The sequence below is a fragment of the Dendrobates tinctorius genome, unplaced genomic scaffold, assembly GCF_039654945.1.
Source record: "Dendrobates tinctorius isolate UK_male_01 unplaced genomic scaffold, ASM3965494v1 ptg000032l, whole genome shotgun sequence".
Lineage (NCBI taxonomy): Eukaryota > Metazoa > Chordata > Amphibia > Anura > Dendrobatidae > Dendrobates > Dendrobates tinctorius.
The window spans coordinates 38,798,111-38,942,289 of record NW_027361700.1 but is presented as its reverse complement, the minus strand read 5'-3'; the positions used below and the strand labels follow the sequence as shown (position 1 = coordinate 38,942,289).

Sequence of the window (144,179 nt, the reverse complement as noted above, 5' to 3'; positions counted from 1 at the left end):
GGGGCCAGGGTGCCCGAGCATCCACATGGGCTATAGGCCCGGACAGCTTGGCAGTCCCATAATGTTTAAGCGCTGCAACCCACGTTATCCATGGCAATTGTGTGTCACAGCAGTGGGCCAGTGTAGGAAAGGAAGAATGTGGCGACGTATCGCCTGTGCCGATGCTTTTAGGGGTTAAAGAGGTTAAAAACAGGCACGGAAATGTTTTATTCACAAAAAGAATCAGCTGTGCCCATGCTGTAATGTCAGTACACTGTTTTCCTTCCTCCCCTACCCAAGAGATTGGTATGATCATATTATGTTCCTGCACTGTCAGACACAACCATTACACATTACACAGCAGGGGCACATTTATAAGATTATCTCAGCACAGGAACATTTTATTTCAACACATCCAATTGTGGAACTTATTATTATTCCAAAATATGTTGATTTGGACATACAGGGATTGTACTATTAATAAAAGTAAGTCTTAAGTCATCTTATCTACATTGTTGTTTTTTTAATTTTTAGCAGATATAGGGATAGTTTATATTGGGCAATAAGAGGAGATATAGGGAGGTTATATGGAGTAATAGAAGATATAGGGAGGTTATATGGAGTAATAGGAGGAGATATAGGGAGGTTATATGGAGTAATAAGAGGAGATATAGGGAGGTTATATGGAGTAATAGGAGGAGATATAGGGAGGTTGTATGGAGTAATAGGAGGAGATATAGGGGAGGTTATATGGAGAAATAGGAGGAGATATAGGGGAGGTTATATGGAGAAATAGGAGGAGATATAGGGGAGGTTATATGGAGTAAGGAGTAATATGAGGAGATATAGGGAGGTTATATGGAGTAATACAAGGAGATATACGGGAGGTTATATGGAGTAATAGCGGAGATATAGGGAGGTTATGTGGAGTAATAGGAGGAGATATAGGGGAGGTTATATCAGGGGCGTATCTAGGGGGGGCAGCCAGCAGGGGGCGCAGTCGGGCCGCCTAATGCAGAGGTCCGCAGTGTCCTCCCTGGCGGCTGCGTTCTACCGCCCCCCAGCCTGAGAGTCGGCGGTTCTCTGTGTCAGCTGTCAAGCTGACAGCTGGCGCAGAGAAGGTGCACGTGCCGGCTCCCAGAGAACAATTGTACTGGCGTCTATTCAGACGCCAGTACAATTGAAGCTCAGACCGCTGGGCCAGAGCGACGTCAGCAGCGTGATCAGGTCATGTGATCATGCTGCTGATGTCACTCCCCGGCGCGCAGAGTGAACGCTGGTGGTAAGTGCTCCACTGTGGCGCTGAAGACACCGAAAATGGGGGGGTAATGTGGGGAAGGGGGTTAATGAGTGGGGATGGGGGTTAATGTGTGTGGGGGGTTAATGTGTGGGGGGGGTTAATGAGTGGGGATGGGGGTTAATGTCTGGGGGGGTTAATGAGTGGGAATGGGGGTTAATGTGTGGGGGGGTTAATGAATGGGTATGGGGGGTTAATGAGTGAGGATGGGGGTTAATGTGTGGTGGGGTTAATGAGTGGGGATGGGGGTTAATGTGTGTGGGGGGTTAATGTGTGTGGGGGGTTAATGAGTGGGGATGGGGGTTAATGTGTGGGGGGTTAATGAGTGGGGATGGGGGTTAATGTGTGGGGGGGTTAATGAATGGGTATGGGGGGTTAATGAGTGAGGATGGGGGTTAATGTGTGGTGGGGTTAATGAGGGGATGGGGGTTAATTTGTGGGGGTTAATGTGTGTTAGGGGGTTAATGTGTGTGGGGGGTTAATGAGTGGGGATGGGGGTTAATGTGTGTGAGGGTTAATGAGTGGGGATGGGGGTTAATGTGTGGGAGGGTTAATGAGTGAGGATGGGGGTTAATGTGTGGGGGTTAATGAGTGGGGATGGGGGTTAATGTGTGTGGGGGGTTAATGTGTGTGGGGGGTTAATGAGTGGGGATAGGGGTTAATGTGTGGGGGATTAATGAGTGGGGATGGGGGTTAATGTGTGGGGGGTTAATGAGTGGGGATGGGGGTTAATGTGTGGGGGGGTTAATGAGTGGGGATGGGGGTTAATGTGTGGGGGGTTAATGTGTGGGGGGTTAATGAGTGGGGATGGAGGTTAATGTGTGGGGGGTTAATGAGTGGGGATGGGGGTTAATGTGGGGGGGTTAATGAGTGGGGATGGGGGTTAATGTGTGGGGGGTTAATGAGTGGGGATGGGGGATACTTAATGTGTGGGGGGATTTGGAGTGGGGATGGGGTTAATGTGTGGGGGGATTTGGAGTGGGGGGTACATATTGTGTGGGGGTATTTGGAAGTAGGGATGGGGGTTATTGAGTGGGGATGGGGAGTTATTTAATGTGTGGGGGGATTTGGAGTGGGGATGGGGGGTTATTTAATGTGTGGGGGATTTGGAGTGTGGATGGGGGGTTATTTAATGTGTGGGGGGATTTGGAGTGAGGAGGGGGGGTTATTTAATGTGTGTGAGGGATTTGGAGTGGGGATGGGGGATTTAATGTGTGTGGGGGGATTTGGAGTGGGGATGGGGGGTTATTTAATGTGTGTGAGGCATGGGGGATTTAATGTGTGAGGGGAGATTTGAGGACACAAAATGAAGAGTATGTATGAGGAAACAGTATGGGGGATGGGTGCAGACAGTATGGGGAGCGAACGGGTTAATGTATGTGGACACAGTATGGGGAGGGTGATGGGATGTGTGCAGACACAGTATGGGGATTCGGGGTTATGTGTGAGCAGATAGTATAGTGAGTGAGGGAGTAAATATATGAGGAGACAGTGTTGTGAACAGAGGGGATGTTAGAGGAGACAGTATAATGAGGGAGGGGAATAGTGTGAGGCGACAGTATATTGCAGACATTTTTATTTAGGAGCATTATAATGATACATCTATCTTTAAGGGGATCGTGTGGAGATTTGCTGCAGAAGACCGGAGAAGATGGACGTCTACAGAGACAGCTGTGGATGAAAAAACTCATCATGGGGTCTGGACAAGAAGAAGAAAAGAAGACCGACTGCAGAGACGACGTCATCTATAAGGTACCTGGATGTAAATATTATTTGTGATACTGACTAATTCTCATGTTTTTATTTGTTAGGAACATTAAAGGGGTTGTCCAGGCTTGTGCTGAGTCTGCAGTCATTCTATGTGACTGCAGACTTCTGAATTCTCACAGTGCTCACTGAACGCTGTCAGGATTCTCTCATGCCGGTAATTTACATACATGCGGTCACATGCTGACTAGACATGTGTGGCCTCACTCAATGAAAATGAACAGAGCGAGGCCGGGCACGTCTAGTCAGAATGTGGCCAGAAGTATACAAATCACATACTTGTGCTGACATGACTGTATATCGGCAAAGGAGAATCCTAAAAGTGTGCAGTGCATTAGTTGTGAGAATTCAGAAGCCTGCAGTGTCAGGATTCAGCTCTGCAGGTTCCAGTGCCATCACACGGACACTTCACTCATATGCGATTTTCATAATAATAATAATAATCTTTATTTATATAGCGCCAACATATTCCGCAGCGCTTTACAGTTTAACAGTTTCAAAACACAAGTCATAAGTAACAACGCTAACAATACAATAATTAAAGCAAAATAAGACGAAATAAGACGACCCTGCTCGTGAGAGCGTACAATCTACAATGAGGTGAGGGAGATACAGAGTACAGGTGTGTATTTACAATGGTGTATTTACAATGAAGGTCCAGCCATCTTGCAGGAGTGAAGGATGGATGGAGATAGTGAATGGGCTACGCACGCACACTTACACAGAGAATGACTTTGATTAGTGAATGTGATAGGCCGCTCTGAACAGGTGTGTTTTGAGGGAGCGCCTAAAACTATGCAAATTGTGGATAGTCCTGATTTCTTGGGGTAGAGCATTCCAGAGGATAGGAGCAGCACGGGAGAAGTCTTGGAGTCGGGAGTGGGAGGTACGGATTAGTGCAGAGGTTAGTCGAAAGTCGTTTGCAGAGCGCAGCGATCGGCTAGGCCGATAGACAGAAATGAGAGAAGAGATGTAAGGGGGTGCCGCACTGTGGAGAGCTTTGTGGGTGAGAACAAGTCATACATTTCAGTCATACAAGTCAACATTTTCATAGTTATGGTCCTGTGACAACGAGCTTCTCTTCCTGCTTTCAGTTTTTTACTGAACATTGAGAGGATTAGAAAGAGCAGCTCGTGAGTACATGACTAACTGTGCAAGCCGCATATGTACGGGGGGGGGGGGGGGGGGCGCCAAACCAAATTCTTGCCCCGGGTGCAAGAAAGCCTAGATACGCCTCTGGGTTATATGGAGAAATAGGAGGATATATAGGGGAGGTAATATGGAGTAGTAGGGGGATATAGGGAGGTAATATGGAGTAATAGGAGGAGATATAGGGAGGTTATATGGAGTAATAGGAGGAGATATAGGAGAGGTTATATGGAGTAATAGGAGGAGATATAGGGAGGTTATATGGAGTAATAGGAGGAGATATAGGGAGGATATATGTAGTAATAGGAGGAGATAGAGGGAGGTTATATGGAGTAATAGGAGGAGATATAGGGAGGTTATATTGAGTAATAGGAGGAGATATGGGGGAGTTATATGGAGTAATAGGAGGGGATATAGGGAGGTTATATGGAGTAATAGGAGGAGATATAGGGAGGTTATATGGAGTAATAGGAGGAGATATAGGGGAGGTTATATGGAGTAATAGGAGGAGATATAGGGGAGGTTATATGGAGTAATAGGAGGAGATATAGGGGAGGTTATATGGAGAAATAGGAGGATATACAGGAGAGGTAATATGGAGTAGTAGGGGGATATAGGGAGGTTATATGAAATAGGAGGAGATATAGGGAGGTTATATGGAGTAATAGGAGGAGATATAGGGAGGTTATATGGAGTAATAGGAGGAGATATAGGGAGGATATATGGAATAGGAGGAGATATAGGGAGGTTATATGGAGTAATAGGAGGAGATATAGGGAGGATATATGAAATAGGAGGAGATATAGGGAGGTTATATGGAGTAATAGGAGGAGATATAGGGAGGTTATATGGAGTAATAGGAAATATAGGAAGGTTCAGTAGTGTAGCTACTGGGGGGCAGAGCGGGCCGTTGCCCCAGGCCCAGTCATATGCAGGGGCCCACTGGGAGACACGGCCAGTATCTGAGGAGTCAGAGAGAGAGCAGCACAATGCCAGCCCCCTTGTCTAACAGACTCTGCACAGTGGCAGGTTGCAGAGCCTGTCTGTGCAGTGTATGGTGCTGCAGTCTCACCCCAGGAGCTGCATCCTGGCCAGCAGCAGCTGCAGTCTCTGCTCTGCAGGCTCTGATTGCCTCAGGCACGCTGGGTCCTAGTACCATCTGTGTAAATTAAACTGGACACTTCCTGGTCCTGACTCAGTCACTGCATGCAAACTTCATGGTAAATGGTGATGGAATTCATTAAATTCATTTGGTTTATGCATGTCATGGTCACTGTGGGGTGAATGTGAGATGATGAGTGTATTGTGGGGGAGGGGGTACAGGGCACTGGGGGGAATGTGAGAGGATGGGGATACTGTGGGGGCTAGGGAGCAGGGTTTATGTGAGAGGATGGGGGTATTGTGGGAGCTGAAGCGGGGAGGGGCAACAGGGTACTGGGGGTGAATGTGAGAGGATGGGGGTATTGTAGGTGTTGAGGTGTGGGAGGGGGACAGAGCACTTAGGGTGAAAGTGAGAGGATGGGGTATTGTGAAGACTGAAGTGGGGGAGGGGGACAGAGCACTTGGGGTTGAATGTGAGAGGATGGGGGTATTGTGTGGCAGTGGGTACAGGGCACAGGGGGGTGAATGTGAGAGGATGGGGTATTGTAAGGCAGGGGGGACAGAGCACTGGGGGTATTGTGGGGAGGGGGGTAGAGCACTGAGAGTGAATGTGAGAGGATGGGGGTATTGTGGGGAGGGAGGACAGGTCACTCGGGGTGAATGTGAGAGGATGGGGGCATTGTGGGGGAGGGGGACAGAGCACTGGAGGTAAATGTGAGACAATGGGGTATTGTGGCATCAGGGGGACAGAGCACTGAGGGGTACATGTGAGAGGATGGGCTGTTGGGGTGTGGGAGGGGTACAAGGGGGAGGTGGGGGCTTTTTTTTTACTTGTGAGCTCGTTAATACTTTAATAAAAGATTAATACAGGGTGGGCCATGGATACACCTAAATGAAATGGGAATGGATGGTGCTATCAACTTCCTGCTTGTGGCACATTAGTATATGGGACAGGGAAAACTTTTCAAGATGGTTGGTGACCATGGCAGCCATTTTGAAGTCAGCCATTTTGGATCCAACTTTATTTTTTCCAATGGGAAGAGAATTTCACAAGAAAAACAATGGTGTGCTTGGTTTTAACACAACTTTATTCTTTCATGAGTTTTTTCCAAGTTTTTCTTTGTTTACAGCCATTGACATGTCGCAGAGGTTAACACGTGAGGAGCGGATAGAAATTGTGTTGATATCTGGTGAGCGCAGTACCTGGGTCCTTGCAGCAGATTTCATTGCAAGACACCTTACGCAAGAAAAGTGTCACCATTCCCATTTTATTTAGGTGTATCCATATAAATGGCCCACCCCAAAAAGTTTGCCTCATCACTGAACATCATGTTCTGTGTAAACTGAGGGTCCTGATCCAATTTTTGTTTTGCTCATTTTGCAAATTCAGCGCGCCGATCTGGGTCATCCTCGTTGGGATGCTGCAGCAGCTGGATTTTGTAAGGGTGCCATTTGTGAGTAGCTAATATCCGTCGAAGGAATGTTCGACTGATGCCAGATCGGCGAGCTGAATTTACAATTTCTATCTGCTCCTCACGTGCTAACCTCTGTGACATGTCAATGGCTGTAAACAAAGAGAAACTTGTAAATAACTCAAGAAAGAGTTACATTAAAACAAAGCACACCATTGTTTTTCTTGTGAAATTCTCAATAAGTTTGATGTGTCACATGACTGTGACGAGCGTCAGCTTACGCTGAGTCGTTTTTCTTTTTAGAGTGGACCCTCTGGGCCATGGCACCCACCCACCTAGGGCGAGCTGACCTAGTGAGAATCCACCCCCTATACAGGGAGTGTCAGGGGCAAGACCAAGGGGGTGAGCCACCACAGCAGCTGGACCAGACAGCCGGCTCAGGAAGACACTATTAAGTGTCTGGCTATGGGACGGACAGGATACGAAACACAAAGCGAAGTCACAGGGTTTCTTCTGCAAAACGTGGTTACAAACTTTATTCAGGTGCAAGGCATAAACAGGGAATCAGGTGCAGGGCACAACGGTGAAACATGGCAAGGTGCGTGCAAGGGCACGCCAAATGTTCCAGACATAACTCGTGCAGAAATCATACCAGGGTCCAAGGCAGGGTACGTGTTAGGGATCACACCAGCGTTCCTAGGAGGGATGCGTGCTAGGACACGCCAGAGTCCAAGACAGGGTGCATGCTTAGGAGACAAGCCAGGGTCCAAGGCAGGGTGCGTGTGTAGGAGACACGCCAGGGTCCAAGACATGGTACGTGCAAGATGGTAGGCAAAGGCACGCTGGCATCGGACTCCGGACATCTGGCAACGATCGACATGATTAGGGCATCAGGCTGCGGACAATAGCTCCGGACATCAGGCCGCAGACATCAGGCTTACGATCTCTGGCAGCGATCGGCAGGTTCCAGGCATCCGGCAGGCAAACCAGGGTTCCATGCAAGGAGACAAGACAGGTTAGCAACACGATGCGTGTTAAGGAACACGCCAGGGTCAGACTCAAGGATGGAGGCCTGCGCGTGCAGAGGGACACGCCAGGGTCAGGCAAGACAGATCCCTGCATATTCAGAGAGGCAAGCCAGGGTCAAGCGAGGCAGAGTCCTGCGCGTGCAGAGAGGCACCCCAGGGTCAGGCGAGGCAGAGTCCTGCACGTGCAGAGAGGCATGCCAGGGTCAGACGAGGCAGAGTCCTGAGCGTGCAGAGAGGCACGCCAGGGTCAAGCGAGGCAGAGTCCTGCATGTGCAGAGAGGCACGCCAGGGTCAGACGAGGCAGACTCCTGCGCGTGCAGAGAGGCACGCAAGGGTCAGGCAAGGCAGAGTCCTGTGCGTGCAGAGAGGCACGCCAGGGTCAGGGTTCAAGGACAGGATTAGGGCCTGTGCGTGCCAGAGGGCATGACAGGGGACATGGCAAAGCCTGCGCGTACTTTTACAGAAACACGGGGAGGTATGCCATGGGCAGGCGAGGGCCTGCGCATGCTTTAGAGAGCACGGAGAGCACAGTGCGGAAACAGCGTGAAGTGCAAGGGAGCACAGAGAGCACGGCTGGGGCACTGGCTAGCTGATCGGGCTGCGGCACTGACAGACGGGCAAGACTCCAGCGAACCCAGCTGAGGCATGGCAGGCGACACAGCTGTCACTGACCGACGAGCACGGCTGAGGCACAAGCAGGCGAGCACGGCTAGGGTGGGCACGACTGAGGCACAAACAGGAGGCTAGGAAGGCCAGGCGCATGCAAAGGGCACACAAAGCAACAGAGCAAGGCAAGACGAGAAACAGGGCAGAGCAAGACCAAAGTACGGGACACGGAACGGAAGCATAGCCAGAAACACAGAGTCAGGTCAGAGTAGGAACAGGGCTAGCAGCGGAGCGTAGGACGAAGCCCAGAGCTGGGCCAAGGTAAAGCCTTGGGACTAGCCAGGGAACGTGCTAGAGAGCACCATAGAACAGAGAGCAGGAATAACAGGCAGAGACAGAGAACAGAGAGGAAACACAAGGAAGAGCATAGCGAAGACAAGACATGGCAGAAACAGGCAAGGCAGAGAATAACAGAAGGACTACAAGTCCAAGCAGGACAAGGACGAACATGGCACAACGGACAAACATAAGACAAGGCACGGGACAAGAGACGGAGTACGAGCACGGAGCGTGTGCAGAGACGCACGACAGAGCAAAGTGCAAGGGCACAGAATAGAGGGAGCGACCCAGCAGACCAAGCAGCCATGCAGGGAAGCAACACAATACTCAGTCCCTGAACATAGGAAGGGGCGGTCTGATATAGGGCATAGCACCTCCACTTCGGGGTCAGGACCAGAGGAGAACTTCCAGTTCAGAAACTCCAGGATCACAGGGAGCAGTCACATGATCAGGATTCCAGACTTGCAGGGATGATTGCAGAACCAGTGCTGAAACCTAGGCAGGTCACATGATCAGAGTTCCAGACATACAGAGATGATTGCAGAACCAGTGCTGAAACCTAGGCAGGTCACATGATCAGAGTTCCAGACATGCAGGGATGAATGCAGAACCAGCCTCTGCTGGAACATAGGAAAGACACATGATCAGGGGTTCTAGACAAGACGAGACGATCACAGAAGGCAGAGCAGAAACACAGGCATCCCGCAGCTCAACAGTCATGAGCTGAGTGTGCACACTGCTCTAGGGAACATGCAGGATAGCAGACATGAGATGCGCATGCACACCGCTCCCAGGGTCATGAAGCAAAACAGACATGGCGTACATGACAGACATGGCAGACATGACAATGACCCTCTTCCCATTGGAAAAAATAAAGTTGGATACAAAATGGCGGACTTCAAAATGGCCGCCATGGTCACCACCCATCTTGAAAAGTTTTCCCCCTCCCATATACTAATGTGCCACAAGCAGGAAGTTGATATCACCAACAATTCCCATGTTATGTTGGTGTATCCATATACATGGCCCACTCTATTTTTCAGTATTAGTATAACAAGGTATAACAAGGGCACAGACAGACGACCGTATAACTCATGCGAGGATCGCACCATAATCCTCGGACTGGCCAGTACCGCTCCTGACATGAGCATGATGGATTACAATGCAGCTGTCACACTCAGGTGTGGAGAGCTGACGGTCAGTCCGAGAATTGCGATGCGATCCTCGCACGAAAAATATGTCCGTCTGTCTGCCCTCTAACAAGTATAACAATACAGTAACCACGAGCTGCATTCTATTTAATAATAAGCAATTTATTATTATTATAAAGTTATTGACCCCTTTACCCCCAAGGGTGGTTTGCATGTTAAAGACCAGGGCAATTTTTACAATTCTGACCACTGTCTCTTTATGAGGTAATAAGTCTGGAACGCTTCCATGGATTCCGGTGATTCTCACATTGTTTTCTCGTGACATATTGTACTTCATGTTACTGGTAACATTTCTTTGATATAACTTGCGTTTATTTGTGAAAAAAATGTAAATTTGGTGAAAATTTTGAAAATTTCGCAATTTTCCAACTTTGAATTTTTATGCCCTTAAATCACAGAGATATGACACACAAAAAACTTAATAAAAATCATTTCCCACATGTTTACTTTACATCAGCATAATTTTGGAACCAACATTTTTTTTTTGTTAGGAAGTTATAAGGGTTAAAAGTTTTAAACAGCGATTTCTGATTTTTACAACATCATTTTTTTTAGGGACCACATCACATTTGAAGTCACTTTGAAGGGTCTGTATGATAGTAAATACCCCAAAGTTGCACCATTCTAAAAACTGCACCCCTCAAGGTGCTCAAAACCACATTCAAGAAGTTTATTTACCCTTCAGGTGCTTCACAGATTTTTTTTAAATGTTTCAAAAAAATGAACATTTAACTTTCTTTTCACAAAAAAAATACTTCAGATCCAATTTTTTTATTTTACCAAGGGTAGCAAGAGAAAGTGGAACACAAAAGTTGTTGTGCAATTTGTCCTGAGTATGCTGATACCCCATATGTGCAGACAAGCCTCTGTTTAGGTGCATGGCAAAGCTCAGAAGGGAAGGAGCACCGTATGACTTTTCAATGCAAAATTGGTTGGAATTGAAATCGGACGCCATGTCGCATTTGGAGATCCCCTGATGTGCCTAAACAGTGGAAACCCCCAACAAGTGACACCATTTGTGAAAGTAGACCTCCTAAGAAACTTATCTAGATGTGTGGTGAGCACCTTGAACCCCCAAGTGCTTCACAGAAGCTTATAACGTAGAGCCAGAAAAATAAAAAAAAAATTTTTTCCCCCAAAATGATCTTTTCATCCCCAAATTTTTATTTTCCCAAGGGTAACAGGAGAAATTGGACCCCAAAAGTTGTTGTGCAATTCGTCCTGAGTATGCTAATACCCTATATGTGGGGGTAAACAACTGTTTGGGCGCATGGCAGACGCTCTTTATTGCTAAAAATAGTTTTTGCATCACCATACTTTGAGAGCTATATTTTTTCCATATTTTGGCCACAGAGTCATGTGAGGTCTTGTTTTTTGTGGGATGAGTTAACGTTTTTATTGGTACCATTTTCGGGTACATGACACTTTTTGATCGCTTTTTATTCCGATTTTTGAGAGGCAGAATGAACAAAAGCCAGCAATTCATGAATTTCTTTTTTTTTTGGGGGGGGGGCGTTTATACCGTTCCGCGTGTGGTAAAACTGATAAGGCAGTTTTATTCTTCGGGTCCGTACGATTACAGCGATACCGCATTTATATCTTTTTTTTATGTTTTGGCGCTTTTATACAATAAAACCTATTTTAGATAAAAAATAATTATTTTTGCATCGCTTTATTTTGAGCTATAACTTTTTTTTTTTGCTGGTGATGCTGTATAGGGGCTTGTTTTTGCGGAACAAGATGATGTTTTCAACGGTACCAAATTTATTTATATCCGTCTTTTTGATCCCGTGTTATTCCACTTTTTGTTCGGCAGTATGATAAGGCATTTTTTTTTGCCTTAGGGAGGTTATATGGAGTAATAGGAGGAGATATAGGGAGGTTATATGGTGTAATAGGAGGAGATATAGGGAGGTTATATGGAGTAATAGGAGGCGATATAGGGAGGTTATATGGAGTAATAGGAGGAGATATAGGGAAGGTTATATGGAGTAATAGGAGGAGATATAGGGAAGGTTATATGGAGTAATAGGAGGCGATATAGGGAGGTTATGTGGAGTAATAGGAGGAGATAAAGGGAGGTTATATGGAGTAATAGGAGGCGATATAGGGAGGTTATGTGGAGTAATAGGAGGAGATATAGGGAGGTTATATGGAGTAATAGGAGGAGATATAGGGAGGTTATATGGAGTAATAGGAGGCGATATAGGGAGGTTATGTGGAGTAATAGGAGGAGATATAGGGAGGTTATATGGAGTAATAGGAGGAGATATAGGGGAGGTTATGTGGAGTAATAGGAGGAGCTATAGGGAGGTTATATGGAGTAATAGGAGGCGATATAGGGAAGTTATATGGAGTAAAAGGAGGAGATATAGGGGGTTATATGGTGTAATAGGAGGAGACATAGAGAGGTTATGAGGAGTAATAGGAGGAGATATAGGGAGGTTATGTGGAGTAATAGGAGGAGATATAGGGAGGTTATATGGAGTAATAGGAGGAGATATAGGGAGGTTATATGGAGTAATAGGAGGCGATATAGGGAGGTTATGTGGAGTAATAGGAGGAGATATAGGGAGGTTATATGGAGTAATAGGAGGAGATATAGGGGAGGTTATGTGGAGTAATAGGAGGAGCTATAGGGAGGTTATATGGAGTAATAGGAGGCGATATAGGGAAGTTATATGGAGTAAAAGGAGGAGATATAGGGGGTTATATGGTGTAATAGGAGGAGACATAGAGAGGTTATGAGGAGTAATAGGAGGAGATATAGGAAGGATATGTGAATTAATAGGAGATATAGGGGAGGATATATGGAGTAATAGGAGGAGATATAGGGGGGTTATATGGAGCAATAGGAGGAGATATAGGGAATGAAAGAAGCCAGAAAATCCAGCGTATAAGTTTCAAGGAAATACCTTTATTTGGATCACGGTGAGTAGAGCAGGATAAAAAACATCTAGATAGTCGCAGCTATCTGAGAAAAATCGTTAAAAACATCTTCATACACGTTTCAGCTAACAAATAGCCTTAAGCCCCCTTTACATTTAGCGATGCACCAGCGATCCCGACCACGATATGACCCGGTCAGGGTCGCTGGTGCATCGCTAAATGGTCGCTAGTGTGCTACCAAGCAGGCAGATCTCACAGCGATGCAGCGATGCAGCATCGGTCGTTACTTACCTTTCAGACGCAGTGATGATGACGTCCTCCCGCCCGCGTCCACGCGTCGCTTGTCGGCGCCAGCAGGAAGCCCAGCAGGAAGCGCCCGACGAGAAGTGGACCTGGACAATCTCGCCCGATCAGCGATAACCAGCAGGGGAGCCAGTCGGAGGTAAGTATCACACATAGCGATATCACTAGCAATATCGCACCTGCGTCACAAAATCGGTGACGCTTTAGCAATATTGCTAGCGATATCGCTATGTGTAAAGGGCCCTTTAGTCATTGATCGCACACATTTAAAATCTGAGCATCTCATAGTCCAGTTCAAGTAGTAGAAACAACAAGGCACTCAAATTATCAATAAGTCAGTAGCAGGTGCACAAGTAGGGTATCCAGCCTGAATCACAAATATATAAAGAACTTGGCACTCAAAATGGTGAAGAAAGATGATTCCATTTTATTGGCATCCAGATAATATTAACTAAACATTTTCGGTCCAACACTGGACCTTCATCACAGATTCTCTAAGGATTTGCTGTAAGAACACATACTGTACAAAAGAGAAATGGTTCAATATCACAGAGAATTCAATATTTCATGATGCACAAGAAATAGACAAAATAGACAAAACAAACACAGTCCGTCGAATCGGCGTGTTCTAAGGCTTGGACTCGTGAGACTGATCCAAAGGAATACGTATTCTATAGCTTATGGGTCACCCTCGCACACCCAGGGCAGCGGGTACTCGGTACCAGGCCGGTGTCAAGGCGGGAATGTGTCACAGCAGCGGTGACCCGGTCCGTGGCCCTGGGCGCCCAATATCAATGGCGGTGATGTTAATGTTGTTAAAGTTTATATGAATAGTTCGTGATGCCACCCGTGGTGTTTGGCAAGTAAGATGGTAAGCCAACGCTGCATACAGATCCGCTGGGACTGATGGTGTGGTGCAGCAGAGATGGTATAGCTCTCCACAGGTGGAGCTGTAGTCCCAGGACAGTGTAGGTGCAATGGATGAGGAGAGGTGCAGAATGGTATGGATGATGGTACCCAGATGTAGCGGTGCTGGAATAACTGGAGGACACCAGAGTATGCGGTTCCAAAGCTTTACTCACTGTTTGCAGTTCACACAACTGCCTGCCTCCGTACTGTGTTCTCCAGGTCAGGGCTCCAGCCAACCTCCAGGCAGGATAGGATTCTCCCTTCCACACTCCGCCAACATGTACCTTACTGAACAACTCCTCCAATGCGCCTTTAGGTGCGAAGCACTCCAGTACTTAGCTACCCTGGAATGCCTCTCTCTAGGTGTTCCTAGTCTTTACTTGTATGACAGACAGCTGTAGCCTGCTTCGGGTATTCCTCACTGCGTCCCGGCTCTCTATTCAGTTGCTGTTGTGTCCCAAGTCTATGATGGGAGCAAGGCGTTAGCGGCTCACTACTCCTCCGGTGTCTGTTGCCGGACATAAAGATCCAATCAACCTCGGGGACCGGGCCCCGGCCTTTGCGCTCTCTGGACTGGAAGGGTTCTCTCTCTTTCTCAACCTGCTTCCCACCGTCCTTCTATTCTCCTTCGTTCCGATCTGTTCTCTCTCTCTCTTATGGAAGGTTAGGTTATCAATCTTATCAGTCTCTTTCTCTGGTCTTTCTCGTGCCAGCAGCCCAAATCACTGGGACCTGCTGCAGCATGTCCCTCAGACACCCATCTTTTCTCTTCTCTCTCCTCTAACCAACTAACTACTATCTTTCACTCCTCCCACTCTTTTGTATCATTTTACTCCACCCGCCTCCCAGCACATCTCATGTTACGAAGCAGGGTTCCACGAGGGGTGCTCTGCTAACCCCCAGCATAAAGCTGTTAGGTGGCCCCACTGAACTATCCTGTGAGTGGAATGCAGGTGTGGAGCGTGGTCAGGAGTTCCCACCTTACCTGGATGGTGGGGCACTACACCTTAGGAGAAGGTGCGGTACCTCTGTGGCGACTGAAGCCTCAGGGGCGCCACACTTATCTGTGACGAATATACAAATATGTATAAGATGGTATTAAGGAAATCAACCACTAATATATTTTAGTGAGAAAATAAAGAGAGAGCTTCAATGTAGCAAAGAAAGGATTTGGGTGCTCCATAGTACTAGGTGCGAAAAAATTTTTTGTGCCAGATAGGTATATGGTCGCGTTTATTCTTTACATAGACTGAGTGCGCTGGTCCTCCTAAGAGGAAAAAAAGGGAGAGTAACATTATGCCAATATTATAAATAACACTGTACAAGTGCGGTAATTATCCTTGTGGAGAAAATGCCCCAGAAGTCAATGAGAGGGAAGTAAAAGGTTCCTGCTTTTTACTCGGGTTTCCCATAATGCTTGCAGGCACCTGTTCTCAGCCAATGAGCAAGGACGTACACTGTGCGCAACGCGATGACATGGGCAGCGGCCACCACCATCTTAGAGAATGGCATTCAAGTGATTGGCTTGCTTTGTGTGGAGTCACAGTGGCTATAAAAGCCCTGACCGCCATTTTATTTCTGCCGATCTTAGCATAGGGAGAGGTTGCTGCCGCTGTTTCTCTGTAGGGAGAGTGTTAGGCAGGAAGGAAAAAAGATTCTGTGCTTGTGCTGATAGCAATTGTGCTGTACAGTTAGTGTACAGTGACAGGGGAGGATTTTCTTGTGTGCAGCAGCGCTGGTTATTAGGCTGCCTGATAGTTGCATTGCTATGTGTACACTGCTGTGCAGGCTGCTTTTTTCAAAGCACTCCTACTTTTCTTCTTTTTTTCTGCACAGTTACCGAGCATTCATTTTTTCCCACACCGTATAGAGCTGTATGCTCCTCACACACTAAAGTGTACCGGCTGGTATCACGGACAAATACATGCTGACTATCTGTGTGTGACTAAGGAAATATAAAAGTAGATTTAAATTTTCCCCTACACCTTATACAGCTGTACGCTCCTCATACAGTACCATATACAGTATCTGCTGGTATTTTTTGTACATTTTCCCAAACATGAGGAAGTATGGTGGAAGAGGCCGTGGACATGGGCAGGGGGGGCCAGCTGGTACTGATGGTGGTGCATCTGCTTGTAGTGCCAAAAGCACAATATCACCTAAGGCAGGAGGTGTTGAGCCTGCATCATCGTCTGGCTCAAGAAGGCCTGGAAGGCTCCCTTTTCTGGGAGTAGGTAAACCGCTTTTAAAGCCGGAGCATCAGGAACAGGTTTTGGCTTACATTGCCGAAACAGCCTCCAGCTCTATCGCCTACTCTTCTAAAGTTTCAAAAACTGCAAGCACTGAGTCGTCAGTGCAGGCTTCTGGTCAGGAACAACACCTTTCCTTGTGTCCTTCACCCCCACCAAAAGTGAAGGATGCGGCAGGCCACACTTCAGATTACTCTATGGAGCTCTTTTCACATACCATGCCTGGGTTACCAAGTCAAATCCTGAATTCCCCAGTCCAAGATTAATCTGACATGGAGTGCACTGATGCACAGCCACTGCTAGATGATTCTGCTGGTAAATTGACCCAGAGCACTACATTGCCCTTGCAGTCTAATGAGCCAGAATCTTACCCTGATGAAACTCAGGTGCCCCTTCCCGCATACTTTACCACCTTACACTGTGACACAGAGGAAAGTGCAGATGAAATTGAAGAGGAGGTGATGGATGACCCAGTTGTTGACCCGGATTGGCATCCATTGGGGGAAGAGGGTGCCGCTGGCAATAGCTCAGAAGAGGAGGAGGATCCGCGGCAGGCATCGACATCACAGCTGCGGTTATCTGACAGGCCCGTAGAAGTCCAAAAACGTGTTAAAAAAACAAAATGAGCTGCAGGACAGCTTGGCCAGACGGTCATATTATCACTGCATGCAAGCCCTGAAAATTTATCCCATAGTAGGAAGAGTGCAGTGTGGCATTTTTTTGAGCAAAATCCTAATGATGAGGCATAGGTTATCTGTAAGAAGTGAGGAAGGAACTTTAGCCGAGGGAAAAATCTCCGAAATTTGAATACCAGTTGCATGCTTAGACATTTAAACACCATGCACTTGCAAGCGTGGACGCACTACAAAACCTCATGTAGCACATGTGAACCTGCTCAGATTGAAGGTAGCCAGCAACGCTACATTGCTTCCCCCACTGTAAGCCCATGGGTTAGCACACCACCAGCAGCAAATGTCGAGGTGTCGTCGCAAGGCCAAAGCAGTCAGGGAATCACAATGTTTTTGCAACGAAAGATTGAATCAAGGCCATCAGCACCATCACCATCACCAATCCCCTCTCAGTCCGCCATGTCCACCGCTAGTTCCCCCATATGCAGCTCTCAAGTCCAGCTCACCCTAACAGACACTATGAGTAGGACAAGAAAGTACTCATCCTCTCATCCTCATACACTGGCTTTGAACGCCTATATTGCCAAACTGATCTCATTAGAGATGATGCCCTTCCGCTTGATTGAAAGCACAGTGTTACGAGAGCTCATGGCCTACGCTGTCCCACGCTATGACCTACTCAGTCAGCACTTCTTTTCTAGAAAAGCCATCCCTGCCCTCCACCTGCATGTGAAATACCGCATTGTCCATGCACTCAAAAAATCAGTGTGTGGAAAGGTGCACCTCACAACAGATGCATGGGCCAGTAGGCATGGCCAGGGCCGTTATGTGTCCATCACTGTGCACTGGGTTAATGTGGTGGATGCAGGGTCCGCAGGGGACAGCGACGGTGTGACAGTGCTGCCTAGCCCATGGTATAGGAAACAGTTGGCTGTAGGCATTCGACCCTCCTCCTCCTCCAGAAGCGAAAGCTCGTCGACAGAGCGCAGTCACACGAGCACTCCATCCGGAGCTGGCAGTGTTGCACACGAGGTGTCCCACTATCGAACAGCTAGTGGTAAGTGTCAGCAGACAGTTTTTTTTTTTCTTCTGTTTTTCATAATCTAAATTTATTTGTGGAACAAGCACATTAACGGTTTCTTCTAACAAGATAATATTTATTCTTAGAGTGTAGCGTAGTGCATTTATATCATTTATGTCTCTTATCTATATAGAAGTTCAATCACAGACACTTGCTGTGTAGAAAGAAAGGTCCCGGTGGCTGTCGATTGCTCCTACTGCGCAGGTGGCACCATCTTGGAGGAGGACATTTTTTTTTCCTTCTGTGTTTAAATATTTTTATTGAAATTTTTAAACCAAAAATAGGGAAGGAAAGGGAATATATACATAGGCTAGGGGAAGGGTAATAAAACTACAGAACACTTTTAACCATCTCCAATTGAAGGGTCATATAGATAATATATATACCAATATAGCTTCCTGAAGAGAGGTACAAAACGCCAATACCAACCAGCCATTAAAAATAGTCAACAAGATGAAGATTGGAATTATCTGAATCAGCAGGCTGTTTTAAAGATTATGTCTTTGGGCGACAACAGACACACCGCAGAGGTACTGGCCGAGTACTTGCAGCAAGAAACTGAGTCATGGCTGGACAGTCTACATTTTGAGCCAGGCAAGGTAGTCAGTGATAACAGCCGTAATTTTGTGGCAGCCATAGCCCTTGCAAAACTCAGACACATACCTTGCCTGGCTCACACCTCGAACCTGGTGGTGCAGTGCTTCCTAAATAATTATCCGGAGTTAACAGCCCTGCTCCATAAGGCACGTAGACTGTGCTCGCACATCCGTCGCTCGCATGTAGACTCAATTCGTATGCAGAGGCTGCAGTGATCGCTCCACCTCCCCAAGCACCGCCTAATCATAGACAACAAGGTGAAACTCCACCATGCACATGGTTGAGAGGCTGTGTGAACAGAGGCAGGCTGTAATGCATTTGTGGAAGAATACACGGGCAGGCAGTTTGAGGGCAGACATGAAGTTGTCGGGTGTGCAGTGGTCAAAGCTGAAAGAACTCTCTAAAGTCCTTCAGTGTTTTGAGGAATGCACACGGCTGGTAAGCGCAGATGACGCCATCATACGCATGAGCATCCCACTTATGTGTCTGCTCATGCAAACTTTGAAGCATATTAAGGATCAGGCGTCTGCAGTGGAGGAGGAAGAGGAGGAGGAGCGAAGCCTTGATGACAGTTAGCCATTGTCTGCTCAGGGAACTGTACTGGATGAGGTGGAGGAAGAAGAGGAAGAGGAGGAGGAGGAGGAGGATGAGGGGGATGATTATTTGGGGGAGGAGGATGCTTCTCGGGGGGCAAGAGAAAATGTTGGCTTGCCAGGGTCAGATACAGGGTTTGTGTGTGACTGGAGGGATGTGGATTTGGCAGAAAGTGCTCCTCCACCCACCACTGTCAGTGCATCATTGACACCTGGAACATTGGCCCACATATGTGATTATGTATTGCAGATCCTAAAAAGGGACCCCCACATTGCCAAAATTATGAAGGATGACGACTACTGGTTGGCCAGCATCCTCGATCCACGCTATAAAGGCAAATTACAGAACATCATGCCACAGGAGAACCTAGAGCTAATATTGGTGAGCAAAGAAGCAACTCTGGTAAACCATTTGTTAGAGGCATTCCCAGCACACAGCAGCGGTGCAGGTTCTACCACGAGCCATACTGGGCCAAATGGAAGAGGTGTTCGTGGTGCACACAGCTGAACTGGCGTTGGGGACAGGGATTTCATGACCATGTTTGGACTGATTCCTCGAAGACCGGTCACACGACTGTTAATAATGAATCGATTGCAACAGACAGGAGACAGCAGTTGTCAACTATGGTTCAAAATTACCTCTCCTCCCCTATCGATGTTCTCCCTCACAGTTCATTCTCCTTTGACTACTGAGCCTGTAAACTGGACACCTGGCCTGAATTGGCACAATATGCCTTACAGGAGCTCACTTGCCCTGCTGGTAGTGTACTATCAGAAAGAGTCTTCAGTGCTGCTGGATCAATCCTGACAGAAAGAAGGACCCGGCTGTCGACCCAAAATGTTGGTGATCTCACCTTCATTAAAATGAACCATGCATGGGTTTCAAAGGATTTTGTCCCACCTTCCCCTGATGACACATAGGTTGCCAGCAAAATGGCTCGCTTTGTCCTCCTCTACCTCAGACTTCTCCAATTCCTCCATTTGCAGCTGCTGAACGTCCAGCCTACACCTCAACATATGCCAGTTTTTCCATCTCCCTAACTGGGCTGTACCCCCCCAGGGCCACTGTCAGCACCTGGCGCACCCGGGCAAGTGGCGGTGCCATGAGCAGGTGGAGGGGCCCACTCGTGGGTGTCGACACTGGCACAGGGCCCCTCACAGTATGTCGGTGCCTGACGGTGGGGGGCCCACTCGCCGTCACAGACACCGTCATACTATGAGGGGCCCTGTGCCAGTGCCGTCGCCCATGAGTGGGCCCCCCCTGCTTTCTCAGGGCACTAGCACTTGCAATACCTACCTCTCCCTGCTCCACCGCTGTGACCTCTTTCACGTTTCCTGACAGTGACATTCAGGTCAGAGAGCGCGAATACGTCACGTCTGTACACTCTCTGCATCAACAGTCCAAGTGCAGAGAGCTAGAAGATGGCAGCGCTGAGGGGTCTAGAGTAGAGCAGTTCCCAGCGAGGAGAGGTATTTCATTTTTTTAAATGTTTGGAGCAATATATGGGGAGTATTATACACTGGAGAATTATATATGGGGCCCATCATACACTTGAGCATCATAGATAGGGCCAATTATACACTGGAGCATCATATGGGGCCCATTACATGTGGAGCATTATATGAGCCCATCATATACTGGAGCATTATAAATGGGGATCATCAAACACTGGAGCATCATCCATGGGGCCCATCATACACCTGCACATTATAAGTGGGGCCCATCATACACTGGAGCACTATAAATGTGGCCCATCATACACTGGAGCATCATATACGGGGCCCATTATATCTGCTGCATTATACACTGTTTGCATACGGTAATTATTATTAGGCAAGTTGTATTTGAGAGGATTCTTTTTATTATTGAACAACAACTATGTTCTCAATCAACCGAAAAGACTCATAAATATCAAAGCTTAATATTTCTGGAAGTTGGAGTGGGTTTTTTTTAGATTTGGCTATCTTGGGATGATATCTGTTTGTGCAGGTAACTATTACTGTGCAGAATTATTAGGCAACTTAATAAAAAACCAAATATATACCCACCTCACTTGTTTATTTTCACCAGGTAAGCCAATATAACAACACAAAATTTAGAAATAAACATTTCTGACATTCAAGACAAAAAAAGGGACCAACATAGCCAACTTTCTTTACGATGACAGTCAAAAGCCTTCCACCCATAGATTCTGTCAGTTGCTTGATCTGTTTACGATCAACATTGCGTGCAGCAGCCACCACAGCCTCCCTGACACTGTTCCGAGAGGTGTAGTGTTTTCACTCCCTGTAGATCTCACATTTTATGAGGGACCACAGGTTCTCTATGGGGTTCAGATGAGGTGAACAAGGGGGCCATGTCATTATTTTTTCTTCTTTTAGAGCTTTACTGGGCAGCCATGCTGTGCAGTATTTGGATGCATGTGATGGAGCATTGTCCTGCATGAAAATCTTGTTTTTCATGAACGATACCGACTTCTTCCTGTACCACTGCTTGAAGAAGGTGTCTTCCAGAAACTGGTAGTAGGTCTGGGAGTTGAGCTTCACTCCATCCTCAACCTAAAAAGGTCCCACAAGTTCATCTTTGATGATACCAGCCCATACTAGTACCCCACCTCCACCTTGCTGGCGTCTGAGTCGGAGTGGAGCTCTCTGGCCTGTACTTATCCAGCCTCGGGCCCATCCATCTGGCCCATCAACAGTCACTCTCATTTCACCAGTCCATAAAACCTTACAAAAATCTGTCTTAACATATTTCTTTGCCCAGTCTTGACATTTTATCTTATGTTTCTTGTTCAAAGGTGGTCATTTTCCAGCCTTCCTTACCTTAGCCATGTCCCTGAGTATGACACACCTTGTGCTTTTTGATACTCCAGTAACGTTGAAGCTTTGAAATATGGCAAAACTGGTGTCAAATGGCATCTTGGCAGCTTCACGCTTGATTTTCCTCAATTCATGGGCAGTTATTTTGAGCCTTTTTTTATCAACACTCTTCTTGTGACCCTGTTGGCTATTTGCCATGAAACACTTTATTGTTCAGTGATGATCACGCTTCAAAAGTTTGGCAATTTCAGCAATTTTTGACTTTTCAGAGTCCGTCAAATCTCTCTTCTGACCCATTTTGCCAAAGGAAAGGAAGTTACCTAATAATTAAGCACACCTTATATACGGTGTTGATGTCATTAGACCACACTCCTCCTCATTACAGAGATGCAAATCACCTGATTTACATAATTGGCAGTTGGCTTTCAAGCCTATACTGCTTGGAGTAGGACAACATGTATAAAAAGGATGATGTGATCAAAATACTCATTTGCCTTATAATTCTGCACACAGTGTATAGGCCCATCATACACTGGAGCATCATCCATGGGGCCCATCATATACTGCAGCATCATATGGGGCCCATCATATGCTAGAGCATCATATGGGGCCCATCATATACTAGAGCATCATATGGGGCCCATTATATGTGGAGCATTGTATAGGTCCATCATACAATGGAGCATCATCCATGGGGCCCATCATATACTGGAGCAGCATATGGGACCCATCATATACTAGAGCATCATATGGGGCCCATTATATATCGAGCATTATATAGGCCCATCATACAATGGAGCATCATCCATGGGGCAGCTTTCTCCGTTCAGAAGGATTAGGCCTTTCTGCGCGAAAATCAGAGTCATATAATGTCCTGTATGCATTCCATGGAGTCAAGGTTATCTTCCCTACACGTCTCCAATCCGGTAAACGCCACGCAGTTCGCTAGCCTCCAGCAGGAGCTTTCACAGCAGCGTGATACCAAATCCCGCACGCTGAGCTACATGTCGTCAGTGGATGACCGTTTGTACAGCATCCAGTCCACTGCCACGGCCCCTGCTCAGGCTCTATCTCGTGACCCTGATCCAGTCTCTGTGCTATATCCTCCGCCGCATTTAGGGAAACCGCCTAGATATAATTGTGATCCCAAACTTTGCAGAGGTTTCTTGAACCAATGCTGCCTGCATTTCGAGCTACTACCCCTGCAATACCCCACCGATCAGGCCAAAGTGACATTTTTAGTGTCTCATCTCGAGGGAGAGGCCCTGGCTTGGGTAAACCCTCTGTGGAAACGTGACGACCCTATAGTTTCCAGTCTGTCGATCTTTTTGGAGACGTTCCGCAAAGTTTTTGATGAACCGGATCGGTTGGCCTGGGGATATATATCATGGTGGTGTTATAAAAAATACCCAATCATATGATATGTCAGGATGACGTCCGCTATATAAAAGAAATAAAGGAAACACAAAAACACACATATTAAAATCAAATTAAAATGAATACCGGAACACCAAAAAATGAGTCCACTGAAAAAGACAAAGGGCAGCAAAACACCTCATAAAAATGATGAAAAAAGTAAGTTTCTCATTAAGACCATGTGGGGTCATGGTGTTAAGCCTAATAATCCATTTACATTCAAGTTGAGCCAGTCGGCGCTTCAGATCTCCACCTCTAATACCAGAATGTAACCGGTCAATACCCCTAACTTTGAGGAGATCCGAATCACAGGCATGGCACAACCTAAAGTGGCGGGGAAGAGTCTTCAGGGACGCCACGTCATCAACCGATAGGGCCGCCTTAATGTCCCTAACGTGCTCCCTAACATGAATCCGAAGTTCCCTAGAGGTTAAACCCACATAGATTAACCCACATGGACATGTCGCATAATATACTACATAATCACTGTGGCATGAGATGTATTCTCTTATTTCAAATTGCTTTTTACCATCAGACGTGCTGAAGCTCTTTTCTCGAATTATATTACGGCATGCTAGACAGGAGCCACATGGAAAACAACCACGGTAAGGTCTCCCAGTGTGAAACGGAAGAGAAGACTTAACCACACAGTGGCTCCTCACCAGCATATCTCTCAAACTGCTACTCCTTCTCGCTGTCATAAGTGGTCTCTCGGGGAGTAGCCCCTCAAAGTATGGCTCTGTTTTTAAAACAGACCAATGTTTATTTAATATACCGCGAATCACATTTCACTTGTTGTTATACATAGAGATAAATCTAATTTGATGTGATTCATCCTTAAGTCTGCTGGAACCCGGCAGAAGCTGGCCACGGCAAGACGCCTTATCTGTTATGATTGAGTTACCGTAGGAGGCAAAAACAGAAATGCTAGCTAAGTCCAGAAAACCAGAGAGGTTGGCAGCTATGGGATTGCAGACCCCTGATCCTATCCACAACAACTAACAGTAGCCGTGGGAGGTTCCTACGATGCCCTAGACCCCTCGATCACAGCCGGAGAATTAAATAGGCCTAAAGAAAGAAAGGGGAAATCTAAACTGCCCCAGAGCAGACGCCAAAGCAATAGGCAGCCCCCAACATATAATGACGGTGAAGCAAGATGAAAACACTAACACAAACAGAAAGATAGACTGAGCAAAGACGGGGCCCAAGCTAACTAGATAGGAAAGGACAGGAAGGCTGCTGTCTGTAATCCGTGAAAAACCCTATGAAAATAAGAGCCAACAGACTGACAGTGAAAAAGGCCCTGAAGACGCTAGGCTTCAAAAAGGCTATGTCAGTACTCAGGAATATTCTGAAGACAGAGCAACCGGCAACGGGAGATTCAGCTCACCCCAGCAGGGAATGGCAGAATTCAGAAAAGCAAGGAAAACAAAAACACAAATGCTAACAGGCAAAGCAGAAAACTTAGCTTTAGAGGAGCAGGAATCAGACTGGTGTCCTAGAAGTCCATAGAGAAAACACCCGCAGGGCAGAAGGGCGTCGGCAGCCTTATATCCAGTCCGTGACTCCACTCAGCCAGTCATCCTCATTAGGCTCAGGTGCCTGATAATCAGGCTCACTACCTTCCGTCACCAGAATAGGAAGTTCACCAGACCTCAGTGACGAAGGGGAAAATGAACTCACAACACTTATCCCTTTGATATCCACGTTTGACACAGCGCTGGCTATAGCCACGCGCACAAAATCTATCACGAAGGTCCAGAGCCTATTTCTCAAAACGCTCATCCGTAGAGCATAAGCGCCTGATCTGCAGGAACTGGCCTATCGGGATAGCCTGCACTGTGGAAGGTGTATGGGCGGATGAGGCATGCAGGAGGGCATTTACCGATGTCTCCTTGCGAAAGACGTCAGTTTGAACCCTACCCCCACCCCAACAAGAATCTGGATGTCCAAAAAATCAATATATTGTTTATGGAATTTATATGTAAGTCTGACATTACAATTATTGGCATTAAGATGCCCCATAAACCTACAAAGATCATCACTTGAACCCTGCCATATGATCAGAAGATCATCAATATAATACTACTGAGTCACTCTTTAATCTTCACCAGGGTGCTCTCACTGTGGGGCAGTACGCCATTTGCTTTCGTACATTGTCCTCCAAGTTGGGGTGGAATAATGAGGCAATGGTTGGGGCTTTCTGGTGGGGACTTTCTAGTAAAATTAAGGACGAGCTCGCGGGTCAGGATACTACAACTTCCCTGGAGGATCTCATTGCTTTGGCCACACCTATAGACCTTGTATAGACCTGCGTTTTCAGGAACGCTCTCATGAGTCGGCCAGAGAGAGGAGACCTTTCAGACCATCTCCTTCTATTCACAGGCCACCTAGACCATGACCAACCGAGGCTTCCATTGGTTCCATACCAGAACCAATGCAGGTGGATCGGCTCAAGATGTCGGAGCCATGTCAAAAGGAGAGACTTGCCCAGGGCTTGTGCTTCTATTGCGGTGCGGCTTCACACTTACTCCGATCCTGTCCAGCGAGACCGGGAAACTCTTCCACCTAGGCCAGGTAAGAGAGGCCTTCCTAGGTGTGTGTGATTCCTCTCCACCCCTTACTATATCTCTCTTACTTTCCCTGGGTCAGAGATGTGGTTCCGAGGTGGCTTATGTGGATTCAGGCACGGCAGGGAACTTTATTAGGCTCAAGGAGGTAAATAAGTATCGGATTCCTGTTATTCCTTTGAAGAATCAGTGTGTGATTGCTTCGGTGGATGGCAAGCCCCTGCAAGAGACCATCACTATAGTTACTGAGGAGGTGGTCCTGCAAGTAGGAGCCGTGCATCGGGAAAAGATTGTTTTCTACATGCTGCCAAACCTGTGTCACTCGCTGCTTCTTGGTCTTCCCTGGCTTAGGGTGCATGAGCCCATCCTCGATTGGCGCTCCAGTGAGGTTCTTCATTGGGACATCCGTGTCACGAATGGTGTCTGCTGTCTGTTTGTTCTGCTAGTTCTCTACAGCCTTTTTTTGTACCCACGGGGTTGCCTGCCGCTTACTGGTCATTTGCTGATGTTTTTGACAAGAAGGAGGCAGTGAGTCTTCCTCCACATCGGCCATATGATTGCCCAATTGAGCTGATTCCCGGTACCACCCCGCCTAGGGGGAGAATCTATATGTTTTCTCCTACTGAAACCTCGGCCATGTCCGAATATATCCAGGAGAATCTAGCCAAGGGGTTTATACGAAAGTCCTCCTCTCCTGCGGGAGCTGGATTTTTCTTAGTCAAGAAGAAGGACGGCTCTCTTCAGCCTTGCATAGACTACAGAGGTCTGAGTAATATCACTATCACAAACAAGTACCCGCTGCTGCTCATTACAGAGCTCTTTGAGCACTTAAGAGGGGCTTGGATGTTCTCCAAATTGGACCTTTGCGGTGCCAGCAATCTCATCTGTATTCGCTCTGGAGATGAGTGGAAGACTGCCTTTAATACGCGAGATGGCAATTACAAATATTTGGTCATGTCCTTTGGTCTCTGCAATGCCCCTGCGGTGCTCCAGGAATTTGTTAACAAAGTATTCCGGGATCTGCTTTATTCCTGTATCGTGGTGTACTTAGATGACATCCTTGTCTTTTCTTCAGACCTTTCTTCCCATAGGAAAAGTGTTCGACTGGTGTTGTAGAGACTGCGGGAGAATCGCCTCTATGCCAAGATCAAGAAATGTGTTTTTGAGCAAACTTCCCTACCATTCATGGGGTATACTATCTCAGACTCTGGATTGAGGATGGATCCCGAGAGACTGTCTGCTGTTCTCATGTGGCCACGTCCTGTTGGAATTAAGTCCATTCATCGCTTCCTTGGTTTTGCAAACTATTAAAGGCAGTTTATTCCTCATTTCTCCTCGCTCACCAAGCTCATCACTTCTCTCACTAGAAAGGGAGCCAATCCTAATGTCTGGACCCCGGAGGCCGAGGAGGCCTTTCAGATCTTGAAACAATCCTTTGCGACCGCTCCTGTGCTGCATCGTCTCAAGGCTAGCAGGCTGTTCATCCTCGAGGTGGATGCTTCCTCCATGGGAGCCAGCACGGTATTTTCCCAAAGGTCTTCGTCTGGGAGGTGAGTTACTTGTGGTTTCTTCTCTAAAGCCTTCTCTTCATCTGTATGCAATTACTCAATCGGAGATCGTGAGTTATTGGCCATAAAGTTGATTTGAAGGAATGGCGCCACCTGCTTGAGGGGGCTGTTCACCCCTTTGTAATTTTCACCAACCATAAAAACCTGGCCTATATTCAGTCTGCTCAGAGGCTCAACCCCCGACAAGCCCGATGGTCTGTTTTTTTTGGCCGCTTTGACTTCGAGCTCCATTTCTGGCCAGGCAATAGGAACGTCAAGGCAGATGCACTGTCAAGATCACTTCAGTCTTTTGATGCGGTAGAAGAACTGCCGCACATTATTGATCCTACCAAGATCATCACCGTGGCTCCTTTGAACTTTGTTACTCCACCGTCGGGCAAGACTTTTGTGTCTGAGGCTGACAGAAGAGGAGTGTTATGTTCGGGACATTCCTCTAAAATCGACGGTCATACCGGAGTTAAGAAGACCTTCGCCCTTATCTCACGATACTACTGGTGGCCTTCTCTGCGCCAAGACATTGAGGAAGTTTCTGCCTCCTATCCCAAGGCCAGGGTCCCAAGACGCTTACCCTCGGGTCTTTTGATTCCTCTGCCTGTTGCATCGGCTCCCTCGCAAACATATAGCCATGGACTTTATCACCGACCTCCATCATTCCTCTGGTTGTACAGTCATTTTGGTGGTCGTGGACCGTTTCTCTAAAATGGCTCACTTTGTTCTCCTACCTAAGTTGATTTGGCTCCTGAGTTAGCGAAAGTTTTTATTCACCACATCTTCAGAATCCATGTATTTCCGCGACATATCGTGTCTGACCGAGGAGTCCAGTTTACGTCCCGATTCTGGAGAGCTCTTTGCAAATTCATGGATGTGTCTTTGTATTTCTCCTCTGTGTACCATCCCGAGACCAACGGTCACGTAGAGCAGATTAACCAGGTGTTAACATCCTACCTGCATCATTTTTCCAATGCTCATCAAGACGACTGGGTCAGTCTCCTTCCCTGGGCAGAATGTGCTTATAACAACCACTCCAGTGAGTCTTCAACCAAGTCTCTGTTTTTCATTGTCTTTGGGCAACATCCAGGTATTCCTCTTCCTGTATCTTCTGCTTCTGGTGTGCCCGCAGCCGACTCTTTATCTGTGAAGTTTTCCAAAATTTGGAAAGAGACCAAAAAAGCACTCGAAAAGGCCATAGATCGGATGAAGAGATATTCTGATAAGAGGCGTTTGGACTCTCCACCTTACTTACCTGGCGATAAGGTTTATCTCTCTTCGAAATATGTTAGACTGAAGATTCCCTCCTACAAACTGGGTCCTCGTTACAGTGGTCCTTTCGAGATTCTTGGATGCATCAATGATGTAGACTATAAATTGAAGTTGCCTGCCTCGCTTCGTATTCCCAATAACTCCTTAAACCAGTAATACTTAATCGGTTCCATTCAGCATCTGGCCATACCCCTGAATCAGTTAGTACCGACAATGTCTTTGAGGTTAGGGACATACTGGCCATGAAGAAAGTTAGGGGGAGGACATTCTTTTTGATTGATTGGAGGGGTTTTGGTCCTGAGGAGAGGTCCTGGGAGCCACGGGAGAACATTGATGCTCCCTATATTCTTAAGTTTCTGTCTGATCACAGGAAAGGGGGGTGTAAGGAGGGGGGTACTGCTACAGCTGTGGCAGCGCGGTCCCCGACTGCATGTGCTGCTGCCGTCCGGTCCCCTGCGCCGAGTGCTGTGTCTGTGCGGTCCCCCACCATTCACCCTCTCGTGCCTGCGTCCTGTCATAATTATCGGTGCTTGCGGAGCGCCCCCTCTGCACCGTCAGCCTCATTCATGGCTGTGGGACTTCCTGCTTTGCGCATTCGCCTTAGATCCCGGCCGTGCGCACCCTCGACTCCTGGTGGTCTCCTTTTCCTGGTTCGTTCCCTAGTTCCTATCTTCCTCGGATCCCATTCCTAGCATCAGCCTCCCTCCTGCCCTACCTCCTCTTCTCCCCCTTTGTTTTCCTTACCACTGTCCATCCTGTTCCTTTCCGTCCTAGTATTATTGGTCCTCGTTTACCTCATTCCTTTGTGCCACCCTCTGTTCCGGCATTCATGGTATTTGATTCCCCTGGGCCTGCCCCTAACGATCCCTGTATAGGGGTTGGTTCCACCTGGTTAGCTCGCCCAGTGTAGGTTCGGTACCACGATCCAGAGGGTCCACTCTTGGAAGCTTGCCTCTCCTTGGCATTACAACAGCTACATAGTTACATAGGTTGAAATAAGACCTAGGCCCATCAAATTCAACCTCTCTCCACCAATTGTACAGGTGATATATACCATGCACATCCCTACAATCCAGGCCTGACTGTTACCATCAGCTTGGAGGAATAAATTGCATTGTTATTGAACCTTTCAGACAATAATTCCTTTTTTTCAATGCCAATGAGCCTCCACTGAGTGCTCGGATTTGTACCATGTGGAAAACCCATATTACAATATTCCCTTGGCAACTTTAACCTTATTATGGTGTTGGTCCTGCTGGCTGATTTTTATCTCTCAGGAGACCCACGGGATGACAAGATAATTGTATAACTGAAGCTGAATAATAACCTTATGTTACCTACCTCACCAGATGCACTCTTCTGACGGGGTGTAATTAAATAACTGGCTTAATCACTTTCGGGTGAATCGCTTATGTACACAAGGTAATGCTGTTAATGTGTTCCTGTCCTGGCAACATAGCAATTTCTTAAAAACCAGCTCTAAATCCTTGCTCACCATTTACTCAGAGCGTGTTGCGAAGATTTTTTACTGTCCATGGAAATGACAGTGGGAGACATTAAGTAAAGTGCAAGGATAGCAAAGCGGGTAACAGTGAGCTAAAGGCAAGCTGCATTGTTGTGTGTGACAGAACGTTTTCTGCCTAAAAATCTAAATGTTCTTTTTCTTTACAGTCATGCTGTATTATTAGGTACAGATGTATCTGAATTTACTGCTACATTATAAGAAAAGAAAAAAAAAAGTTTTTTGTCACTAAAAAAAATCAGGTGTCGCAAAAATCAACTACACTAACAGCATTTTTTTTATATACACAGGTTAAAACTTAATTTATGGTGATCAGTAAATGGCATAAATAAAAAGGGTACAATTATATTTCTTTCTTCGATTAATTCATAAAAAATGTTCTATAATAATACATAGAGCATACAGCGAGCCGGATAGTCTCAATTGCGATGACATCACTGAAAAGTGGAGAACAGTTTTACACAATAGAGCAGCATAGGTGAGTGTATTACTAGTGTCACTCTCTGTGAATGCAGACTTGTAAATCCTCTCAGCGCGCGCTGTACACTTCGAGGATTCACAGGTGTCTGTGCCAGGAATGACGGTCAAGCATGTGATATGCATACTCCAGGGCAAAACCCGTCTAATGGGTGTGGCCTAGCTCAATGTGTATATTCACTGGGACAAGCAGGACTGGGATGAGGGGTAGGCACCTGCCTAGGGCGCTACGTTCTGCCTACCAAACTGCCAGTCCAGGCTCTCTGTCCAGCGCAACTCCATCTCCTCTTCCATCTGGTGCAGCAGTGGGTGCTGGACGACGTAATGACGGCACTGCATCATTCCAAAGACAGTTAACAAAAACTGACATTTCAGATACACATCAGTATATGATTCCAAAAGTAGAACCTGCTGTTAGCAATTAGGCATAATATAACCCTACAAAGAAATGGAGCAATACACTCCCAATAAATAAATATGGTGAGATGAATATTATAAACAATCCATATGCAATTTTATTTGCTCACGCACAAACATAAATCTGGGTAATAATAACCCACAACAAGATTTATAAGATGAGTATAAAAGGGGAAAGATCCAGATACATCACATCCCATAAAATTCTCAAATAGCAATTAGAGATAGCGCAAAGTGCATCAATATGTATACATCACAAAAAAACCATTAGGGGTAAACATAATCTATTGGATGGATAGTATGTACACAATAACAAGTGTTGCTGCCATTCCCTGAATACAAAGTGTCACTCATAGTGCAATGAACAAAAAGTTCTTACCCATGTGAAAGAGAAAAATATATGAGGTCGTGTGTATCAAAGTGCCCCGACGCACGTTTTGCGTGATGAGCTTCTTCAGGGGCCTGTGTGGACTACCAGATCATGCCATGCTTTTATATGTAGAGTCAATGACGTGGAAATGCACATCGCCGCACGTGAGCTGGACCGCATTACATCCAGCTATCTAGCATCCAGTGTGGGAAAAACTTCCTGTGACATCACTGAGCCAAACGGATGCCTTCCAGGAAGTGAGCTGACCGGACAAACATGGCACATGCACGCATTGCGGTGGACATGTCGACTAAGGGCAAAGGTATGGGCAATTTGTTACAGATATATATGTGGTGTCAGTACATAATACGGTATGCAGACAATACATAACAAAACATTTAAAAACACACCAATCTTAGGATAAGTGGGGAAAAAAGAGGGAAAATGCAATGTCCCAAACAAAGAGAAGATCCAATTTTCAAAAGAGGAATACTGCATGTGCTTCAAACTCAATGTTTCAGGGAATCCTCCAATAATCCATTTTCAATAATAACACATCACGCATATAAATGTAAAAATGGCTGATGTGTAAGTCCAGGTGTGGAAAAGGCAAGGAGAGATAGAGGGCCCCAACAGAAATATCCCCCACATGACTCCACCGATTGGTGACTAAATAAAAAAAAAGAAAATTAAAAAGACATGCAGTATTAAAAACAAGGAGATGGAGAGTAACATGCAAAAAAACAAATGGAGGGATCACAAGAAAGGGACAAAGGATATCTTTTCACTTAATCCATGAGGAGACATTGTGCCCAAGGAGACGATCCAACGGCACTCAAGCTGTGCCAGAATACGTTTAAGATCATCTCCTCTTGTACCGAAATGTACCTTGTCTATGCCGTGTATTTGCAATGCGGTTGGATTGGAATCATGGCACAGCTTGAAATGCCTAGGGACCGTCTTCATTTCAGAATGATCATCACAATTTTTTGGGGCCACAATGTCTCTCACTTGTTCCCTTGTTTTATTTCTGAGCTCTCACGACTAGTTTCGATACTGAGGTCCGATACTTTTAGTATATCGAATACCGGAATCGGAAGTTCCCATAATGCAATGAGCCAGTTTGATTTTATTCAGCCAATGAGGATCCTAAGAAGTGTGGGCACATCCTGTTAGAGCATGTTAGGCATGTAACTACTGGCATGGCCGTGATTGGCTGCTGAAATGATGTCATGATGCACTTTAAAAGCCGCCGCCGCCATTTTGGGTTCACTCTGCTGTGAATTCAGTTAGGGATAGGACGCTGCTGTTCTGAGGGACACTGTGACCTAGCGATTTGCTATATTGTGCTTTACCCAGACTACTTTATCAACCACTGTATCTTTCTTTTGGCTTGCAGCGCTGTTCACGGCTGTCTGCGAGGTCTCTGTGTGTGAGTGCAGCTCACGCTGTAGTGTGCTCTGCAGCCAGCCACCTCCGGTTGTAGTCCACTCAGCGTGCGTCACTGCCTCATACGTTGTCCTTTTTTGCATTAGTGCTGCTCATTTTTCCAGATTTCTCCTATTAGTGTGGTTCCATCCATATCCAGCTAGAATATTTGCAAACACTATATAGGACTAGATAGAGGAGCCTCTCTGCTGGCTTGTGCCCTGCAGCCCCAGCCAGATTAGTATTAGCCTATTTTTTGGAGCCTCATCTATTGCATTGTAGGTTACCTTCCTGCATTGTAATAGCTACAAAAAGTTTGTGATACTATCGTTTTTACATCTTTGGGCACATCCAGTGTCTTTTTGTGAAAAAAAAAAAGTTAATAAAGTTCACCAAACACTCCACTTTACAGTTGTGTAGGCCACATTAGCTCATATTAAAGTCTAGTCCACACGTTATAAAATTAGTGTTTCTTATACCTGTTAGCAGCTGTTCAGGAATAAGCACACTAAGCCCTTAGTACTTTTCTGCCTATCTTTATCAGTCTACCAAGATGAAGAAGGCAGGGAGTAGGGCACTTGGTTGTGGGTGTGAAGTTTCTGCAGGGAGAGGACGTGGTGATTCTGTGCCTGCTGCAGGCACCAGTGACTCAGCATCCCCCAGTTTTCCCAGGGAACAGTCCTTTATGCGCAGCTTTGTAGGAGCTCGCCGTACCCCACTGCTGCGGGACGAACAAATTGAAGCCGTTGTCGGATGGATGGCAGCTAACGCATCGACTTCAATTAGTTCCACATCCTCTCAGGTCCAGAGCACTGAAGAGCACCCATCTGTCTCTTCACCACCTGCCAAATTGCCCAGGCAGTCAGAGAGCCCTGGACAGTAGCTATCTCTACTTCTGTTCTCTGAATCTGTTGGCTTGGAAAGAGGGGGCCAGCCAAGCAGCATTCGAGAATTTGAAGAGGTAGTATGCAGTGATGCGCAACAGCTTTGTCTCTCTGAATCTGAAGAGGCGGGTGGGCCAGTGCCTATGGTCAGCACACCTCAGTACGCATCTGATGATGAGACTCAGGTGCCACTTTCTGGTGTGTACTGTGCTGTCGAGACTACCCAGGAGCAGCAGTCGTTTGAAGAGGGGAGTGTAGATGATGAGGTCCTTGACCCATCATGGCGTGAGGTACAGGAAGGTGGTGGGAGCAGCTCTGAGGAAGAGATTCCCTGAACGGCCAAAAAAGGAGGGAGAGGGAGGGGGCAGACTCGATTGCCTGTAGCCTCCACTTCGGCACCCATTAGGAGCATGCCTCTTCCAAAACCCAAAACGGGCGCTCCCAAGACTTGCAGTGCCTGGTCCTTTTTTGACACAGTTGCAGATGACATTTGCTTTGTCAAGTGCAAGCTGTTTAATCAGAAAATGAAAAGAGGGAAAAGTGTCAGCAACCTCAATACCACAAATATGTGGAAACATGTGCGGACCAAGCACGTGGTGGAGTTACAAAGACACACTGAAGACCTAGGCCAACCTACAGCGCCACCTACCACCTCTTCAGCTCGTGTTGTAGCCTTTTCCTCCAGCTCACACACAGCTGATTCGGCTTCCTCACAGGATCGCCATGGAAGAACCTCTGGCACTGTTGTACAGAGACACAGTGTCATTCCACCCACAGCACCACGTTCCCTGTCATCCTCACACTCCCAGGCCAGTCTACAGCCATCGGTAGCACAGGCATGGGAGAAAAGGCACCCATACTCGGCAAACCACCCCCGAGCACAGGCTCTGAATGCTGGCATTGCAAAACTACTGTCCCTTGAAATGCTCTCATTCAGACTGGTGGAGACTGACACCTTCCGTAACTTCATGGCATTGGCAGTCCCACAATACAACGTGCCCAGTCGCTTTTATTTCAGCACAGCAGGCAAGCCGTCCCTGCCCTGTAAAAGCATGTGGAGGGAAAAATTAAACATGCGCTACTAAACGCCATCAGTAGCAAGGTCCACCTGACCACCGATGTGTGGACCAGTAACCATGGACAGGGACAATATCTTTCCCTCACTGCCCATTGGGTAAATGTTGTGGAGCCGGATACAGATCTTGAGAGTGGCGCTGTACGTGTTCTGCCAACTCCAAGGATTGCAGGAATCCAGTCTGTACATATTGACTCCTCCTCATACTCCAGTTCCTCTGAATCAGTGCTGCAGGAGCCGTCCCAGTCTACCTCCACATGGACCCATGAACGCTTACCTGTTACGACTGATATGAGCACAGCCGTGGCCAAACGTCAACAGGCCGTATTGAAATTAATTTCCTTGGGGAATCGAAGCCACACAGTGCTGGAGCTCTGGAATGCCATTAAGCAGGAGAGCGACGTGTGGTTTGTGCCAGCGAATCTCCAGCCAGGCATGGTAGTGTGTGACAATGGCCGAAATCTGGTGGCAGCTCTGGGCCTAGGCAACCTCACTCACATCACATGTCTGGCACATGTGCTCAACTTGGTCGTGCAGAGTTTTTTGAGGGACTATCCGGATCTTGATGCACTGCTGCACAAGGTCCGCATAGAGTGCACTCACTTGCGGCGTTCCAGCATGGCAAGATCACGCATTGCAGCTCTGCAGCGCCGATTCCGCATTCCGGAACATCGCATCATATGTGACCTACCCACCAGGTGGAATTCAACGTTACATATGTTGGAGAGGTTGTGTGAGCAGCAGGCAGCAGTAATCGAGTACCAGCTGCATCAGGCGCAAACAAGTCGCACTGCGCGCCGTTCACACTTCACCACCACTGAGTGGGCCATTATGAAGGACATCTGCCACGTTTTGCGTGCCTTCGATGATTCCATCGGCAGCTGTGGAGACCATCACACTGTGTAGGAGGACAGAGTGAGGAGGGCTACAGTTTGGAGAGACAAGGGGTGGGCAGGATGAGATCACAGTGTAAAAAAGGGGCATAGTATGAATATGGAGAGGAGCAGCGTGAAATGGGGGCACAGCATGGAGAGAAATTAGCATAGCTCGGGGACATTGTGGAGCTATAGAAAATGTAAGGGAAAACAAACTAGTGGAGAGGGGTCACCCATGGTATAGGCCATGATTCATAATGGCAGAAGGCGTGGCAATTATAGCTGATAATGTCAGACAGAGAGGCGGTTATATTTCATTAAGGAGTACAGTATGGTGGGTGTAGCGCATAATGGCAGACATAGAGGAGGGTTTTTTAGGTCCTAATACAGACAGATATTTTTATGCAGAGTGAATTTTAATAACACTTATTTATAAGGGCACCATGTTAGGATGTGCTGCAGAAGATTGGAGAAAAGGGAAGTCTGCAGAGAAGAGCTGTGAAAGTGAAAATTCACCATAGCACCTGGACAAGATGGAGACAAAAAGAAAGAAACTACTCAGTCTGAGATGTCACTTATAAGGTACCTGAATGTAAATGTTTACTTGTTGTCATCAGTACTGTGGCTCCTGTATGGACCACAGTCTGTTAATGACTAATAACTATTATTCTTCTTACTATTGTTAAGGATATTCTGGAAGTTGTAAGTTCATTAGATACAAATGTATATGGGCTTGACTTGACATTACAATTAATTGCTGTACTAACCTTAGTGATGTATTCGTGTACTGATGGTGATTCTAGTGATGCATTCATGTACTAATTGTGGTTCTAGTGATGCATTCATGTACTGATGATGGTGTTGGTGTTGCATCGATTTATTGACAGTGGTTCTTATGCTGTATTTATGTACTTATGGAGGTTCTGGTGATGAATTTATCTACTAATGGTGGTCGTGGCGATGTATTCATGTACTGATGGTGGTTCTAGTAACCTATTAAATTACTGAATATGGTTCTGGTGCTGTTATGTACTGTGAATGGCTCTTGTGATGTAGTCATGTACTGATGATGATTTTAGTTTCATATTCATGTACAAATGATGGTTCTGGTGATGAATACAGCACCAGAGCCATCATCCCTACATGAATACATCCCCAGAGCCATAAATAGTACATGAATACAGAACCAGAACAACCATCACTACATGAAGATATCATCACAATCACCATCAATACAAGAATATGAGACCAGAACCTCCATCAGTACATGAATATGTCACCAAGACTACTATCCATACAAGAATATGGCACAAGAACCACAATCAGTTTTGTTGCAGACTGTATATGTCCATAGTTGATAAAAAAAATCATACATATACCTTTATAATGGGGTCTGATTAGCTTCCATTGGGCATCCACCAAATGCTGCACATCTCACTTGAAACTAAACTGCCCCCATAATAGTTAAGCAATATTAGTTTCCATAACTGTTCTTGAGTTTGACATTTAAAGTATATTGCTATTTTTTGCTGGTATCGTATAAATGGTCTGAAAGCAATTAATGATTCCATATCTAACTATGAAAACACATTCCCCATTGAGCCTTCCCTCTAAAGTACATCACTTTTCTTTTTTTACTTTTGTTGGCATTTTTGGGTGAAACAGGTAACAATTGTAGCGGAAATGGTCATCAGAGCTTGTTACCTGACCCACCAGAGGAGGAGGGGGATGTTAATCATCCCGTTACCTTAGTTTCTGACCCATTCCTTTACATGGGGGCTAAGGGTTCAAGTGGGGAGGTGCTATCAGCTTCATCTGCCTACGGCACCAAAGTACCTTGTCATGTCGATTGGTACAAGTACTGAACAATGTCCTAGGCTGTCAGTGGCCAAGCTTTCCTGTGTTCTCTATGCAAGCGGCTGCCCGACTCCTCTGGTCGCAGTTTTTCTCCAAGAAAACAAAAAGATCGGCCACTGGAAATCCAATAAGTAGCGTTGAGCGACTTTTGTTTTTTTAGGGTCGCGTTTCGTTTCGTGGAACCCGACTTTTCCAAAAGTCGGGTCGAGCAAGATCGTCCGATTATAGGGAAAAGTCGGGGTCGTCCCGAAACACGAAACCCAATGTAAGTCAATGGGGAATAAAAGTCGGCAGTGAGAGAAGGACAGGAAACACACCTACAGTGCCCATTTGAATGCCAAAAGCATCAATTCTTCTTACTTAAGCTTGTCAACCTTAATTAACTTCATAATACAAGTTACGCACTGAAAAATGGGGGTTATTTGGCTACAGTTGTGGGGGGGGAGGGCTGGCTCCAGGTTTTCATGTGCCCTGGGCGAAAGAGCGCCCCTTTAACACATGCCACAACTCATCATGCTCCGATACGGCAGAGAAATAGCGGTATAGTACAATGAAAAATACTTCACTTTTTACATCTCATGACGAGGCCCATCTATTTCTCCATACAGAATCATTGGTCCCATATAATGTTTGAAACAGTATATCATGAGCTGCACATAATGCTACAGTATATGTTGGTCCCCATGGATGAAGCTCCACTGTCTTATGGGCCCAAATAATGCTCCAAACATAATGGGCCCCATTTCTAATGCTCTAGTGTATAATGGGCCCTGTAAATGCTGCTCCAGTGTCTGATGTCCACCTTTGGAATGTTCCAGTGTATGGTGGGCCCCATCTATCATTCTCCAGAGTATAGTGCTCCCCAAAAATTGCTGTCCCAACATTGAAAACAATCAAATAAGTCTCCTCGCTAGGGAATCCCTGTACTTGTCTGGACTCCTCGTCGTCCCCATCTTCCATCTCACTGCACAGTATTTCAACTTTGCAAGTGCTGTGATCCTGGGCAAGCAGGGGGGGCCCACTCGTTGGCGACGGCACTGGCACAGGGCCCCTGATAGTACGGTGGTGTGTCTGATGGCGGGTGGGCCGAACCTGCACTTTCATCTGCAGCTTCCTCTTTGTCACCGTGTAAGATGGAACTGTATATGGGAAGGGTAACCTGAGTTTCATCAGGGTCAGATTCAGGCCGGGTAGCGTGCGAGGGGAATGTAGTGGTCTGGGTCAATGTACCAGCAGATTCATCGAGCAGTGGCTGGGCATCAGTGCACTTGTGTAGCCCCCAGGAGTACGGTCGCCACAGTGGCATTACCTTCTTCCTAGGGAGTGTGATGTCATGCTTGGGAGCAACGAAGGATCTCTCTAGCAGGTTAACTGATTGGGCGGCGTTATTCCCACGAGTCATGACCCTCTAAACAGCGTTCATGAAGGCAAAGTGTTTGTTTTACGTGGGCAGTATGGTTGCAAAGCTGAACCTTAAAGGAATGTCCAGAAGGGCACCACCAGGAGTGGAGCCTACGGTTAAATTCGACTCCACCTGGGAAACCTCAAACATGCCAGCTACAGAACAGATGCACACATTGCAAGCTTAATTCCGTTAACGAACAAGACTCCGTCATGCCCCGCGGTCAGAGTCCGGCTTACTAGAGGGACACGTGAGGCTCTGGCACATGAGATTGGCCAATAACTGGTGTGTCATGCCCTTACATGTCCGTGGCTGCATGTGCGCTACACTGAAAAGGCCAGCGTTTGTCGCTTACAGGTGCAGATAACCCGCTGAACAACGTTAGTGATGGGGATCACTGATTACAATTATTACCCGCGAACAATGATTTCCCAGTAAGTGCAGGTCAACCGCAGTTCCGGAATTAGGCCTAACCGTCTTTCCTGAAAAAATGAAAAACTTACGTGTGCAAACCACAGGTGCTGTAGCTTGCTTAACAGCTCGCCAGCCGTTCTCACGCCCAGTATGGCTTGCACGTGATTGCACAAAGGTGAGAAAGGGTACCGTATCCCCAGATAACATGTATGGATAGCGTACACATTCAAAATATATGTCTATACATCAGGAGGCAGGCTCAAACGGTGTCAGGCCCAGTATGGATTGCACGTGATTGCACAAAGGTTAGAAAGGGTACCGTATCCCCAGATAACATGTATGGATAGCGTACACATTCAAAATATATGTCTATACATCAGGAGGCAGGCTCAGACGGTGTTAGGCCCAGTATGGATTGCACATGATTGCACAAAGGTTAGAAAGGGTACCGTATCCCCGGATAACATGTATGGATAGTGTACACATTCAAAATATATGTCTATACATCAGGAGGCAGGCTCAGACGGTGTTAGGCCCAGTATGGATTGCACATGATTGCACAAAGGTTAGAAAGGGTACCGTATCCCCGGATAACATGTATGGATAGCGTACACATTCAAAATATATGTCTATACATCAGGAGGCAGGCTCAGACGGTGTTAGGCCCAGTATGGATTGCACATGATTTCACAAAGGTTAGAAAGGGTACCGTATCCCCAGATAACATGTATGGATAGCGTACACATTCAAAATATATGTCTATACATCAGGAGGCAGGCTCAGACGGTGTTAGGCCCAGTATGGATTGCACGTGATTGCACAAAGGTTAGAAAGGGTACCGTATCCCCGGATAACATGTATGGATAGCGTACACATTCAAAATATATGTCTATACATCAGGAGGCAGGCTCAGACAGTGTTAGGCCCAGTATGGATTGCACATGATTGCACAAAGGTTAGAAAGGGTACCGTATCCCCGGATAACATGTATGGATAGCGTACACATTCAAAATATATGTCTATACATCTGGAGGCAGGCTCAGACGGTGTTAGGCCCAGTATGGATTGCACATGATTGCACAAAGGTTAGAAAGGGTACCGTATCCCCGGATAACATGTATGGATAGCGTACACATTCAAAATATATGTCTATACATCAGGAGGCAGGCTCAGACGGTGTTAGGCCTAGTATGGATTGCACATGATTGCACAAAGGTTAGAAAGGGTACCGTATCCCCAGATAACATGTATGGATAGCGTACACATTCAAAATATATGTCTATACATCAGGAGGCAGGCTCAGACGGTGTTAGGCCCAGTATGGATTGCACGTGATTGCACAAAGGTTAGAAAGGGTACCGTATGCCCGGATAACATGTATGGATAGCGTACACATTCAAAATATATGTCTATACATCAGGAGGCAGGCTCAGATGGTGTTAGGCCCAGTATGGATTGCACATGATTGCACAAAGGTTAGAAAGGGTACCGTATCCCCGGATAACATGTATGGATAGCGTACACATTCAAAATATATGTCTATACATCAGGAGGCAGGCTCAGACGGTGTTAGGCCCAGTATGGATTGCACATGATTGCACAAAGGTTAGAAAGGGTACCGTATCCCCAGATAACATGTATGGATAGCGTACACATTCAAAATATATGTCTATACATCAGGAAGCAGGCTCAGACGGTGTTAGGCCCAGTATGGATTGCACGTGATTGCACAAAGGTTAGAAAGGGTACCGTATGCCCGGATAACATGTATGGATAGCGTACACATTCAAAATATATGTCTATACATCAGGAGGCAGGCTCAGACGGTGTTAGGCCCAGTATGGATTGCACATGATTGCACAAAGGTTAGAAAGGGTACCGTATCCCCGGATAACATGTATGGATAGCGTACACATTCAAAATATATGTCTATACATCAGGAGGCTGTCTCAAACGGTGTCAGGCACAGTATGGATTTAACGGCCCAGACTACACAGCGAAGGAGCAGAGAGGTAAAGATTGCAAATGCTGGGGCCCTGCCCAAGCAAGGGGGGCCCACTCATGGGCGTCGGTACTGGCACTGGGCCCCTCATAGTATGGCGGTGTGTCTGACGGCGGGTGTGCACCACCACCGTCAGAGACACTTGATTGCACTATGAGGGACCCTGTGCCAGTGCCCGCGCCCAAGAGTCGGCCTACCACCTGTCCAGGGCAACGGCACTCGCACGGTGTCGTGCGCTAGGTGGTGACCCCGGCCATGAGGGGGGGAGGCAGCACAGTTAGGGAGTTTTAGAAAGTGGCATATGTTGATGTTGGACATTCAGCTGATGCAAAAGGTGAAATAGGTCAAGTCCCAGGAAGAGGTGGACCAAAGCAAGCCATTTTTCTGTCACCCTATGTGTCATCAGGGGAAGGTGGGACAAAATCCTTGGAAACCCATGCGTGGTTCATTTTAATGAAGGTTAGATCATCCACATTTTGGGTTGACAGACGGGTCCTTTTTTCTGTCAGGATTGATCCAGCTGCACTGAAGACTCTTTCCGATAGCACACTTGCAGCTGGGCAAGCGAGCTCCTGTAAGGCATATTGTGCCAATTCAGGCCAGGTGTCCAGTTTAGGCCTCTTTCACACATCAGGTTTTCGCCGTCAGGCGCGATCCGGTGCTTTTGACAGAAACCGGATCCGGCGAAATGCAATGCCGGATCCGGTTTCCCCCCCATTGACTTGCATTTGCGCCGGATCGCGCCAGATGGCCATGCGTTTTATCCGGTTTTCGCCGGATCCGGCAATGTGACGCGATCCGGCGTCTGGAAAAAACGGCAACTGTAACGTTTTTTGTCTCCGGCGAAAAAGCCGGACACGCCGGATCCGGCGCGTCCGGCTTTTTCACACAATGAAAGCCTATGAGCGCCACAAAGCGCCTGATCCGGCGAAAGCCGGATCCGGTGGCCGGATCCGTTTTTTTTGGTCTGAGCATGCTCAGTAGCTCTGCCCACAAGACATATATAAAAGCAAGACAGTGGGACCCACAGCCACACCCAACATGCCACCCAAGAAAGCAACCAAGCGCAGCAGGAGAAGGCAGGAGACCACTGCAGCACCATCAGCACCACCACCACCCCAAATGGAGCAGCAAATGGAACATGCTGAGGAGGGGAGGCCAGCAGCAGATGAGAGACGGTAATTATCAAATCCCCCATTCCTCCAAACTAGGGCTATTGAATATCAAGATATTCATTGGCCCTTTGTTTCTCTTTATTCAACAGCCGCCCAATAGATGCAGCAGCAGCAGCAGCAATGGCAGCAGCTGGAACACCACCCACAGGCATGGAGTGTGGCCACCAGGAAGACAGCACATCATCTTCTGGGAGCCCTCCCTCGCATCGTCAGCGTTTGACGGTAAGTTTTTATTTCCAAAATCCATCATCTCTGTAATATATGTCTATTCATTGCCTTTTATTTCAAAACAGGATTCACAAGATGAAGAGGAGCTCCCAGAAGAAGAAGGAAGGGGTGGACAGACACTTGGAGTGGGCTCACAATTGGTAAGTTTTTTGCATCAAACGCAGAAACACAACATCACACTACATTCAACACATAGAAAACAATGTTCTGCAGACCACACACAGCAAACAAATGCCTACATCCAAAGACATAACATTTTTTGTTTTCTTCTCTAGTCTTCCCAATCTGATGCTCGGCCAAGAGGTCCTCGCAGTGCCTCCCAGGGTCGTCGGCGACAGCAACGCGGCGGTCACCAGCGTGTAAGTATAAATATTTTTGCTTTGTTTTTTTGCACTTTTTATTTCATTTCTTTTGTGGAGGCTAATTATGTTATTTTTGTCTTTTTCTTTAACAGCCTTCACAGCGTGCTCCCGACTCTGACGGTGAGGATGGAGGACTCGATGTGGACCACCTCATCGATCTCGTCAGAGAAAGGGAGCCGCTCTGGAATATGGCTGACCGCCGCCACGCTGACCTTATCGTTACCCGACGACTCTGGGAGGAAATCTGTTCGCTCCTTGTGGGCCGCTGGGAGGACCTCGATGTTCGGGCCCAGATTAAAGAGCGTAAGTATATACAGTACCGGTTGCTTGATGTAAACCAGTGTTTCCCGAACTCCAGTCCTCGTGGTCCCCACGGATCATGTGTTCAGGATTTCTATTTACTATGGAAATCCTGAAAACATGACCCCTGGGGACCATGAGGACTGGAGTTTGTGAAACACTGATGTTGTATACTAACCACTCCTTTCTCATTTCAGGGAACAGAATTGTGAATCGGTGGCGGTCTGTGAGGGATCGTTTCAAGAAGGAGTTCAATAAAGAGATGCGGGCCCCGAGTGGATCTGGAGGACGCAGGAGCAAGTACAAGTACGCACAAGCCCTGTCGTTCCTCCGGGAAACAATGGTCACTAGAAGGTAAATATTACACACCACATGTGAAAAAAAATGTTAGATGTAACTTTCTTTTTTCAGCCAGGGCCATACCATGTCAGTATTTTAATTGTTTTTTTTTCTCTTTATTCCACAGCACGGTGAGCAGCACTCGGGAGCCTGCACGATTGGACCCTTCTGAGGCGATCCCTGAGGAGACCGGCACCGAGGGACACTTCGACCGCCCCGGTACATCTGCACCTTCCCAGCCTTCCCACACATTCGACCCATCTGTCCCATCCACCAGCACAGGAGCATCGTGGCCGCCTACATTACATGAAGCTGCTGGTGAGGAGATCGCTTTCCCTTTACCCCACCCTTCTGCCCCTGCCACCTCTAGTACACCTGCGGGTACTGGGCGGCAGCGGCAGAGGGGTCAGGAAAAGAGTTATGCGCCAGAGTTCTTGCATCTGAATGCATCTTTCCAGAACTGTCTAAAAGTCTTGTCAGAGCAAATCTCCGCAGGCTTTCAGCAGATCAACTCCAGCATTCTGGAGGTGAAGACACTTCTGCAAACCATGCATTCAGAAGCAAGATCTTCGCCAAACCACACCTTTTTCAGGTCTGTTGTGGAGCGCATGGCAACACTATCTCCTACCCAGCAGATGCATGTAATGCATTCGTGCCACGGTGCTCTACAGCAGGTTACCTCCCAACCTCCACCTCCCACCACTGTAGTTCCTCCACCTGCACCCCCTCCAGCCACTTTCCATCCTCCCCCTCCTATTACATCTGCACCCCCTCCAGCCACTTTCCATCCTCCCCCTCCTATTACATCTGCACCCCCTCCAGCCACTTTCCATCCTCCCCCTCCTATTACATACCAGCAACCTCACCAGTACCAGCAACCTTCCCAGTACCAGCAACCTCCCCAGTACCAGACATCTCCCCACTTCCAGCAACCTGCCCCGTACCAAACTCCTTCCCCGTACCAAACTCCTTCCCCGTACCAAACTCCTTCCCCATACAACTTTCCATCAACATCATCTGCTCCTACAGTCCCTGCCCAACCCTCCACTCCACCGCCCACCACCTCTTCTGCCTCCCACATGTCCACCCATTCTGTAGCTTTTTCCACACCATCACCTCTAACTGTTCCTTCCCCACCACGATCCCAGTCCTCTCTCCACACTCCCATTGTCGAAGTGTCCCGCAGCCCCTCCAGCAGTATTTCCACCCCACACTACACCGAGTTATAATGTTTTTTTTGTAATAAAAATGCCCATTTGGTTGGTTTCAAACCTTTATTAAAAAAGTTTTTTTAACTTTAAAAACAGTTTACACAAAAAAAAATATTTTAAATAAAAGTTAAATTATTGTTTACACTGGTTGTCTGTCATTTCTTTCTGCGGCGAAATATGTTTAAAAAAAAGGTTAAATACAGGGTATTTAAAAGGTAAAAAGGTATTCAAAACCAGGTATATAACTGTGGGTAAATTTTAGCTTTTTGCCACAGTTGTGTTCCTGGTTGTGTTTGAAGCAAAGTATTTCACCTGAAAAGTTGTGTTTATTGTTGGTGATTTCCTAACAATGTACACAACTTTTGTTAAAAGGTGAAATACTTTGCATAAAACACAACCAGGTACACACCTGTGGCCTAAAGCTAAAAATAGTAAGACCATGACAAGATAGCCAACTTTGGTTGGCAAAGGTATATACTGTTGGTCCAGAAGGTACACAAGTTTGGTTAGGGCACAAATCTTTCACACTCTGTCATCCTGCCAGTGTACTCTGCCTTGAGGTGACATAAAGTATAGTGCAAAATTGTCCCTCATTACTGAAACCGTCACAGAACTTCTAGTGGTAATATTTCCAATGACAACATCCATCTTCGCCAGTAACTTGCTCTTCTCTCCAACCTGCACTTTCTCCTCTACAACCTGTCAAAGAAGGGCTGTAGGAACATGCTATATATAGTTTTCCAGTAGCCAATCCCGTTCGGAAGGCCACAAGGGTCAATTTTAAAAACCGGATCCGGCGTAATCCGTCGAAAAACGGATGAACCAGATGAGACGGATCCGGTTTTGTCTGTCAAGAACAAGACAGATCCGGCAGAAAACCGGATCCGGCACATCAGGTTTTACAAAACATTTGCCGGATCCGGCATTCCGGCACGACGCCGGATCGCGCCTGACGCCGAAAACCTGATGTGTGAAAGTAGCCTTAGCGGCCCAATAGTCAAAGGGGAATGACCTGTGTGGGAGAACATCGATATGGGAGGAAAAGTAGTTTGTAACCATAGTTGACAACTGCTGTCTCCTGTCACTTTCCATCGATGCAGTATTACCAGTTGTGTGAGCGGTACTTGAAAAATCAGTCCACAACATTGTCATGAAACCCCTGTCTCCAACGCCACTTCTGCTGTGTGCACCACGAACACCTCTGCCAAGCTGCCCCCGGCCCGTACGGCTCGTGTGAGAACCATCACCGCTGCTGTGTGCTGGGAATGCCTCAAGCAACCGATTTACCAGAGTTGCTTGTTTATTAGCCAATATTAGGTCAAGGTTCTCCTGTGGCAGGATGTTTTGTAATTTGCCTTTATAGCGTGGATCCAGGATGCTGGCCAACCAGTAGTCGTCATCGTTCATCATTTTGGCAATGCGGGGGTCCCTTTTTAGGATCAGCAAGGCATAATCTGACATGTGGGCCAATGTTCCCGGTGTCAATGATGCACTGCGAGTGCTGGTTGGAGGAGCATTTTCTGGCAAATCCACATCCCTCCAGTCACGCACAAACCCTGTACCAGACCTTGCCATGCCAACATTTTCACTTGCCCCACGAGATGCATCCTCCTCCCCTAAGTAATCATCCCCATCATCCTCCTCCTCCTCTTCTTCCTCCACCTCGTCCAGGAGAGGTCCCTGAGCAGACAATGGCTGAATGTCATCAAGGATTCCCTCCTCCTCTTCCTCCTCATCAACATTGGCTGCAGAAGCCTGCTCCTTAAGGTGCGTCAAAGTTTGCATGAGCAGATGCATAAGTGGGATGCTCATGCTTAGGATGGTGTCATCTGCGCTTACCAGCCGTGTGCATTCCTCAAAACACTGAAGGACTTTACAGAGGTCTTTCAGCTTCGACCACTGCACACCTGTCAACTCCATGTCTGCTCTCAAAGTGCCTGGCCGTGTATCCTCCCACAAATGCATTATGGCCTGCCTCTGCTCGCACAGCCGCTCCACCATGTGCAGGGTGGAGTTCCACCTTGTTGCAATGTCGATAATGAGGCGGTGGTTGGGAAGGTGGAGCAATCGCTGCAGCTTCTGCATACGAACGGAGTGTACAGGCGACCGGCGGATGTGCGCGCACAGTCTTCGCACCTTCTGGAGCAGGGCTGTTAACTCCGGATAATTTTTGAGGAAGCACTGCACCACCAGGTTCAAGGTGTGAGCCAAGCAAGGTATGTGGCTGAGTTTTGAAAGGGCTATGGCTGCCACAAAATTACGGCCGTTATCACTAACTACCTTGCCTGCCTCAAGATGTACACTGCCCAGCCATGACTCAGTTTGTCGCTTCAAGTACTCGGCCAGCACCTCGGCGGTGTGTCTGTCGCCCAAATACATCATCTGCAACACAGCCTGCTGACGCTTTCCACTAGCTGCTCGATAGGGGGACACCTCGTGTGCAACAGTGGCAGCTGCAGATGGAGTGCTCGTACGACTGCGCTCTGTGGACGAGCTTTCGCTTCTGGAAGAGGAGGAGGAGGAGGGTCGAACGCCTACAGCCAACTGTTTCCTATACAGTGGGCTAGGCAGCACTGTCCCACCACCGCTGTCCCCTGTGGACCCTGCATCCACCACATTAACCCAGTGCGCAGTGATGGACACGTAACGGCCCTGGCCATGCCGACTGAACCATGCATCAGTTGTGAGATGCACCTTTCCGCTCACTGACTGCTTGAGTGCATGGACAATGCGGTCTTTCACATGATGGTGGAGGGCTGGGATGGCTTTGCGAGAGAAGAAGTGGCGACTGGGTAGGTCATAGCGTGGTACTGCATAGGCCATGAGTTTGCGGAAAGCTGCGCTTTCCACCAACCGAAAGGGCATCATCTCAAACGAGATTAGTTTGGCAATGTGGGCGTTCAAACCCAGTGTACGCGGATGAGAGACTGAGTACTTTCTTGACCTACTCATAGTGTCTGGGAGGGTGAGCTGGACTTGAGAGCTGCATATGGTGGAAGTAGCGGTGGACAGGGCGGACTGAGAGAGGGTTGATGATGGTGATGGAGTTGGTGTTCTTTCTGATGGCCTAGAATCAGTCTTTCGTTGATATAACAGTGGGATTCCCTGACTGCTGTGGCCTTGCAACGACACCTCAACATTTGCTGCTGTGCTAACCAGTGGGCTTACAGTGGGGGAAACAATGTAGCGTTGCTGACTACCTTCGTTGTGATCAGTTGCACATGTGGCACTTGAGGTTTGGTGTTGTCTCCACGCTTGCAAGTGCATGGTGTTTAAATGTCTAAGCATGCAACTGGTATTCAAATTTTTCAGATTTTTCCCTCGGCTAAAGGTCTTTGCGCACTTCTTACAGATAACCTTGGCCTGATCATGAGGATTTTGTTCAAAAAAGTGCCACACTGCACTCTTCCTACTTTGGCAGACATTTTGCGGCCTAGCACGCTGTGATCTTTTGACCCTCTGGACAAGCTGTCCAGCAACTCTTTTGATTTTTGGAACCTGTCTTTGGAGTGCTCCGGGCCTACCAGATAACAGCTGTTGCGATGTCGATGTCTGCTGTGGATGCTCCTCATCTGAGCTATTGTAAGCAGCACCCTCTTCCCCCAATGGATGCCAATCTGGGTCAACAACTGGGTCATCCATCACCTCCTCTTCAATGTCATGTGCACCTTCCTCTGTGTCACCGTGTATGGTGGTATAGTGTGCGGGAACGGGCACCTGAGTCTCATCAGGGTCAGAATCTGGCTCTGTACACTGCGAGGACAATGTAGTGCTCTGAGTGAATGTACCAGCAGAATCATCCATCAGCGGCTGTGCATCAGTGCACTCCATGTCAGATTCATCTTGGCCTGGGTAATTCACCATTTGACTTGATAATCCAGGCATGGTATGTGAAAACAGCTCCATGGAGTAATCAGTAGTATGGCCTGCATCATCCTTCAATCTTGGTTGGGGTGAAGGACACAAGGAAAGGTGTGGTTTATGAACATGAGCCTCCAATGACGACTCAGTGCTTTTACTTTTTACAACTGAAGAAGAGGAGGCGATAGAGCTGGAGGCTGAGTCAGCAATGTAAGACAAAACTTTTTCCTGATGCTCTGGCTTTAAAAGCGGTTTGCCAACTCCTAGAAAACTAAGCCTTCGAAGCCTTATGGAGCCAGATGATGACGCAGGCTCAACACCTCCTGCATTCGGTCCTATTTTGCTCTTGCCACTACCATCAGATCCACCACCAACACCATCATTACCAGCTGCCAACCCCCGCCCAATTCCACGGCCTCTTCCACCAGCCTTCCTCATTTTTGGTAGAAATGTAGATAAAATCCAACAAACTATATAGTAATGTAAAACAAGGTACAAGGTGTCTATAGGACAGGGGAGATTTTGAATTTCTGCTCACACTAGTGGACACTGGACACTTTTGGATTGTGTGAGGCCCACTGAATATCTGAGCGCTATGTCACAGGCTCGATGGCACAGCTGTGACCAAAGTGACTAGAGGATAAGTGAGATTTTGAATTTCTGCAGACACTGGACACTTTTGGATTGTGTGAGGCCCACTGAATATCTGAGCGCTATGTCACAGGCTCGATGGCACAGCTGTGACCAAAATGACTAGAGGATAAGGGAGATTTTGAATTTCTGCAGACACTGGACACTTTTGGATTGTGTGAGGCCCACTGAATATCTGAGCGCTATGTCACAGGCTCGATGGCACAGCTGTGACCAAAGTGACTAGAGGATAAGGGAGATTTTGAATTTCTGCAAACACTGGACACTTTTGGATTGTGTGAGGCCCACTGAATATCTGAGCGCTATGTCACAGGCTCGATGGCACAGCTGTGACCAAAGTGACTAGAGGATAAGTGAGATTTTGAATTTCTGCAGACACTGGACACTTTTGGATTGTGTGAGGCCCACTGAATATCTGAGCGCTATGTCACAGGCTCGATGGCACAGCTGTGACCAAAGTGACTAGAGGATAAGTGAGATTTTTAATTTCTGCAGACACTGGACACTTTTGGATTGTGTGAGGCCCACTGAATATCTGAGCGCTATGTCATAGGCTCGATGGCACAGCTGTGACCAAAGTGACTAGAGGATAAGGTAGATTTTGAATTTCTGCAGACACTGGACACTTTTGGATTGTGTGAGGCCCACTGAATATCTAAGCGCTATGTCACAGGCTCGATGGCACAGCTGTGACCAAAGTGACTAGAGGATAAGTGAGATTTTGAATTTCTGCAGACACTGGACACTTTTGGATTGTGTGAGGCCCACTGAATATCTGAGCGCTATGTCACAGGCTCGATGGCACAGCTGTGACCAAAGTGACTAGAGGATAAGTGAGATTTTGAATTTCTGCAGACACTGGACACTTTTGGATTGTGTGAGGCCCACTGAATATCTGAGCGCTATGTCACAGGCTCGATGGCACAGCTGTGACCAAAGTGACTAGAGGATAAGGGAGATTTTGAATTTCTGCAGACACTTGTGGACACTGGACACTTTTGGATTGTGTGAGGCCCACTGAATATCTGAGCGCTATGTCACAGGCTCGGTGGCACAGCTGTGACCAAAGTGACTAGAGGATAAGTGAGATTTTGAATTTCTGCAGACACTGGACACTTTTGGATTGTGTGAGGCCCACTGAATATCTGAGCGCTATGTCACAGGCTCGATGGCACAGCTGTGACCAAAGTGACTAGAGGATAAGTGAGATTTTGAATTTCTGCAGACACTGGACACTTTTGGATTGTGTGAGGCCCACTGAATATCTGAGCGCTATGTCACAGGCTCGATGGCACAGCTGTGACCAAAGTGACTAGAGGATAAGTGAGATTTTGAATTTCTGCAGACACTGGACACTTTTGGATTGTGTGAGGCCCACTGAATATCTGAGCGCTATGTCACAGGCTCGATGGCACAGCTGTGACCAAAGTGACTAGAGGATAAGGGAGATTTTGAATTTCTGCAGACACTGGACACTTTTGGATTGTGTGAGGCCCACTGAATATCTGAGCGCTATGTCACAGGCTCGATGGCACAGCTGTGACCAAAGTGACTAGAGGATAAGGGAGATTTTGAATTTCTGCAGACACTGGACACTTTTGGATTGTGTGAGGCCCACTGAATATCTGAGCGCTATGTCACAGGCTCGATGGCACAGCTGTGACCAAAGTGACTAGAGGATAAGGGAGATTTTGAACTTCTGCAGACACTTGTGGACACTGGACACTTTTGGATTGTGTGAGGCCCACTGAATATCTGAGCACTATGTCACAGGCTCGATGGCACAGCTGTGACCAAAGTGACTAGAGGATAAGTGAGATTTTGAATTTCTGCAGACACTGAACACTTTTGGATTGTGTGAGGCCCACTGAATATCTGAGCGCTATGTCACAGGCTCGATGGCACAGCTGTGACCAAAGTGACTAGAGGATAAGGGAGATTTTGAATTTCTGCAGACACTTGTGGACACTGGACACTTTTGGATTGTGTGAGGCCCACTGAATATCACAGCGCTATGTCACAGGCAGAAATTGGCTAGTGTATCACAAACTACAAGGTGTATGTAGAATTGGGCAGAGTAGGAATCTCCCTAGAGTGCAGGTCTGTAAGAACGGAACATGTCCTCGACTTTTTCTCACAGAGTGACACAGATAGCTTCACTGTGGCTGTGATAACAGCTGTTACACGGTACTGTGTGAGGAGCGTACACCGCTGTATGGTGTGAAAACATGCACGCTCAGTACCTCAGCAGGACAAAAAAAAAAAATTGGGATTGCTTTTAAAAAAGCAGTTTGCAGCTCAGTACCTCAGCAGGACAAAAAAAAAATTGGGCTTGCTTTTAAAAAAGCAGTTTGCAGAGCAGTGGGTAAACAGCAATGCAGCTGTCAGGAAACCTTAGAAGGCAGCCCAACAACCAACACCACTGATACACCACAATATAGCCTCCCCTTGCACTGCACACACAGTGACTGGTGTGTTGTACAGGCACAATCGCTAGCAGCAGAAGCAGTTTTTTTTTTTCTTCCCTGCCTAACTCTCTCCCTACAGAATCAGCAGCAACCTCTCCCTATGCTAAGATCGGCAGAAGTAAGATGGCGGTCGGCGTGCACGCCCTTTTATACCCCCTGTGACGCCCACCAAAGCAAGCCAATCACTTGCATGCCCTTCTGAAAGATGGTGGTGACCCGTGCCTATGTCATCACGTTGCCCACAGTGTCCGTGGATCCTGATTGGCTGAAAAAGAGCGCAAAACAAACTTTTGAAACGCGACTTTGGCGTGTAAGTCGCCGACCTCGTGGCCGACCTCATCCTAGGGTCAGGTTTCGTTTCATGAAACCCGACTTTGCCAAAAGTCGGCGACTTTTGAAATTTTTCGACCCGTTTCGCTCAACTCTACCAATAAGCTAGTGTAGTGAAACCTACGCGAGGGGAAGCTGGTGAGGGAAGAGAGGTTACACACTAAGAGTAGCAACACTGAGCAACAGCACAGGTGTCACAGGTAACGAGAGAATGGTCAGACGAACCGAGTCAGAAACGATCAGGAGCAGACGTACCAGAAGTAGCGGTCACGAAGTCAAAATACCAAGGCGAGGTCAGAAAACGAAAACATGAGCACGGAGTCCAAAAACGTGAGGCAAAATACATGGTCAGGGTACAAGCCGGGAAATCAAAAGTCAGACAGAGAACGTAGCAGCAAAGACGAATACCAAGAGACGGGGTCAGAGATCAAGCATAGAAGAGAGAATGGCCGACAGCAACTTCTGGACCCAGGAGAGGCACGTTCAAAGTCCAAAGACCCAGTTGGACATCATAGAATCCAAAATAATGAAGAGGAACAGCATCTCATCCAGGTGAAAAAACATATAGATGTTTATTTAGCCATGACAAAAATGCGACGTTTCGACCATCACATGGTCTTTTTCAAGCATGGTCTTTTTCCGGTTAACTAAGGCCCGGAACACAGCAAAATACTTCCGGGACTTAGTTAACCGGAGCATGCGCAGTCCGGCTTTTCTGCTTTGCCCGCAGTTGGGCAAAGCATACTGCGCGTGCGCTAGCTATGAATGCTTAGCGCACGCGCAAAAAATGGCGTACACCTACTCCAATTCAGCAATAACCTGCAGACAGCGGGCAAGGATGGGGAGGCGGCACACATCGGGAACACCGCCCATTGGACCGGACAGACCTCGTTTTCATCGCCCGCCAAAGGGTAGGTAACAGATTCCCTTTAACCCCTGCATGACCAGTCCAGAGTGAAGACAGAAGAAAATAAACTCCGGACTGGACCATGACAGCTAGATCCTTCTCTCTCCTGACATCATCTGTTGTGGAGCATCAGGAGGACCTACTGTATACACTTTTGACTCTTGACTGATGCTGCCGATATTAGTGACTTCTGCAAACTTTAGCCTGTGTACATGGGCCTTTAAACTTCTAACAGCTTAAAGTTTGCTACAATGTTTCCAGTGTAAATAAGCCTCTAGGTCAGCTGACTAAAACTTGTGGTTCTCCAGGTGTTGTAAAACTACAACTACAAATAACAGGGGTGCACAGCCTGTTGCCCGAGGGCCACATGCGGCCCGGGAAGACCCTCTGTGTGGCCCTCAACCATCTGCTCACAGACATGATAATATCTGGTCACGTGTTTCCATGACATGGAAAAGACAAGCGCTGCGTAGAACCAAAGTATTTATGAACGGTGTGTTGTGTGCTCTTTTCTGGGATGCTATATTTTGGCACAATAGGTGAGTCCTGACTCCTCTCGTACAGAAACAAGTAGATAAGTTGAAAAAGTGGCCATGCAAACTGCTCCTTTATTTATTGTAGACTATGGGAGAAGAGAACCACTAGACTGTTTCAGCTTCTGGCATATACTAAAATAGCAATAATAACTACTGTAAATGCAAGATCTCCTTCTTCCTGGACTGCAAACCCATGATAATGGTACGTCTACCTTCCTGTTAGGTGGGAGCCCTAAAAATGGACCCAGCACCTATCAGATATTTATGGCAAGTAATTTCAATATGTAATAAATGGCTCAGAAGTTAATACTGTACTAATATTCCAGCTATAAGGGTTGGATTTATCTGACAATTTGGCCCTCTGACAAAAAAACTCAGGTGTGTACCCCTGACTTATGATAACCCCTATGGCGCTGTAAAACCAGTCATCTTGATGGAAACTTACAGATTTTCTTGAACGTTTGTGAAACCTTCAGAATTTTCCAGATTTCTTCATGAATTTGACCTAAACCTACATCAGATTTTCACACAAGTCCTAAAAGTAGATAAAGAGAACTGACTAGGGGAGGAGATAAGCTCTGGACTGGAGAGGACATGTCTGAGCTGAGCTCTGTACATTCTACTTAATACCCTAGGGAAGAATCGCCCATTGGAGTCTCAAAAACTATCCCTGGCATCCTGAGTGGGTAGAGAAGCAGTGGAGAAGTGTATGGACATCAGGAGTCACCTGGGTCAGCCCTGAAAGGAGAATCTGATCTGGTGAGGCAGAGCCCGCTAAAAGTTACAGCGGCCATCTTGGTAACTGTGCTCAGTGCAGCTCTGAGGAGAAGACCCCCTGACAGGAACACAGCTCCTGAAGATCTGCTGATTGGTAAGGTATCCGTGTCCGTGTGTCCTGTGTGTGGCAACCGTGTGCCACATCAGGACCACATGGACGGTCGCTGGGGAAGAAGCGGCTACTTGTAAGCCCTGTTCCCCGGTGGCTGGTGCTGAACCCGGCTGTCATTCGAGCAAAGGAAAATGATGAGCGATATATTAAAGTCTGAACGACAGCAAGTGTCGGATGATGGGGGTAACAGTCCCAAAAGCACCCACATGCTGCGGGTAAATAACAGACATGTCAGCGTGTTTTGCATATGGACACACGGTCCATGAAAACATGCTGACATGTACATAGACCCATTCATTTGAATTGGTGTACGTGTGTCAATGACTCCGTACATGAGAAAACTGTCAGTACACGTACCAGAGACACTGACGTGTGAAACCTGCCTAAATAATATCACTCCTGACAGCTCCCCCTTCCTCAGATACAGACAACCTAGCCCCTCTCCAGCTTCATTTGCAGCCCGGTCAAACTTCTGATTGCATCTTCTGTTTGCACAGCCTCCTGCTCTTCACATGAAGGTTGCAGCGACACCTGGTGGCAGAAGGACATAGCATCTTCCTTTTTGTGTTCTTGACTAAACCACCAGCCATTACTAGAGGATTGTTTTCTTTGCTTCATTGCCTGAGGTGCCTTAACTTTACGGCACAGAACTCCAATTTATGCAGCAATAATTTTACACCACATAGAAAATGGTTAAAATAGAAGGAGGACCCTCTAGGGAAACTAGCACACAGATAAAAAATATAAAAGGAAATATGGAAAGATTTTTTAAAATAACAAATTTATCTCACCAGACATCATCTCAAAAAGTGTCTCCTCTCCCCAAAGACCTAGCCACTACTACATGGGGCTCAATAGCTGAGGACATGGACAGTGACATGGAGGAATCTACTCAAGATACGAGGCCAGTCTATCACTCTTTTATTCACAAGGCTCTTCTCACAGCACCAGCTATAAGGACATTAAACAAGAAGTAACCCAAATTGGATAGAGAGTGGAAACACTGGAAAATACTCGAGTCCCCATGCAATTTCTCAGTAGCGGCTGCTGAGAGTCGTCATAAGGCTGGGGTCACATTAGCATGGCTCCCAACCGTCCCGGATTCGAAGGGACAGTCCCGTTTTTGCCCCGCTCATCTGCTGTCCCGCACGGGACTCTATTTTTCCCACACTGCACTGATAAGCCGCACGCCCCCCCATGCACCCCATCCTTGCCCTCCCAGAGACCCACCGCAGCCCCTCACGGCCTGCAATGACATCGCTAGACTGCTCTCTTCTATGCGCACAGGACCTGTGATGAGGTCACAGGAGAGGAGGAGTCAGGGGTCACATGATCAGTAGCCTCAGTGTATGCAGGACTCTGCTGTGCTGGTCGTCATTGTGCTGTCACGATGACCCGTCCTGTGTGACGCAACCCGCAGGCCGGTAAATAAAACAAGATGCGGCACGTGATTCTGTCCTGTGTGACACGGCCTGCAGGCCAGTAACTAAAACAACAAGACATGGGGAAAGGGGAAGCAGTTACAGTGGTGGGCCCTGCTATTGGGAAAGGGGACGTGGAGACCTCCTGCACTCCCCTGAGTCATTGTCCCTAACACTCCTAACGTTCCCTATGCCGGTTCTGCACCAGATGCCGATCAGGAACCTGTCACCCTAGCACACCCTACACATATTCCTTGCTGGCCCCGCCGCTGTACTAATACACACTAAGGAAAAAACACAAACAGGGAAACACCACTTAGCTTTACTCTGTTGCACTTGCTCCTGGCAACAGAGTCCACCACCAGAATGCAGCTCTCCTCCTGAATCACTGCCACCAAGCTCTGTCAGACTCCTTCCACACCAGGGCTAAGACAGTGCTGCAAGGAATGCTCTCAGCTCCTTCCTCCACCAAGGATGGTTGAAATGAACACTATCACCAACACTGATTGCAACACCTGTGACTCTTATAGCATAGCCAGAGCAAATCACACCTGCATTATAATCATGTGCACTTAACTAAAGAAACCAGAGTGCAATGACGCTCACCACCACCGGGGGCAAACTTAGAAGAAACGACACCACAGTGCAATAATCCTAATGGCCACCGGGGGCAAAAACCAACTCAAGCGCAGCTTAAGTAAAAAAGGTTACCTGTGCTTTTTATCAGTCCTGATCCAGCATGGATCATGACAGTACCCTCCGCTTAACCCCTTACCTACAATGGACGTAATATTCCGTCCATGTGACCCTGGACCAAATTACCATGGACGGAATATTACGCCACAGCGATCAGCGGCGCCCACGTGGTGAGCGCCGCTGAACGCGGCCGGGTGTCAGCTGATTATCACAGCTGACACCAGGCACAATGTGTAAGGGGCGGTCACGGACCGCCCCCGACACGTTAACCCCTTGTACACCACGATCAAACGCGATCGCGGTGTACCGGGGATTAAAGGGAAGCATCGGCAGGGAGGGGGCTCCCTCCGTGCTTCCCTGAGCCCCTCACCGCAGCGCAATGTGCAGCGCTGCTGCGGGGGTCTCTTTCCCTACAGGCCCCCTGGATCCAAGATGGCGACGGGGACCTTCGGGGGCCTGTAGGGAGCTGACTTCCTCACTGGCATGAGGAAGTCTGCAGAACTGCCTGTGACAGATTGCTGATCTGTCACAGTGATCTGTGATGTGACAGATCAGCGATCTGTCACAGGACAGTGATGTCCCACCTGGGACAAGGTAATAAAGTAAAAAAAAAAAAAGAAGTGTTAAGAATAATTTTAAAAAAATTGCTAAATAAATTAGTAAAAAAAAAAAAAATATTCCCCAATAAATCCATTTTTTCAAATTAATTTTAAAAAAAACAATAAAAGTACACATATTTGGTATCACCACGTCCGTAATGACCCGCCCTATAAAACTGTCCCATTAGTTAACCCCTTTAGCGAACCCCTTAAAAAATAAAAATAAAAAACGAAGCAAAAAATAATGATTTATTATCATACCACCGAACAAAAAGTGCAATAACGCGCGATCAAAAAGACGCATATAAATATCCATGGTACCGCTGAAAATGTCATCTTGTCCCGCAAAAAAACGAGCTGCCAGACAGCGTCATCCGCAAAAAATAAAAAAGTTATAGCTTGCAGAATAAAGTGATACAAAAATAATTATTTTTTATATAAAATTGCTTTCATTGCAAAAAACTGACAAAACATAAAAAAACCACCTAAATGAGGTATCGCTGTAACTGTAATGACCCGAAGAATAAAACCGCTTTATCAATTTTACCGCACGCGGAACGGTGTAAACGCAACCCCCCAAAAGATAATCATGAAACGCTGGTTTTTGTTCATTCTGCGTCCCAAAAATCGGAATAAAAAGCGATCAAAAAATGTCACGTGCCCGAAAATGGTACCAATAAAAACGTCAACTCGTCCCACAAAGAATAAGACCTCACATGACTCGGTGGGTCAAAATACGGAAAAATTATAGCTCTCAATATGTGGTGATGCAAAAACTATTTTTACAATAAAAAGCGTCTTTTAGCGTGTGACAGCCGTCAAACATAAAAGCCGCCATAAATAGTAAATCAAACCCCCCGTTATCATCCCCTTAGTTAGGGAAAAATAATAAAACTAAAAGAAAATGTATTTATTTCCATTTTCCCATTAGGGTTAGGGCTAGGGTTAGGGCTAGGGTTAGGGCTAGGGTTAGGGCTAGGGTTAGGGTTAGGGCTAGGGTTAGGGCTAGGATTAGGGCTAGGGTTAGGGCTCAGATTAGGGTTAGGGGTGTGTTGGGGTTAGGGTTGGAGTTATAATTGGGAGGTTTCCACTGTTTGGACACATCAGGTGCTCTCCAAATGCAGCATGGCGTCTGATCTCAATTCCAGCCAATTCTGCGTTGAAAAAGTCAAATGGTGCTCCTTCCCTTCCAAGCTCTGCCATGCACCCAAACAGTGTTTTACCCCCACATATGGGGTATCAGCCTACTCAGGACAAATTACAACACAACTTTTGGGGTACAATTTCTCCTGTTACCCATAGGAAAATAAAAAATTGGGGGCAAAAATATCATTTTTGCGGAAAAAAATGATTTTTTTATTTTCACGCCCAGGCGTTATAAACTTCTGTGAAGCACTTGGGGGTTCAAAGTGCTCACCACACATCTAGATAAGTTCCGTTGGGGGTCTAGTTTCCAAAATGGGGTCACTTGTGGGGAGTTTCAATAGTTTAGGTACATCAGGGGCTCTCCAAACGCACATCACACCCGCAGACCAATCCATCAAAGTCTGCATTCCAAAACGTCACTACTTCCCTTCCGAGCCCCGACGTGTGCCCATACAGAGGTTTTCTCCCACATATGAGGTATCAGCGTACTCAGGACAAATTGGACAATAACTTTTGGGGTCCAATTTCTCCTGTTACCCTTGTGGAAAATAAAAAAATAGGGACTAAAAGATGATGTTTGTTGAAAAAATACGATATTTTTATTTTCACGCCCGGTCGTTATAAACTTCTGTGAAGCCCTTGGGGGTTCAAAGTGCTCACCACACATCTACATAAGTTCCTTAGGGGGTCTAGTTTCCAAAATGGGGTCATTTGTGGGGGGTTTCCACTGTTTAGGTACATTAGGGGCTCTCCAAAGGCAACATGACACCCGCAGACCATTCCATCAAAGTCTGCATTCCAAAACGTCACTACTTCCCTTCCGAGCCCCGACATGTCCCCATACAGTAGTTTTCTCCCACATATGGGGTGTCAGCATACTCAGGACAAATTGTCAAAAACTTTTGGGGTCCAATTTCTCCTGTTACCCTTGGGAAAATAAAAAAATGGGGACTAAAAGATGATGTTTGTGGAAAAAATAAGATTTTTTTATTTTCATGCCCGGGCGTTATAAACTTCTGTGAAGCACTGGGGGGTTCAAAGTGCTCACCACACATCTAGATAAGTTCCTTGGGGGGTCTAGTTTCCAAAATGGTGTCATTTGTGGGGGGTTTCTACTGTTTTGGTACATCAGGGGCTTTCCAAACGCGACATGGTGTCCGATCTCAATTCCAGCCAAAAACGTCAAATGGTGCTGCTTCCCTTCCGAGTTCTGCCATGCGCCCAAATAGTGGTTTACCCCCCACATATGGGGTATCAGCGCACTCAGGATAAATTGCACAATATCTTTTAGGGTCCTGTTACTAATGGAAAAATAAGAATTGAGGGTGAAAAGATCATTTTTGTGGAAAAAATATGATTTTTTAATTGTACGGCTGTATGTTATAAACTTCTGTGAAGCCCTTGGGGGTTCAAAGTTCTCACCACACATCTAGATAAGTTCCTTTGGGGGTCTAGATTCCAAAATGGTGTCATTTGTGGGGGGTTTCCACTGTTTTGGTACATCAGGGGTTTTCCAATCGCGACATGGTGTCCGATCTCAATTCTAGCCAAAAATGTCAAATGGCGCTGCTTCCCTTCCGAGCTCTGCTATGCGCCCAAATAGTCATTTACACCCCCATATGGGGTATCAGCGTACTCAGGACAAATTGCACAATAACTTTTAGGGTCCTGTTACCCTTGGAAAAATAAAAATTGGGGGTGAAAAGATCATTTTTGTGGAAAAAACATGATTTTTTAATTGTACGGCTGTACGTTATAAACTTCTGTGAAGCCCTTGTGGGTTCAAAGTTCTCACCACTTATCTAGATAAGTTCCTTGGGGGGTCTAGTTTCCAAAATGGGGTCACTTGGGGGGGTTTCCACTGTTTAGGTACATCAGGGGCTCTCCAAACGCGACATGGCGTCCAATCTGAATTCCAGCCAATTTTGCATTGAAAAAGTCAAACGGCGCTCCTTCCCTACTGAGGTCTGCCATGCGCCAAAACAGTGGTTCCCCCCCACATATCAGGTATCAGCGTACTCAGGACAAATTGCACATTAACTTTTGCAGTCCAATTTCTCCTGTTACCCTTGGTAAAATAAAAAAAATTGAACCTGAAGTATTTTTTTTGTGAAAAAAAGTTAAATGTTCATTTTTTTTTTAAATATTCAAAAAATTCCTGTGACGCACCTAAAGGGTTAATAAACTTCTTGAATGTGGTTTTAAGCACCTTAAGGGGTGCAGTTTTTAGAATGGTGTCACTTTTGGGTATTTTCTATCAAATAGACCCCTCAAAGTGGCTTCAAATGTGATGTGGTCCCCTAAAAATAAAATGGTGTTGCAAAAATGAGAAATCGCTGGTCAATTTTTAACCCTTATAACTTCCTAACAAAAAAAAATTTTGGTTCCAAAATTGTGCTGATGTAAAGTAAACATGTGGGAAATGTTATTTATTAAGTTTTTTGTGTGCCGTATCTCTGTGATTTAAGGGCATAAAAATTCAAAGTTGGAAAATTGCAAAATTTTCAAAATTTTCGCCAAATTTCCGTTTTTTTCACAAATAAACACAAGTTATTTGAATGAAATTTTACCACTAACATGAAGCACAATATGTTACGAGAAAACAATGTCAGAATCACCGGGATCCATGTAAGCGTTTCAGAGTTATGACCTCATAAAGGGACAGTGGTCAGAATTGTAAAAATTGGCCCGGGAGTTAACGTGCAAACCACCCTTGGTAGTGAAGGGGTTAATGAGGGCCTCTGGACCCTCAAGACCACTCCTCATCAGGGAACCACCTACATCCGGAACGCCCAGACCCAGAGATCACCCCAGCAACTACCTGCACGTCAGGTTGATGATAAACGAGCCCGCTGGTATTGGCAAAGTTTCTGGAGGTACCACACATCTCCGAAGCGCTGACCTGGGGAACGAGTTGTGTATGTGTATGTTTGGTATGAGCTGGTAACACTCCACAACACACTTCCACTGGACGTTTTTTGGTGGCCACCCATACCCGCTCGTTCACACACAGGTCCGGACCTGAACGTTTATTGCCACTCGTTCGTTTGTCACCATTTGGAGAACTCTTTCTGGGATTGACAACAGAGGCGTCCCCCTGTGTCACCACACTCACACCCCCGCACTTCATCAAGGGGTACACCACCCTCCAACCCCTTCCACCACGAGGTCTGCGCCTCCCAGGGTAGGCCAATGGCGAGGGTTGAGCCTTGCCCCTACTCTCCTGCAGCACACCCGCTGCTCTCACCAGAGAGGAAGGGGTCCATTGAAGAGAGACGGCAGAGACAGTAGTTCCTAGGCAGCAGCCCTCACACGACTGCCCCCAGCTGACCACTTCCCTCACCCGTCAATCTATTTCCGGGTTGTGTCTTTTCAGCCAAGGGAGGCCTAAAACAATAGGTACTGGCATTCCCTCCAAGACGTAGCATGACAAGGACTCCTCATGATGTCCTATACGCAGATGGATATTCTCTACGACTTGGGTCAAGCTCCCCTGGCTCAGTGGAACAGAGTTTATGGCCTGGACGCTAATAGGTTGGGCTAGCGTCCTACACCTCAGACCATGAGTCTGGACAAAGCGAGCAACCACCAGACTGACTCCTGCTCTGCTGTCCACAAGCACCGGTATCACCTCCGGTACCCCGCCAACCAAGACCTCTGCTGACATGGTACCTTGGGAGGGCAAAATGGAGGAAATGTATACTCCTTGGTCGCCTCCCTCCAAGCGACCAGGGGAATGCGGCTTCTCAGATGGCACAGATAATTTGGTGCACAATGGGCAAGCCTTCAGGACATGACCAGTCTGCCCACAGTACAAACATGCCGACACCACTCCCCGAACCGTAGGCAGCTCCTAATACAAACTAGCTCCTACTACTTGCATAGGTTCGTCAGGAGACTTGGCATGAACTGGGCAGGCTCTCATAAAATGACCAGGCTTCCCACAGGAAGAAGCATACCCCCCCACCACGACGAGCCGCAGACACCCCCTTTTTTGTATGAACAACACCGGGCCATCTGGGTTCCTCCGTCCGCACTGGTGGGTCCTCCTCCCTAGCGAGGACATCAGGGGGCACTTTTTGTATATGTCTTTCCCTAAGGCGTCTATCCACCCAGATGGCAAGGGATATGGCGGCCTCCAGCGACCTGGGGGCGGCGTACTGCACCAGAGTATCCTGCAACTTTGGAGACAAACCCTGCACAAGTTGACTCCTAAGTGCAGGGTCCTTCTACTGAGTGTTAGTGGCCCATCTCCTAAACTCTGAGCAGTACTCCTCAGCAACCCTGGTTCCCTGTTTACACCTACGGATTCGGGATTCCGCCAGGGCGACGCCATCAGGATCCCCATACACAAGCGCCAAAGCCGCAAAAACTCGTCCACGGACACCAATGATGGAGAATCGTCCAGTAGGGAGAAGGCCCAGGATTGGGGATCTCCTTTAAGAAGGGGGCTCTGGTCTTTCAAGAAATGTCATCAGAGCCCCCCCGCAGTGGCGGACATCCCAGGCAGCAGCGGCCGTGGACACCCTGGGCAGTGGTGGCGGGCAGCAGCAGACATTCCGGGCAGCGGCGGCCTCTCACACCCTGGGCACCCGCAGCACCGGACACCCGCAGCGGTGCACTGCACATTGGACACCCCCTCATCTCACCCTGCGGCCTGCAGCATCACTCCACTCCTGCCTCCTTCAGCAGCGACCCTGGGACCCCGCTTCACCCCAGCCACCACCCCCGGTAAGCAATAAGAAGACGCATGGATTATAACAAGCACCACCCTTTTATTAAAAAAAATTTTCCTTTTTTTCTCCTCAAAATTTGCAGTGCGCCTTATAATCCGGAGCGTCTTATAATCCGAAAAATATGGTATATTATATATATGTGTCAGCCAGGCCAGATACCCTCATTAATAAAATGGTACATAAAGAGTTAAATAAAAGACACACACACAAAATATGTTTGTTTTTTTTAAAAAAAGTTTTAAAAAATTGCGTGGGCTCCCGCATAATTTTCATAACCAGCGGAGGGAAAGCTGAGGGCTGATGTTAATATTCTGGGAAGGAGCCAATAGCCATAAAGGTTCCCAGGCTATTAACATCAGCTCACAGGTGTTTGCTTTGCCTTTACAGGCTAGTTTACAGGGGAACCCCAGAAAAAAAATTGACATGGGGTCCCCCTATAAAATCGAACCAGCAAAGGCCAGGCTGACATCTGCGGGCTGATATTAATAGCCTGGGAAGGGGCCATGTATATTGGCACCCCCCAGGCTAAAAACATCAGCTCTCAGCCGTCCCAGAAATGGTGCATCTTATAGATGTGCCAATTCTGGCACTTAGCCTCGCTGTCATGATCCAGGTTTGATATGACAGAGATAATGCACAAGTAACCTTTTTTTTCCTTTGGCTGTGTGTTTCTGTTCTAGTTTGCCCCGGTGGCCTTTAGGATTATTGCACTGTGGTGTCTTTGGTTCTAAATTTGGTGAGCGTCATTGCACTTGGGTACTTTAGTTTTGTGCACATAATTATAAAACAGGTGTGATTGCTCTATAACAGAGTGTCAGGTGTGGTAATCACTGTTGGTGATAAGTCTTTAGTTACAAGCAAGCCTGGGTGAAGGGTGGAGCTGAAGGAGAGTCCCGGGCAGCTCAGTGAGAGTCCTGGAGTGGCAGCTATGGTGTCTGCGAGGAGGGCTGGCATGGCTTGGTGGAGTTGCAGCTATGGTGTCAGCAAGGAGTTCTTGCATGGCTTGGTGGAGTGGCAGCTATGGTGTAGAGCTGCACTCATGATGCTGGACTCAAGTTGCTGGAAAGCTGGACTCAAGATGCTGGACTCTTTTGCTGGAAAGCTGGACTCATATGCTGGACTCTGTTTCTGGACAGCTGCACGCAGGTGGTGGACTCTATTTGCTCCAAGGCGGCACTATGGTGTTGGATCCGGTCGGAGGAAAAGATGCAAGCAGGTGGGGGGCTCTGTTGCTGGGAGCGTAAGCAACAGAGCAAAGCTAAGTGGTGTTTCCCTGTTTTGTCTCTTTTCCTTATGTGTGTTTAGTGCAGTGGTGGGATTAGTTTCTGCACCGGCCATTACACTAGAAAGGGGTAGGTGAAGGGCGAGCTAGGGTTTAGAGGTATCCTGAGCGGCACCCGGTGCGGAACCGGCCTAGGGAACGTTAGGAATGTAGAGTCACTGACTCAGGGGAGTGCAGGAGGTCTCCACTTCCCCGTTCACTATCGCAGGGCCACCATTGTTATTGTTACCCAGGTTTTCCCTATTATTGTTTAAATTCGCCTTACTGGAGGCAGGGTTTGCAGACAAACGTGTATTTCCGAAATTCGCCTGTTGGAGGCGGCGTATCCAGTTGCACATTTTATTATTTAAATTCGCCCTACTGGAGGCGGTGTATCCAGGGTCACGCGTGTCATCTAAATCTGCTCTGCTGGAGGTGCTGTGTCCAGCCACGTGTGACCATGACATTATCACCAACCAATACATTTTTTTTTTCTGGTGAGCCTTGGGCCATGTTCAGACCTGTGAGCATTTGCTGCTGGGCCTCACTGAGGTGAGTGAGGAGCTGCATGGTGTGTAAGCAGTTCCACCAGCAGTAATCAGGGTCTGGGGCCTTCCCTCTGAGTCAACCGGAAAATCAAATAGTGGCTGTCAGTGAAGCCCCCAAGAGTCGCTGCTGGGGAGCAGGACTTGCTCATACAGGCAGACGCACCCAGACAGGTGGGTGGAGTTGGTGTCCCCATGGTGCTGTCTGGGGTTCCCCAAGGTGAAGGGGTACATCCCGGTAGTGAGCAGACTGGTGTTATAGTCCGTGGGGCTCACGCCAAATCTTCCATACCACCGAAGAAGCCGCCCCCTCTTGGTCGTGTGGAGGAAGGCGACCAGGGAGTGTATCTTTCCTCCATATCCCAGGCCCCTTCCTCTCAAGGGTGAGCAGGAGGTGCACTGCGGGGATTAGGGGCAAATCTCAACCATCGCCATTAGCCAACCCTGGGAGGCGCAGACCTCATGGTGTAAAGGGTTGGAGGGTGGTGTTCCCTTGGTGAATAGCGGGGGTGTGAGTGTGGTGACACAGGGGGACGCCTCTGTCGTCGATCCCAGAATGAGTTCACCGAATTATGACAAACGAATGTGTGGCAATAAATGTTCACGTCCGGACCTGTGTCTGAACGAGCATGTATGGGTGGCCACCAAAAAACATCCTGTGGAAGTGTGTTGCGGAGTCTTACCAGCTCATACCGAACATGCACATACATAACTCGTTCCCCAGGTCGGCGCTTTGGAGATGTGTGGTGCCTCCAGAACATATATTGCCTATACCAGCGGTGCGTTAGTCATTAACCTGAAGTGTCAGGTAGTGGTTGGGGTGAACTCTGGATCTGGGGGTCCCCGCTGTAGGTGGTTCCCTAATGAGGAGCGGTCTTGATGGTCCAGAGGCCCCTCATTAAGGGGAGGGTACTGTCATGATCCAGGTTGGATATGACAGAGATAATGCACAAGTAACCTTTTTTTTTCCTTTGGCTGTATGTTTCTGTTCTAGTTTGCCCCCGGTGGCCTTTAGGATTATTGCACTGTGGTGTGTTTGGTTCTAAATTTGCCCCCCGGTGGTGGTGAGCGTTATTGCACTTGGTTACTTTAGTTTTGTGCACGTAATTATAAAACAGGTGTGATTGCTCTATAAAAGAGTGTCAGGTGTGGTAATCACTGTTGGTGATAAGTCATCAGTTACAAGCAAGCCTGGGTGAAGGATGGAGCTGAAGGAGAGTCCCGGGCAGCTCAAAGAGAGTCCTGGAGTGGCAGCTATGGTGTCTGCGAGGAGGGCTGGCATGGCTTGGTGGAGTTGCAGCTATGGTGTCAGCAAGGAGTTCTTGCATGGCTTGGTGGAGTGGCAGCTATGGTGTAGAGCTGCACTCATGATGTTGGACTCGGTTGCTGGAAAGCTGGACTCAAGATGCTGGACTCTTTTGCTGGAAAGCTAGACTCATATGCTGGACTCTGTTTCTGGACAGCTGCACGCAGGTGATCGACTCTGTTTGCTCCAAGGCTGCACTATGGTGTTGGATCCGGTCGGAGGAAAAGATGCATGCAGGTGGTGGGCTCTGTTGCTGGGAGCGTAAGCAACAGAGCAAAGCTAAGTGGTGTTTCCCTGTTTTGTCTCTTTTCCTTATGTGTGTTTAGTGCAGTGGTGGGATTAGTTTACGCATCGGCCATTACACTAGAAAGGGGTAGGTGGAGGGCGAGCTAGAGTTTAAAGGCATCCTGAGCGGCGCCCTGTGTGGAACCGGCCTAGGGAATGTTAGGAGTGTAGAGACACTGACTCAGGGGAGTGCAGGAGGTCTCCACTTCCCCGTTCCCTATCGCAGGGCCACCATTGTTATTGTTACCCAGGTTTTCCCTATTATTATTTAAATTCGCCCAACTGGAGGCGGTGTATCCAGGGTCACGCGTGTCATCTAAATCCGCCCTGCTGGAGGCGCTGTGTCCAGCCGCGCATGACCGTGACACTCGCTCTTCCCACTTGCCCTGTAGCGGTGGCAAGTGGGGTAATATTTGTGGGGTTGATGTCACCTCTGTATTGTCTGGTGACATCAAACCCACGGCTTAATAATTGAGAAGCGTCTATAAGACACCTATCCATTACTAATCCTATAGTTATATGGTAAATAAAGACACAGCCAGATTAAAGTTCTTTATTTGAAATAATCACATGGAATCCTTGTCAGGAACTGGGAGGGTGAGGTTGCCCCCAGTTGTCAGTGATTTATTACATCCCACCAATTGTCACCAATTGTCCCAAATTTACTATTTATTAGTGGTCGTGGGTCATATAACCACCCATAACTTTTGTTTCCACCTTCAGTTCCAGTTTTTGAACTGGCGCTCCCTTACCCTCAGGTCAGTCAGGGAATTACAGCTAGGATGAGTAGTTGCCAGAAAGGCTGCCTTGCCATCTACTGGCTATTGGGCACTCTGCAGGGAGGGTGGTATGTATGTCCTCAGCGGGTAATAGTCACAGAAAACTTCTGTTCCGTCACTGCCAGAGTCTCCCAAATCCCTAGAACACTGTGCTGCCACCAGCTCCTTGTTCTACAATAAAATCAGTATGGGGTCAGGAGCCAACCCACACAGTAACGAAATTAGCATGGAGGTCGAGGCAGTACATTATAGAGCAAGGAGAAACTAAACTAGTAAATTTATAGATTTACTCCAGAAAGGATAGGCAGTGTTTACAAAAAATATAAAAGATGTTACAAAAAGAGACAAGATGCAGTATATACAGACAATTGCAAAATAAAGTGGATTAAAATAAGAACTTACACTTACCAGTCCATGGCAAGTCGTGTGGAGGAGGGGGAAGGGGCGCCTTCCCCAAGGGAAAATAGTCTATCAGCACAGCTTCCTAGCTGGCACCCAGGACAAATGACAACTTCCTGATCAAGTATCCTAATCTTATGCCTTTTCCTGGCTGACCTCACTGGGTGGGCAGAGCTAGAATGTTCTCCCCTTCTGAAAGTTACTTAAAAATGTATAAGTGCCATAACTCGAGCTGCGAGGCTCCCAGAGTGACAACAGGAGTATTATGTTTCCTTACCAAATTATCTTTCGTTTAAGACTGAACATGACGTGTCTGGGAGGCTGGAGCGGGCAGAAATCCGTTTCTTGTTTTGTGGCGGCCACACAGGACTACCTCCTGTCAGTGTATCACCGGAGGCCGGGTAGAGCGGTCACATCTCCCGATGTGACTGTTCTACATATGAGATTGTCGTGGAACACTCCTTATTAAATGGACTACGGCAGAAAGGTAAGTATATGTTGGTTTATAATTTTATTTTTGTTGCAGAAGATGCAGGCATCAGGGATTAGGTGTTTGAGTATGAACGTTTGTTTTGTTTTTTTTTGTTTTACAACTGAACAGAGTCGCCGGATGATGGGACCCCAGCGGGTTCCAATCCTGGCTTTTTCCAAACGTATCCATGGTTCTGCGATGGTCAATGGAGCAGATCTGTATTCCTCTAACTGGAGCCGAAAACCCCTAGGTTGTTTCCTTTAGAATGATAGATCCGTGTCCCTCATGATGGTGCCGTGGCTGCTTTCCTGTCTCTGGTCCTTTTGATGTATATGTCTTGGCAGAGTCTGTGGCTGTCTCTCTCAGTCAGTCTCTCTGTCTCTGAGTCTCTTTATACCTAGGCATGTAACCTATTTTTAGATTTAACACGTGTCCTTTAGTCCAGCATCAAGATAAGGGAAACAATAGTGATGAGATCAAGTGGCATTACTTGATTATTTACTCTATTTGCATAGTCTTTCCCACTCTGCTTTTGGAGTCAACAAACTCTGACTCCATAAAAAACATAATTAGCATATCAGCAAACATCACTAGTCATTAGTGATGAGCGAGTATACTCGTTACTTGGGTTTCCCCAAGCATGCTCGGGTGGTCTCCGAGTATTTTGGTGTGCTCGGAGATTTAGTTTCTGTCACCGTAGCTGCATGATTTGCGGCTGCTAGACAACCTGAATACTTGTAGGGATTTCCTAACAAACAGGCAACCTCCACATGTATTCAGCCGGTCTAGCAGCCGAAAATCATGCAGCTGCAGCGACACAAACTAAATCTCCGAGCACACCAAAATACTTGGAGACCACCCGAGCATGCTCGGGGAAACCTGAGTAACGAGTATACTCGCTCATCACTACTAGTCATAAAAGGTAAGAGCACACTATGTTATATGAAATGTCAGCTTACATATCAATATTACAGGCTTACATAAGGAAAAGTATTGATAAGAGCATATTTTTCTTGGTTTGCTAAAAATAGTTGTCTGGGTAATTAAGATATAATTCGGTTTCTTCACAGTCCCCAATGCGCTTAGCATAATACAAAAAAATAGTTTTAATTATACTCACCTATGGGTCGGTCTGGTCTGATGGGCGTCTCTGGTCTTGATCCGACGCCTCCTCTCTACTTGCAAATGCCGTCCTAGTTCTTGCTTCATGTGGATGACTCATCCTACGTTATCCACACAGTGACCTCCATCGTGATCGCAAGAAGAAATGAGGCTCCGGATCAAGAAGAGTGACGCCCATCATCAGACAAGATACTCAAATAAGTGAGTATAATGAAACCTATTTTTTGTTTTATGTCGAATGCATTAGGGACATATATAATGTAATCTAGAAGGTTTAAGATTGCAAAATAAACTCTAAAAAGTTTGGACTCCACCAATCCACAATCAGACTGTACAAATGGAGGAATTTCGTAATCTCAAGATCCTAAAGAAATCCTAGTTGAACTCTAAGCAACTAAAGGCCTCTCTTACATCAGTTAATATTAATGCTCATGAGTCCACCATCTGCAGGTCACTGAACAATAATGGTGTGTATGGCAGGATTGCAAGGAGAAAGCTACTGGTTTTCAAAAAAATAACATTGTTGCCCGCCGACAGTTTGCAAAATATCACCTGGAGAAGCCATAAAGTTACTGAAAGAATGTTTTGGGGATGGATGTGACCAAAATAGACGTTTTTGATCAAATGAAAAGCATTGTGTTTTGAGAAAGGAAAATACTGAATTACAACATAAATAACCTTTTACCATCTGTTAAGAACAGTGAAGATAGTAGCATCAAGGCTTAGACCTGTATCTAGGCCAGAATGACTTGTCATCATTGATGAAACACTCATCAAATTCTAAAGCAAAATGTAAAGGACATCTGTCTGTGTGAGCTCAAACTCAAGAGAATGTGGCTTGTGGAGCAAGACAATGACCCAAAACTCACAAGTCATTCTACAAAAGAATGATTAAAGTAGAACAAAGTAAAAGTTTTGGAATAGCCAAGTCAAAGTTCTGACCTTAATCCTATAGAAATGTTGTGGAACGAAGTAAAGGGAGTACATGGGAGAAAACCCACGGACATAACAGATTTGAAGCTGTTTTGTAGGGAGGAGTGGGCTAAAATTCCTACAAGTTAATGTGCAGGACTGATGAACAATTACTGGAAATGTTAAGATGCAGTTCTTACTGAGCAAAGACATGATACTATATACAAAGAGCAAAGGGCTGACATACATTTGGCACTGGCAGACATGATATTGGATAATTTTGTTCAATAAAAAAACTATAGTCTAATGTTTTTGACTCATTTATTTGATTTGCTTTATCTTATTTTTGGACATTTATGAAAATCTGATGTTCAACTTTTTGCAGAAATATGAAAAATTCTGGAGTGTCCACAAACTTTCAAGCACAACTGGAGCTATCCTAGAAACAAACTTAAGAAATATCCAAAAATCTTGGCGGATAGATATTGTATATTTTTTTTATATTGCCAAATCCCTTTGAAGAATAAAGGGAAGGCAGCAGATTTCACAATATTAGTTTATTCTGGTGGTTGCAGCAATGTCTAGCCATTTTGTATTGGAATACGCAGCAAGGAAAGTGCTTTAAATAATTACAATATCATCAGATTATACTCTTGAACATTCATAATCATGTGAATAGAATATTAAACCATTTGCTCATGATGATCACATTTGGTCCCTCTGTTGTATGTCACAGTACCCCTTGAAGAACCACCCTTGCATTTGCTTGCACTGTTGCTGGCATTACCCTTTTAAGAACCAGCAGATTCTAAGCTAAGCTACATCTGGGTGATAAGCGATATACCAAAGATAGATCACAACATTGGACCCCCAAACATCTATATTCTGACATCCTTATCAAGTGTAGGTGGGTATAGTATGTTCAACATGGACGAATGGCTTCCAAATATTCATGTGGTTGTGCCTGTATTTGTTTGTGAGTCTCTGTTTTGTATAGACGTATGTGTATCTATGTGGATGTTTTATGTGTGTACCATATGTGTGTCTGCATGTATATATGTGTATAAGTGTATGCATCCAAGTGCATACAAGTGTTTCTATGTGTGTCTATGCTTATATATGTGTGTGTGTGTGTTTCTGTATGTGTATTTGTATGAGTTTGTTTTCTTTATGTGGATGTGTGTGTGTTTGTACGTATGTGCGAGTGGATGTGTAGCTTTGTTATTGGTAGTGCATTTTATTTATGTGTATTAATTATATGTGTAATGTGGTGTATATGTATGTGTGCATGTTCATATGCATGTACACACGTTTGCATTAAGGCTTTCTTGTTTGTGTATATGTGTTTTCTTGTGTATTTGTAATCTGCATGTATACATGTGTGTGTATTAATTTATGTATGTTTATATGCATATACATGCTTCTATATATTTGCAAATGAGTCCTCGTTAATATAGGTATGTGTACTTACTTGTTTATATATACCATATGAATGTGGGATTTTCTGAATGTGTGTGTGTATGGTTAGGTGTATGTATCTAGAGTTACACACAGGAATAACCATACATTGTGGGTCTATATGTGTTTGTTTCTGTGTTAATATGTGTGTATATTTATATATATACCCCGTGTGTGTGTGTGAGCATCTGTATGTGTGTGCATATTTAAGTATATGCACTTATATGTGTGTATATAATTCTGTTTCCATTCCAATAAATGTCTAATGGCCATAAATAGACCCAGTGTATAATCCTGTGTGCTTGTGTAATATCTTATTTGTAAATTTATCAGATATATCTATATAAAATGTAATTGCTTCCTTAATGTCACCTGTTACTAATACATTGTAACGTTGTATTCATAAAGACAGGTAGTGAGTAGTAAGTGTAGGCTTTTGTGCTGATACCAGGCGATACCAGTCATTATGCACTAATCTCACGATTAACATTGCATCAATGTTTCCGGTTATCATGCATCATAAAATCTGAGAGGTTAAATGGACTGTAAATCTAAAGTCTGTCTGATCCACATTTCCTGTGCAGTTTAATATAATCTGTTTTTCCCTGCTATCAGCCACTTCGTTGCTAGACAGAATTTAATTGTGATGTCCTTCAATCGGTGACGAGCCGAACGTCCAGAAAATTCTTATTTAGTAAATGCTTGTATTTCATTCTGGAGCATCTTGCTTCAACATTTGCATTCTTCTGTTGTTCCTCGTGGAAATCTATGAATAAGTGACAACTAGTTGTTGTCACTCCTATTATATCATTTAATCAGAGCTGATGGTGATACGTCAGTGTTCAGACAGCTGTATTTCACTGTTCCTATACAGACTGAATGAGGGTCTCCTGACCCAAACTTACAGCCATAGCTTCAGCCTGCTAGTTCTGGTCAAGGAGGACATTATGGTCAATACATTGACTGTAAAATTCCGGACTTGACCTCATGGTGCTTTCACATTACGTTCTGCGTCCCCTTTGGGAAATACATTCAAAAACAGGGTCCAGACACATGGGCCAACGGGGCCATAGACAGTAATGGTGACGGTAGCATCATTTCGGGAGTGTACACTTACAGGAGGCGGACACACAAACGTAGTAGACTTCAATTTAATATCCGCCTCCTGCAGGCATACACTCCCCAAAAAAGTGCACAGCAGAGACCACATTCGCTCTACCGTCAACATTACAGTCTATGGCCCTGTCAGCACATGCATCTGGACCCCATTTTGAGGGATATTTCACACAATGTGAAAGCACCGTTAGGAAATTTGACTGGCACTGGTATATGTACTAGTATGGTCTGTTAAATGTAGTGCATGCTACAATTTTTTTAGATTGGTCTGTGTTAGAAATCGTCATGTGTACTGACACATTGGCTATAATGGGTGCATGTGCTCTCCGTATGTGGTCCATGGCGCACAAGGATAACACATTCCCATATAATATGCTCGTTTGTACGAGTCCTTAGAGTAGGGACACACCATATTGACAAGACAAATGGCAACACAGAACTCAAAGCTTGTTCATACATTTCCAAGAGCAATTATAGAGGAATGGCTCAATGCTGACTAACATAAGATGCTACAGAACGGTTATTTTAGAGAGAATACAACTATAAGAGATAAAAAACAGAAGTTTTATAAACTATTTTGTTTACACAATCCCATACAGAGGTATTCCCAAATACGATAACTGACTGAGTGGTGGAACTACTACGTTCAGGAACATATTTCTCTATAGCGCCCACCATGTATTGTAGAAGGGGTATAATAACTGTAAATCCCACTTTTTACAATAGGTAGGAATCCTAGAGGTCAGGGAATAGCCTATCAGACACTGACCTTTCAGGGTCCATGTGTAGAACATGTCTGTTACCCCCAAATCATATCCATTCTGCGTGTAGACATGAGCATATATGAAATATATACATAAACACTCATATATATGTAAGGGGAAGAACAATATCGGGGTACCCCTATCATTCCGGTTCCGGAACTGCCGGGACTGTCACCCATGTTGCCGGGGAAAAGACTTCCTGAGAGGGACGCCCCTTACATGTGACTGAGGTAGGTGGGGCAGGGTTAAAAAGCGCTGTGCATGGGAAAAGGGGCAGAGTGCAGGCGGGAAACCGAAGCAGGCAGTCGGGCACAGTGACAGGCGTAAAGGCGGAACACCATTTTTCTACGTTGGAAATCGCCAGTGGCTACTGACAAGTGCCGAAGTCCGAGCAAGATCGAGCTAAAACAGCCTTCATACTCCCCATGGTGTTATTCGAGTTTGATCGGATGCCATTTGACCTAGCCAACACCCCAGGTATGTTTCAGCGACTCATGGAAAGGTGTTTGGGGGATTTGAACTTCGAGGCCACCCTGATCTCTCTGGACGACATAATTGTATTTTCTCCCTCGTTTGAAGAACATATCCAGAGGCTGGAGCAGGTGATGAGTCGTTTCCATCAGCATGGACTGAAAGTGAAGCCACAGAAGTGTCATCTGTTTCGTACTGAAATTGAGTACCTGGGACATGTTGTTTCAGCAGAAGGAGTGAGACCATCTAGTGAAAAGATTGCTGCTGTTTAAGATTAACCCACTCCGAAAACTTTAAAAGATGTGCAGGCTTTCCTGGGACTCACGTGATTTTTTCGACGTTTTGTAAAGAACTTTACCCACATCGTGAACCCGCTGCTGGAGCTGTTGAATGAGGTACCCTCTAGTGCCCGAAACAAAGCTGTAAAATGGGGTGAGTGACAAGAAGACACATTTCAAGCCCTGAAATTGGCCTTGACAGAGGCACAAGTGCTGGCCTACGCCGACTTTACACAGCCGTTCATTCTACATACGGATGGAACTTAACATGGACTCGGAGCAGTGCTATCTCAGATTCAAAAAGGAGAAGAACAAGTAATCGCTTATGCCAGTCGATCTCTTCATGACTCAGAAAAGAACCCAAATAACTACAGTTCTTTCAAGCTGGAGTTGTTGGCGTTGGTATTGGCCATGACGGAGAAATTTGCTGAATATCTGTCCGGTCTTGAGATTCACGTGCGCATGGACAACAATTCGTTGTCCCATTTGGAAAGAGCGAAACTTGGAGCACTGGAACAAAGCTGGGTAGCTCAGATGGGGAAGTGTCGATATAAGATCTCCTATAAGAGAGAAGCCAAGAATAGCCATGCCGATGCTTTGTCTTGAGTGAACTACGGGGAGTCAGGGCCCAATCGTGATGAGGAACTTGAGGGTGAAGAGGTACCTAGATTCCGAGACTCTGCCAGGACGGTGGCAGCCAGGCTGGAGCAAGTACAGATGGCGTCCCATGCGTGTGTACTGGGGCAACCCTGCGATGAGTGGGTCAGGATAGAGCAGGAAGACAAAGAACTTGCTCAACTAAGATGGTGGGTGTCATCCAAACAACTGCCCAGACAGCAGGAAAGAGATGCTCTGTCCCCTGGTACTCTGCGGATGTTGCGGCAGTGGGAGAGATTGCAGTTGCGTGAAGGAGTACTGTACCGAAAACCTCTACTACCGTGGGAGCTGGGCGTCACCTGGCAAACGGTGATCCCTGAAGCGTTGCTGTCCCAGGTGGCTACAGAGGCCCATGAAAGGGGAGCTCACTTCGGACTGGAGAAAAACTTCCAGCGGTTGCAACAACTGATTTACCATCCCCAGCTAAAAACCGTAGTGGAGGAAATCTGTCAACCATGTTGGAATTTCGAGTTGGCCACGCCCCTGAACAAAGGGCCCCCATACAGGCCATAAGGACATCTGCTCCCCTGGAGCTGCTGATGATAGATTATCTGACCATTGGCCTAGTGTATCAGGGTTATAAAAATTGCTTAGTGATGACAGACCACTTCACAAAGTTTGCTGTTGTGACCACAACAAGAGAGCAGACGGCCGAGTCCGCAGCATATGCCCTCTGCAAGAACTTCATTCGGGTGTATAGGTGTCCTAAATGCATACATTCCGATCAAGGCACCTGCTTCATGGGAAAAGTGATGGAGGAGTTACATCGGTTGTATCAGATCGAGAGGTCTAGGACAACACCCTATCACCCCCAGGGAAACGGGGCCTGCGAGCAGTTCAACAGTACTCTGATTCAAATGCTGAGGATCTTGGAAGATAGGAAGGCTCGGTGGCTTGAATACGTGGCCAAGTTGGTATGGGTGTATAACAATCGTAAACACAGCACCACGGGTTACATGCCTTATACATTCCTGTTTGGTCGACCAGGAAAAGAGATCACTGAGCTTGAGCTAGAGCCTGAGAAGGACTACCCATGTACGGGGGTGTCCACTTGGGTTTGAGAACATCGACATTGGCTGCAGACTTTGTATCGCTTGGTACGGACTAAGTTTCAAGAATTGAAACATCCCAGAACCGCTCCTCTGCATGGGACAGCTCTTCAAGCTGGGGACCGTGTCCTAGTGCAGGAAAGGCGCCCTTGAGATAAGCTGGAGTCCCGGTGGGAGAAGGACACATACTGGGTGAAGCGTAGGGTCAACGCTAATGGGCCCGTTTATGAGATTCAGCTGGAAGGAAAAGAAGATGCTCCCACTCACATAGTTCATCGAAATATGTTGCGCTCCTGCTTGTCCAGGGATCCCGACCAAGTACAAGTAACACCGGATGTGCCAGGTCTAGTTCCACCAGTCTCGGTTGAATACGACGAAGAAGAATCTAATGTTGACGGTACAGTCGAAGAAAATGTGCCTTCCACTCCCAGCAGACTACCTGTCTCAGCTACCCCCATGGACTCTACTACTCCTTCTACTCTACGGCGCTCTGAGCAATCTACAGCAGATGCACCCCCGAACCGATACAATCAAGATCAGTTTGTTTGGCGGCAAATAGTTCAGGATTGGAAGAGTGTTAGCGTGAGCTAAGAGAACTCTCACCTGTTGAATGGCGAGCTAAAAGAGCAGGGGAATATAAGGGGAAGAGCAAGATCAGGGGTACCCCTATCAATCCGGTCTTGGAACTGTCGGGTCTGTCACCCCTGTTGCCAGGGGGAAGACTTCCTGAGTGGGACCGTCCCTTACATGTGACTGAGGTAGGCGGGGCAGGGTTAAAAAGCGCTGCGCATGGGAAAAGGGACAGAGCGCAGGAGAAAAACCGAAGCAGGCAGTCGGGCACAGTGACAGGCGCAAAGGCCGAACACCACGTGAGTGTAGGCCGACCTGACGGTTCAACTGCGTACAGGTCGCCCGCAAGTAGTCGACTGACAGCCTGTCTCCCGCTATCCTCCGTGCCGGGAGGACACTCGCAGATCAGACCAGATACTGTGATGCTCTTGCCCCACTCTAAGCCGCAAGTGACTAGACCAGAGCACTTTAGTTGAGTTCCCAATACACCGCAGAGTGAAGCCTCACTCAGGCGGTAACTTCTATTGGAATAGTACAGTGTGTGGAGTTCCTGTGTACGAAAGCTTCCTGTGCCCTTCAGAGACTGTTCTCCTGCCTCGTGGATTGGAACCTGGTCCTCTACATACATCTCCTGGACGTCACGTGCTGCTGTTGCCTATGCCACCAATGGAGAACCGAGACACCGCAAACAAGAGAACTGCAGACTGATAAGTTTTTTCCCTTTTTCTTCTGATCTTTCGCTCGTTCCTTTTCTCCCACATCCAAACTCCTTTTCCCGTCCTTTGTCCTATTATACCCCTCTGTGCCCTGCTACTCCCTGCGTGGAGTATATCTGTTGTTAATAAAATCCTGTTAACTCTTGATCTGTCTCCTGTCCGTGACAACATCTCAAGTTCCTGCAGTTTCTACATATATTAAACATATATGTAAAAAATGGCATAAATATATTTTCTACCAAAGAACAGTCAAAACTAAACACCTTTTAACACATCCTAAAAGGACAGAACCAGCTGTAAGACACTAAAATGCAATTTATTCCCTTTAATATTAGAAGTATTATTGATCCTTTTGTTTAGGCGCCCAGAAGAAGTCCCTCATTCTTTATTTTTATGTCAACTTCATATAGTGATGTCTTGTTTTTGTGAGAGATGAGCTGTAATTTTGTAGGCACCATCTTGTCATCACAAATAAGTGTTACATTCATATTAAATTTATTGTGGGCCAATTTTATTTATGCCATTTACAGATCACCATAAAAAAGGCCTTCAGGATATTGTACAGATTTTTAGATTATAGCTATTGGGGTTCACTCTCTCAGGTAGAACCCCAAGCCACAGGGTTTTTTTTATCATAAAAGGAATAATGTTTTTTTTTATACTGGTTGTAAAGTAGCAAAAACAAAACCATAAATATAAAATCCCTAGCCTTATCCAGGAGCTAATTAAACAATATGGACTCTGGGTACTAACGCACGGCTGAACTCGTCCCAGTTCGGTCACACAAAACAGCTATTGTTCATAGCAACCAGTGATACTTGCAGTTTGGTGCACATGGCCTATGCAGTCTCTTCACAGATATTCTGGCTTGTCTCTCTGCAGCTCCAATGCAACTCACTCTGCTCCGCTACCCCAGCTGACTGACAACAGTGAACACATGGCATGGTTGTAGTCCTAGCTAGCCAGGTGCAACTAATCAAGGCCTGTAGTGATAGGATTTAACCCCTAACCCATCTGGCTTTCCTACAGAGGGCACCAACAGTTTGTATGTTACCTATTACCTATTTATGAGGTTTCTTTAAAAAAGTTAATTGCATAAATGTGTTTCTTGTAATTGTTTTTTGCATCATTATAATGATCACATTATGAAAAAAAATTCTGCTTTACTAATCCATTTCTTTTTTTTTAATTTAAACTGTAACAGCACTAAAACATAATACTACTAATGATTTTAGGTGTCACATATTCTGTTAGACATAACAATGCAGCTTGAGGCTTACTGTTAGTGCTTCTGCCTTCCATGCTTGGAATTAATTTAATAGCAAATACAGCACAGTTTCTGTTATAGCTGATGCATAGATGGTGAAAAGTACTGGCATGGTTATTGAAATGAGCAGTCAGCCATTTTCATATGCACATTATTGGCGATATACTGATGCAGGAATCTCTGCCCTTTGTACAGCAGAGGGCTGGAAGTGGAGATGCTGAGTCTCGGGACTATGAAAGATAAATGCATATTTGAAAATAAAAATACTTAAGGAAACTATACATTCATTAGTAGCACAAATAAAATTACATTTTTTAAGTAGACAACCAATTTTATTCTCACCCCATAACAAAACATGGAACCAACTGTAACTAAATGAATATCTGATCCAAAATAATAAATGCCCTAAATGTATCAATATCTCTCTTTACTCCAAAGATTCTACTGTACTGTTGCTCCGTCGTTCTCTCCTCTGATAATCTCCTAACATACAGTCTGGCCTGCCTCTTCCATAGCAGTTGGATTCTCAATGCCTGTCGCTATTCCTTCCATCAATTCTGACTCTGGTAAGTTACACACATTTACAGTTAATTAAACGTGACATTAAAGAAGTATAAGTGCAGCATCACCAAAAATGAGGACCAGGAGAATGCTCCAGGAATTACATGACCCAATAATATATTACTTTGTACAGAATACTACAAAAATAATATCTCCTCTTAGCACATGTGCCTAACTTTATGTTTCTTTCCCATCTGAGGCACTTTTGGATGTTTTTTAGGCAAGATGCCATAAATGTCTTAGAGGTGGGGTCCAAATTCAAGGGATCACCGAAAAAGGGATGAACAAACAGACGGATATGCATTTACAGAACGACTCCAGAAGTTTGCATTATTCCCTCCTTCCTTAAGCATCAGTTCATTGCTTGCATTAAAATACATAAACCATCTGTGTCTTCTGCCGTTTCCAGCGCTGCTCTGGTCCTTCTGCACCATGTGACAGCAGCTCTGTAGCGGACTATTAGTTATTTTTATAAAGTAAGCCTATTAGAGCAAACTTCTAAGTCTCATAAACTTGCATTGAGAAAGTTAATTACGTTTCACAGGGGACAATGTCTTTGCGGGGCTGTTCAAAAATTGTGGGCACTTGATGCAGATGACGATGGCTAATTTATTTTAATAAAAACCATATACACACATTACTGATAGCTAAGGGAAAGGGCAATAAAAAAAAACACTGGACTGGTCCTCTAAGTAAATTATATTTACCTCCCTATATCTTCGCCTATTACTCCATATAACCTCCCTATATCTCCTCCTATTACTCCATATAACCTCCCCTATATCTCCTCCTATTACTCCATATAACCTCCCTATATCTCCTCCTATTACTCCATATAAACTCCCCTATATCTCCTCCTATTACTCCATATAACCTCCCTACATCTCCTCCTATTACTCCATATAACCTCCCTATATCTCCTCCTATTACTCCATACATCCTCCCTATATCTCCTCCTATTACACAATATAACCTCCTTATATCTCCTCCTATTACTCCATATATCCTACCCTATATTTCCTCCTATTACTTGATATAACCTCCCTATATCTCCTCCTACTACTCCATATAAACTCCACTATATTTCGTCCTATTACTCCATATAACCTCCATATATCTCCTCCTATTACTCCATATAACCTCCCTATATCTCCTCCTATTACTCCATATAACTTCCCTATATCTCCTATTATTCCATACAACCTTCCCTATATTTCCTCCTATTACTCCATATAACCTCCCCTATATCTCCTCCTATTACTCCATATATCCTTCCTATATCTCCTCCTATTACTCCATATAACCTCCCCTATATCGCCTCCTATTACTCCATATATCCTCCCTATATTTCTTCCTACTACCTCATATAACCTCCCTATATCTCCCCCTATTACTCCATATATCCTGCCTATATCTCCTCCTATTACTCCATATAACTTCCCTATATCTCCTCCTATTACTCCATATAACCTTCCCTATATCTCCTCCTACAACTCCATATAACCTCCATATATCTCCTCCTATTACTTGATATAACCTCCCTATATCTCCTCCTATTACTCCATATAACTTCCCTATATATCCTCCTATTACTCCATATAACCTCCCTATATCGCCTCCTATTACTCCATATATCCTCCCTATATCTCCGACTATTACTCCATATAACCTCCCTATATCTCCTCCTATTACTCCATATAACCACCCTATATCTCCTCCTATTACTCCATATAACCTCCCTTATATCTCCTCCTAGTACTCCATATAACCTCCCTATATCTCCCCCTATTACTCCATATATCCTGCCTATATCTCCTCCTATTACTCCATATAACTTCCCTATATCTCCTCCTATTACTCCATATAACCTTCCCTATATTTCCTCCTATTACTCCATATAACCTCCCTACATCTCCTCCTATTACTCCATATACCCTCCCTATATCTCCTCCTATTACTTGATATAACCTCCCTATATCTCCTCCTACTACTCCATATAACCTCCCTATATCTCCTCCTATTACTCCTAATAACCTCCTTATATCTCCTCCTACTACTCCATATAACCTCCCTATATCTCCTCTTATTACTCCATATAACCTTCCCTATATTTCCTCCTATTACTTCATATAACCTCCCTATATCTCCTCTTATTACTCCATATAACCTTCCCTATATTTCCTCCTATTACTTCATATAACCTCCCTATATCTCCTCCTATTACTCCATATACCCTCCCTATATCTCCTCCTATTACTCCATATAACCTCCTTATATCTCCTCCTACTACTCCATATAACCTCCCTATATCTCCTCCTATTACTTGATATAACCTCCCTATATCTCCTCTTATTACTCCATATAACCTTCCCTATATTTCCTCCTATTACTTCATATAACCTCCCTATATCTCCTCCTATTACTCCATATATCCTCCCTATATCTCCTATTACTCCATATAACCTCCCTATATCTCCTCCTATTACTCCATATAACTTCCCTATATCTCCTCATATTACTCCATATAACCTTCCCTATATCTCCTCCTATTACCCCATGTAACAGGGTCTACCCAGGCTGGGGTAGCTCTTTCAGTACCACCCCGTGTTTTCGGAGGTCCGCTCTGCGTTGGCTGGAGTCTGAATGAATGACGCTGGCTGGAATTCCTTGGTTACATGGGCGCATATAAAAGATCACTGCTTCTCCACGTATTTCCAGTCTGACAAAACTTTACTCACAGGACACAGAATATATCACCCAGACACAGAGGGCAGGCCAATAGAAAAGTGGCAGGCCAGACATGCATTACAAAAGCCGCAGGTGGCCGGAGCCTGCCGATGTTTACTGTGGAAATTACAAAGGTGGGGGGAGGGCAGACAAAAGGAAAATATCGTGTCCCCTCTGCCCAGGGCTGCAGCCTGTGGGCTGATGCATTAGGGACATGCATCTCACATGGAACCTATTATACATACATATAACTGCACAACATATTCTGGGTGCTGAGTGGTTCTGTAACACGTAACACCCCATATAACCTCCCTATGTCTCCTCCTCTTACTCCATATAATCTCCCTATAGCTCCTCCTATTACTCCATATAACCTCCCTATAGCTCCCCTATTACTCCATATATCCTCCCCTATATCTCCTCCTATTACTACATATAACCTCCCTATATCTCCTCCTATTACTCCATATAATCTCCCTATATCTCCTCCTATTACTCTATATAACCTCCCTATATCTCCTCCTATTACTCCATATAATCTCCCTATATCTCCCCCTATTACTCCATATAACCTCCCCTATATCTCCTCCTATTACTCCATATAACCTCCCTATATCTCCTCCTATTACTCCATATAACCTCCCCTATATCTCCTCCTATTACTCCATATAACCTCCCTATATCCCCTCATATTACTCTATATAACCCCCTATATCTCCTCCTATTACTTCATGTAACCTCCCTATATCTCCTCCTATTACTCCATATAACCTCCCTATATCTCCTCCTATTACTCCATATAACCTCCCCATATCTCCTCCTATTACTCCATATAATCTCCCTATATATCCTCCTATTATTCCATATAACCTCCCTATATCTCCTCCAATTACTCCACATAACCTCCCTATATCCCCTCCTATTACTCCATATAACGTCTCTATATCTCCTCCTATTACTCCATATAACCTCCCTATATCTCCTCCTATTACTCCATATAACCTCCCTATATCCCCTCATATTACTCTATATAACCTCCCTATATCTCCTCCTATTACTCCATATAACCTCCCTATATCTCCTCCTATTACTCTATATAACCTCCATATATCTCCTCCTATTACTCCATATAACTTCCCTATATCTCCTCCTATTACTCCATATAACCTCCCTATATCCCCTCCTATTACTCTATATAACCTCCCTGTATCTCCTACTCCTATTACTCCATATAACCTCCCTATATCTCCTCCTATTACTCCATATAACCTCCCTATATCTCCTCCTATTACTCCATATAACCTCCCTATATCCCCTCCTATTACTCCATATAACCTCCCTATATCTCCTCCTATTCTCCATATAACCTCCCTATATCTCCTCCTATTACTCTATATTACCTCCCTATATCTCCTCCCATTACTCTATATAACCTCCCTATATCTCCTCCTATTACTCCATATAACCTCCCTATATCTCTTGCTATTACTGCATATAACCTCTCTATATCCCCTCCTATTACTCTATATAACCTCCCTGTATCTCCTACTCCTATTACTCCATATAACCTCCCTATATCTCCTCCTATTACTCCATATAACCTCCCTATATCTCCTCCTATTACTCCATATAACCTCCCTATATCTCCTCCTATTACTCCATATAACCTCCCCTATATCTCCTCCTATTCTCCATATAACCTCCCTATATCTCCTCCTATTCTCCATATAACCTCCCTATATCTCCTCCTATTACTCCATATAACCTCCCTATATCTCCTCCTATTACTCCATATAACCTCCCCATATCTCCTCCTATTACTCCATATAACCTCCCTATATCTCCTCCAATTACTCCACATAACCTCCCTATATCCCCTCCTATTACTCCATATAACATCTCTATATCTCCTCCTATTACTCCATATAACCTCCCTATATCTCCTCCTATTACTCCATATAACCTCCCTATATCTCCTCCTATTACTCCATATAACCTCCCTATATCCCCTCATATTACTCTATATAACCTCCCTATATCTCCTCCTATTACTCCATATAACCTCCCTATATCTCCTCCTATTACTCTATATAACCTCCATATATCTCTTCCTATTACTCCATATAACCTCCCTATATCTCCTCCTATTACTCCATATAACCTCCCTATATCCCCTCCTATTACTCTATATAACCTCCCTGTATCTCCTTCTCCTATTACTCCATATAACCTCCCTATATCTCCTCCTATTACTCCATATAACCTCCCTATATCTCCTCCTATTACTCCATATAACCTCCCTATATCCCCTCCTATTACTCCATATAACCTCCCTATATCTCCTCCTATTACTCCATATAACCTCCCTATATCTCCTCCTATTACTCCATATAACCTCCCTATATCTCCTCCTATTACTCCATATAACCTCCCCTATATCTCCTCCTATTCTCCATATAACCTCCCTATATCTCCTCCTATTACTCCATATAACCTCCCTATATCTCCTCCTATTCTCCATATAACCTCCCCTATATCTCCTCTTATTACTCCATATAACCCCCTATATCTCCTCCTATTACTCCATATAACCTCCCTATAGCTCCTCCTATTACTCCATATAACCTCCCTATAGCTCCTCCTATTACTCCATATAACCTCCCTATATCTCCTCTTATTACTCCATATAATCTCCCTATATCTCCTCTTATTACTCCATATTACCTCCCTATATCTCCTCCTATTACTCCATATAACCTCCCCTATATCTCCTCCTATTACTCCATATTACCTCCCTATATCTCCTCTTATTACTCCATATAATCTCCCTATGTCTCCTCCTATTACTCCATATAACCTCCTATTTCTCCTCCTATTACTCCATATAACCTCCCTATATCTCCTCCTATTACTCCATATAACCTCCCTATATCTCCTCCTATTACTCCATATAATCTCACTATATCTCCTCCTATTACTCCATATAACCTCCCTATATCCCCTCCTATTACTCCATATAACCTCCCTATATCTCCTCCTATTACTCCATATAACCTCCCTATATCTCCTCCTATTACTCCATATAACCTCCCTATATCGCCTCCTATTACTCCATATAACCTCCCCTATATCTCCTCCTATTCTCCATATAACCTCCCTATATCTCCTCCTATTACTCCATATAACCTCCCTATATCTCCTCCTATTCTCCATATAACCTCCCCTATATCTCCTCTTATTACTCCATATAACCCCCTATATCTCCTCCTATTACTCCATATAACCTCCCTATAGCTCCTCCTATTACTCCATATAACCTCCCTATAGCTCCTCCTATTACTCCATATAACCTCCCTATATCTCCTCTTATTACTCCATATAATCTCCCTATATCTCCTCTTATTACTCCATATTACCTCCCTATATCTCCTCCTATTACTCCATATAACCTCCCCTATATCTCCTCCTATTACTCCATATTACCTCCCTATATCTCCTCTTATTACTCCATATAATCTCCCTATGTCTCCTCCTATTACTCCATATAACCTCCTATTTCTCCTCCTATTACTCCATATAACCTCCCTATATCTCCTCCTATTACTCCATATAACCTCCCTATATCTCCTCCTATTACTCCATATAATCTCACTATATCTCCTCCTATTACTCCATATAACCTCCCTATATCCCCTCCTATTACTCCATATAACCTCCCTATATCTCCTCCTATTACTCCATATAACCTCCCTATATCTCCTCCTATTACTCCATATAACCTCCCTATATCTCCTCCTATTACTCCATATAACCTCCCCTATATCTCCTCCTATTCTCCATATAACCTCCCTATATCTCCTCCTATTACTCCATATAACCTCCCTATATCTCCTCCTATTCTCCATATAACCTCCCCTATATCTCCTCTTATTACTCCATATAACCCCCTATATCTCCTCCTATTACTCCATATAACCTCCCTATAGCTCCTCCTATTACTCCACATAACCTCCCTATAGCTCCTCCTATTACTCCATATAACCTCCCTATATCTCCTCTTATTACTCCATATAATCTCCCTATATCTCCTCTTATTACTCCATATTACCTCCCTATATCTCCTCCTATTACTCCATATAACCTCCCTATATCTCCTCCTATTACTCCTAATAACCTCCTTATATCTCCTCCTACTACTCCATATAACCTCCCTATATCTCCTCTTATTACTCCATATAACCTTCCCTATATTTCCTCCTATTACTTCATATAACCTCCCTATATCTCCTCTTATTACTCCATATAACCTTCCCTATATTTCCTCCTATTACTTCATATAACCTCCCTATATCTCCTCCTATTACTCCATATACCCTCCCTATATCTCCTCCTATTACTCCATATAACCTCCTTATATCTCCTCCTACTACTCCATATAACCTCCCTATATCTCCTCCTATTACTTGATATAACCTCCCTATATCTCCTCCTATTACTCCATATAACCTTCCCTTTATTTCCTCCTATTACTTCATATATCCTCCCTATATCTCCTATTACTCCATATAACCTCCCTATATCTCCTCCTATTACTCCATATAACTTCCCTATATCTCCTCATATTACTCCATATAACCTTCCCTATATCTCCTCCTATTACCCCATGTAACAGGGTCTACCCAGGCTGGGGTAGCTCTTTCAGTACCACCCCGTGTTTTCGGAGGTCCGCTCTGCGTTGGCTGGAGTCTGAATGAATGACGCTGGCTGGAATTCCTTGGTTACATGGGCGCATATAAAAGATCACTGCTTCTCCACGTATTTCCAGTCTGACAAAACTTTACTCACAGGACACAGAATATATCACCCAGACACAGAGGGCAGGCCAATAGAAAAGTGGCAGGCCAGACATGCATTACAAAAGCCGCAGGTGGCCGGAGCCTGCCGATGTTTACTGTGGAAATTACAAAGGTGGGGGGAGGGCAGACAAAAGGAAAATATCGTGTCCCCTCTGCCCAGGGTTGCAGCCTGTGGGCTGATGCATTAGGGACATGCATCTCACATGGAACCTATTATACATACATATAACTGCACAACATATTCTGGGTGCTGAGTGGTTCTGTAACACGTAACACCCCATATAACCTCCCTATGTCTCCTCCTCTTACTCCATATAATCTCCCTATAGCTCCTCCTATTACTCCATATAACCTCCCTATAGCTCCCCTATTACTCCATATATCCTCCCCTATATCTCCTCCTATTACTCCATATAACCTCCCTATATCTCCTCCTATTACTCCATATAATCTCCCTATATCTCCTCCTATTACTCTATATAACCTCCCTATATCTCCTCCTATTACTCCATATAATCTCCCTATATCTCCCCCTATTACTCCATATAACCTCCCCTATATCTCCTCCTATTACTCCATATAACCTCCCTATATCTCCTCCTATTACTCCATATAACCTCCCCTATATCTCCTCCTATTACTCCATATAACCTCCCTATATCCCCTCATATTACTCTATATAACCCCCTATATCTCCTCCTATTACTTCATGTAACCTCCCTATATCTCCTCCTATTACTCCATATAACCTCCCTATATCTCCTCCTATTACTCCATATAACCTCCCCATATCTCCTCCTATTACTCCATATAATCTCCCTATATATCCTCCTATTATTCCATATAACCTCCCTATATCTCCTCCAATTACTCCACATAACCTCCCTATATCCCCTCCTATTACTCCATATAACGTCTCTATATCTCCTCCTATTACTCCATATAACCTCCCTATATCTCCTCCTATTACTCCATATAACCTCCCTATATCCCCTCATATTACTCTATATAACCTCCCTATATCTCCTCCTATTACTCCATATAACCTCCCTATATCTCCTCCTATTACTCTATATAACCTCCATATATCTCCTCCTATTACTCCATATAACTTCCCTATATCTCCTCCTATTACTCCATATAACCTCCCTATATCCCCTCCTATTACTCTATATAACCTCCCTGTATCTCCTACTCCTATTACTCCATATAACCTCCCTATATCTCCTCCTATTACTCTATATAACCTCCCTATATCTCCTCCTATTACTCTATATAACCTCCCTATATCTCCTCCTATTACTCCATATAACCTCCCTATATCTCTTGCTATTACTCCATATAACCTCTCTATATCCCCTCCTATTACTCTATATAACCTCCCTGTATCTCCTACTCCTATTACTCCATATAACCTCCCTATATCTCCTCCTATTACTCCATATAACCTCCCTATATCTCCTCCTATTACTCCATATAACCTCCCTATATCTCCTCCTATTACTCCATATAACCTCCCCTATATCTCCTCCTATTCTCCATATAACCTCCCTATATCTCCTCCTATTCTCCATATAACCTCCCTATATCTCCTCCTATTACTCCATATAACCTCCCTATATCTCCTCCTATTACTCCATATAACCTCCCCATATCTCCTCCTATTACTCCATATAACCTCCCTATATCTCCTCCAATTACTCCACATAACCTCCCTATATCCCCTCCTATTACTCCATATAACATCTCTATATCTCCTCCTATTACTCCATATAACCTCCCTATATCTCCTCCTATTACTCCATATAACCTCCCTATATCTCCTCCTATTACTCCATATAACCTCCCTATATCCCCTCATATTACTCTATATAACCTCCCTATATCTCCTCCTATTACTCCATATAACCTCCCTATATCTCCTCCTATTACTCTATATAACCTCCATATATCTCTTCCTATTACTCCATATAACCTCCCTATATCTCCTCCTATTACTCCATATAACCTCCCTATATCCCCTCCTATTACTCTATATAACCTCCCTGTATCTCCTTCTCCTATTACTCCATATAACCTCCCTATATCTCCTCCTATTACTCCATATAACCTCCCTATATCTCCTCCTATTACTCCATATAACCTCCCTATATCCCCTCCTATTACTCCATATAACCTCCCTATATCTCCTCCTATTACTCCATATAACCTCCCTATATCTCCTCCTATTACTCCGTATAACCTCCCTATATCTCCTCCTATTACTCCATATAACCTCCCCTATATCTCCTCCTATTCTCCATATAACCTCCCTATATCTCCTCCTATTACTCCATATAACCTCCCTATATCTCCTCCTATTCTCCATATAACCTCCCCTATATCTCCTCTTATTACTCCATATAACCCCCTATATCTCCTCCTATTACTCCATATAACCTCCCTATAGCTCCTCCTATTACTCCATATAACCTCCCTATAGCTCCTCCTATTACTCCATATAACCTCCCTATATCTCCTCTTATTACTCCATATAATCTCCCTATATCTCCTCTTATTACTCCATATTACCTCCCTATATCTCCTCCTATTACTCCATATAACCTCCCCTATATCTCCTCCTATTACTCCATATTACCTCCCTATATCTCCTCTTATTACTCCATATAATCTCCCTATGTCTCCTCCTATTACTCCATATAACCTCCTATTTCTCCTCCTATTACTCCATATAACCTCCCTATATCTCCTCCTATTACTCCATATAACCTCCCTATATCTCCTCCTATTACTCCATATAATCTCACTATATCTCCTCCTATTACTCCATATAACCTCCCTATATCCCCTCCTATTACTCCATATAACCTCCCTATATCTCCTCCTATTACTCCATATAACCTCCCTATATCTCCTCCTATTACTCCATATAACCTCCCTATATCTCCTCCTATTACTCCATATAACCTCCCCTATATCTCCTCCTATTCTCCATATAACCTCCCTATATCTCCTCCTATTACTCCATATAACCTCCCTATATCTCCTCCTATTCTCCATATAACCTCCCCTATATCTCCTCTTATTACTCCATATAACCCCCTATATCTCCTCCTATTACTCCATATAACCTCCCTATAGCTCCTCCTATTACTCCATATAACCTCCCTATAGCTCCTCCTATTACTCCATATAACCTCCCTATATCTCCTCTTATTACTCCATATAATCTCCCTATATATCCTCTTATTACTCCATATTACCTCCCTATATCTCCTCCTATTACTCCATATAACCTCCCCTATATCTCCTCCTATTACTCCATATTACCTCCCTATATCTCCTCTTATTACTCCATATAATCTCCCTATGTCTCCTCCTATTACTCCATATAACCTCCTATTTCTCCTCCTATTACTCCATATAACCTCCCTATATCTCCTCCTATTACTCCATATAACCTCCCTATATCTCCTCCTATTACTCCATATAATCTCACTATATCTCCTCCTATTACTCCATATAACCTCCCTATATCCCCTCCTATTACTCCATATAACCTCCCTATATCTCCTCCTATTACTCCATATAACCTCCCTATATCTCCTCCTATTACTCCATATAACCTCCCTATATCTCCTCCTATTACTCCATATAACCTCCCCTATATCTCCTCCTATTCTCCATATAACCTCCCTATATCTCCTCCTATTACTCCATATAACCTCCCTATATCTCCTCCTATTCTCCATATAACCTCCCCTATATCTCCTCTTATTACTCCATATAACCCCCTATATCTCCTCCTATTACTCCATATAACCTCCCTATAGCTCCTCCTATTACTCCATATAACCTCCCTATAGCTCCTCCTATTACTCCATATAACCTCCCTATATCTCCTCTTATTACTCCATATAATCTCCCTATATCTCCTCTTATTACTCCATATTACCTCCCTATATCTCCTCCTATTACTCCATATAACCTCCCCTATATCTCCTCCTATTACTCCATATTACCTCCCTATATCTCCTCTTATTACTCCATATAATCTCCCTATGTCTCCTCCTATTACTCCATATAACCTCCTATTTCTCCTCCTATTACTCCATATAACCTCCCTATATCTTCTCCTATTACTCCATATAACCTCCCTATATCTCCTCCTATTACTCCATATAACCTCCCTATATCTCCTCCTATTACTCCATATAACCTCCCTATATCTTCTCCTATTACTCCATATAACCTCCTATTTCTCCTCCTATTACTCCATATAACCTCCCTATATCTCCTCCTATTACTCCATATAACCTCCCTATATCTCCTCCTATTACTCCATATAATCTCACTATATCTCCTCCTATTACTCCATATAACCTCCCTATATCTCCTCCTATTACTCCATATAACCTCCCTATATCTCCTCCTATTACTCCATATAATCTCACTATATCTCCTTCTATTACTCCATATAACCTCCCTATATCCCCTCCTATTACTCCATATAACATCCCTATATCTCCTCCTATTACTCCATATAACCTCCCTATATCTCCTCCTATTACTCCATATAACCTCCCTATATCTCCTCCTATTACTCCATATAACCTCCCCTATATCTCCTCCTATTCTCCATATAACCTCCCTATATCTCCTCCTATTACTCCATATAACCTCCCTATATCTCCTCCTATTCTCCATATAACCTCCCCTATATCTCCTCTTATTACTCCATATAACCCCCTATATCTCCTCCTATTACTCCATATAACCTCCCTATAGCTCCTCCTATTACTCCATATAACCTCCCTATAGCTCCTCCTATTACTCCATATAACCTCCCTATATCTCCTCTTATTACTCCATATAATCTCCCTATATCTCCTCTTATTACTCCATATTACCTCCCTATATCTCCTCCTATTACTCCATATAACCTCCCCTATATCTCCTCCTATTACTCCATATTACCTCCCTATATCTCCTCTTATTACTCCATATAATCTCCCTATGTCTCCTCCTATTACTCCATATAACCTCCTATTTCTCCTCCTATTACTCCATATAACCTCCCTATATCTCCTCCTATTACTCCATATAATCTCACTATATCTCCTCCTATTACTCCATATAACCTCCCTATATCCCTCCTATTACTCCATATAACCTCCCTATATCTCCTCCTATTACTCCATATAACCTCCCTATATCTCCTCCTATTACTCCATATAACCTCCCTATAGCTCCTCCTATTACTCCATATAACCTCCCTATAGCTCCTCCTATTACTCCATATAACCTCCCTATATCTCCTCTTATTACTCCATATAATCTCCCTATATCTCCTCTTATTACTCCATATTACCTCCCTATATCTCCTCCTATTACTCCATATAACCTCCCCTATATCTCCTCCTATTACTCCATATTACCTCCCTATATCTCCTCTTATTACTCCATATAATCTCCCTATGTCTCCTCCTATTACTCCATATAACCTCCCTATATCTCCTCCTATTACTCCATATTACCTCCCTATATCTCCTCTTATTACTCCATATAATCTCCCTATTTCTCCTCCTATTACTCCATATAACCTCCCTATATCTTCTCCTATTACTCCATATAACCTCCCCTATATCTCCTCCTATTACTCCATATTACCTCCCTATATCTCCTCCTATTACTCCATATAACCTCCCCTATATCTCCTCCTATTACTCCATATAACCTCCTATTTCTCCTCCTATTACTCCATATAACCTCCTATTTCTCCTCCTATTACTCCATATAACCTCCCTATATCTCCCCCTATTACTCCATATAACCTCCCTATATCTTCTCCTATTACTCCATATAACCTCCCTATATCTCCTCCTATTACTCCATATAACCTCCCTATATCTCCTCCTATTACTCCATATAACCTCCCTATATCTCCTCCTATTACTCCATATAACCTCCCTATATCTCCTCCTATTACTCCATATAACCTCCCTATATCTCCTCCTATTACTCCATATAACCTCCCTATATCTCCTCCTATTCTCCATATAACCTCCCCTATATCTCCTCCTATTACTCCATATAACCTCCCCTATATCTCCTCCTATTACTCCATATTACCTCCCTATATCTCCTCCTATTACTCCATATAACCTCCCCTATATCTCCTCCTATTACTCCATATAACCTCCTATTTCTCCTCCTATTACTCCATATAACCTCCTATTTCTCCTCCTATTACTCCATATAACCTCCCTATATCTCCCCCTATTACTCCATATAACCTCCCTATATCTTCTCCTATTACTCCATATAACCTCCCTATATCTCCTCCTATTATTCCATATAACCCCCTATACCTTCTCCTATTACTCCATATAACCTCCCTATATCTCCTCCTATTACTCCATATAACCTCCCTATATCTCCTCCTATTACTCCATATAACCTCCCTATATCTCCTCCTATTACTCCATATAACCTCCCTATATCTCCTCCTATTACTCCATATAACCTCCCTATATCTCCTCCTATTACTCCATATAACCTCCCTATATCTCCTCCTATTCTCCATATAACCTCCCCTATATCTCCTCTTATTACTCCATATAACCCCCTATATCTCCTCCTATTACTCCATATAACCTCCCTATAGCTCCTCCTATTACTCCATATAACCTCCCTATAGCTCCTCCTATTACTCCATATAACCTCCCTATATCTCCTCTTATTACTCCATATAATCTCCCTATATCTCCTCTTATTACTCCATATTACCTCCCTATATCTCCTCCTATTACTCCATATAACCTCCCCTATATCTCCTCCTATTACTCCATATTACCTCCCTATATCTCCTCTTATTACTCCATATAATCTCCCTATGTCTCCTCCTATTACTCCATATAACCTCCTATTTCTCCTCCTATTACTCCATATAACCTCCCTATATCTTCTCCTATTACTCCATATAACCTCCCTATATCTCCTCCTATTACTCCATATAACCTCCCCTATATCTCCTCCTATTACTCCATATTACCTCCCCTATATCTCCTCCTATTACTCCATATAACCTCCCTATATCTCCTCCTATTACTCCATATAACCTCCCTATATCTTCTCCTATTACTCCATATAACCTCCCTATATCTCCTCCTATTACTCCATATAACCTCCCCTATATCTCCTCCTATTACTCCATATAACCTCCCTATATCTCCTCCTATTACTCCATATAACCTCCCTATATCTCCTCCTATTACTCCATATAACCTCCTATTTCTCCTCCTATTACTCCATATAACCTCCTATTTCTCCTCCTATTACTCCATATAACCTCCCTATATCTCCCCCTATTACTCCATATAACCTCCCCTATATCTCCTCCTATTACTCCATTTAACTTCCCTATATCTCCTCCTATTACTCCCTATAACCTCCATATATCTCCTCCTATTACTCCATATAACCTCCCTATATCTCCCCCTATTACTCCATATAACCTCCCTATATCTTCTCCTATTACTCCATATAACCTCCCTATATCTCCTCCTATTATTCCATATAAGTGCCGATTATCTTTTGTACTTTTATACTGTTTATGGATAAATTTTTATATTTTATTTTGTGAGGCAATTACACCGACCTAGCAAGTGGTGAATGTGCCGTTCCATTTTCTATTTTCAATGTCTGTCTATATTATATCTTTCTTTCTTTATACTACAGTGTATCCATCTTTCCTGTTTTTTCTAATTGCCTTTTTACCCTATGTCACTGCTTGTGGCTTCCTGCATCTCTCTAGCTTATAATTATCTCCTGTCTCCCATCAGATGTTTTCTGTGTGATTGTCGCTGTGTGCTGCCTCGTTGTGTGACATCCCCCCCTTGCTCACACCGGAGGCGGAGACAGACCCTCAAAGATATCATTACATTTGCCCTATTTAATTGTTGCCGTTTCTGTTGAGATGAACCTTCTTATATTTTACACTTTTACCATCATCATCATGTCACTCGCACCCTGTAGCAGAGCAGATGCAGATTTAGGATCCTCTCACTGTATCATGTGTGCGCGATGTATTTTTGTGTGATGTATTTTCTTTTGTAGCAGGAGCTGCTATTTATGCAAATGCTGAAATTACAGCAATTATAATAAGTGAAAATAAAGATTTGTAATAAAATTAGTGACAAGAGAGTATATGATGTTTGGGTGGTGTAAGGGTTAATCATCGCAGTATCCAGGCTGGTACCCATCCTGTGTAATCCTTCAGTTTCTATGGAAACTAGAGAGTGATGTTCAAAGTGCCGAGGCTTAAAGGGGTCTTACAGTAATGCAATAGCAAGCGGTGGGATCTGCAAACACTGATGTAGAAAACCCACTAGATCGCCCCTTCCCTTCCAACCCATATTATTTTCACCTTTTGGCCCTGGCCAACCAGTATTCTACGTGCCTTCTACCCTGCTATTTTACTGGTTTAGCAGTCCTATTAGTTGTTAACCCAATGTAGAATATCCAGAATGGTTGTATATGTATGAGATGGTTTCTATGACCACTGCTACCCATGTCTCCTGCTCTTGTCATCCACCGCTTCTGGCCCTAATTCAGTCAGAATGATGTGGCGATGACATGAAAAGACATGAAGGGATGTTAGAAAAGGCACGGCAAAAGATAATTGGAGATATAGCCGGAATGGAATAGGGAGGGAGCTGAAGAGGAAGCAAAAACTGTAGAAGAAAAGCCTGAGTGAACAGGGCATTATAACCAGTGGTCTTCTGTACTCCATGGAGTCTACAATGGAGTCGATTTCTCCAAAAGAAGGTAACTTCTCCACCTACTTTTCACATGCCATCACCTGGCTGAGATCATCATATCATCACCGGGCTGACATCATCATCCCATCACCTGGCTAACATTATCATCCCATCACCTGGCTGACATCATTATCCCATCACCGGGCTGACATCATCATCCAATCACCTGGCTGACATCATCATCCCATCACCTGGCTGACATCATCATCCCATCACCTGGCTGACATCATCATCCCATCACCTGGCTGACATCATCATCCCATCACCTGGCTGACATCATCATCCCATCACCTGGCTGACATAATCATCCCAATACCTGGCTGACATTATCATCCCATCACCTGGCTAGCATCATCCCATCACCTGGCTGACATCATCATCCAATCACCTGGCTAACATCATCATCTCAATACCTGGCTGACATAATCATCCCATCACCTGGCTGACATAATCATCCCATCACCTGGCTGACATAATCATCCCATCACCTGGCTGACATAATCATCCCATCACCTGGCTGACATAATCATCCCATCACCTGGCTGACATCATCATCCCATCACCTGGCTGACATCATCATCCCATCACCTGGCTGACATCATCATCCCATCACCTGGCTGACATCATCATCCCAACACCTAGATGACATTATCATATCATCATCTTGGTGACCTCATCATACCATCACCGACTGACATAATCAGCCTTAACTTTTCTTCACATCACCATATAACAATTCCCATAGGTCATACCATCAGTAATACATGCCACATGCATTTCACCATCCATCTGATGACCTCCACAATTCTGCCGTGATCCGTTTTCAACGAGAAACGTTTTACCACTTTCACCACTTAATACTGAAAATTCTTCATTTCTTAATATACGTTACACATATTTATTTTCCAGGCTTGTAAGGCTAGTTTCACACTAGCGTATGGAGGAGCTGCGGAGGGATGTGGACTTCCTCGGTGAAGCTCTGCTCCCTGCCGTGCCTCCTCTGTTCAGCTCTGCCTACGTCGGCATGCGGCCTGCGTACCCTATCTTTAGCATTGGGTACGCAGGCCGTGCCGATGTATGTGGATGCCTCCGCATGTGTCGTTTTGACGGTGCAGCGACCTGCGCCGAACGCAACGTGTTGGATTTTGTTGCGGTCGCCACAACAACAAAACGACACATGCGGAGGCATCCGCATACATCGGCACGGCATGCGTACCCAATGCTAAAGATGGGGTACGCAGGCCGCATGCTGACGTAGGCGGAGCTGACTGGAGGAGGTGCGGCAGGGGGCGGAGCTTCACAGAGGAAGTCCGCATCCCTCCGCAACTCCTCCATATGCTAGTGTGAAACTAGCCTAACTTGTCTTCTTGGTACTAAGATCATTGATGTTCTTTAATTTCCTTATTCCATATTCGGAGGTTGATATAAGGATGGACACCATGAACCTTCACATGTTTCTGCCATAAATATATTTCTCAAAAATCATTATGATTTTGTTATGGTTGTTTCCAATATCTTTAAGCTAAAGCTGTGAGGCAAAGAAAAATTCTTAAATGTCTCTTGGCATCTCCAATGTTGTTGTATCTCATCACTTTTAGGCTCTTCTTTAAGGTCATTCTGGAGAATGTGTCTTGATATGTCCTGTATCTTCCTATATTACAGCCATGCAGCAAGTTATGCAGCCATTTGATCTCCCACCATCCTCTGATCTGGACCTAATCTTTCTTAAAGGGATCATGGAGAGTCCACAGGTATTTTTTCCTTTTAAAGAAATAAAGCAAAGTAAAAGCACTAAGTAATAAAATGTAAAAATATAAGATTTATGGCGTTTTTTAGTTTTCCTCAAAGGAACTTTCTAACTTTTGAAATGTACATTTAGTTTCAATGTCTCAGTTTTTATTGTGGCTATTTTTTTAAAAAAACCAAAGGCTCATGAACGCATGGAAGAGACGAGGTTGGAGGCTGTGCGGGAGAACAACCTTCAGCTGGTGCAGGAGATTCTCCAGGACATGGCTGGAGTGAGGGACCCAAGTGGAGCAGCAGCTGAGCTGCAGAAAATCCTACAAGAACCTCATTTTCAGGTAGCACATAGGTCAAGCAACATTAAACTCAAGTCTATCTGTACACAAATTTGTTCAATGCTATAAAGATTATTTTACAGCTTGATGAATTGAACTTGAAAGAAGCTGTGATCCATATAGTAAGGACTTTTATGGAGGGCAGAAATACATGTGACAGGACCATAATCAACCATAAGGGTATGTGCACACATAGTTTTTTGTCTCTGCGGATTTTGTAGAGAAAACTGCAGGAAATCCGCAGGACAAAGTGCTGCGGTTTTTCTGCGGTTTAGCTGCGGTTTAGCTGCGTTTTTTCTGCGGTTTAACACCTCATAATGGATGAGGTGTAAAACTGCAGCGTTTCTGCACCAAATAATTGACATGCTGCGTTTTGAAAACCGCAGCAAAACCGCGCGGAAAAAAACGCAGCATGTGCACAGCTTTTTTTTATTTCCATAGGAAATAAAGGTACTGTACAACGCAGCAGAATCTGCTGCGTTTCTGCAGAGCCAAAAACGCTGCGGAAACGCAGCAGAAACCGCAAAGTGTGCACATACCCTAAAAGATATTACAACCTGGACTGGGTCCTCTTTTTTATGGCTTTGATAGCAACTTTATGGTCAGGCTATATGATTCACACATGCTTTGGTGCTTATTTTCACGTCTCTGGCACGTAAAGGGTTTCTCCACGAATATAAAAACTAGCTGAAGGAAATGTAATTATAAATAAATTCCTAGATACATTTAGTTAGGAAATCACAACTATTTTGACTAGGAAGGCAACACTACAGAATTAAAATGTCGGCCTTGTTAATTTGACAGAAACCTGACTGAATGTTAAGACAGATTGTGAACATGTGCAGTAAGAAGTATACCATGTAATTTCACTCAGATCAGAAAATAATTGCTGATAGCAATGTAAGCAGCCTCTTCTTACCTCAGCACCCCTGGTATCGACATTGCTAGATCACATAGACAAGGTAGATATCAGTGTGAGAAGTGTCTTCTTACCTCAGGACTATTGCTATATCCTGTATTTAATCAGATGCACAGGATGGATGGCAATGTGAGCAGCCTTTTTTTTACCTTGGCATCCCTGATATCTACCAGTATTAGATGAGATAAGCAATTCGGACTGTAGTGTGAGCAGCCTCTCCTTATATCAGCACTCCTGGTATCTCCAGTACTAGATCAGAAAGACAGGGTGGATAGCAGTGTGAGCAGCCTCTTCTTACCTCAGCACGTCTGGTATCTCCAGTATTAGATCAGAAAGACATTGTGTACAGCAATGTGTGAAGCCTCTTTTTACCTCAAAACTCCTGTTATCTCAAGTATTAGATTAGATATGCAAGGTGGATAGCAGTGTGAGCGACCTCTTCTTACCTCAGTACTCCTGGTATCTGTTGCATTAGATAAGGTTGACAGGGAGCCTCTTCCTACCTCAACCTCCATGGTAACTTCAGTATGAGATTAGTCATCCACTGGGAGCACATCTTCCTAAACATGAAGGAACAGGGCAGAACTTCCTACTTCACATACTCACAGGCCTGTGTGAGGGAAGAACAGGGTGGTAGTCATGGCTGAGAGCATTTGCATTAGCGCACCCTCTCCCCTCATCACATGCACACACTGTCCATAGCTCTGCCTACCTGTGGCTTCATCACCTGCACTGTCAGGGCCCTCTGCATGTTTCTGGAGGCTTTCTCGGTCCGGTTTTTCACAAAATGAGCCACAGTCCAAATCAACTTTCAAATAAACAACTTTACTGATCTTCGTGCACAGCACATCTATATTCGTTTCAACATCAGCATCAGTTTTCACATCATGCAACTCTTCCTCTGTCCCTGTCCTTCTCTCTGTGTCACTAAGCTCGCTTCCAGGATGAACCGTACCTTTCGATTCTTCAGCGTCTTCCCTGTGCAGGCTAACTCCATTTGGGAGTTCCCTCGACCGTTTCGCCCCGGTCGTGAGGGCATCAGCCCAAGCAATAAGCTGCCACATGGTGAGTGACCTGCCCGTACTGCTTAGTCTTCCATAGCAACTGCAGTTCCCACTAAAGCTGCACTGCTAGCACTGTTGCCACTGCTTCCTCTGGTGATTTCCTGGCCACCAATACTAGATGGCTGGACCTTGTTCTTGTCAACGTTGCGTGACACGGTGTTGCCCGGGGCTAGCTAGCCCAACTGAGCTGAATGGGCACCCTGGCCCCAACTGACTCTATCAGGAAGTCCTTCCTGCCTTATCCACCATGCCCCTCCTATCTTAACTATTCACATACTAATTCCCTTATTCCTACTATAGTGTATACAGTTCAATGATCTCTGTGCCCCCATCTAGTGGCTAAATTTAGCACTGCGCTTTCCCTATAATCACACATTAAACATTGTGTAGCAGAAGTTAAAATACTATACATATAAATACAGCACTAGACAAAGAGAATTATACAATCCTAACAAACCATATTTACATTGTATCAGGAGGACATGCTTTAAAGGGGTTAGATGCCAATACTGTTTATTGTAACCCCTTACACCTGTGACTAAAAAAACATTTTAGGACAGGTTTCTGTCAGTGTAACTAGGCGGTGATTATCTTAATTCTATAGTGATTGATTGTGGTGCATGCCTAGACATTACGATTTGGATCTGTTAAATATAGTCAGGATTAGAGATGAGCGACTTTGCCTTTTTTAGGATCGAGTCGTGTTTCATGAAACCCGACTTTCTCAATAGTCGAGTCAAATGAAATCGGCCGACTATTGTGAAAAGTCGGGAAAAGTCGTGAAACACGAAACCCAATGCAAGTCAGTGGGTAGAAAAGTCGGCAGTGAGTGGAGGACTGTAAACACACCTGGCATGAATTTTAACCCCAGAGGCGGCAAAATCTCTCCTCTCTCTCTTCTCTCTCTCCCTCTCCTTCTCTCTCTCTCTCCCTCCCTCCCTCTCCCACTCCCACTCCCGCTACGCTACGCTCTGCTTCTCTCATTGGATGAAAAAAGTCATGTGCAAGCATTCGGCGAAACCCGACTTTGACGCTTGGGTCGCCGACCGCATGGCCAACTTCACACTGTGGTCGGGTTTCGTTTCATGAAACCCGACTTTGGCGAAAGTCGGTGAATTTTGAATCTGACCGACCTGTTTCGCTCAAGTCTAGTCAGGATTATTTTTCTAATTACACGTTGTTTGGTTATTTATTTTTTTGTGTTACTGGAGAGCAGCTTTAAAAGCTTCTTCTTAAAGGATCATTACATGCTATGTTTCTTTCATGTGCGATCATACGGCCAGAACCAGTTCAGATAGGAACGAAAGGGCACAACATATCAATAGGTTGTAACAAGGAATTTTTACAGATTGTGGGAAGTGAATTTTTTGAAAAAAATATATAAAAGCTTACTTAGTTAATGCTAGTAAAGGAAATAGACCCCAATAAAAGAATGAACTGGTGTTCTTACTGTAGATGTACAATAGATATTTTCAGACAAAGAATAAAAGTTTATTTGCTTAGTTGGTGTATGGGAAAATTTTGCAACTTTCTAATAGATCTTAAAAATAGTTACAAATTAAAGGGAACCTGTCACCCCCCCAGGGCGTTTTTCAGTTAAAGAGCTGCCTTCAGCAGCACTAATTCTGTGAAGGTGGCTCTTCTTTTTCTGACCCCTAGTAACGCTGAAATATCGACTTTTATAAATAGCTCCTCATACCTGTAATGTGTCCCATAGGTATGGTGTGTCCCCCTGTATCAGCCGCCTACCATCTGTCCATCATGCCTGTCTGGTATCTCGGCGCCGCCCACCATCTGTCCATCATGATGCCCGTGTGCGTCGCTGAATCCTTTTGAATGCCGGCGCCTGCACTGTGACAAGAGTTTTCGGGCATGCGCAGTGCGCGCTGCCCGAGAACCGACATCAGGCTATTGTGCCTGCATGTTGCGGAGGCCCCAGCCCCTCAGTGTGAATACATCATAACACACAGCAGGGTGGATCTGAGGCCTCCACAACACGCAGGCACAATAGCCAGATGTTGGTTCTCGGGCAGCGCGCACTGCGCATGCCCGAGAACTCTTGTCACAGCGCAGGCGTCGGCATTCAAAACAGGAGGAGGCAGCGACGCACAGGGACAGGCATGATGGACGGATAGTAGGCGGCTGATACAGGGGGACACACCATACCTATGGGACACATTACAGGTATGGGAGCTATTTATAAAAGTCGATATTTCAGCGTTACTAGGGGTGAGAAAAAGAAGAGCCACCTTCACAGAATGCAGCCTTAGTGCTGCTGAAGGTGGCTCTTTAACTGAAAAACGCCCTGGGGGGTGACTGGTTCCCTTTAAAAGACTGGGAAGATTTATGAATAGCATTAGAAATTTGAGATAAGAATGTGGGGTCAGTTTGGTACAATCACTGTGCTCCCATCAATTGTTTAGTGACGGTAGTGCCATATTCCTTCTGCTCCGCTTCGCTGCAGCGCTGCTTTTACTGTCAATGAAAAACTTGACTATAAAAAGTTACCGTAACTTCTTCAGAAGTAAATTTTTACTTCATATCATAGTGACAGTTTAATTGCATTTATATTTCTTCTTCTCCAGTCTCTTTTGCAAACTCATGACTCAGTGGCATCCAAAAATTATGAGACCCCTCCTCCTAGTCCTCTCATGGATCCCACTCTGAGCAACCAGCCAGTTCCACCCGATGCAGTGCGTATGGTTGGAGTAAGAAAGAATGCAGGAGAACATTTGGTAAATTGGAAAGCAAAGCTGCCAGGGTATTTTCCATTATTATTAACATGAGTTGTGCTTTTGTCCTTGCATTTGTCACTTTTGTTATTGTCTCCTGTCACCAGGGAGTGACTTTCCGGGTGGAAGGTGGAGAATTGGTCATTGCCAGGATCTTGCATGGTGGTGTGATTGACCAACAAGGTCTTTTACATGTGGGAGATGTCATCAGAGAGGTGAATGGTCGTGAAGTGGGGAGTGACCCCCAGGCCCTGCAAGAAATGCTTCGGGAAGCCAGTGGCAGTGTGGTGTTGAAAATACTTCCAAGCTACCAAGAGCAACACCCTCTACGGCAGGTACCACACTGGAAGGACTAGTTCTAATACTAAATAAGAAATTTTGAGAAATTAAAGCCCAAAGATTCATCAAGGCCGGTGTTCTTCACCTCGGCCTTAATGAAGGGTTGTGTTAAAATCAGACACACCTGATTCATTGAGTGGTGCAAAACTAATAAGTAGTCAGGGACTAAAATAAGATTTCTGGCATAAGGCGCGTCACAGCTTATTATGAATTAGACCCGCTGTGGCATCATGCCCCCCGTTGCACCTCAGCTCTGCCCATTGTGGTGAAGCTGGGTGAAACTGGCATGAAAAAGACAAAATTGTGACTTTTCAAAGTGGTTTACAAATCAGTTTGATGAACTGGGGTCTGAAGAAAATTATCTCAATGATCCCCAAACACTCCAGGTCTTGAGAACCTACAGTTGCAGCTGTCAGGTCATACTCAGAGTACTAATTTTGCAACAGCTGATATAGAGCCACAGTTTAGAAATCAATGGTCACTCTAGCTTAAGGAAATCCCTTTTCATTGAGCTGCATAATATTACAAAAAAAAGGAACGTAATATTTTTTGTAATGCAAACAGCACCCCCAAAGCCGTGACTGATATTACAACTCAGCTCCATTCAAAAATAAGTAGACGTTATCTCAATATAGGTAAGTAGTAAAGAATAACATGGTGTTTATTTTTTTAGGTATTTGTAAAATGTCACTTCAGCTATGACCCCTCCAATGACAGTCTGATTCCATGTAAAGAGGCAGGTCTTGCTTTCCAAGCTGGAGACCTGCTGCAGATTGTCAATCAGGAAGACCCCAACTGGTGGCAGGTAAGACGTGTGGAAATTTTTCTCCATATCATGTTATCCTTATTCTAATTTTATTGTCTGTCTAAATATATAATCTGTATATTACGACAATATACCATGGATAATAAAAATTGTATGTTGTACACTTGGGCAACATGGTCACTATCAGTGTCTATTGAACATCCTGTTCTTCAAACCCAAAATTGGGTCCCCAAGTCCTGATCTCAGGAATCGATGCAGGACTAAAAGGGCTGCCATTTGTCCTGTTTTTATTTGGTCATTTATACTCATAGTATGGATCCAATCAATCCCTTCAATATGTGCAAATGTCAAAAAAATAATTTTAGTTATTTCCACAATTTATTTTTTTTCTCCTGTGTTCGCCCCTCTTCTTCAGGCATGCCTGGTAAAGGGAGGAACAGCTGGTCTCATTCCTAGCCAGTTACTGGAGGAGAAGAGAAAAGCTTTTGTTAAAAGAGATGGTGAGCTAGGCCCAAATTCCAGTGAGTAGCCTATAGTTTGTCGCAAGTGTGTCGCTGTACTTCCAATGTCGTAGGTATTGAATGAGCCCCTGGAATTCCTCATATTTGCTTTATATAAAAATTTGTTCTTAGGTGCCCTTTGTGGAAGTATGGGAGGGAAGAAAAAGAAGAGGATCATGTATGTTACCACCAAGAATGCAGGTAAAAATATCTTCTAAAATATTCTAAGTGTTCTAAAAATGCAAGCAGGCAAGTGTCTAAAATGACCATAAGAAAAAACTGAAATAATGAATTTGGTAAGGAGTCTTTTTTTCTTTGCATATACGTAATTATTAGCTAGCCCTCACCCCTCATATTATGTTTGTTCACAATAAGCAATCAGTTGTAATCTGCAGTACAATGTAGTAGAAGGAGTGCAGTTCTCGTTACACAATTTACCTTCAGATAAATAGGCTTTCTGAGTAATGCATGGACACACCAGGTCCTCCAGAAAGAGGGAGATGCACAATGGAACTTTTTTAATCTACAAATATAGGGTGGGGAAGGCTGAGTAGTATCCAAAAATGATAAACCTAAGATACCAGTAAAGTTGTTGCATCTTGTCATCTCCATGTGGTTTATTGCTGAAGTCAGGACCATTGTACATTGTAACCTGATACAATTTTTTCTTCTACAGAGTTTGACCGCCATGAACTTCTCATATACGAAGAGGTTGCAAAGATGCCCCCCTTCAGAAGAAAGACCCTTATTCTGATTGGTGCACAGGGAGTAGGAAGGAGAAGTCTAAAGAACAAACTACTAACCTCAGATTCATTACGATACGGCACCACCACACCTTGTGAGTTTATTGCCACCATAACAAGAGTCTGTTGCCCTGAAAATACATTTTAAACAAGTTATACCATGATATAGGTGAATTAGCATCTTTAAAAATCATACAAGCACTGTACCTGTTATTGGCACAGTGGCTTAGAAAATTACACATACTTCATACACACTTGATAGGGCTTGGGTGCACCATTGGCATGGCCAAGAGTTTGGTACACCATAAGGCCCCTTCATTTTGCTTCCCCTGCTAATGATTGACAGCACTCGCTTCCCGGAGCAAGCGCTGCCTAAAGTCAGACTGTAATGTATGTGCGTGCACACTGACAGTCTCTGCTCGGCCTAGCATGCACCGGGCGTGTTCTCCACTCTGGCTACTCTCTGCTGATGTCACTCACTTCCATGTATATTAGTTTATTGAATGGAGTCAGCAGAGAAACGCCATGGAGAAGAATGCACCCTGGGAACAGCTGGGAACAGACAGGGTCAGTGCACAAGCTCATACAGTCCGCCTGAGTTTATGCATCACTTTTTCTGAATACACATGTTTATAGACAATGATAAGGCAGTGATAATTGAACCAACAACTAATTTTTCAATTAACACAATAAAAGAGGTGCCTTCTGCACAATATCAGGGGATAGCACAAACAGTGAAAATGAAACAAGTTACGTTACAAGAAAAATACAGTAATTCAGATGAAGAGGATATTGACACAATGCTCTTTACCCACTATCGTTCTATTATTACCACTAAATAACTGCTATCGTCAGTAATGTCTTGGTCCTAATACCCCAACCCAAAGGGCATCACTGTCACTACTGGACCCGTCACGTCATCTCTCTCTAGATAACGCACAATGTCGCAAAGGCCCTAATGAGAGTGGACGATGCTACCCAATAGGCCACATGTCCCAGGTTGGTGAGTTACTTGGTACGCTCGTCACACTGGCCGCCTTCATTCTCTGAAGCATGTCTCCAGTCCCCACTCTGTACCATACATCTACAATAAAAGTGACGGCTCAGACGAAAGCTCCTCCGCTGCTGCCTAGGCGCCTCTCTCGGCTCTCCTCGCACTGGTCTCTCTTGTGTCTTCACTTGGATCTGGTTTATCTCGGGTCTTCACTCGGGTCTGGTCTCTTTCAGGTCTTCACTTGGGTCTGGTCTCTCGATTCCTTTAATAAGGACTGGTCTCTCGTAATGGTGGCTATAAGTCATATCAGTATACTGCACGTCTGTCTTGCTACAGGCTCAGGTGCCAACTCCTCCCCTTCACTGCCCTTGTGAGCGACAACGGAGATGTCCCTCATGGAATGTGCCCCCACCTTGGCATTCCCCCAGGCCATAAAAAGTCATGCAATGTTTATCTGTGATTAAAATCCAAGAACAATCCCTTTGAAACCCTTTACACAAGGGTGCTAACTTTTTTTTGCAGCTGGCTCTTTGTCTGCGAGAAGCACATGAAAACACCATCATACAATAAGTCACAGCAGGCTCTGAGGTATTGAATCTGGAAAATGACCTATAGTAACAGAATGCAATATCATTGAGCCTAGCCAAGCACATTATCGGAATCAGCATTCCTTTCCCCATGTTCCCATATTATTTAGCCACCTCCAAAACACTGCATTAGGGAGTTATAAAGCATAGATAACAGGAAGTACATACGGTAGGCATATTTAGTCTCTATGCGCAGACAAAATCCAGCTGAACCCATTGGCAGCGCCACCAATTCATTCAGAGCTTTGGGTGAAAAGTTATGGGCCAACCACGATTCTGGGCAGAAAATCATATTCTCAGACATGGGAGGAGGGAGGAAGCCCAGCCCAAGGGAGGCAACAGAGTGTGGGAGGGAACTGCCTGGGAGATACAAGGCAGACCCTCATTTTGAACTTAGTTTTCTAATGGCCGGAGGATACGTTAGCTAACGCAGCCAAGAAAGCCTGTAATTAACATTTGGACCTGTGATCCATCAACGCCTCCCTGTGGTCACATGATACATAACACAGTAATTGCAACCTATCTATACCCTATCCTTGTACTACACTTATGACTGTGTACCTGTATATTATTCTTGTAAAATGAAAGAGTCTTGGGGAAGAGTCTTGAGGAGATCATTTGAGGATCATTTGAGGAGATCATTTTCATATTCCCAGTGCCTTCTGGGATAAGTGAAGAGTCTCCGCGAGCTCAACGATCACTGGGTTTTGGCTGTTGCAGCTGAAAAGAGGAAATCGGAAAACCAGGGGAAGAGTCAAGAGGAGATCGGCGCGCGAATTTTGGCTCATCTTTCATCGTTTTTAAGAAATCTCAATATGGAAGAGGCCAGGAGCCATTTGGTGAGCTGCATTTCTTGCTACATGTTCACAGACTTACCAGTGGAAAAGCCAAACTTCACATGCCACAAATGCAAGCTTGTGTCCCTGTTGGAGGAAAAGTTGCAAAATCTCGAAGAGAGGTTAGCTACGTTGAAAATCATTAAGGAAGGTGAAGAGTTCTTGGACAGAGCAGAATTATCTCTTCATGTTACAGAAAGAGAAGAAATTCGAAGTGCACCTGAAGAAAGAGAGGAATGGAAGCATGTGACCCAGAGAAGCAGGAAGATCAGGAGGCAGTCAGCACCCATACTGCTCAGGAACCAGTACCAGGCTCTCACGCAGGAAAACGATGAAGAAATGCATCAGGATAAGACTTTGCCAACAAACAGCAACCTTGTACGCCTTCAGAGTCCTCCTGGATGGAGAAAGAAAAATGTTGTGAAGAAGAAACGGAGAGTGGTGGTCATGGGGGATTCCCTGTTGAGAGGAACAGAGGCCGCTATCTGCAGACCGGATATAACTTCAAGAGAAATGTGCTGTCTTCCAGGTGCAAAAATTAAAGATGTGTCTGACAGGATATCCGGACTCTTCAGACCTACAGATGACTACCCATTCCTGCTACTACATGTGGGGACAAATGACACCGCAAGAAATGACCTGGAAACCATCTGCAGAGACTTTGAAGACTTAGGCAAGAAAGTGAAAGAACTGGGAGCGCAGGTGGTCTTCTCTTCCATCCTCCCAGTGGATGGCCATGGAACAAGGAGGTGGAATAAGATTCTGCAGGTGAACAACTGGCTACGTCGATGGTGCCGTCAGCAACGATTTGGATTTATGGATCACGGAATGAATTACCTTTACGATGGACTACTTGCTAGAGATGGGGTGCACCTTACGAAGACTGGAAAACATGTATTTGGAAGTCGCCTTGCTACACTTGCAAGGAGAGCTTTAAACTAGAACAACATGGGAAGGGAAGCAAAAGACCAGAAAAAGCCATACACCTGACAAATGCTATTGAGAACTCTGCTATTAGAAGTGGAAAGGAAGAACAAAGACAAAAGAATCTAATTAATAAAAAAATTGGAGAAAGAGAAACCAATCACAAACTAAAATGTTTCTATACTAATGCACAAAGCATGGGCAACAAACAAGGAGAATTGGAACTACTAACACAGGAAAAGAAATATGATGTCATTGGAATCACTGAAACTTGGTGGGACGATACACATGATTGGAATACAAGACTAGAAGGATACAACTTATTTGCAAGAAACAGACTTGATAAACGAGGAGGAGGTGTTGCATTGTATGTTAGAAGCGCGTATATCTGCACAGAGATTGAAGCTTCAGAGACTGGGAGTTCTGTGGAAACTGTTTGGGTAAGCATACAAGGACAGAACAATGGAAAGGACACCATTGTAGGCATTTACTACAGGCCGCCTGTGCAAGCTGAAGATATGGATGAACTCTTTATGCATCAAATGGCCAAGTTCTCCAAAAAATATGACATAGTTGTCATGGGAGATTTCAACTATCCAGACATTTGTTGGGAATCTCTCTCAGGCAAAACTAACAGGTCAAGGAAATTCTTATCCTCTCTTGCTGACAACTTTATCTTCCAAAAGGTAGGGGAGAAAACAAGGGGAACTGCTACCTTGGATCTAATCCTTATAAACAGGGAGGAAATGGTTGAGGAGGTAAAAGTGGCTGGGACCCTAGGAGGTAGCGACCATGCTATTTTAGAATTTTGGATAACTAGAGGAGGAAGACCTGTGAAGACTCAGACGTCAAGGTTAGATTTCAGAAAGGCAGATTTTAAGGAATTCAGAAAGAGAATTGGAGGGATCCAATGGCTGGATATCCTTAAAGACAAAAATGTCCAGGAAGGATGGGAAATCTTGAAAAGTGAAATTCTCAAAGCACAGTTGTTAACAATTCTGAAAAGAGGGAAGAATAGTAAGCATTTTAGGAAACCAGGATGGATGAACACAGAACTTAAGCACATGCTAAAAAGGAAGAAAAAAATGTTTATAAAATGGAAAGAGGGAGGCATATCTAAAGAAGAATATAATGCTGTCTGCAGAACCTGCAGGGCACAAATCAGATTAGTAAAGCTGAAAATGAATTGAGGCTTGCAAGAGATGTCAAAATCAATAATAAAGGATTTTGGGGATATGTCAAAAGTAAAAGAAAAGTCAAAGATGCTATAGGATTTTTACAGGATGAAAATGATGAAATGGTAAGACAGGATGTTGAGAAGGCCGAACTTTTAAATTCCTATTTTGCATCTGTTTTCTCTCAGAAAGGAAATGTAACATCAACTGTTCTTCACTGTCCTATTAAGGGAATAGAAGAATCCAGGATATCTATAAACAGAAAGATAGTGAGGAAACACTTAGCTAACCTAAATGAATTCAAGTCTCCAGGTCCAGATGAATTACACCCCAGAGTACTGAAGGAGATAGCAGAAGACATTTTTGAACCCCTCTCCATAATCTTTGAAAATTCTTGGAGAACAGGAGAAGTCCCAGAAGACTGGAGAAGAGCAAATATTGTTCCTATCTTCAAAAAGGGGAAGAAGGTGGACCCAGGCAACTATAGGCCGGTGAGTCTGACTTCTATACCAGGAAAGATCTTTGAACAGATTATTAAACAACATGTATGTCAGTACCTGGATAAGAATGAAGTGATTAAACAGAGTCAGCATGGGTTTGTAACTAATAAGTCATGTCAGACTAACTTAATTTCCTTCTATGACGGAATCACTGATTGGGTGGATCAAGGAAATGCTGTAGATATAGTATATCTTGACTTCAGCAAAGCATTTGACAAAGTACCTCATACAATCCTTATTGAAAAAATGACTAAGTATGGAATGGACAAGGCAACTGTTAGGTGGATTCATAACTGGCTTAGTGATCGGACCCAAAGAGTGGTCGTAAATGGCTGCACATCCAGTTGGAAGAATGTCTCAAGTGGGGTACCACAGGGCTCTGTCCTGGGCCCTGTATTGTTCAACATCTTTATCAATGATTTAGATGAAGGAATTGAGGGTAAACTGATTAAATTTGCTGATGACACAAAGCTAGGAGGGATAGCTAATACTAGAGAAGAGAGAGAGAGGATTCAAAAATATATAAATAAACTGGAGAAGTGGGCAGCAACTAACAGAATGGTTTTTAACAGGGAAAAATGCAAAGTACTACATCTGGGCAATAAAAATGAAAAAAGCATATACAGAATGGGAGGAATAGGGCTAAGCAACAGCACATGTGAAAAAGACTTGGGTATACTAATAGATCACAGACTGAATATGAGTCAACAGTGTGATGCAGCAGCAAAAAAGGCAAATGCAATTCTAGGATGTATTAACAGAAGCATACAGTCTAGATCACGTGAAGTCATTATTTCCCTCTACTCCTCTTTGGTCAGACCTCATCTGGAATATTGTGTCCAGTTTTGGGCACCACATTTTAAAAAAGACATCAACAAACTGGAGCAAGTTCAGAAAAGAGCGACCAGAATGGTGACCGGTCTGCAAACCCTGTCTTATGAGGAAAGGTTGCAGGATTTGGGAATGTTTAGTTTGAAAAAGAGAAGACTGAGAGGAGACTTAATAGCTGTCTACAAATATCTCAAGGGCTGTCACATTGTAGAAGGATCAACTTTATTCTCATTTGCACAAGGAAAGACTAGAAGCAATGGGATGAAACTGAATGGGAGGAGACACAGATTAGATATTAGAAAAAACTTTTTGACAGTTAGAGTGATCAATGAGTGGAACAAGCTGCCACGAGAAGTGGTGAGTTCTCCTTCAATGGAAGTCTTCAAACAGAGGCTGGACAGACATCTGACTGGGATGATTTAGCGAATCCTGCTTTGAGCAGGGGGTTGGACCAGATGGCCCAGGAGGTCCTTTCCAACTCTACGATTCTATGATTCTATGATTCTATACCTGTATATTTCTAGTGCGCCTTTTCGGCAATTAAACATAAAATTAATCTTGGGCTGCTCTTTTATCTCAATTCACGAATCCCCACTTCCGCACGCTCAGTTGGTCAATTGTACGCTACCCGGGTTGGTTTCTGACCCGCTATAAGCCTCTTGTTGGACGGGACTTGGTTTCTGACCCGCTCTAAGCCTGTTGTTGGACGGGGCTTATGTCAAACAAGGAACTGGTGGCAGAATTCTGAATTGTTTTATTGAGGAACTCTGGCAGTGATGGCCAGGAGGTTTAAATATTTATCCCCAGCCTTGACTGGTGATATATATCCCCCCTCACTGGGAGCGCCTCATTAACTCGTACCTATAAGGGAAGTCTTTCCGGTGACTATTTGCCCTCTGTGCAGTTCCCTGACTGACCTGGAGCAAGTGGTGGCGCCAGAGGGCCGCTCCCTGCGGGTCCTTCTCTCCCCTCACATGAAGTGAGTGAAGTTGACTACCCCCTTCCCCTGTAAGATCCCTCTCAGCCCTCCTGGGCTTTTTATAATTGCTTAGAGAGCCACAGCTGTCCTCTGTCCAGGTGTCTTCTCCAATGTCTTCGCCGAGGAAACATTCACTTCACTTTTAGGTTCCTACTAATGCAATTCTTTCTGCTTTTACTTTCTCTATCGTCTTTGACCAGCAGATGGTGGGATTCACTTGCAGACACTTGGTTAGGCATTAACTGTGTGCGTCTTCTCACTTGTCTATCTCCTTACACGTGCTCTGATATTTTCACACAAAAAAAACAAATTGCTCCTTCTGTTACCCCATGTCTTGGTTTATGCTATCAATTCCCCCTTTTCATTTCCAGAAGCACTGGAAATATTATTTAGGAGATGAAATAGGAAATCTGTATCTTAGTGAATTTATTGGTATTATTTCTCCTTCCTGGAACTATACTGTACCTTGACTCTATAGCAGATATATCATTGCCTCCAATTTTCCCGCACAAAAGTATTGAAATCATCTGAATCAAACAGCAAAAAGTAAAATCCCCTAAATTTACAGACATTTAAAACAATCTCATATCTGTTCTTGCAGACACCTCTAGAAAGAGGAAAGAAGGAGAGTGGGACGGTCAGTCATATTCATTTGTTTCTCGTGCTGAAATGGAGCAGGACATAAAGGCTGGACGGTATTTGGAGCATGGAGAATACGAAGGCAATCTGTATGGTACAAAGATCAGCTCCATACAGGAAGTGGTGGCATCAGGCAAAATGTGTGTTCTGGATGTAAATCCACAGGTATGGAATCTTATCTATTCATCAACTGGTCGATAGATCGATTGATTAATCCATTGATGAGTAGAGTTGAGCGATACCAGCCGATACTTGAAAATATCGGATCGGAATGGATCGGTCGATCTTAAAAAAAAGTATCGGTATCGCCGATTCCGATACCGGAAGTCCCATTCAAGTCTATGGGACTTCCGGTATCGGAATAAGAAAAACCCTATTTTTGCCTTGTACAGCCTCTCTGGGGTCTGTACGGGCCTTTAGGGGGGCTGTGCCGGCCTGCCAGGGGGTCTGTGCAGGCTCCGGTGGTCTGTGCCGGCCTGCCGGGGGGCTGTGACGGCCTGCCGGTGGTCTGTGCAGGCTTCGGGGGTCTGTGCAGGCATTGTCCGAAGGGACTACAAGTCCCATCGGGCGATGCCTGCTACCATGACAGTGATTGACACATTAGCCAATGATGGGACAGTAGTAGTCCCATCATCCGGCTAATGTGTTGAATGTAAAAAAAAAAAAAAAAAATTACATGCTACATACATGCTACATACATACAACATGCATACTACATATACAGTATACTACATGTAACATACATACTACATATATACTACATGCAACATGCATACTACATACATGCTACATACTACATGCATGATACATATATACTACATGCATGCAACATACATACTACATATATACTACATGCATGCAACATACATACTACATATATACTACATGCATGCAACATACATACAACATATATACTACATGCATGCAACATGCATACTACATATACTACATGTAACATACATACTACATATATACTACATGCAACATGCATACTACATACATGCTACATACTACATGCATGCTACATACTACATACATGCTACATACTACCTACATGCTACATACATACTACATACATAATACATATATACTACATGCATGCAACATACATACAACATATATACTACATGCATGCAACATGCATACTACATATATACTATATATACTACATGTAACATACATACTACATATATACTACATGCAACATACACACTACATGCTACATACATGCAACATACATACTACATACACACACACTACATGCTACATACATGCAACATACATACTACATACATGCTACATACATGCAACATACATACTACATACATACTACATACCACATGCATGCAACATGCATACTACATATATACTGCATATATACTACATGCATGCAACATACATATATACTACATACAATACATACATATAGACATACAGTACATATAACATAGAGTACATACTCACGGTCACTTGTCACTTTGATCCCCGAAGCCATTGTCACCTGAGGGATAAATATCAAAATAAAAAAACACCAATATACTTACCCCGATCCGCAGAAGTCCACGAGGGTCCCATGTCCATCTTGCGTGGAGAACAGCAGCATCAGCTGATGCTACCATTCTCTACCAGCTCCAGGAATACAATGACGGAAGGTAGGTATCCTTCCGCACTGTATTCCTCCACCACTTTAAAAAAAAAAAAGTCCCTAGTCTCACTTTATGCCATTGCTTCGTGGGAAATTCCCACGCAGCAATGGCATAAAGTGAGACTAGGGACTTTTTTTTTTTTTTTTTTTAAAGTGGTGGAGGAATACAGTGCGGAAGGATACCTACCTTCCGTCATTGTATTCCTGGAGCTGGTAGAGAACGGTAGCATCAGCTGATGCTGCTGTTCTCCATGCAAGATGGACGTGGGACCCTCGTGGACTTCTGCAGATCGGGGTAAGTATATTGGTGTTTTTTTATTTTGATATTTATCCCTCAGGTGACAATGGCTTCGGGGATCAAAGTGACAAGTGACGGTAAGTATGTACTCTATGTTATATGTACTGTATGTCTATATGTATGTATTGTATGTAGTATATATGTATGTTGCATGCATGTAGTATATATGCAGTATATATGTAGTATGCATGTTGCATGCATGTGGTATGTATGTAGTATGTATGTAGCATGTATATAGTATGTATGTTGCATGTATGTAGCATGTAGTGTGTATGTATGTAGCATGTATGTAGTATGTATGTAGCATGTAGTGTGTATGTTGCATGTATGTAGCATGTAGTATACATGTAGTATGTTACATGTAGTATATATAGTATATATGTAGTATGCATGTTGCATGCATGTAGTATATATGTATTATGTATGTAGTATGTATGTAGCATGTATGTAGTATGTAGCATGTATGTAGTATGTAGCATGCATGTAGTATGTAGCATGTATATAGTATGCATGTTGCATACAGTATATATGTAGTATGTATGTTACATGTAGTATATATGTAGTATGCATGTTGCATGCATGTAGTATATATGTAGTATGTATGTTGCATGCATGTAGTATGTATGTAGTATGTATGTTGCATGCATGTAGTATATATGTAGTATGTATGTAGCATGTATGTAGTATGTAGCATGTATGTAGCATGCATGTAGTATGTAGCATGTATGTAGTATGCATGTTGCATGTACTATATATGTAGTATGTATGTTACATGTAGTATATATGTAGTATGCATGTTGCATGCATGTAGTATATATATGTTGTATGTATGTTGCATACATGTAGTATATATGTAGTATGTTGCATGCATGTAGTATATATGTAGTATGTATGTTGCATGCATGTAGTATATATGTAGTATGTATGTAGCATGTATGTAGTATGTAGCATGTATGTAGCGTGCATGTAGTATGTAGCATGTATGTAGTATGCATGTTGCATGTAGTATATATGTAGTATGCATGTTGTATGTATGTAGCATGTATGTAGCATGTAATTTTTTTTTTTTTTTTTTTTTTTTTACATTCAACACATTAGCCGGATGATGGGACTACTACTGTCCCATCATTGGCTAATGTGTCAATCACTGTCATGGTAGCAGGTATCACCCGATGGGACTTGTAGTCCCATCGGACGATGCCTGCACAGACCCCCGGAGTCTGCACAGACCACCGGAAGGCCGGCACAGCCCCCCGGCAGGCCGGCACAGACCACCGGAGCCTGCACAGACCACCGGCAGGCCGGCACAGCCCCCCAGCAGGCCGGCACAGACCACCGGAGCCTGCACAGACCACCGGCAGGCCGGTACAGACCCCCGGACAGTCGGCACAGCCCCCCCGAAGGCCCGAACTGACGGCGCATCATGATGCGCACAGACAGCGCATCATGATGACGTCATTTCGGCAGCCAATCAGAGCCACTTTTGTGGCTCATTGCATTTTGGACTTCCGATTCCGGTATCCGATACGAAAAAAGTATCGGTACTCGGTATCGGAATTCCGATACGGCAAATATCGGCCGATACCCGATACTTGCGTTATCGGAAAGCTCAACACTATTGATGAGTCTATCTGATGTTTGAATTTCTTTTACAGGCAGTTAAAGTCCTCAGAACTGCTGAGTTTGTACCATATGTTGTTTTTATTGGGGCTCCAGATTTTGAAACCCTTAAATCCAATAATATGGGTGCAGTGGAGACTGGTTTGACAGCTAAGCAGCTATCAGTAAGTATTTTCAATATGTGCTCTGTGCATAAAATCACGAACATGTAATAAAGTATCTCTATGGATAATACTTATATACATTGTCCATGAATGAAAGAAGTACCAGAATATATAGATTAAATCCCCTTTAATGTATTTATAGTTTACTTTAAAATTTTTAAAAGCAAATTGCGTTTAAAAGATGATATTTGATTGGTTGCCAGGAGGTCCATTGTCCTGCTAATGAAACACAGGAGAAAGATGTGTTATCATGTGGACAGAAGCACGGAAGTAAAATAATGAATATATACTGTATATGAATACGTAAATGCTGCAAAGTGAGAATGTTTTCAAAAAATAGAAGTGTTATTAGTTTGTTTTTATGGATTTACAAAATTAAAAGTGAATGAACAAAAGAGAAATATAAGTCCCATCAGTAATTAATGTGACTGTCCTTTGCCTTCAAAACAGCATCAATTCCTCTGGATACACCTGCATTCAATTTTTGAAGCTAGGTTGTTCCAAATGTAGAGCGGAGCGGGGCGGTAGCTGAGGGTGAAGCATTCGTCTTTTCTTGTGACGCCCCGGTGAGCTACAGGAAATACTGGGTCCTGGCTTGGTGTTGATGTTGGTGCTGTGAAGGCATTGCGCCTGTAGCCGATGGTGTTGGCTGACCCGGACCATAGGTTTCAAAGTTAAATAAAGGAGACTCCTTTTCTAAAACGATAATACTATGCTTACCCTAACGTCACTATCTAACTAGTCACTATCTATGCTACCTATCTGATGTCTCAAGTCCTAAACTGTGTCTTACCCTATGCTATCCTATGTTATCACTTCTTACACATTATACTTTACAATATGTACACCAAGAGAAACAGGAGTAAATAGGTGGATAATATAGAAATGTCATCTTTATTTAGTACATTAAAAATAACATCAAGGTAACAATAGCTTAATAAATATGACAACACCGCAGGGTGAAAGCAGGAGACCACAAGGTATACAAAGTTGCCAAACTGCACACAGGTGCATGATGTACAGAGTGATGAATATATCACAATAGATAGCAATTTGAGACGTCACTGAGGTTTTTGCATATACTTTACAATATGTTGGTGCCGCGATTGGTGCCTTCAGGTGTAGAAACGTGACAGTCCAGTCAACACCCTTCATATACCTTCCCTCTTTAACGATGGTCGTCCTCAACCATCCGGAACTTGGATGACACAAGTGTAACACATACAGTAACACAGAGAAATAACAGTCTCTTCTTCCAGGGCTATATAGTGTCCTTTACTGGTCAGGACTGAGCTCAGTTCCACTAAGTTGGGACCCCGGAACATAGAGGTCAAGTCCTTTTCAAGTCAATATAACAACTGCCCAGCAGTTATATTATTCTGTATTTATATATTTGAAACCCCTAGGTATATATCACGATAAGCACACCATGCTCTGTGACAGTGACCCTTCCCATACCTGAGGCGGCTTGAAACTGTGGCCAGAATGGTAGCCGTAGGTGAGTGTCATGTGTCCGACAGCCCGTCATGGTCTTACAGGAAACATGAGAGTTCTGGGTGAGTGTATGCTGGTATTGTTGCTATTGCTATCTTTACCTTCAAATCTCTTTCCACTTCTTACCAGATCCATTAGACATCAAAATAAGGACACCAGTTATTAAAAGACAAGGAACTCTTTACTTGACAACACACTTAAGCACACAAGGCAGCAGGGTCAACGCGTAAAGGCCCCGTCTCACATAACAAGATCGTTAGCGAGGTCGCTGTTGCATCACCGATTTTTGTAACACAACAGCGATCTCGCCAGCGATCTCGCTACGTGTGACACATAGCGGCAACGACCCCTCCCCACTGGATATCGCTGATCGTGCTCGAGTGTCCCAGGCCATTTTCTGATCGCTGGCTTCCCACTGGCCAGCATGCATTGCTGTGTTTGACACTGACGAGCGACCTCGTTGGCGACGCAGAACTCAGGGACGCTGGCGTGAGTCGTCAGAATAGCTGCTGTGTGACAAGGTCCCAACGACCGCCGAGGTCGTTATACGGATTGCCGGATCGTTGCTGCATCGTTGAGTAGATCTGTCTGACAGCTTACTAGCAACCATTTAGTGACGCACCAGCGATCCTTACCAGGTCGTATCGTTGTCGGGATCGCTGGTGCGTCGCTTAGTCTAGCGGTACCCTTACAACTTTTTCTGTCTCATATAGAGGTACGTTCTTATCCGTTTCGGGCGGCAGCACTTTACATGTAGAAGGTAAACAAGCAGATCAAATTAGATAAATTTCCATCTTCCCGGTGAAGGGACACAAGAGTCATATGTTACGCTGTGAACCCTGCACCCCCAAACAGCAGTCTGTGATTCCTTACAAGGGCCGCTTCCCTCTTCTGTGTTTTCTGCTGTGTTTTCAGCTGGGCAGCACCCTCCCTTCACAGGGCCCTCCATGTCTGGCAAACACTGGACTCACTTATTCCTTTACTTCTCCCATTAATCGATTTCACCCACTTGTCTTCTGAACTGCATCTCTGTCATCTCTAAAGTTACTTCACGATTCTTGAATATAAAGGGAAAGTGAATGGGAGAGTAAGCTCACTGTTTTCAGCCTCTTCGTAGGAATTGAATCCACGCACGGAGCCACCCTTGCTTTAGCCATGCAGATGCCAAAAGTGAAAAAAGAATACTTCTCCAGTGTAGAAAAATAAAAATGTCATTATTTATTCTTGATTCATAAAATAGGCATAGTGTAGACACATGCAGTGATCCAGATGGACTACCGAACGATGCACTTCGACTGTGAATTCTTAATCATGGTCTTCACGATTCTTGTTGCCTTGTGTCTTCCAGGTCCACACTAGTTCTGCTTCTTTCCAAAACTCTCCACACTCTCTTCTCAACTAAAACAAACTTCTTTGTGTTCCTGAAACTACAGAAGCAACAAAAATAACCCCTAAAATTTAGCTTTTAATTCAATAACTAAAAACATTAGTGGAAATGACTAAAAAAAGGAGGGATAGAGGACAAAAAAATGAAGGGTAGTAGAAATACTATTTTAGTTCTCTTCAATTATCACACAGTATGGGCCACCAGCTAAATTGGCCTAGTCAGCCCTAGTTCAACCCTTCCTAGCCGCGGAGGTTGGCACCCTAATTGTAGACGATATGGCGCCCCCGCTCAACGTCGGTGTCCCTAATGACCCCTACGCCTCCCTACATATACAAAAAGGGACACAAAAAAGTGTAACACACACACACACACTTATAATACCGAAAAAATGAAGAGACATCAATGGTCTCATAGATAATACTAAAATGCTATGAACTTATCTCGTAGTAATTCTGATGATGTAAATACCCCACAAAAAAATCTTATCTCGTAGTAAAAAGAATTATAAATGGGGTTAATATAAAAAAAAGCAGCTTAGGGTATCACAAAAATGCTAATAAGCTGCAAATGGCAGACCCAATTACCAAATAGCAAAATCAGTAAAAAACGGCTACAAGAAAATTCAATGAATAGCACATATGATAATTCATTTGTCCGGATCCCCGGACAAACATTAGAAAATGGTGCAAAAATTGCACATTAAAGGCAGAAAAAATGCAACCTGTGTAGCACATGCGGCGGCCATTAATTGAAAGTGGGTGTAAACCAACAGAGCATAATTGCTCAATAAATTCAATCTAATACATAGTACCACAGAAGGGTCTGCCAAAAATAATGTGCAACATTATACTTATCAGCCACTTGATGCATATGGAAACCCGACGCGTTTCCCCCTCTTAATCCGCTGAGGGTTCATCAGGGGTCAGGAAGTGGGGTCTCATTACCCCTGGCCGAGAGAGCAATACAGTGCTCTGTACAAGAATGAAAAGGAAGACAGTGACATCTTGTGACAATTGGTTAGTATTGCAGCCCACAAAGAAATTAACACTTGTTACCACAATAAAACATATTTCACACAAAAATAACCATTAGCATCTTACCGCGACGTCTTCTGAGAGGAAACATGACTTGTTGTCCACCCTCTTACAGGATGATGGACGGGTCACCAGCACAGAGCACAAATCACTGCTTATCAAGATTTATAGCTAAAATATATAAAGGGGTCAGAACCTAGCAGTATCATAAGTGAGCCTACTGCTCTACTCACTGACAGTATCACTTCCACCACTGCTGCCTGGAACCGGTCTGGAGTTGGTGCCATGCTTCTGCTTGCTCATATCAGCTAGTAGTACTGCAGGAGAGTGAGCTCAGTGGGAATCGGATGACTGAATGTCCCACACCTCCTGTCCTGTGATTTGGATTGGTTACTCTCTCAGGCTGCCTGTGATAATCAACCTCTACCTTCCGACTGCCTCCAATCTCTGATAAGAAATTTATAGAGAAAAAAAATCGCTGATGGTTTTTCCTACCAGATGCTCTACCTGGCAGACTAAAAACACAAGCTCCTGGCACAGGACCCCATAGCAGCCATGTGGTCTGCCGCTATGGGCAGTACGCCCCTTGGTGTATCTGAGTTCCCTCAGTTGCTTACAGTTCTGAGCTGATGGCCCTGCCAGATATCTTCTTGTTCCAAAGTAGGCATGATGTGTCTATCATCTGCTGCACTAAGTTTAATTGGCCATCCACTGTGATTATGACCCTCAACATTGGCTGTTTCTTTGCATTTCTTTAACAAAGTTTGAACAGCAAATTTTGAAACCCCATCTTGCTTTGAAATATTTGCCTGGGAGAAACCTTGTTGATGCAGTATAACTAGCTTGTGTCTTGTTGCTGTGCCCAATCTTGCCACGATATATGACCTGTGACATGAAACTGTATTTATATGCCTTCCTTCAAAGTAGAGTCTGACTGTTCTTCAACCAGTTTTAGGCCTCCTACACAGCTGTTTCAATTTGAATTAATGCCTGTTTGGTTAATTGGTGGTTTAGATTCCTTACTAAAATCCTTCAAAATCCCTGATTTTGTGCAAGTGTACCTAGAAAAATTGATATTGTTTTGAAGGCCAATAGTGGTCACACCAAATATTGATTTGTTTTAGATTTCTTATATTCATTTTGCTAATTGCTAAAAACAAACTGTTTTTACTTCAGTTGTTGACAGCATTCTTACTTTACAACATTTTTGAAACCTTTCCAAATATAACACAATTTCATATAACCACCTTCTCCCTCCAGGATGGTGAACTCTTGCGCATCATAGAAGAGAGTGAACGGCTTCATCAGGCCTATGGCCATTATTTTGATCTCAGTCTGGTCAACTCTGATCTGGATGAAACATTTCAAGAACTTCAAGTGGCTCTGGAGAAACTGCGTACAGAACCCCAATGGGTTCCTGTCAGCTGGGTCTACTAGATCCCTAACTGCCTACACATTCCTACCCTAGACATTCCTGGAGCCTGTCAATATGGATGGTCGCTCTGATTACCTCCTGGGTTTTACCCCCAAAAACTTGATTTTCCTTAACTCCTTCTATGTTCCTGCACCTAGTACTTGTTCAGTTGTGTCAAAGTGCTTTTTCATTCCTTCCCCTTCCCTCATCTTCAAAAGGACTAAATGGACCAAAAAGGAAAATCTTTGCACACTGTGCAGTGTCCTTCCTTACTCTTCCCCTTGATGTGAAATATCCCAATATGAGTGGCCAAGATGACAAGCTGTGTGTAACAAAAAGGTTTTCATCTTTCAAAGCTGGACATCTTCCACCAATCATCTCGGGATGTTTTGAGCCATGAAGAAAGGTGCGGTTAGACACATTTGTATGTAGCTATAACTGATCAGTAAGTAGAACTGAGTTGTCCAAATATCCTGCATCTTCTGTAAATATATCTACGTTTAGAGATCCTTTAGGTACCACTTGTAGAAGGCCGTCAATATCTTGAGTCCTCTGTAACTGAAAAAAACACGGCCTTATAACATAATGTCTTTTACCATTGGTTGTAAGGCTTGTTCATGCACTGGGTATTTAGTTACTTAGGGCTAAGGTGGAGAAAACGTAAGTACATCCACACAATTAAGTGATTTTACAGGAGATTTCCGAGATTTTCCACCAAAGCAAGATCATACCACCTGACTAGAGTTGAGCGACTTTTGGTTTTTTAGGGTCGAGTTTCGTTTCGTGAAACCTGACTTTGCCAAAAGTCGGCGACTTTTGAAATTTTTCGACCCGTTTCCCTCAACTCTACACCTGACCACAGGTTGTGTGGCATTGCAGCTCAACTCTGTTCACGTTAATGGAACTTGAGCTATAATAGTGTGGCACTGTCCTTGAAAATAAGCAGCCATGTTTTTTATATTCCTGGATAACATTTTCAACCAGTTGTATCAATTATTATACATCCATGGTGAAATAGAACCTTCTGATCTCTAGATTCATTGGTATCAGACAACCACCTTCTTGTGTAGAAGCAGATGGGTCTCACTTTTCAAGGAAATGTCCAGGATTAGAAAAGGGTCTCCTTATTTTTTTCAATGGACATGAAAGGTGATGTTTTAGAAAAAAAGTACACCCTTTTATTCATTTTGGACAACCCTTTTTAAACTATGAAACTTGAAAGGATTTCTAGATAAATAACATGGAGACCATTTCAACTACAAACTGATGCTGCCTGGCCCTGTCCTCCAAACCATAATTAAAGGGGAACATCACATTCAGTTGCAAGATTCTATATGCTGTAAAGGTGGTCGCCTTCTCTCCTTTCCTTTATGTGTTTTGGTGCAAGTTCTTCTACAAGGTTTCAGTGTTAGCATTAGGCGAGTTGTTTGATGTGCTTTTTAGAACTTTACAAACTGAACATTATTTTTCTATAGATATATAATGTCTTGTGAGACAGAAGACTGACTTCTAGGAGATATTTTACTGTCTATCTATTGAAAGCCTTTGTTATAGTGATGAATCTGTGAGAATTCAAAAAACATTTCGTACAAAAAATAAACGATTCGTTGTCAAGAGTTTTTGCGCATGGAAATATCATCAAAACTTGTCTTTGTTGCCCTCAGCAATCAATTAGAGCTCAGCTTTAATTTCTAAACCAGGTCTGGTCCAATGAATGTTTCTATAGGAAACATTGACAGTTTTTCTTCTAGACAGTTTTAATAAATCTCCCCTATGAAATTTAGTAAAAGTCTTATCATGACAAGGGGAAGCTAGATCCAAGGAAAGAAGTCCATCAGGTAGACACACCACATAAGCATCCTCAAGCCTACATTGGAGGTAGCTAATTTGGAGATAGCTATTTGGACATGATCGAACTCAGTAAACTCAGGTACTTTTTTCAAGAGAGAAAATGAGGACGCCTGAATTTTTTTTAGCATATATAATTAGGACTATCACCAGAAATAATTGGACTGTATACAGACCAATGAGCATGGTCACCTTTCATATTCCCCATCCTTCATACGGTGCCCAATTATGTACATTTGGTATTTTTTGGGGGGAGTTTAATGTTCTTATTAATCAGTATAAGATCATGCAACACTACTATTCACAAGCTATGGTGAGATAAAGGGAATAATATGATTTTATACACCCTTTAAGTCCATGTCTTATACATGATTACATGATATGTCCATGGGAAAGGTGAAACAGGCCATTTGGGGCCCATGCACTTTCATGGAGGTCTATTTGGTCCATGCGGTTAATGGTAGGTGGCTGATAGGAGAGTGTGGACCACTTTTTTTTTTTTAATGGAATCTGTCACCAGGTTTTAACTTTGCAATTTGAGAGCAGCATGATGTAGGATGTGGGGGTGCTTAGTGTGGTTTTGACAAAGTCAAAGCTTTCTCTGCTGCAGATATAGCAGTGCTCTGAATGCTGAGCCCTGTATAACTCTGCTCACACCCTTGATTGGCAGCTTTCTGCATATGCATAGCTCATACAGAAAGCTTCGAATCAGAGTTGTGAGCGGATTTATATAGAGCAGCAGGACTACATGACACAAAGTAACTAATCCTCTAGTCATAATCGCTGGCTGAAAAAACACCTATTGAAACTACAACAATCAGACAAATAAGTGAACCAGTGCTGGAATCAGGGCCTCTACTCCTACATCATGCTGCCCTCAACTGTATAGCAAAAACATCCTGACAGATTCCTTTTAAGAGTTTTCTACCTGGGCCATTAACAACAGTAGCACCTGTACAATACTAATCATGGCCCTGTAAATTAGTTATGGCTGTACAGCAATATGGTCAGAGGACAGAACATCAGAAATGTTCGTAGCTAGATTCCTCCGCGTTGAAAACCCCCTTGTTTCTGGCGTTGCAGCTCAGTCCTATTCTAGTAAATTCCTCTTTGCTGAAATACCATACACCACCAATGGTCTAGAGTGGTGCTGTTTTTCAAAAAACAAAACAGACCAATGTTTCTAACCACATGCAACCCCTTTAAGCAATGACTGGACTGAGTTCACCATTGATTTATGTGAGCTGCTGTTGTATTGAAAGATTGCTGCTCACTGTCTCTAGCTATATAAAACGTTATTCTCACCAACACATATAAAGGGGTCTCCCAAAACAGCACCACTTGAAAACAGTGAAGGAGAAATGAGGATCATGGCATAAAATAACCTGTACTTCCAATGTAGACGACCTGTCAATCACTGCTCAAACTAAAGATCCATGTGCAGTGCTGTGCTCGGCAGGGGGAAACACAATAATGGACAATGCAGAAGACAAGAAGTCAATATGCTATTATATTTTCACCAGTGACTCCAATCCCAGAAGACTATGCTTTGATTTTTGATATTGCAATTTTTAATTTATGCAATTTATTGCAATTCCCCTATGTACTCATTATTCATTATGTACTTTCTTTTCTGTACTCAGACCTAGAATTATATTGCCCACTACATAATTCCATAGCACAACACTGCCAATATATATATATATATATATATATATATATATACACATATTATAATATTACCAGCGCATGTAATTGTACCTAATGAAAAGAATAAACGTGTATAAAATTAAGCGTATTGATATTTTTCTTTTAGTGGCGAATCAGAAATGTCCTTTAAATGAATCTCTAGCTAGATCGTACAGATTAAGATTATGAAGTTGGAGATTATAAACCTGATGAGGTTAGTGCTATGATGTCACATGTGACTGGATACACCGCCTCCAGCAAGGCGAATTTAAACAGAGTTAAGGGAAACACCGGGGAAACCGTTACAATGGAGGGCCCTGCAATAGGGAACGGGGACGTGGAGACCTCCAGCACTCCTCTGAGTCAGTGTCCCTACACTCCTGATGATCCCTAGGCAGGTTCCGCACCTGGCGACGAGCTGGATACCTCAAATCCCTAGCTCGCCCTGCACCTATCCCTTTCTAGTGAATTGGACGGTGCAGAAGCTAATCCCACCACTGCACTAATACACACACAAGGAAAGTAACAAACAGGGAACAACACCACTTATCTTAGCTCTGTTACTATTGCTCCCAGCAACAGAGTACAACACCAAAGTTCAGCTTCACCCCTGAAGCTCGACACCTGAATTCAGCTTCCGCCTGAAGCTATTACACCAGAGCTCCCCTGAGCTCCCAGGAACTCCTCTCTGTAGTTCCTTCCTTCACCAGACTTGGTTGGAAATGAGCAATATCACCAACAGTGAGTGAGACCTCCTGCAACTCCTTTATAGGTAGGAGCCAGGGAATCACACCTGCTTCATAGTCACGTGCAATAACACTAGCGGCCATCGGGGGCAACTAAACTAAACAGAGTGCAATGACCCTAACAGCCACCGGGGCAAAACTAGAACTAAAACAACCACAGTGTAATGACCCTAATGGCCACCGGGGGGCAAAACTAACTTTAAGCAAACAGCTTAAAGGAAAAAAAAGGTTACTTGTGCAAAATCTGTCATAATCCAACCTGGATCATGACAGTACCCTCCCTCAATGAGGGGCCTCTGGATCCTTAAGACCGCTCTTCACCAAAAAAAACGCCTACAGTGGGTACGCACAGATCCAGAGTTCACCCCAACAACTACCTGAACTTCAGGTTTATGACAAACGAGTATTGGCAATGTATGTTCCGGAGGCACCACCCATCTCCAAAGCGCTGATCTGGGGAACGAGTGGTGTATGGGCAAGTTTGTGGGTATCTCCAGCTGGTAAGTCTCCGGGCCGATGATGGCCGACACCAAATATGGCCCAATCACCTGAGAATTCCAGACCCCCACAACACACTTCCACTGGATGTTTTTGGTGGCCACCCATACATGCTCATTCACACACAGGTCCGGACCTGAACGTTTAATGCCACACATTCATTTATCACAATACGGTGAACTCTCTGGAACTGACAACAGAGGCGTCCCCCTGTGTCACCACACTCACACCCCCGCAATACACAAAGGGATACACCATCCTCCAACCCCTCCCACTACGAGGTCTGCGCCTCTCAGGGTTGGCTAATGGCGAGGGTTGAGCCTTGCCCCTACTCTCCTGCAGCACCTCAGCTGCTACCACTGGAGAGAAAGGGGACGTTTGTAGAGAGATGGCAGAGGCAGTAGCCCCTAGGCAGCAGCCCTCACACAACTGCTCCCAGCTGACTACTTCCCTAGTCCGCCAATCTAAGACCGGGTTGCGTTTTTTAGACCAAGGGGGGCCCACAACGATAGGTGCTGGATTTCCCTCCAAGACGTAGTATGACTGGGACTCATCATGATGTCCACTATGCAGCACAATGTCTTCTACGACTTGGTTTAACCCCCCCAGCTCAGTGGGACAGAGTTAATGGCCTGGACGCTTATGGGTTTGTCTGGTGTCTCACACCTCAGACCATGAGTCTGGACAAACTGAGCATCCACCGGACTGACTTTTGCTCCACTGTTAACAAGCACCGGTATTCCCTCAGGTACCTCGCCAACCATCACCTCTGCTGACATAGTACCTTCTGAGGGCGAGGAGGAAATATACACTCCCAGGTCGTCTTCCTCCACACGACCAGGGGGACACGGCATCTATGATATCACCGAAGTTTCGGCGTGAGTGCCAAGGACTAAATCATTAGTCTGCTCACTACAGGGACGTACCCCTTCACCTTGGGGAACACCAGGCAGCACCATGGGGACACCAACTCCTCCCACCTGCCTGGGTACGTCCGCCTGTATAAGCAAGTCTCGCTCCCCAGCAGGGACTCCAAGGCGAATCTTCTCCAAAGCCGCAAATGGACCCTCTAGTTGAGGCAGAGGGTAGGCCTCAGACCCATAATTCCGCTGCAGGTGCTGCTTAAACACATCATTCAGCTCCTCACTTATCTCAGCGAGGACCAGAAGCAACTGCTCACCGGTCTGAACTTGGCCCATGGCTCACCAGAGAAAAATGTTGGGGTTGGTGATAATGTAATGTCACGTGTGACTGGATACACCGCCTCCAACAAGGCAAATTTCTATAACACCCGTGAACCTGGATACACAGCCTCCAGCAGGTCGAATTTAAACAGAGTTAAGGGAAACACCGGGGAAACCGTTACAATGGAGGGCCCTGCAATAGGGAACAGGGACGTGGAGACCTACTGCACTCCCCTGAGTCAGTGTCCCTACACTCCTGATGATCCATAGGCAGGTTCCGCACCTGGCGGCGAGCTGGATGCCTCAAATCCCTAGATCGCCCTGCACCTATCCCTTTCTAGTGAATTGATTTATACTGTAGGAACAAGAGGAGCGCAAATAGGGTCTTATCCGATAATAAAATACATATAAATATATAGTATCTGCTCACCCCTTGCAGGAAAGGTAAAGCATGTAAATGATCAGCTGCTGCACGTCCAAGGGCCAAACCAATGACCACCGATATATAAAACCATATGGAACTTTTTATATGGACTTTGTGCGCTGCTGAACAATAGACACAATTCCAGTTATAATGAAGGATTATTGTTTTATTCCCAACGCATTTTGAAGTAATAGTTACTTCTTCCTCAGGGGATGACAGACATCAATGTCTGTCAACCCCTGAGGAGGAAGTAACTATTACTTCGAAACGCGTTGGGGATAAAACAATAATCCTTCATTATAACTGGAATTGTGTCTATTGTTCGGTGGCGCACAAAGTCCATAGAAAAGTTCTATATGGTTTTTCTAGTGAATTGGACGGTGCAGAAACTAATCCCACCACTCCACTAATACACACACAAGGAAAGTAACAAACAGGGAAAAACACCACTTAGCTTAGCTCTGTTACTATTGCTCCCAGCAACAGAGTACAACACCAAAGTTCAGCTTCACCCCTGAAGCTCGACAACTGAATTCAGCTTCTGCCTGAAGCTATTACACCAGAGCTCCCCTGAGCTGCCAGGAACTCCTCTCTGTAGTTCTTTCCTTCACCAGACTTGGTTGGAAATGAGCAATATCACCAACAGTGAGTGAGACCACCTGCAACTCCTTTATAGGTAGGAGCCAGGGAATCACACCTGCTTCATAATCATGTGCAATAACACTAGCGGCCACCAGGGGCAACTAAACTAAAGTAACCAGAGTGCAATGACCCTAACGGCCACTGGGGGCAAAACTAGAACTAAAACAACCACAGTGTAATGACCCTAATGGCCACCGGGGGGCAAAACTAACTTTAAGCAAACAGCTTAAAGGAAAAAAAAAGGTTACTTGTGCAAAATCTGTCATAATCCAACCTGGATCATGACAGGTGCACTTACTTTGAAAACAACACATCAGCGTGGCTGCATAATCCTTGTCAGGGAGATCACGCAGAAAAAACGCTGCCACAAATTTGTCAAGAATCAACAGGAGGAATCATACAAATTTCCCTGCTGGTACCAATTTGTCAGGGGAATACAGTCGGCTGCCTCCAATTGTCAGGACAATTACGAGTGATGGACGAGACTGCGACTATTTTCACTACTAGGCCAGTTATTGGGGAACTTACAGTAAGTGTATAGTATATACACAGCTAATTCCAATGTTAAATCGGTTCTTCGCTTTTGGGAGGTAACTGTATAGAACTACAGCAAATGCATCTCCCAGGATTGACAATGATTACACAGGTGTTTAAAAAAAAATGTTTCAGGTGCCAATGTTTTTTTAATGAATTTTGAGTATTTTGAGGGTACTGAATTAAAATAATCCCATTACTTTTGCTGAATTGGTTCTAGTTTTTGAGATAATTTATCCATGAAAATAAAGCATTCCCCCAATGCGACTTGTGTGCGGTAACAAATGCAATGAGTTTGTCTTTTGACTCTTTAACAGTGTCTTAGGTAATTAAATATCCCATATAATTATTTTGTACTTCAATTTGTAGACCTGCAATGCTGTAAAACCGACTTTTAGAAGCCAGAATTCTGCTGTAATTAATGAATTATTAAATATCTCCGAAACTAGAGCCAATCCGGCAAAAACAAAGTCGTATTCTTAGTTAGTAACACAAGCTTAATATAAAACCGATCAGACATTGCTGGCACCAAAATCACAGTGAATTATAGTTCGGTATTTGCTTTTATTATCACACGTCACACCAACATACCTCCCCTTCAGTGACTGGTTATGCGATGTGGCTAGGTCTTTAGAGAATTATGGGACACTCAATTTTTATCTTTGCCCCTGGAGGTCCCAGGTGGGAGATAGTAATGTCATATTTCCCATCATGATTTTAGCTATTCATATACAGGAAACATTGCATATACAGTATACTGTCATCTTCCCGATATTAATTTGTAGGTGCTGTTGCGATCATCCAGTGGTGTAATACAATGCATTACATTTGCCACTTCGGCACAAAGTTGAAAATATGTCTCTCATATCTGTCATATCAATGCTGTTCATAAAAACCTCACTATCCATACTGGAGCCTGAACTCAAGCAGTCTGCTTGCCTTTCTGGTCACAGGAAGTATCAAGTGTAATAGTTTATCTCCATCTGCCATAAATCTGTCATCACCCCAAATTCCTCTGTCAGCCAGCCATGACTGGCCTGTGATCCATCAAATAATCCACTTTAATTACCTGTTCACCTTAGGGGGTTCCCTCTAAATTAGGGTCATGTAGAAGTTAATAGAGTGCTAGCCCTGCTTCAATATTCACTGTGATACCTATGAGATGTCATAGATTTTGTAATTACATCTATGACAATCCATGAGTCCAGCTATAAAATGAGAACTCATAATCCCAAGTGCATTCATTCTCCACCTTGCCTGACTGACAGTTGCAGCTTGATGGATATTGAAGGCTGGGTGAGAGGAGACTCTGTTTAAACTTTCAAAACAAGTTTATACAGCCATTCTCACATGGATTTTCAAGTGAGTATGTGAGGGAGGTACAGGGCGTAGTCGTGGCTGATAGCATTTGCGTTAGCGCGCCCTTCCCTCCCGTCACATACACGTTCTGGCCATAACACTGCATACCTGTGACTTCTTCCCAAGCACCATCAGGGTCCTCTGTTCATTTCTGGAGGTCTCCATGGTCCAGTTTTACACAAAATGAGCCACAGTCCAATTCAACTTTCAAACTGGTAACTTTACTGATTCTGGTGCACAGCATATTTATATTCTTTCCAGCATCAACATCAGGTTTCACAACGTGCAACTCCTTCTCTTTCCCTATGCTAAGCTTGCTTCTGGGACGGACTGTACCTTTCGATCCTACAGCGTCCTCACTGTTCAGCTTTACTTCGTTAGGGGACTCCCTCGGCCATTTTGCCCCGGTCCTGAGGGCATCAGCCCCTGCAATAAGCCGCCACATATTGAGAGACCTGACCGTACTGCTTAGTCTTCACCGGCATCTGCAGTCCCACTAATACTGCATTGCCAGCACTGCTGCTGTTGCTCCCTCTCGTGAAATCCTGGCCATGAACACTATATGGCTGGGCATTAATCTTCGGCAACGTTACGTGACATGGTGTTGCCTGGAGCTATTTAGCCCAAGTGAGCTGCACGGGCGCCCTGGTCCCAACTGACTTCTATAATGACGTCCATACTACCTTATCCACCATGCTCCTCCTATTTTAACTATTTACACTACCATTCCTACCACAAAAAATGTACCCTCATCTTGTGGCCAAACCTTGGTACTACACTCACCCTACCAATACAATAACACATTCACATAAATACATATATATTACATAGATATATAACCTTTATACATACAGCAACTGGGACACAACTTAAGGGGTTAACAAGACTTTACAACCCCTTACATTCTCCCTTCCTTTTAAGATAGTCGTCCCTGACCATGTGACGCTTGAAACTTTAATATATACAAGTCATACTCCACGCAGGGAGGCAAAATATATATATTTACATATTGGCTCAACGTGAGCCGAGTCTATGAAACTTCAAAGGAAGGCGGCCCCTTCCTTTTTAAACATGGTACTATGGTACCCATAGCCCTGCGCCACAGTCTAAGGGCAATATTTTGCTTTCAGCAGAATGGGCGCAACAAGCTCTACAAAAAAACAAAAAGATTCCATGCTCTCAACAGAGATGCCTAGCTCACAGTCCTCCAAGTCAACAATGTCAGTTACTGTAATTATTTACATATGTACACTGTTTTTTTCATGACCGGCTTTTGCCCACGCTATTTTTCCCCCCTTCCTTTGAAGACATACAACAGTCCTCCATGAAATGTCCCCGTGCAACCAGCACAACAATATACAACGAAAGTTTGTCTCATTTTTTTCAACAGCACGCGTCTCATGCCGCACTTCCAGTGGTTGGATCCCAGGTCTGGATTCGGGCCGAAGATGACTCTGCAGCTGCAGAGGTTGTGGGCTGCCCAGATTCAGCAGAAGCAGAACCACAGCCAGGGGAGGAGGGGAGCGCAGGGTACCACTGGTTTACGTCTCGGGCTCGGATTCTTTTCTGAACCGTCATCCATGGTACACAAAGCTACTGCTACTGCATAGTAGCCTCGAGGGCAGTCTTCCTTTTAAAAAGAGACCCGGTCCCCTTCACGTAGGGGTTTTCCGAATTTTACAGAGGTGGCATTGATGTACACCTTGTCATTGGTGCCATCCTCCCGTATGAACCCAAATCCCTGGTCAACATGGGTGAACATTTGCTGACCGTAAGTGCGGTGCTCTGCTAAAGTGCCCTCTCCATACTGCCGCAGCTGGGCCCAGATTCCCTTTTCCTGCTGCTTTTTGCCTGCAATGATGTCCGCTGTCCAGGCAGACTGCTCAGATGTAGGGAAAGGGCCCGCCTCGATGTGGTAGAAATCTGAAGTACCCAGCCCTGGGTCCACACCGGACGTGGGCATAGCCTCTCGTTCATGATGGCCACAGGAGATCCAGAGGCTCAGTCGCGGAGTCGAAAGACCAGAGGATGGTCTGGCTAGGTGGAATAGAGGGCCAAGGCAGGGGACAGCCTTTCGGGGTCAAAGGCTGCAATGGACTTGTGGCGCCCCTGAGGGTCCAGTCGCCACAGAGATGCTGTACCTCACCCAGAGGTGTGGTATCCCACAACCAGGTAAGGTGGAGACACCTGACCAGACTCCAACACCCACACCCCACACACACAAGTAGTGTAGCAGAGCACCCTTTATGGCCCCTGCTTGGAACACAAAGAGTGCTGGGAGGTGGGCAGAGCTTAGTTTGAGAGCGGGAGAATGATAGGAAATTAGATCCAGATCCCTCTGAGGGAGGGAAGGGAAGGCGTGTCTGCACTAGCTCTACAGATTAGAGGCTGCTGGACGGATTGGATTATAGGGAAAGCTCTCTAAAGAAAAGAAGGCTCTTCTGGGACATGGCTGGAGGATACTCCCCGTGGGTCCCTTCTCCACGCTGACTATAGGTCAGGTGGAGGGAGAAACTGGTTGCAAAGGGTCACGGCCCCTTGCCTAGCTAGCGTACCTCAGGATGCTACTAGCAAGCCGATAGCTTTGGTTACTTTATGGACCATCGCCCCTACCACAGTTAGTCCGACTGGAAAGGCAGCTATATAGGATCACAGAAACAGAAGAGTATACGTTGTCTGATAGGATTCGCAGCTGCTGGCCCAGAACGATAACCGTGAAGTGCTGGAAGGAAGGAGTAAAAGCAGCATATTGTGTGGACACGGCCAAGAAAAGTACATACTGACAGGGAAAGCTGGAAGGGTGTTCTTCATCATACCAGGAAGTTGTCTGGACCCCTCACCTGGAGAACACAGCATTGAAGCGGGCATCTGTACTGCAGACAGAACTGTGAGTAAAGCCCATTAGAGCTGCATGCAATTGTCTCATCTACCTTCTTTCTGCGCCTCTCACCCAGCACTGCTACATCCTCCACTCCACACTACCTCACCAGCTACAAACTCATCTCAACTACCCTGGGACTACAGCTCTACCTGTGGAGAGCTTTAACAACTCTGCTGCATCACAACATCTGTCCCAGAGAAGCAACACTGCAGAGCTGGTCACGCTGACCAGAAACCACAGGTGGCGTCACGAATCTCTTACAAACTTCATTCTAATCTAATTACACCCATTTTACATGACTGCCTGGGGCCACAGACCAGGTCACTGCCACTGTGACACATCCCTTTAAGACGACCGGCCCGGTACCGAGTCACCCACGGCCCCTGAGGCGGAGTCGGAAGACCAGAGGATGGTCAGGCTAGGTGGAGTAGAGGGCCGCGGAGGGGACAACCTTTCGGGGTCAAAGGCTGAAATGGACTCACTACGGGAGATTAGTGTAGCTCCAGGTGGACCCCTGGGAGCACGGGGCCAGGTGCGACCACCTCCTCTCCCCCTCCTCGGGAGGAGGGAGACTTTGCATATAGTAATTCTAAAAACTTCCTGGTTTAATTTACTGTGGGAAAACAGTTTTGAAGCACAAATTGCCACTCTAAACCCCACTAGGTCTCCTTTTCCCAGTGGTGGGTGTTCATGGAAATCAAACACTTGATGACAAGTTCGCAGCAGATTACAGCTGATCACTGAACGTCTAAGCAGCAGGACACATTGGAATAAGTTCCTTGCTCAGTATCACAGGCTTCGAATAAGGACCATACTTCTAGTAGGAGGACTGTAGCTCAGAAAGACTTATCCTGCTAATCTCCACTGTACTCCCTAAATTGATTGAGCCATAGACTTCCAGAATGAGTAAAATGTGCATTTTTTATATTTCTTTGTAATTAAATTTGTCTGATTTACGCTTATAATCTGTGAACACCTTATATACTGAATTGATATAAATATACATAGGAAATATTGGCAGTAAGCCTTACACTGTAAGACTCAATGCTATTATACGAGTATAGATAGTGTAGCTGGAATGATCCTTTGAACAATACTAGCACTATTAGGTTATGTTCATGGATCGCCCTGCAGGGCCGGGGGAACTCGTTACCGGGCCTTTCAGGCTCTTTTAAGGGGGAAAGTGTCACGGTGGTGATGGTGACCCGGTCCGTGGTCCTGGGTGTCCAATATAGATGATGGAAGTTCAGATGAAGGGGGAAAAGATGGTAGGATAATTTAATGGGAAAAGGGGAATCATGACGCCTCCCGTGGTACTCGGCTAGGGTAGCCGACGCTGCGATGCAGATCCACTGGGACGGTGTTAAAGCAGCCAAGATGGTGAAGCTCTCCACAGGCAGAGCTGTGTCCCAGGGCAGTTGAGCCGGTGACGGTGGTGGTGTATGCAGTGTATGGCAGGCGAGTTGTAAATTACACCAAGGACACAGTTGGGTGCAGTTTCTGGGCTTTTACTCACAAGTCTTGTGCACAAGATGACCCGCTTGGTACTGTGTCCTCCAAGGGAGGGTTCCGGCAAACTCTCAGGTAGATCAGGAACACCTGTTCAAGACTCCTCTTTGTGTTCTCCTCTCTAGGCCGTGTCTCTGTGTGGTAGGGGGCCGGGATTGGGGGGTGGACCGCTGCTTACCCTGTCCGGATGACACAGACACCAGGCGATGCAGGGACGAGGCGGAGACAGATCAGTTGTAACAGTTCTGGATTTTATTCGTCATCCTCCTGACCACAACCACGCACCGCAGCTTCTTTACAGCACTCTATCTCCAGGCCCGGGTACCTGCACCTTTTCTCCAGTCGAAGTAACGTCCCTCCCGGATCTTTCGCTGGGGCTGTCCTAGACCAATCTACCGCCAGCACTTCACCTGCCCGAGGTCGTCGTCCAATCGGTACCCCCGGGGCCTCATCTGTCCTGTGGTCCGTCGGGTTAGGGCCACCCCCCTGACTGTCTCTTCTCTGTCAGTCCCCTGGTCAAGCTCTTCCACTGTTTCTGGTCTTCTGTCCTGAGTCTTCCTTTCCTGAGCTCCTCCCGGGACTGGCTTGTCTGGAACCCCAACCAGTTCTATTTATCCCCTCTCTCACTGGGGAATTCCCCTCTTGAGTTCCTATCTCCCCGTCCCCCCATGACTAAGTGTTTTCTTGAGCCATAAGCTGATGTTCAGTCCTCAACTACTCTCCCCTGCCATCATGTGGTCATTTCTCGGTACTACTCCCTCCTATCTATCTTTCCCAGCTGTCACCCTTCTATCCTATCAATCTCCGTCTCTGGTGCACAAACCGTCCCCTCCTACTGCCAGTCACGTCTGTCCGTCAAGTCACCTTCCCCACACTCCCCCTCCCTTTGTCGTCCCGACAATCGTACTCCCTACCTACGTCATTCTAAAGCTTATCCATCGTCTGTTGTCGGACCGGTCGTTGGGCCAAAACCCGCTGCCCACTGGGACGAACTAAACCGGGAGCACCATGCTCCGAGCAGCCTACTGCTACTCGCCAGCGCGCACGCCACGTGACAACTTCTTTCGGGTTGGCGAGGTCCACCCGGACTACTCTACGGCGTGAACCTCCCACTACTCTCCCCTTCCACTACCTTCAGCTGTCCGGAACGCTATGACCGAGGCCTTTCGCCTACCAGGTCACCATTGGCGCCCGTCCTTGTGGGGTGTCCGTGGTGTTGGGGACCTGACTGATGGACCCCTGTCTGGTCCAACATCCCTCATCTCTTTGTCCTTCACTTTAGGGTCATGGTCGGTGTCTTAGTGACATCTACCTTGTACCCGGAACCTGTTACATACACATTTTTTTGTTATACACTATTCTCTAAATCAACTCTTAACATACTATTATCTTTACTTTAATAACCATAGGAGTTACTCAACCGGAGTAACCCCTTTTTCTCTTTCTTTTTTTTGTTTTTCTTTTTTTTTTTGCAAACACGTTAACATTATTTTTAACACAATATTCCCCGCACAGCATTTTTGAAACAAGTACTCCCCCTCCCTTTAACATTAATACTCCCTTTTTCACATCCCCGCTATGTCAGGAAAACAAATCAAACAACATAAAAACATTCTTTGTAACCTGGACGGGAAACTGTCCCCGTGGCCTGCACAACGGTGAAGCGAATTCCTGACAGTCCGGGCCATCTCCTGATAGCTGGTAACAAAGGGGCCTCACAGCCGTGGAGCTCCTGGGATGCAGGGAGTGTAACATAGTAACATTGTTTTGAAGGCTGAAGGAAGACCTTATGTCCATCTAGTTCAGCCTATTTTTAGTGCAGCTGTTCTGCCTTGTTGATCCTGGGGAAGGAAAAAAAACCCACAGAGTAGAAGCCAATTTTCTCCATAGGGAAAAAAATTCCTTCCCCTAAGCTGGGTCAACCATCTACCTATAATATTCTGTTATTCGTAACCTTCTATGATGTTACTCACAAGAAAAGCATCCATTCCTTTCTTAAATTCATTCAGTGAGTTGGCCATCACCACTTCCTCAGGAAGAGAATTCCAGAGCCTCACTGCTCTTACCGTGAAGAACCCTCTTCTATGCTGGTGCAGAAATTGTCTTTCCTCCAAACGAAGAGAATGCCCCCTTGTTCTTGTCACAGTCCTTGGTACAAACAGTTCATTGGAGAGATCTCTGTATTGCCCTCTGATATACTTGTACATATATATTAGGTCTCCCCTAAGTCTTCTCTTTTCTAGAGTAAATAGACCTAATTTTGATAGCCTTTCTGGGTATTGTAGTGAACCAACTCCATTTATCATTTTAGTAGCCCGCCTTTGAACCCTTTCAAGTTCAGTAATGTTTTTCTTGAGCACCGGTGTCCAAAATTGCACACAATACTCCAAGTGTGGTCTGACGAGTGATTTGTACAGAGGGAGAATTATCCTTTCATCTCGTGTCCCCAGACCTCTTCTAATGCATTCCATGACCCTATTTGCTTTGGTGGCAGCTGCCTGACACTGGACACTCCAATTTAGCTTCTTATTGACTAAGATACCTAAGTCTTTTTCCATGTCTGATTTCCCCAGCAGTTTCCCATTTAGTAAGTGTCTCTAGAAGTCCTTTCTATGGGGGCTCGTGGCCTTCGGGTTTAACAATTACGGCTACCGCGTAGTAGCCGCGGGGACAGTACTCTTTATAGTACGATACCAAGTCCCCCTCCCGCAAAGCCTGGCCGTGACGGATGGAAGTCACAGTGATACATACTTTTTGGCCGGTTGCGAATGTCCTGAATGAACCCACATCCTTTGTCCAGGTTAGTGTACACGAGCCGCCAGGTAGATTGTGAAGCCGCCATGCCAGCCTCCCCTCTCTCCCCTGCTCCCTGGCCTTTTTCTTCCTGATGACCTCCGCGACCCAAACGGAGGGTCCGGTGTAGGCCCTGGAGTCCGATGGGCGGGACACCGCCGGGGTTGAGAGAGGGGCAGAAGCGGCCGTAGATGTCGGCGGCCCAGCAGCCGCTGGGGCCAGCCTGCGGGCAGGGGCAGCCGCGGTTTCTGATAGGTAGGCCGCAAAGCCCGACAAACAGGCCGTAGCTGACTCCGGGGATGACGCAGATGCGGCCGCGGGGCAGGCCGCAACCGGAGTCGCAGACGGGGCCGGAGTGGTGACCGGCTTCAGGGGATTGGCCACTGCTGGCAGGTGGAACGCAGCAGCGTCGGTCGCGGGCTGGTTCCGCTCCGGTGACACCGGCCATGGCGCTGCCGGGTGGAGTGGCTCAGGGACGGGAGTAGGGGCATCGCTCTGCCCGGCGTAGTCGCCAGCAGAGCCGGGGGGACTCTCACCTTCCCCGGCGCCACAGACTACAACATGTCACCCCGCGGCTCCTCCCGCAGCCTCCGATATTCACCCCGCCGTCCGGCAGGGCCAGCCTCCAGGCTCGTGGGTCCTGCAGGGAGGCTCGCAGGTGATGTCTTCGGCGGCTGCTCCCACAAGGCCTGCGGTCTCTCTTCCTAGGGTTAAGATGGAGATGGCCCCAGTCTGTCCAGAATAACTGCAAACGCCAGGGCCTCTTCCTGGCGTTGGAGTACCACGGCCATGTTGGACGGCTTCTGGTACCGCCCCAGATCCTCTGATGGCAGCGATGATCCGGAACAAAGTCTCCAATTTATAATCCCCAGGTGAGCAGTCTTGTAATCCACAGATATTTCTAATCCACAGGTATTTGTAATCCACAGGGGAGCAGTCCAAGTCCTGTTGGGTTCTTCAGACGCAGGCCTGCCACGGAAGATGTCATATTAGCGGTGGCGATCCTGCCAGCTACGCCAAATGTGGTAGGGGGCCGGGATTGGGGGGTGGACCGCTGCTTACCCTGTCCATATGACACAGACACCAGGCGATGCAAGGACGAGGCGGAGACAGATTTCAGTTGTAACAGTTCCGGATTTTATTCGTCGTCCTCCTGACGACCACAACCACGCACCGCAGCTTCTTTACAGCACTCTATCTCCAGGCCTGGGTACCTGCACCTTTGCTCCAGTCAAAGTAACGTCCCTCGTGGATCTTTCGCTGGGGCTGTCCTAGACCAATCTACTGCCAGCACTTCACCTGCCCGAGGTCGTCGTCCAATCAGTACCCCCGGGGCCTCGTCTGTCCTGCCGTCCGTCGGTTCAGGGCTACCCCACTGACTGTCTCTTCTCTGTCAGTCCCCTGGTCGAGCTCTTCCACTGTTTCTGGTCTTCTGTCCTGAGTCTTCCTTTCCTGAACTCCTCCCAGGACTGGCCTGTCTGGAACCCCAACCAGTTCTATTTATCCCCTCTCTCACTGGGGAATTCCCCTCTTGGGTTCCTATCTCCCCGTCCCCCATGACTATGCATGTTCTTGAGCCAAAAGCTGATTTTCAGTCCTCAACTACTCTCCCCTGCCATCTTGTGGTCATTTCTCGGTACTACACCCTCCTATCTACCTTTCCCAGCTGTCACCCTTCTATCCTGTCAAGCTCCGTCTCTGGTGCACAAACCGTCCCCTCCTATTGCCAGTCACGTCTGTCCGTCAAGTCACCTGACCGACATCTGCACTGATCTCCCTTCCTTTTTGCCCTGCACCTTCACAAGCAGTGTCCCAAGCCGGCAGCCACGGATCACACCGGGCGTCGCGGGTCAGACCCCGGGGTCCTTTATCCCTTCTGCTACCTTTTTGCAGAATGTTTGTGGTTGTGGCTGAGGCACTTAAATTTACTTCAGCCTCTGGCTTTCTAGATGAGCCTTGCAGTTCTCCACTAGCTTCAGGGGCCAGCTCCCTCACTCAGGCCTGGTCCTTCCTTTCCAGGATACGGGCCCCATGGTTGGCTTTCGCACTAGGACCCCTTCCTTCAGTCTAGGAGCTTGGTCAAGATGTTTCTCTCTTCTCTGACCCTCAGTCCTCTCATGGCAATCCTGCTCTTACGCTCTCCTGTCACCGACTGACTACTCTCTGGAAAGATCTATTTACCTCAGGCTTAACTCCACCCACCAACTGTCACCTTTCTCTCTCTGATTGGATACCCACAATCACTCCACTACCTAAGCTCCTCCCACTCTACCTACCTTCCACACTAACTCGCCAAAACCCTTTCCTAGCCAGTCTGGGATGAGGCCATCCTCCCGAAGGGTACAACCAGATGCCCTGACTAAACTAGTGTGTGCTGGGTGCAAGTGATAGGAGTCCTGGGTGGTGATCCCTCCTTACCTGAGGGTAGGATACCACACGTCTGGATGAGGTGCAGTACCTCTGTGGCGACCGGACCCTAAGGGGCGCCACATTCACACGTTGCATTTTTTATGCTTTTGTTTCCTAAGGCAAAACCTGACAATGTATTAAAAGAGGAGAGAACCACCACAAAGTAAAAGGATCACCTGTTTTATGCCAAGACAAAATGCAAAAGGCCAAAAAAAAGAAAGAAGCATATACAACTACGGGATCACTAAAGAATACAAAAATAATACATTTTTATTGACATACACAATACTGCAACTATAAAAACATTTAAAAACCAGAAAAAAAAGAACATATACGCATGTAATAGTGCTACAAGCCCTGTCTCACACCTACTCGTAAATAGATATATACCCCAATAGATATATACCCTTCATTGGGATTAGATAGAGGTGAACAATTTCAACCAACACTATGAGCACACAGTCATGAAATCAATGGCGATGCAAGTAACAACAGGAGGAATGCATGTATATCCTGATATCTATATGCCTTTCAATGGGCTTAGCTACAGCTGTGCTCAAAAGTTTACATACCCCAGCAGAATGTTTGCTTTCTTTGCCTTTTTTCAGAGAATATGAATGGTAACACCAAAACTTTTTCTCTATGGTTAGTGGTTGGGTGAAGCCATTTATTGTCAAACTACTGTGTTTTCTCCTTTTAAATCATAATGGCAACCCAAAACATCCAAATGACCCTGATCAAAAGTTCACATACCCCTTTTCTTAATACCGTGTATTGCCCCCTCTAACATCCATGACAGCTTGAAGTCTCTTGTGGTAGTTGTGGATGAGGTTCTTTATTTTATCAGATGGTGAAGCTGCCCACTCTTCTTGGCAAAAAGCCTTCAGTTCCTGTAAATTCCAGGTCTGTCTAGCATGAAATGCATGCTTGAGATCTCCCCAGAGAGGAGGTCAGGAGACTGAGATGGCCACTCCATAACCTTCACTTTGAAAGCAGACCATACAGAAATGGAAAAAGCAAACACTGGACAGGCCAGTAAAGTAGAAGTCCGGGGATGTATAGGAAATTTTTTTTTCTGTACATCCCCGGACTTCTACTTTACTGGCCTGTCCATTGTTTGCATTTTCCATTTCTGTATGGTCTGCTTTCATCTCCAACTATTTTTAATGATTTTTTTAAAATTGTTTGATTCAATAAAATTATTTTGCAATTTAATGTTGTGAGGACCTTTTTGTTCTACATATATTTCTGTATGGGCATTGTGGCTGACACTGTTGTCCGGAGACCATTTCTGGTACTAATATATGGGCATTTTAATCCTGGCCGCTGCATTCACACACATCCACCGCCCTGGCATTAACTCTCTACACTCCATCCACATTGGCCCCTCGCTTCTTTCCTCTCCCATGTATAGCACTCATGCTCTTTTCACGTTGTTAAACTGCACAGATCCAGTCAGTCCCACCATTCAACATAAGAGACGCTCTCACAAATCACTTAACCATCTGCTCACTCTTTCTATCCTCCTTCTCCTAGTCGCAGGAGACATTGCTCCCAACCCTGGTCCCCCATGTTATAGAAAGTCAAACCTCCCGACTGCTACACTCAGAAACCCCTCTAATCTTATTAATATTCCCTGCATGCCATCTGTCTCTCTTAATTGTGCACTTTGGAATTCTCGCTCAGTGTGTAACAAACTCTCCTTCATTCATGACTTTTTCCTTTCTAATTCTCTTAACCTCCTGGCTCTTACTGAAACCTGGATCCAGCAGTCAGACACTACCGCTGCTGCTGCTCTTTCATACGGGGGGCTACACTTCTCTCATACCCCAAGATCAGACAATAGAGCTGGTGGAGGCGTTGGTCTGCTCCTATCACCAAAATGTACCTTTCAGGTTATCCCTCAAGTACCCTCACTTGTCTTCCCTTCTTTTGAGGTCCATGCCGTCAGACTCTACACCCCCTTCTCCATGCGAGTGGCGGTGGTGTATCGTCCTCCCGGCCCCTCCCATCAGTTCCTGGATCATTTTGCCACTTGGCTTCCACATTTTCTCTCCTGTGACATCCCTACCCTCATCATGGGTGATTTCAACATCCCCATTGCTCTTCCCCTCTCACCATCTTCTACTCACCTTTTATCTCTAACCTCCTCATTTGGCCTTTCGCAGCTTACTAATTCTCCAACGCATGAAGACGGAAACTCCCTCGACTTGGTCTTCTCTCGGCTTTGGGCAGTGGATGATTTTGCAAACTCCCCTCTCCCGCTCTCTGACCACAATCTTCTTTCATTCTCTATCAAGAACTGCCATGCTGCTCAGGTCACCCCCACTGTCCATACTTATAGAAACATACAGGCCATTAACACCCAGAAACTTATGAAGAACTTGCAGTCTTCATTGGCCCCTATCTCCTCCCTCCCTCTCCTGTTCTGATTCTGCATTGAAGCATTACAATGAAACACTTCAAAGTGCCCTGGATGAATTTGCACCCCCTATAAATAGAACACCACAACACAGACGGCGACAACCCTGGCACACGGTGCAAACACGTTTCCTGCAGCGGTGCTCCAGGTGCGCCGAACGTCTGTGGAGAAAATCCAATCTACCCGAAGATTTCATCCATTTTAAGTTTATGCTTAGAACATACAACACTGCCCTTCACCTCTCAAAACAAACCTATTTCAACACCCTCATCACCTCACTGTCCAATAACCCGAAACGTCTCTTTGACACTTTTCATTCTCTACTCAATCCAAGAGTACAGGCCCCAACCACGGAGCTCCGAGCTGACGATCTGGCCAATTACTTCAAAGAAAAAATTGACCAGATCCGACAGGAAATTATCTCCCAATCACCTCATACCATGCACTGTCCTCCCTCCCCCACTGCGTCGAACTCACTCTCTGATTTTGAACCAGTCACAGAAGAAGAAGTAAGCAGGGTCCTTGCATCTTCTCACCCAACTACTTGCACCAGTGACCCATTTCCATCACAGCTCCTTCAGTCCCTTTCCCCTGCTGTCACCCCTCACCTAACTAAAATATTTAACCTCTCTCTCTCTTCTGGTATTTTTCCCTTCTCATTTAAGCATGCCATCATACATCCACTACTTAAAAAAACATCCCTCGACCAAAACTGTGCCGCTAACTATAGACCTGTCTCTAATGTTCCCTTCATCTCTAAACTCCTGGAACGCCTGGTCCACTCCCGTCTTATCCGCTATCTCTCAGAAAACTCTCTTCTCGACCCTCTCCAATCCGGTTTCCGCTTTTTACACTCCACTGAAACTGTCCTCACTAAAGTCTCTAATGATCTGCTAACAGCTAAATCAAATGGTCACTACTCCATGCTAATTCTCTTGGATCTCTCTGCAGCATTCGACACTGTGGATCATCAGCTCCTCCTCACTATGCTCCGTTCCATTGGCCTCAAGGATACCGTTCTCTCCTGGTTCTCCTCCTATCTCTCCGACCGCTCCTTTACTGTATCTTTTGCCAGTTCCTCCTCCTCTCATCTTCCCCTTACTGTTGGAGTCCCCCAAGGATCGGTTCTAGGTCCCCTCCTCTTCTCCTTGTACACTGCCCCTATTGGTCAAACAATCAGTAGATTTGATTTCCAGTACCATCTCTATGCTGATGACACCCAATTATACGCTTCTTCTCCTGACATCACGCCAGCCTTTCTAGAAAACACCGGCGATTGTCTAAACGCTGTGTCTAATATCATGTCCTCACTATATCTGAAACTGAACCTGTCAAAGACTGAACTCCTGGTGTTTCCTCCCTCTACTAATGTACCTATACCCGACATTGCCATTTCTGTGTGTGGTTCCACTATTACTCCCCAGCAACAGGCCCGCTGTCTTGGGGTCATACTTGATTCCGAGCTTTCCTTTGCCCCCCACATTCGATCACTGGCTCGCTCTTGTCATCTGCACCTCAAAAACATTTCTAGAATTCGACCTTTTCTTACCTTTGACTCTGCAAAAACTCTTACTGTTTCTCTTATTCATTCTCGACTCGACTATTGTAACTCTCTTCTAATCGGTCTCCCTCTTACCAAACTCTCCCCCCTCCAATCTGTCTTGAATGCTGCAGCCAGGATCATATTCCTCACCAATCGTTACACCGATGCCTCTACCTTGTGCCAGTCATTACACTGGCTACCCATCCACTCCAGAAATCAGTATAAACTTATTACCCACACTCACAAAGCCCTCCATGGCTCAGCACCACCCTACATCTCCTCCCTTGTT

At 45.0% G+C, this 144,179-nt stretch overlaps 1 protein-coding gene across 5 annotated transcripts; it reads left to right on the top strand.

Annotated features, from left to right (window-relative positions):
• The first annotated feature begins 71,209 nt into the window (after positions 1 to 71,209).
• On the top strand, positions 71,210 to 125,050 carry MPP2 (MAGUK p55 scaffold protein 2). 5 transcript variants are annotated; one of them, XM_073572798.1, is made up of 14 exons: positions 71,211 to 71,342; positions 78,397 to 78,559; positions 79,220 to 79,347; positions 97,410 to 97,498; positions 97,676 to 97,828; positions 102,394 to 102,543; positions 102,648 to 102,875; positions 103,553 to 103,684; positions 104,061 to 104,166; positions 104,278 to 104,346; positions 104,822 to 104,983; positions 112,316 to 112,518; positions 115,952 to 116,080; positions 121,256 to 125,050. In XM_073572798.1, the coding sequence occupies exons 3-14, from the start codon at positions 79,311 to 79,313 to the stop codon at positions 121,430 to 121,432; spliced, it is 1,635 nt and encodes a 544-aa protein (XP_073428899.1). In that variant the 5' UTR covers positions 71,211 to 71,342; positions 78,397 to 78,559; positions 79,220 to 79,310; the 3' UTR covers positions 121,433 to 125,050. The 5 variants fall into 5 exon arrangements, with proteins under 5 accessions (XP_073428902.1, XP_073428898.1, XP_073428899.1 ...); XM_073572801.1 differs by lacking the exon at positions 78,397 to 78,559 and having other exon boundaries at positions 71,210 to 71,342; positions 104,061 to 104,145; XM_073572797.1 differs by lacking the exon at positions 78,397 to 78,559 and having other exon boundaries at positions 71,210 to 71,342.
• The last annotated feature ends 19,129 nt before the right edge of the window (positions 125,051 to 144,179 follow it).

Bases quoted from the DNA above. Each gene is read 5' to 3' on its own strand.
- MPP2 (XM_073572797.1), top strand. From the start codon at position 79,311: ATGCCTGTCGCTATTCCTTCCATCAATTCTGACTCTG. The intron at 97,829-102,393 runs GTAGCACATAGG...CTTCTTCTCCAG, and splicing joins TACAAGAACCTCATTTTCAG to TCTCTTTTGCAAACTCATGA. The intron at 102,876-103,552 runs GTACCACACTGG...TTATTTTTTTAG, and splicing joins AGCAACACCCTCTACGGCAG to GTATTTGTAAAATGTCACTT.